General features: G+C 44.4%; 7 protein-coding genes across 7 annotated transcripts; 3 read left to right on the top strand and 4 right to left on the bottom strand.

Moving 5' to 3' along the window:
* Nucleotides 1–2831: 2831 nt before the first annotated feature.
* ankrd52a (ankyrin repeat domain 52a) lies at nt 2832–25931 on the bottom strand. Its single transcript, XM_036532921.1, has 28 exons — nt 25771–25931; nt 22834–22917; nt 17507–17585; nt 17253–17323; nt 16682–16882; nt 16275–16362; nt 15179–15321; nt 14395–14607; nt 14050–14128; nt 13838–13952; nt 12295–12377; nt 11863–11980; nt 11667–11735; nt 11374–11514; nt 9678–9740; nt 9201–9312; nt 8464–8535; nt 7874–8075; nt 7495–7582; nt 7275–7392; nt 6466–6685; nt 6072–6159; nt 5774–5857; nt 5224–5369; nt 4654–4736; nt 3823–3905; nt 3517–3608; nt 2832–3107 (listed from the first exon to the last, which is right to left on the bottom strand). Exons 1-28 carry the CDS (start codon nt 25795–25797, stop codon nt 2851–2853), a joined length of 3219 nt encoding a protein of 1072 aa, XP_036388814.1. The 5' UTR covers nt 25798–25931; the 3' UTR covers nt 2832–2850.
* Nucleotides 25932–27437: 1506 nt separating this feature from the next.
* Nucleotides 27438–33309, top strand: si:dkey-190g6.2 (coenzyme Q-binding protein COQ10 homolog A, mitochondrial). The gene is made up of 5 exons (XM_036533461.1): nt 27438–28263; nt 30637–30783; nt 31267–31459; nt 31556–31657; nt 32094–33309. Exons 1-5 carry the CDS (start codon nt 28127–28129, stop codon nt 32259–32261), a joined length of 747 nt encoding a protein of 248 aa, XP_036389354.1. The 5' UTR covers nt 27438–28126; the 3' UTR covers nt 32262–33309.
* Nucleotides 33310–40686: 7377 nt separating this feature from the next.
* cs (citrate synthase) lies at nt 40687–60097 on the bottom strand. Its single transcript, XM_036533153.1, has 11 exons — nt 59916–60097; nt 54346–54393; nt 53886–53993; nt 52497–52562; nt 50917–51048; nt 48625–48813; nt 46932–47131; nt 45584–45713; nt 45317–45418; nt 44582–44791; nt 40687–43359 (listed from the first exon to the last, which is right to left on the bottom strand). The coding sequence occupies exons 1-11, from the start codon at nt 59964–59966 to the stop codon at nt 43189–43191; spliced, it is 1407 nt and encodes a 468-aa protein (XP_036389046.1). The 5' UTR covers nt 59967–60097; the 3' UTR covers nt 40687–43188.
* Nucleotides 60098–62172: 2075 nt separating this feature from the next.
* Nucleotides 62173–98731, bottom strand: LOC118780227 (inactive dipeptidyl peptidase 10). The gene is made up of 25 exons (XM_036532636.1): nt 98485–98731; nt 86045–86159; nt 85569–85664; nt 85024–85118; nt 84286–84357; nt 79316–79368; nt 78506–78587; nt 77852–77972; nt 77368–77522; nt 76824–76921; nt 76283–76406; nt 76010–76051; nt 75529–75633; nt 74998–75089; nt 74616–74663; nt 72149–72267; nt 71966–72013; nt 68539–68637; nt 67610–67676; nt 66549–66743; nt 66161–66215; nt 65249–65348; nt 64922–64980; nt 64202–64274; nt 62173–63681 (listed from the first exon to the last, which is right to left on the bottom strand). Exons 1-25 carry the CDS (start codon nt 98521–98523, stop codon nt 63470–63472), a joined length of 2364 nt encoding a protein of 787 aa, XP_036388529.1. The 5' UTR covers nt 98524–98731; the 3' UTR covers nt 62173–63469.
* Nucleotides 98732–100680: 1949 nt separating this feature from the next.
* racgap1 (Rac GTPase activating protein 1) lies at nt 100681–107476 on the top strand. Its single transcript, XM_036534108.1, has 17 exons — nt 100681–100774; nt 101525–101612; nt 101709–101911; nt 102524–102666; nt 102808–102877; nt 103138–103191; nt 103293–103370; nt 103478–103608; nt 103805–103937; nt 104454–104618; nt 104736–104831; nt 105261–105459; nt 105895–106000; nt 106152–106284; nt 106602–106731; nt 106953–107061; nt 107407–107476. The coding sequence occupies exons 2-17, from the start codon at nt 101528–101530 to the stop codon at nt 107474–107476; spliced, it is 1905 nt and encodes a 634-aa protein (XP_036390001.1). The 5' UTR covers nt 100681–100774; nt 101525–101527.
* Nucleotides 107477–109515: 2039 nt separating this feature from the next.
* On the bottom strand, nt 109516–111208 carry si:ch211-210c8.6 (probable O-methyltransferase ustE). The gene is made up of 4 exons (XM_036534333.1): nt 111101–111208; nt 110621–110727; nt 110359–110531; nt 109516–110129 (listed from the first exon to the last, which is right to left on the bottom strand). The coding sequence occupies exons 1-4, from the start codon at nt 111166–111168 to the stop codon at nt 109848–109850; spliced, it is 630 nt and encodes a 209-aa protein (XP_036390226.1). The 5' UTR covers nt 111169–111208; the 3' UTR covers nt 109516–109847.
* Nucleotides 111209–114214: 3006 nt separating this feature from the next.
* On the top strand, nt 114215–120532 carry bin2a (bridging integrator 2a). The gene is made up of 10 exons (XM_036533549.1): nt 114215–114316; nt 116527–116607; nt 116737–116791; nt 117222–117316; nt 117476–117571; nt 117818–117925; nt 118445–118530; nt 119200–119275; nt 119652–119734; nt 119932–120532. Exons 1-10 carry the CDS (start codon nt 114215–114217, stop codon nt 120530–120532), a joined length of 1383 nt encoding a protein of 460 aa, XP_036389442.1.
* The last annotated feature ends 2593 nt before the right edge of the window (nt 120533–123125 follow it).

The raw sequence follows: 123125 nt of genomic DNA on the forward strand, positions 1-123125 counted from the left end.
TCCAAGCCAAGCCCAAAAGTTGATTTTTGGGGGTTGGGGCAGTGGCCTGCAGCTGCCTTTGAGAATTTAATTACAAATGAGCCACTGAGGAAAACACACACAAAATCATAAAAGCTCAAATAGCAGAGAAGTTGTGTATTTTAGGCTAATAAAACAATATAAAAACCTCTGTCCCAAATACAGGCAGGAGCTGATTTCTCAAGAGGGAGTCTAGGAGGGCCCTCCTGGTCTTAACTAGCTCTCTTTATAACAAAATGACAGTCGCCATTGATGTGTTAAAGACCTGTATGTGCATGACTAATTCTGTATGTCTACCCCTTTTGCTGTGAGGTGCTAATTAATAACAGCTTGACCTGTCCAATACAGCTGAATATTCCTAAAAAACAAATCCTATGCAATTTATAGTACATGGAAGAGAAAGGGGCACAGCAAATATGCTTTTTTTACCATCAAACACACACACATGCATAATGCACACTGTGAATCTAGCCTGCTAAATACTTGTCTAACAGTGTCTTCATTACGTCCAACATATAATATTGCATTTCAAAGTCATTAGCCAAAAGCATGTGAAGGAGTCACTGCTTGCACCAGGAATACTATTCAAGTGTGTAAACCAATGTGTTTATAATCAACACAGAGGGGAATTAATGCAGTTTTGCTGCTGAATGATGAGCAGGAAAGGAATTATTCTATAAAATATTACCAGTATCAAGAGTCATAATGGTGGTAGGCCTGTGTCTAGTATGGCTGTCTGGTATGATAAGTGATGTTTTCCTGATCAAAGTAGTAACAATAACATAAAATTATAATTACCTTTGGTCATTCCTTTTTATCAGTAAACATTCCAACTTAATAAACTAACTTCATTTGACAAATATTTAAATCAACCTCAAGCCAAAACACCCCTTGAAAAATGTTCATCCTTTGCAAGAAAAAAGTGCAACTATTTTAATGAAAGAAAAAAAAAAAAAACATATGAAAAGGCACTGCAACAGCAAAGAAACACTTTATAAATCTGTAGGCTGTCTAAGGGTATTGCTCTCTGTGGATTGGGGAACAGAAAGAACCCAAAAGAAAACACTAAACAAAAATACAACATTACGAGGTGGCAAATTTTTAGCAGCTACATGAAAAACAAAACAAAAAAAATTGGATCGAGTAAAAACCTTAACCGCTATCTGTGCAAAATTTGAGATTCCCACAAGTTTAAAATAGACTGATTGTGAAAATTGGGGAATCTTTGAGTAAAAATAGTGTTCTCAAATTTGACCAAATTTTCACAACTCTACCCATTAATGTGCAAGCCGTACATAAGAGCGTACATATCGAGCTTATTAAATTCCCGTAATTGGAATAATTAAAAAAAAAAAAAGAAGAATTGCGTGGCCCGGGTTTCACAGTGTGTGCTTTCCGTTTTTCTTGCATTGTTCGCGATGCGCTCTTAACAGAAACAAAAAGCTACTGTTAAATCTCTTTTAGAAGTTTTGACGACCGACATCTCGAAGGTGTGGGGGTGGTTAGAGGAGAAGCTTGTGTGTGGAGAGGGGGAAAGGGTAGGTTTCCATGAGCAAGAAGTTCTCGCTCTCTCACGAGCGCCGCACGGTACTACGGGCGCTTCACCTCGTTCCGACAGGTGCGGGCGGCGCCTCTATCCACACCCACACTTTCAACCGCTCCGCTTCACTCAGGCGAGACCTGCGGAGAAGCCTCATCTCTGCGGATACATCCACTGCCTTACAGGCAAGGCACTGGACCGTCTAACCCACAGGCCACTTCTTTCTGGGGTGAGGGGTTTCGGGAGGGAGGCGGTACTGATGCCAGCGGCCGCTTTCGGCTCCGCCTTGTGTCAGCACTTTGACGGCAGCGGACTGGCGGTTGCCAGGTTACCCTATTCGTTTTCATTTTTATTTCATATTCTGATTGCTTTGGGTTTTTTTTTTCCCGATCAGTGCTAAACTGGAGTGCTCTGTATGAGAAACGGCAGACATAAAAAGAGAAAATGTCAAGTATAGTACCGCGGTACAAGAAATTAAATTGGATTCCTGGATACAATCGGATTCTAAGATTTTGGACCCGTCGCCGTTTACTGTCCACCCTGATTAGGTCTGTCAAAGAGTGCTGCGGGGCGCGTCGGCCACACCCTCCCTCACCCTCCGCTGTGCAGTCAAATCCATACCAGCCACCCACGCTCTCTGCGCCCGTCGGTATCGGGACCGCCTCGCCCCCCCCTGAGCTTGCGCTCCCAAAGGCAGCGCTTCAAGTGCACCAGTGTTTTTGGGGCTTCGCTTTGCACCCCGTCGGACTCCTTTGGGAGCGCGGCTCCGCTGTTCTTCCGCGGGCCCGTGTCACACGGTCTGGGATACGCGAGAGCAGAGAGCTCGCAATGCCACCGCGGTCGAGGCGATTCAATTAAAAGAATGCCATTTGTCAAAATGGACCTGCTCTCTGTAGTCATTCGAAATTACTTAACTGGACGAAGATCAACAAATTGAAATGACAATAATAATGATGAAATTTTTCGGATGTGGTATTTAAGGAGGAAATGAAATTGGGACTCTTGTTAGCCGCATTTCATATTTTTGTGGCCAGATACTTATATTCCAATCATCTTCTGAAGGCCAGAGGAGCTAACAGAGAGGTCAGGGAAGAGTGGCTGTGATTGCATATAGGTTTGACTGCACCCCTTAAGAAGTTCAAACACACACACACACACAGACACACAGAAACGTATTCCTGCTCGTATAATGTGTGTTAGAGGGGAGTCACCCGGTGGTGGCGCCAGGGACAGCTCAGGCTGGTCGGGCGGGCGGGGCGGGCGGGGTCGGGGGGGGCGGGGGCCGGCGGCGGTCACTCGGAGAAGCAGCCGTCCAGCCCGATGGCGCCGTGCCGCTCCTTGGTGTAGCCGTGGCGGAGGTTGCCGTGGCGCAGGTTGCCGTTGGGCAAGGGGCTGCAGGCCGCCGTGATGCCGCAGTGCTTCAGCAGGTTCAGGCTGAAGGGGGCGCCGGTGGGGTCTTTGGGAGGAAAAGGCTTCATGGTGGAGAGGATCAGGGCCAGGCAGTCGGCGACATCCTTATTGGGGGCGCAAGCAAGGGCTGGGGTGTGTCCTGAGGAAACACACAGACACACAGACACATACGCACACACACGCACGCACGCACGCACAGACACACACCACGCACGCGCACGCGCGCACACACAGACACACACAGACACACACAGACACACACAGACACACACACACACACACACACACACAGACACAGAGTCAGCCTTTCAGTTCATCTGCATCCCTGTCACACCATCACATCATCATCAGCATCATCTTTGACATCAGATCAGCATTACACAACTGCTGTCAAAATCCAAGCCTTGCCTTCTGTCACCAGGCTCTTAACACACACAGCCTCGCTGCCTGGCTGGTGCTTTGCCAGCAGCACCGGCATTATCGGAAGCAATCCGCCCCCCCAAGTCTTATTGTCTGCATCACTCCGGGCGGGCGTGGCCGTGACTCACCCTCCTCGTCCACCGCCAGCACCGTCGCCCCTCGGCTCAGGAGTGCCTGCACCACGGTGGCGAGGCCGTTCCGCGCCGCGATGTGGAGGGGCCTGCAGGGGGCCGCAGAGAGACCACAGTCAGACAGACACATGCATACATACGCACACGCACGCACACACACACACCGAACCCCAGGCTCTTCCTAACCTGACAAAACACCACTCACAAACCACACAACCACCACAATACAGTTACGCTCCCACACTCTCACCCCTGACACGCCTCTCTCTGGTAGTCCCACCCCCTTCCCTGCCGTTAACTCACATCTGTAGTGCGCTGTTCGTTGCATTGATGAGGGACGGGTTGTGGATCTCCCCCAAAATCAACAGGGCACACATCTCATGTCCCTGGGCGGACAGAAAGAGAAAAACACACACACACCTTTTAAGTAAAAGTTCATGCGAGCAATATTAAGACCGACACATCGAAAAAGTCAATATATAACACTGCCCGGCTAATTTTTTGGACATTCCACTGCACTTAAGCCCTGAGAGCAACATTAATCCTGACAGTTATTTACACATCACAGTGTTACTGATTCATCCAGCTGTCTGGAGGCAGCGAGGTGAACAGATGATAAACAAAGTGTGTCTGTAACCGCTCAGCCAGAGGTGGGAATGCTGGGTGGGACACAGCCAGCGCGTCCTCAGGCAACCGACTCACTGCCTCTCATTGTTTCTAATGCGGTATGAGCACCATTAGCAAAACATAATGCCTTTATTTTAGATAATCGTGCAATGATATGCGTAATGGCCTCTTCTCATCAGCACAGTGCTCTTATGTACTTACCCAGGACTGAAGTAATCCAATTCCATAAATACGTAATATAAAAATTACCAGCTGTGCAAATCATTCTGGAAAAGCCTGGCTATTAAGTAAAGCTAATAAATGTAGTGTTCCTCTGGTGGATGATAAAAATGTGACTTTCTGGCTGATTTCGGGTTTGATTTTTGATTTTTGAAGCTTAGACAAGCGGTGCGCTCTGGCGGGGGGGGGACTCTGGGCGCTGTGTTGAGGGGCGCGTTCTGGAGGGTGTGTTGAAGGGTGCAGTATGTGGGGGGGCGGGGGGGTGTTCAGGGGCGTCTCTGCCCTCACCTTGCTGCAGGCTAAGTGTAGGGCTGTGTTCTTGTTCAGGTCCAGCAGCGTCAGGTCGGCCTGGGCCTGGTGAAGCAGGATCTCTGCAGGGGCGAGAGCAGGCGCTGTGGAAACATGCTCGGAGGAGAAACAGCTCTGGACTGTACCGGTATATACCGTACGCCACCGGCTTGTAATGGATCTTACCGAGGTATATGGATTACTTTCATACATCGCACTGTACTTATCCATTCGGATCATTAACTTGATAACCCCTTTGAGGCACAAAAAACGTCTTAATAGTTACTTCGCTCTTTGTTTCTCCGTAATGATACATAAATTCTGCAGGAACTTCCAAGTGATTGCAACTTAATTATTAACAAAGCAGGCAGTGGCGAAATCAACAATATTGGCATAGTATTACACATTTACCCTTCCCGATGAAGGTAAGCGCATCCAGAGCATTCATAATGAAGGAGACCATTAATGTCACAATTGGTATGACAGACATCTACACTGGCTAATGCTATCCCTGCATGTGGGATATCAGTGACCCCCTCCAGTCCAAATGGCTCCCCCCGCTCAACTCACCTACTCCTGCAGTCTGGCCGTTGTCAGCGGCGACCATGAGGGCGGAGCGTCCGGCGTGGTCCACAGCATTGACCTCAGCACCGTGGCACAGCACCAGCTGCAGCCCTGCTACATTCTCTGCAAAGGCAGCCGCGTGGAGTGGGGTCCTACGGGCACATCATAGGGCAGCCCGTCACACAGGGCACTCGAGGGGGGAGACGTTGAAGTGAGGCTGCTGTTCAAGGGACAGCCTAAGAAAACCAAGCGCTTTCCTTTTTCAGCCAACCCGCTTTGTGCCGATTAACTCAAACGTGGAAGACGACACAGCCATTTTTCTACATGATTTTTCCAGAGGCTGAAGTTCTGAATTCACCCTACTGGTTCAAAATTAACCTCCTAAACAATCGATTTTAGTGTACTTGTCAAGAATAAATAGCTTTAATTTTAACTATTTTTCACACTCATTAAAATCCTGCACTGGCATGACTAAGGGCACTAGAATATGCACTAAAAGTAGCGGAAGGTATAGCATGAAGACATGCAGACAAACGTGCAGGGAGGCCCCACTCACCGTCCTTTGCTGTCTCTGCTATTCACCAGATGGGTGCCCACCGTCTCCAACAGCAGCTCTGCAGCACCTTCATGGCCATTTATTCTGCGATGCACCAGAAGGGGGCGCACACACGTCATTCACCTTCACAAGCTCTTGAGTATCTACTTACAAGCACTACTAGCAAACAGAACTGAGGGCTGAGAGTGCTATTAAACTCATAATACATTGCCTGCAATGTATGACTGCTGTGCTTCCTGTGTATAAGGTGATGTGCAGGGAGAGGAAGATGGCGGCGTCACAACACAGGGCTACTCACAGAGCACAGTGCAATGGGGTGAAAGGGTTTCCTTCCTTGATACTAAATGGTTTGTGTTCAAGTAAAACTTCCAAACAGTCTTCATGCCCTGAAGAGACACCAAAGTGGAAAGGACGACACCGTCACACATACAGAACATACATTCAGTTGCATAAGAACAGTGCAGATAACAGAACAGTGCAATGTGCTGATGGAGTCTAGCAGGACATTTTGACCACAGGAGTTTAATTTCAATTAGCCTTGTACTGAGAGAATTCTGTGCTTTTCCTGCTGTTTTTTCTGTGGCTTTGAGGACTGTATTTTGTGTGCACGCACGGGCAGTGACGTTTCGGCAAATATCAGACGGCCCCGCTGACGAGGCCCGCGCACCCCCTCGCCTCACGCCCGCGCTCACCGTGGTAGGCGGCCCAGTGTGCGGGGGTGTACCCGCTGTAGTCCAGTAAGGAGTCCAGGGGGTCGGTGTGGTTGGAGGCCTGCAGCAGGCTGCCCAGGAGCTCCACGTGGCCGCAGGACGCTGCGAAGTGGAGAGGGGTGCGGCCCTGGAAGTCCCGGCAGAGCGGGAAGGCGTCGTGGTCCAGCAGGGCCAGCACACAGTCCTCGCAGCCCATCACCGCCTGGGGGCGCAGGGGTGGAGGCGGGGAGGGGAAAGCGGGGCGTTAGATTATTTGGTTTTAAGTTAATCAAACCTTTACCACCCCCTACTGTTTCCAACTAGTTAAAAAGAAATCTGGGACAAGTCACACACAGGCACACAGCATACACACAAACTATCACTCACAAAAACACGGACACATACACACACACATACAAACAGACATGCACACAAGCACGCAGACTTGAGTATATACACACAAACAGATAAACATGCACGAACACATGAACACATGGACCTGTAGATGTAGCAGAGCTGAAGTGATTAGCTCGTGTGAGTCCTGCGTAAAGCCTTAGGTAGCGGGTAGCAGGTAGCCGAGCGGTTGCAGGTAGCCGAGCGGTTGCAGCAAGTAGCATTGCTGCCGACAGGCTAAGGGCAATTTGCCTTTAGCTCAACTGGCAACGACGCCGGCTTTAAGGGGTTGGTAGCGAGCAGTGAGAAACCTCAGTTCGAAACTCGCTCGCTCACCTGCCGACCCACGTAACATCTAATACACAACGGAGCCAGACGCCACCCGTTACACAGGTCACATGGTGACCACGGTGACTCACCCCCCGGTGCAGGGCCGTTCTGCCCCTTTTGTCCGCGGCGTCGGCAGTGGCCCCCTTTTCCAGCAGGAGGTGAACGCAGTCTGTGTGGCTGCCCAGCACAGCCAGCATCAAAGGGGTCCTGCGGCACAAAGAAACCATCATTTCAGCACCCGCTGGGGTGGGGGGTGGGGGGGGCACCGTGCTCACTCGCCGCACTGCATGATGGGAGGAGAACACTCACTGTCCCTGCAGGTCCATGACTTCTGTAATGTCGGCCTTCTCCCCGCTGTCGATCAGCAAGTGCAGACATTCTGTGTGGCCGTTGGCAGCTGGAGGGGGACACAGACAGATGGACACGGTCAGACACTTTCAGAGGACAGTTCTGTTAGAATTAGGTTTAGGGTTATGGCTAGGGCTAGGGATAGAGGAAGGACAAGGGCTAGGGTTAGGGTTGAAGGTTAGGGTTAGGGTTGAAGGTTATGGTTAGGGTTAGGGCTGAAGGTTAGGGTTAGGGTTAGGGTTAGGGCTGAAGGTTAGGGTTAGGGTTAGGGTTAGGGCTGAAGGTTAGGGTTAGGGTTAGGGTTGAAGGTTAGGGTTAGGGTTAGGGTCGAAGGCGTTACCTGCCACGTGGAGAGGGGTCCACTTGTGCCGGCACTCCTTGAGCAGGCAGGAGGCGCCGTGGGCCAGCAGGACCTCCACGCACTGGCAGTGGCCCCGCTGGGCGGCCAGGTAGAGCGCGGTGCGGCCGGTGGCGTCTCGCACGTCCAGGCTCACCAGCGTCTCGGCGAGCACGCGCAGTGCCTCACAGTGTCCGTTATAGGCCTGCGGCGAGAGCACAAGCGGCGGGATCGCCTAAGCACCTGCGACGGGGCTGCGCTCAGATGCTGCAACCGCAGCTAATTTACATTACATTGCTGGCATTTAACAGACACTGTTATCCAGAGCGACTTACATCAGTTGTTACAGTGGTTATAGTGTATGCCGTCCATTTTTACAGCTGGATATTTACTGAGGCAGTTCTAGGTTAGATATGTTCCCCAAAGGTAAAGCAGCAGTGTGCCGACATGGAATCGAACCAGCACCTTACGAGCTGCTTACCACTATGCTACACTGCCGATTTATCATTAATCTGGGCTGGACGAACCCCTTCAAACCAGCCCCCCCCCCAGCATACACACATCCATCCATACAAGCAGAGCCGGGTACTTACAGCTAAGTGCAAGGGGCTAGCTGGAATGCTGCTCTCTACATCTCCCAAGCAGTTGAAAGACATTTCCAAGAGCTAAGGAAGTGAGAAAGAAATATAATAACATTTGGCCACTATCAAAAAGACCATAACTCTCAAAAAAGGGAAGCCTAATCCATTTTTAAAGAAGATCATTAAAATGGCACATTTTTCATGGCATGCATTAAGTACTGACATCTCCATAAGTAATTAAATAATAATATATCTCCCCAGTATTTCTACATGATTCTTGTGGCTTTTAGATCCTCAGAAAGCTGTCATAGAGAAGCAGTTGGTAGCAGTCAGGTCAGCCTGCATCATCGACCAGAGGACGCAGGGTCAGGCTCTAGCCTTACAGGACCTGGCTCTGATTACACATGCCATGAAATATATTAAATTTTAATCTTGACTTGAATGGAGTTCTCTGATGCATTTAGAGGAGAGAACTCATCACAGAACACTCGAAATGGACAGAACAAAGTTCAGCACCGCATCTCTTAGTCAGCAGGAAGTGGACGTGATTGGTTTGAAACCCTCTACAGTGCTTCAACAAACTAAGCTCCGGTCAGGACAGTAAATTCAGGCACGCGCCAAAGTGTCAGAGGGTTGAATGGAGGCATTTCAAAAGAGAACAGGTGTTCATTTTGGGAATTGGCGCCAGTCTCTCTACTTTCTCTTTGTTTAAAGGGTCGGAGGCAGGATTACAGGCCGTCGCTCCTTACCAGTTCAACGTTCTGCTTGTTGCCGTGGGCAGCTGCATAGTGGACTGCACTGAAACCCTTGATGTTGCGCAAGGACGGGTCTGCGCCGTTGTCCAGCAAATGCTCCAAGCAGCTGCAGACAGACACATAAACACATTACACACCGTCGCATTAAGAGAGCAGGCCTTCCTTTTGGATAGACTGCGCAGACGTGCAGATATCACGGGGCCCTCTGCAGGCAGGAAAAAAATCTAGCCAAAACAGTGATGGTGCAGTGATGCCAAACTCCTGACAACTGACCACCTAGGTCATTCTGATATCAGGAGGTTTATTTCACTATTATTTTACAATTTGCTTTGCCTTATTCTTACCTATATGGTGTGTTTTAGTGCTACAACTAGTATATCCTGGCTAGTGCTAGCACCATTAGAGTGTTAAGACTGCTCAGAATGTACTGCTGTGTGGGTGGAGATGGTACATTCAGGGTCTCGTACTCACAAAAAGTTCTCCTTCTCCCTCTCTTCCTCGCTCTGGTGGCTCCCCGCGTGATGTCTGTCCACTCTGGAGTGGCACAATTCATTTTCATACTTAATAAAACACTTTCATACTTAGTCACCAATAAAATACAAACAGGCGGGTCAAAATAAAGTTCAAAATATCCCTCTAAGTCAGCTGCATCATTTAGTAAGCCAGCTGTCAACTGCTTAATTTATATGCCAAATTATATGCTACAGAGAAGGACAAGGTCAAAGACACTGAAGAAATGTGTACGAGCATATGTATCTGTTCGGATATGCGCAGGTGAATGTATGCATGGCCGTTTGTGTGTGTGTTTGGGCATATGCATAAACATATGCGTATATGTATGCAGATAGGCACGTGAAAATGTGTCTGTGTCCTAGTGTGTGTTATCCAGCTGCATAAATGGATAACATAACCGTATTGTAACCGTACTGTAACCGATGTAAGTCGCTCTGGATAAGTGCTAAATGCCAGTGTGATATAATGTAATGTAATGTAATGTAACAAAATGTAATGCGTGTGAGTATCTCAGTGTGAACGTGAGTATGTGTCAGTATATGCATACGTGCATGTGACAGGGTTTCTGCTAGGATTTTTTCTTGCTGGTCCGGTGTCCGGAAAGAATTTATTTTACCATTATTGACAAATTTGAAACTTACCTGTCAAGTTTCAATAACAGTCTATGTTACAACCGCATATATAATGTACACCTAGATTGATAAAAGAATGACGACCTCAAATCAGTTTGACTATTTAATGAACAGTAACGACTGAGCAAAACCTCAACATTAGGCGTTAAAATGAAGGCTATTATGAAACATCTGTAACCTGTAACATCTGTAGGCTGTTTAAAAAAAGGCTAGGCCTACATGGTATCAAATGTAGCCTACAGCCAACCAGGTAACGTTTTATTTTCTCCTTTTTTTCCATTGCGGCAAAGTCCTCTGCTGCCGACTTGAAATCAAACATGTCCAATGTGTCTTTGCAGCTTGCAATGCGCATAAGCTGCGTCTCTCTCCTCCTCCAGACGACTTCGCAGCGCCGTCTTAATTCGATTCTGCAGAGAGAAGCCCCTCTCTGCTGACACGCTTAACACAGGCAGAACGCAGGCAATTTTAGCCCAGTCAGGGTACAGCTCGCTGAACTCATACATAAGTAACCATTACAGCTAAATAAATAAATAGCCTTCATTATACCTATGTTTTGTATGAGTACCGGACATGTTGACCGGCAAGTTTTTAATTTCTCGTTTTTTTTTTATAAATTTTACCAGGCAAAAAAGCAGTAATTACCGGCTAACGGAAACCCTGGTATGTGAGTATCTGTGTAAGTGTGTGTGTGCACGCGTGGTGTCTCACCGGCGGAAGGCCTGGTATGTGAGCGTATGTGTAAGTGTAAGTGTAAGTGTAAGTATGTGTGTGTGTGTGTGTGTGTGTGTGTGTGCGTGTGTGTACGCACGGTGTCTAACTGGCGGAAGGCCTGGTATGTGAGCGTATGTGTAAGTGTGTGTGTGCATGCTCGGTGTCTCACCGGCGGAAGGCCTGGTATGTGAGTGTGTGTGTATATATGTATGTATGTATGTATGTATGTATGTATGTATGTGTGTGTGTGTGTGTGTGTGTGTGTGTGTGTGTGTGTGTGTGTGTGTGTGTGTGCACGCGCGGTGTCTCACCGGCGGAAGGCCTGGGAGGCCGCAGAGTAGTGCAGGGGGGTGCATCCCTTGCTGTCCGGCTGGTTCACGTCAGCCCTGCCGCTCACCAGGGTCACGGTGCACTGATAGTTCCCATTCGCTGCAGCGTAGTGCAATGGAGTCCTGAACCAAACACAAGCGTTACTGACCCACAGGAAGAGAGCCGCGCCTTACTCCTACCACATTTACAACATAAAAACAGCACTGAGGAGTCAGTCAAAGAGAAGAAATCGACCTCGCTTTTTAATATCACGCTGTCCCGAGTCGACACTCACCTTCCTAATTTGTCCTTCCTACTCAAGTCGGCACCACTGCTCAACAGCAAGTTAAGACATTCAATGTTTCTGTGGCAAAAATAAGGAACACACCGTACCAGTCAGAAAAGCTTCCCAGACAGTCTGTGAATTATTTATCCAGTTACGCTCCGCGTGAAGCGTTTGGCGCGGCCGGCGGCTCGCTTTCGCGCCTTACCCCCCAGAGGCAGCAGCGTGCAGGCAGGTCCTCCCGAAGTTGTCCGGGGTGTTTATGTCAAATCCGGCCGACAGCACGTGCTCATTGCTCAGAGATGATACGATGCTGTACAGCTGACCTGCGAGGGGGTGAACAGGTACAGAGGATGTCGGAGAGTGGAGTTAGCGAACGGCTGGCCTCTCAAAAACCCAAGTTTACTATATATCGAATGTACATGGCATGCCTTTCTTCGAGGAAAAGATACACAAAACATCTGACTCATCAATGTACCAGTGTCGTGTAATTTATTTCTTAAGTATGAACATCACAGACTGAACACAGTCTAAGGAGTAGCTGGCTGAGCTGATGAACTACATACAGAAAGCCATATGGTATCCAGGCAATAGAGCCGTTGGTGCACAAATGTTGCAAAGATTATGTCACTATTCTCACCTGAGGAGAGTAACTTGCGACAACAGTCTGAGAACCCATAGAGCACAGCCAAATGCAGCGGGAACATTCCGTGGATCCCTTGCCTGGACGGACAGACAGACAGACAAACAGACAGACGATGAGTCAAAATTAAAAAGCCTTCAGTTCCCTTCATTCGGTAGAATGGTGGATACAGAGGCATGTTACTCTTTCAGGCCAGAAACTGAAGTTACGCAAATTGTCGAAAATCACAGGGGCAGGACATGGAGTGCCAATCCAAGGGCATTACACACCACCTGCAGGTGTGCTAGAGATTTTTAAGGGTTTTTGTGGGATTAAAAAAAATCTGACTAAATGGCTGGATATTCCTCACACTGAAAAAATAATTAATATTTGTATATTTTGCTTGCGAAATATGACTTACAAGCAGATTTGAATTCCAACAATGGGTGCTGGCTGAAATGGAAATTTGCTGGCAATTTAGTGTTACCTGGTCTTAAAATGTGACCAGCTGCAATATGGGACCAGTATGCATTTCTCAAATGAATTGTATGAAAGCAGGTTATTCAATTTGTAAAGTACAGTTTATGCACAGTTATGTTATTATTAAAATATAACACAATGGATAAAATAAATTGCATATCTGTGCATTAATCATAGGTCTATTAATCAAAGTTTAAATTTTAGTGCAGCAGAAGAACTCTAACTAAAAATAACCTTTAAATAACTAAGTCTACATGAACTCACCCAAGCTCTGAATCTAATCCTTGTTGGTGCAACGGAGTCAGTTGGATCCAATTAGCTAATGGGATCACATCTGTTCAGACCATCGTCTGCATAGCACTCGATGGTAAAGGACCCAGCTGAACCGTAATGTGTGCCTTCACAGAAATAGCTGAATGCTTATACAGGTGCCAGTATATCAGGCAAGGAAGTGGGCTTTGTCCCAGAGGTAAGAGGTTAGATCTAGTTTAGTTCTAAGGTGGGACACTATAACTGAAAACTTGAAAATATTTCACAATGAATTCTTCAGTAAATATCAAACCTTACAAATGGAAAAAGCAAAAAAGATAAATATTTCACCCAATGAAAATATCACCTAAGCAAATAAATGATGTAATACAAGCAAGTGTGGAGATAAATCTTCACCTTGTTTTGATTAACATCAAGTCAGTGTACTTTAAACTAAGCACTCCCAGTACTTCCAAGTAAGTGTTTTTGAGGTCAACTGCCAGAGGGACTTTTACTTTGTTACCCCAGCAGACAAACATGCCAAGTTGATTCTCATAAGTAAACAACCTTAATGACCTGCCATGAGGTACCCTAAGGGCCATCACAGTATTTTCCAAAACAAATGATCCTGTCTTCAAGTTATTTCATGGCCATCCAGGTCACTCTCCTCTGAACAGGATGCTCCGTTTTGAAAGTAAGAGTGAAACTGGTGGGGTGGGTGGGGAGGGTTAAGTGAGCTTGTTGAGACATTGGCCCGGTCTTTGCTTTGAGACATCACAGTGCATCATCATTGGGCGCCCCACTTACATCCGCCTCAGCCCCGCCCCCTCACCTGGCTGTGTCAGCACCGTTCGTCATCAGGGTGCTGATCAGCAGTTCATGGCCATACTTAGCAGCAACGTGAAGAGGAGTATTGCCATATTTATCCACACAGTCGATCTCCCCGCCTGAGAGAGGGACAGAGAGAGATGGACGTGGTTAGGGCTTGGGCGTTCCCAGTAATTGTAACCATGGTGGTGGTCAGGTTTGGACGGAGTTCCTTACCGTTTTGGATGAGGATCTGGGAGCGTGTGAAGCGCCCGTGAATGGCGGCCATGTGCAAGGGGCTCTTCCCTTCTTTGCTCTGGAGTGGGAGAAATGAACGCAATACATTTATGAAAATGTAAAGTTTACTCTGCTTGTATCGCAAGGAAAGGAGTCTAAGCACTATGCAGCGGCCCTGCAAGCAGCCATATGACACTGCCTACATTGTGCTGGGCTGAGGTCTGTAATACCCCACGTGTTCAGGTGCATTGAGTTCTACTGCTCCATGCATGAAAAAGACCAATAAGAGGAGAGTTGGCCCCTGTGGTCCCCACAGCGTTCTCCCCGATCCCGCTCCCTCCTGACCTGCACATTGACGTCAGCCCCGTTGTTGACCAGCAGCTCCAGGCAGAGGGCCCCGTTGGTGGACACGGCGGCCAGGTGCAGCGGGGTGTAGCCACGCAGGTTGGGCTGGTTGACATTGGCGCCCCGGTTGACCAGCTCGTTGGCCACCGCCTCCTGGCCGGTGTAGCAGGCCACATGCAGCGCCGTGTTTCCGAAGGCGTTGGGCTCGTCGATCTGGGGGGGGGGGGGGGGGGGACACAACAGCTCTGAATGAGGAGGAGGAGGGCTTGGGGGTGAAACATTCAGAGAGAGAGACGGGGCAGAGCGAAACGCCCGGCTGATACACAGCCACCAGCACGAGGACTGGATTTCACTGACAGTCTGCTTTAAGGTCATAAAACAAACTGCCACAGAAATGGGTGGCCTCTACCTACTTTGCTTTCTTCTTCTGACCCACTCAGTGAGTCAGGACAGCAGAGTGGCTGGCCGTCTTCCGCCACAGACCAAAGACTCTCCTTAGACTGCATCTTGGCTCCCCTGCCTAATAACGCTTAAATCTTTCCTCCTTAAATCTTGTATATTACTCTAGGATATTAATGCACTTGCTGTTATTTTTTTTGTAGCGCTTCTGTGTTCCAGACCAATACATGTTCAGATGTAGTCTGTTGTTATATTTGGGAACAGGTTTGAGGATTTGATCTTCAGAAGAATTCGCTTCAAAGAAAGAACACAACGTACACATGAAAAAGTGCAGTCCCTGCCAATCAAATCTTCCGCCTTTTGACCCAGCCTAATGGGAGCTCACCTCGGCCCCGAGTCGGAGCAGGTACTTGACCACCTCGATCTGGCCACTGGCGGAGGCGGCGTGGAGGGGGGTGTAGCCGCGCTTGTCCTTGCAGACAGCGTCCGCGCTCCGAGACACCAGCAGCTTCACCACCTCCAAATGCCCTGGAGCAGCAGGAGACAAGGGGGCGGGACATGGGCGGAGTTTAACTCACTCTGCCTAGGATAAGTTTCACCTGATTCAGTCACAGAGTGATAGGCAAGTGTCATTTCTGACTGCATTAGGACAGGACTGCTAACCTGTACAGTGTGTCAATCACGACACAGTAACTAATGGCAGAATCAGTAAGATCAAAAAATGCTATTCTATTGGATGTTCTTACATTTGGTTACTTATTTTTGGTACTCTGCAATGTAATGCCCTGGGTAAAATCTCCTGCCAGATACATATTTTTTTACAATACACTTACACCAGCTGAGTTGCTTTTCATGCCAATAAGACCCCTGTGAATTAGAATTTATAAGGGAAAACTGAGTTGCTTGCAGCTCTAAACCTCCTACAGTGTATTATTTTGTGTTCCAATTTTGAGAGCAGACAGACAAACAATCACAAGCAGACACACTCAGAGGTGGCCAGTTATTGATCCCCAAAGGCAAAACTCAACTATGACAATTCATTTGTCATTCATTTGGCAGCATTTCATTGGGTGTTGAGGGTGTGGAGGGTGTGTGATGCAGCATTTCATTGGGTGTTGAGGGTGCGGAGGGTGTGTGATGCAGCATTTCATTGGGTGTTGAGGGTGCGGAGGGTGTGTGATGCAGCATTTCATTGGGTGTTGAGGGTGCGGAGGGTGTGTGATGCAGCATTTCATTGGGTGTTGAGGGTGCGGAGGGTGTGTGATGCAGCATTTCATTGGGTGTTGAGGGTGTGGAGGGTGTGTGATGCAGCATTTCATTGGGTGTTGAGGGTGCGGAGGGTGTGTGATGCAGCATTTCATTGGGTGTTGAGGGTGCGGAGGGTGTGTGATGCAGCATTTCATTGGGTGTTGAGGGTGTGGAGGGTGTGTGATGCAGCATTTCATTGGGTGTTGAAGGTGTGCAGGGTGTGTCCGGCTCACCTAGGTAGGCCGCCCAGTGGATGGGCTGCCTCTCCTTCTTATCGCTGGCGCTCAGGTTGGCCCCTTTGTTCAGCAGCAGCTTCACCATCTAAAGAGGGAATCAGTTGTATTATCAGTTATATTTATGAACATAACACACCGTGACAGCGGCAGTAATGAGGGCAAGATAAGGAGCTGTACTCTTAACTGGACACTGCTGTTTACAACCGTTCCAAGGTTAACCTCAATTACTTGAGCGTGTATCCAGCTGTTAAGGGTTATCCAATGGTTAAAATATAAAATGCGAATAGAGGCAGTTGCTCTTGGTGAGGGCATCCATGTCACTTTCACACTGATTACTTTCTCTACGGTACTGAACTACGTGCACAGAAGGAGCCAGGTGACTCCAGCGCCCCCTGCTGGCTCACCTCCAGGTAGCCGCTGTGGGCGGCGTGGTGCAGCGCGGTGCGGCCGGTGCGGTCCGCCACGTTCACGCTGCTCAGCTGGGGCAGCAGCGCCTCCGCGCACCGCGTGGCCCGGTTGGCGGCCGCCACGTGCAGCGGCGTCTGCCAGAACTTGTCCCGCGCGTTCACCTCGGCTCCCTGACGTAGCAGCAGGCCCACTGCCCTCTGGGAAAGGGACGAGGTCCACGCGGTTAGCGCTGTCGCTAGCACTGAACCTCTCCTTCCTTACGTTTACATTTTTTTTTTTTTACAAGCATGCGTCATTCAGTGGGATGGATTCATCTGACTGAACTTTACTCCATGAATTTGCCCTACATTATTCATGTCTTCGTATCTAATGAACTACTTTGAATGACTTGCATACTAATTGTGACTACATTTGAACAGTGACTCATTCATGGCATGAACAGTATTGAGAGTTAGCCTGGAAGGTGGCATCTGCTAAGTGATTTTCAACAACTGTCCAATTACAAATTTACAATTTAATAGATTACAAAGAACCAGACAGAGTGTGGCGAGATTGGCGGTTGCTTACTTCATTCCGGGATGCAGCTGCCCTGTGCAGTGGAGTCAGCCACACATGGTCCTTAGCATTAACACTAGCACCTGGGGTCAAGGCAACAGGAGGGAAAGGGGAAAGGGGCGAGAGGCGCAGAATTAGGAACTCATTTCGCAGCACTGTCCCCGCTCCAATCAAAACGGCCTTACAAGGGCCCGCAAGCTGCGCGTGTCATTGCCAGACCTGTGAGCAGGGCGGGGCTGGGCAGGAAAACCAGAGAGCCACTGTACCTGAATTAATGAGGAGGTCCATTATATGAACATCGCCAAGACAAGCAGCAGCATGTAGGGGAGTGCGGCGCTCTTGGTCCTGGGGGAGGAGAGACAGGGCCTGGAGTTAGCTCGTTAGCTTTAATTACCGCTTGTTCCCTGGGTTTATCTGTAGCTCTTTCAGCCTCCGCAGGTGAGGCGTTTCAAGCCGTCTGAGTAAAAAAAAAAAAAAAAAAAAAACCCAAAACCTACTTCACAGCAAATGATGATTAGAAAGGTGGGGCTATTATTGAGAATGCTCTTCCGTGTATTAACACACAGCTAGCTATCGTAAACTTTTCTTTTATGGAAAATAAATTCGTCTACATTTAATATGATAGCCACATCAAATGTGTACTGCCTCAGCGGCAAGCTTTCTAACTAATTAGATGAATAAATTATAAGCAGCACAGCTCTCCGCCCAGAAAGCTAGAAAACATTCATTTCCATAAAGCTACCGCTACCTCAACCTTATATCTGCATTCTACATTCGGGTAACATCTCTCATGTTATCTAAAATTTAGTAAGATGGCCAACTCAAAAGAGGATGACGCAATATCTTCTGAGAAGCCTCTGCCAGGGGACAAAAGGTGCTAGGCAGTGATATCTGTGACATCACACTGCCACAGCTAATGCTGGACAAACATTTTGGTTTCCTCTGGTAATGTTACCTGGCACCTGATATCTGACCCCATCAAATTAAAGTACTGAAACTGAAGGCACAGTCAAACAAATAGCAATTCGTGACATTTACAGCACAGACACAAAAAAAAAAGGATGAGTCACACAAAGGAAAAAAAAACTGCACCCCTGTGACCATTACATCGTACCTTGTGGTGGAACAACAGTGATCCAGTAATGGATAACTGCCCTACTTAGGGCTGGATCGTACTTCTTATGGAATCTGAATCAACTGTCAGCAATCAAAACCCAGCGGAACCCTTTCATTTTAATTTTTTTAAATGCTGATGTAACAGGCCAGCCCTAACAGTCCTGATGCAACTGGCCAGTCTTTGCCCCTCGGCGCAGGTCACCTGACCGATCTGAACTCAGCCTTCCCAGGAATCTGGAGAAGCCGCACAAATGACTCACGACAGGGATAAGTGAATCGGGCCGTTCAGCGGGCCTCGGAGGGAGGCGGGGGGGGGGGGGAGGTCTGCCTCTCAGCTCCGAGCAGCCAGGCCCGGGAAAGCAGGCACTTATCCCAAAAGCATTGCTTCATTACTTTCCTGCTTTTGACACTGAAAGTATTTATGTGGGGCAACTCAGAGAGACTGTTTGACATTCAAAGTTCCCCTACAACCTGCCTACAAAACCTTGAACCGCGGACTTAAAAGCTCATTACTCCTTTTTTTGAGAGGCAAAATATTTGTTAATAAGGTAAATATTTGTCGTGTTATTCTTGAGCTACTGGGCACCCCCCTGTGAAAAATCACATTTGCCTGACAAACATGGTGCAGCTGATATGTGGCCGATTCCTGTATGCGAAACGTTTTATGTGGGTTTACATTGGTTTGCACCAAAGACTTTGATCATATCTGTTTACACAAGTTGGAAAGTGAATAGCAGAAAATATTAAAAAAATATTTTCTAGTGAGAGTGAATGTGGAAAATCTTCCAAATGGCCAATCCTACGAGAAAACACCCGCCCTGTTTTAAAGAGTCTTTTGCAAACATCAGAAATGACTATGTTGCCAAATGGCTGTTTTTCAATTTGAGAATTTAAATGCCAGTTATGTTTAGCTATGCACTCAGGTTTTTATAAGGATGTCGGGATAACTGCAATATTGCAATATCGCGCTATTGACAAGCCAACCGCTGGGGATGGCAAGTAACCGCACAACCGCACCTGCACACGAGAAACTATTTTGGTTGAGCAAAAAAAAAAAAAAATTTAAATAGTTTCTTGTGTGCACAAGAAACTTAGATAAAAATGTTTTTTCTCATGTCCCCTAATTTTTTTTGCTCATGTCCCTTTAGGGGCTCTGTAGATTTGCACTTAAAAGATTTAGCCTAAACAGATTACTTTATTCATTTTTTTTGACAATTTATATCTAGCCTAAGCTATAGGCTAGGCTTAATCCTTTTTTTTTATTTCATAAAGGCGAAAAGGCATGTAGCCTAACTCGTGTTCTTATTGCACCTCATTGCCCTTCTGTGTTCTGCATTTAACAATAAACAAGTACAGTATTTAATTTGTTTTAAAACCATGTCATCTTTGTCATTTAAAAAGCAACAAAACACCTAATAATAGCCTAACAATAAAGCTTATTTATACAGCACTATAATCAGGATAAATTAAGTAATTTTGTAAAAAAAAAAAAAAAAATGCACATATGGTGCTGTTGAGCCACCCTAAATCACCACAGGGGAAATTCCTTCACCGTGACAACCCTAATAGAGTAGGCCCCACTAATTTTCCATATGTCTTGCTTTTTCAATAAAAATCCTTGTATTAAGAGCAAACAAACAGATAAAGCAGACTAAAATATTCCTCTTCGAGAATCAGTCTTTGAGTATCACTTCCACCTAACCCAGCTCCAAGTATTTGGCCTTCTTACTGGTAATTTACTCTTTTTAGCAGTAGGTGGCAAGGAAAGCACCTAGTGTGCCATATACTCTGCTGTGTAACTGACATAGACGACAGCTAGCTACCTAGTCAGCAGATACCTCCACTGGTATGCAGTAGCCCTTCACATTTAGAAGCAAATGTGTGGGCCAACTGCTGTAGCAATTTTAGAATAATACAGTATTCCACATAGCTAATATCTGTACCTAGCCATCTTACAATATAAGAAACATTTTACTCGAAAAAAAATCTAATGCAGTATGGTACATTCAGTGTCATCTTTAAGAAAGAGACTCAAAAAGTTAATAATCCTGATGTAGCTACAAAGAAAACTCTCTGTGCAGTACTCTGTGCAAGATGCATGCAAAAATAGAAAATGAATGAGCAGCAAAGTGGAGACCACAAAAGCACAACTGATGTTCTAGCTCTGCTGTTCTGGATAATCCTGTTTTACTTTCTACAACAAATTTCTAACCTCTTCTCTGCGTGTACTCAATACCTCTACTTTTTAGGCACGCGTAATTTACATCTACTTGGATCATACTTTGGATTGCAACTGCGTAAAGGTGCCGTATGATATTACGTTTATTACCAATATCCTAAAGCAGTTCTGTTTGCTCAGCAAAGGGGATACAGCATCACTTACGCTCATCTAATTTTCCTTTTTATAACCATTTTCATATTAGCACACTTTACTTTTATAAGGCATGCATCCTGTAGAGGAAACTAGTGATGAATTGCCCTCATTCCATTTTGAAATGCTTCCCAGAGCAACACTGCCATCAATATTTGCCCTCTGACCTCTCCAAACCCCATCCAATTCTACAGTATACCACTACAACATGTGCAGGTTCTGCATCACCGATCACGGTAAACGCCCAGACCGACCGGGGCTTTTATTGGCTACTTAATATTCTTTAATAAATTACTTGCTGGAAATTCCAGTCAAAGGGCTATGGGCTTTTAGCAAATGCGTAAGTGGATTGATTTACTATTGATCGCCATGCCGTCACATGCATTACAACCCGAAGTGCTGCGCGCCCGAGGGCCGAGTCAAAACATGAGCCACAAATCCCTGCTGGTATGAGTGGCTTTCCCCTGTGTGACGGGAACCCCAAGGAAACAACACTTACTATTCTTCAGATGAGACATTACTCAATATGAAAAATAAAAAACAAAAATGTAAAAAGTGTATGCAAGAACCAGTATCCCTCTGATTAGCAGTGTTCTTAAAAGCTTTCCAACAGTGCACTTTCAAGAGGCGGCTGCCCTTTATGTTTCCAAACTGATAAGAGAAGAACAATCTTGGTTAAAAACATAATGCGCATCACTGCAAATCCTCATCTCCTTCCAAGACGGAAAGACACTAATTGACTCGCAATGAGAAAAATCTGGGTAACGTGAGGGGAAGGAATTACAATGTCACTGAAAGGAAAATATTATTACAGTTATCAAAGCTGAAACAAATCAAAACCTCGCAGCGCTCGATCCTGTGTGCGCCTGCTTGCGTTTCAAGCTGTGAGGGCTTGGAGGGGAGCCGGCTGAGAGAAGTGTCAGCGTACATGGGTCCGACAGCTGGTCAGATTAGACCGGGGAGATAAAAAGGGCAGGGCGGGGAGGCCCGGGCAAGAAAGCAAGCCTTCAATCCTCGCTGATTGGCCTGGCATGTCCTCGGCTTGTCTGAGGGGATTACGCACAAACTGACAGATATTCTGGCCGGTGCCGACTCCTGACAATGACCTTATCCGAAAGCAGGACTAAACGAGTAACCGTTGAGCCTGGGCCGAGAGTGACCGGCCAGCACAGCATTTCTTTTTGTGCAGTTCTGGGACTGCATGGGGTTATGGGACAAATACCCAAAATGCAAAGCCCCGTGCAGCTTGCGCCCACAGTCAGAAGCGTGTCAGTTCTACAAGGTTTCTCAGAATGAGCTGGCGCAATGGAGAGCACAGAGGTACCGACTCTGGGGTCTGTGTACTTTGAGTAAATCACACAAAACTCTAACCTCTTCTCTGTGTGTACTCACAACTTGTGCGTGGTCGAAGAACACCAGGCCGACATCGCGTCTGGGCAAAACGAGGCAGCCATTTTGGTTGCAGCCAAACACTGTGAAAAACGGCTTAACCTCCACAGCTTCCTTACCACGCAGCGCACATGAGCGAGACATGACAGGTGTCCATGTCATGTTCTTAACTCAAGCATGCAAAGCAAAGGTCAGGATGTCAAAAGATGAGGGTAAAAATGGCATGTAGTCCTTGCAAAGCCATCATCGCATGGCATTGAAACATGGCTCATACAACAGGCGAGAAATTAACAAAAGGAATCTGAAGGAGGAAAAACTATAGCAATCCCAACAACCTAAGACAGACATAATTTAGGGTAAAAAAAACATGCACAAAATACACAGTTTGAGCAGCAGTAATGCAACTTGGTATGACAGTAACAGGCCATGAATTTGTACATGAGATGATTATGAAAAGACGAAAATTCAATGTTCAATAACTATTCATGACAAACTACCCTGAATATGTGCTTATATTTAAGGTTTGTGAACTGGAATAGCTATATACATGCTCCATTGCAGACACTTAGCAAAAGAAACAGCAATACAGGTTCAACTACAGCCAATATCTAATTTTAAATATATTGGCATCGTGCCGCATGGGTGTTTGAAACCCACTCTGACAACAGAATGCCCATTAGCATTAAAAAAAAAAAAAAATTAATCGTGGCCTCTTACCAGTGCATTGACTTCTTCCTTCTTGTGCAACAACAATTGAACTTCTTCGGCATTTCGGTTAAATATAGCCTGGACCAGTGGGGGCTGTGAGAGGAAAGAGAAGGACTGTTTAACTGACTACAACCAACGCAGGACACACAATGGAGACCATCCCATCTACGAGATCACCCAGAATCCCTTCCAAATGAACAAGCCCTTAATTAACGTTGCAAGTATTATAAAGGATTAATTACCTGACACTAAACCACTAACATCTGCCAGCAACAGTGACCTGATAACACAATGGGCCAATCACCATGTTGACAGTGGTAAAGAAGTACTGGCATCCTGTTCTTTTTGATTTGGGAACAAGTTTTAGGTGAATGGGTCAGAATAACTAAAATAAGAATGGCAGTGGATTACTAAATTACAACCAATCAGAAGCAGGCACCAAACGTGGCAGGAAAATGCTGTCTTCTGATGTGGGTAAACATAAAAATATCTCACCTCATATTTGAAACCTGTAAATATAGCAAGCCCAAGCCATCAGATGATAGCAAGTCATTATTTAAACCAACCAGAAAGCTATGAGCAAGAGAGAGACACTTTTGTCGTCAACCCAATTTAAGACATAAAATGACATAAAATGTCAACTCGGCCGTGTTAAACCCTAGAATAAATAACCACCCTATTTGTTTTTCACTACAACAAAATCAATCATTGTCTTCTGAAAAATTACAAACCAAACTAGTGTTCTTCCTTTCTTATATGTGCTCTCTACTGCATTCAGATGATAGTTATTTTAAATGGACTGTCTGGGGTAATTCTCACCTGTTACGTTACATGATAAATCTGTAATCTGTACAGAATGTTCACAGAATACTGAGAAATAATGCAAATTTCAGTGAAATTGTCGACTAAAGTGCTGGGTAAACAACTACCAGAAAGACATTAAATTGTATATTCAATATTGGTACATCGTGAAACATTTTTACAAAAATTAATTCACATTGTTTTGTCCAAGGTGTTTATACTGTTTATGAATTAAACCTAAATTATAAATCTAACAACGGTACAATTCATACAATTAGGATGCTAAGTATCGTTTAAAACTAAGATATTACAAATCTGGTAAATTAATGCATAGAACTAATTGCTCTGTTTATAAGGAATATAAAAATAGTATACTACTTTTCTCTAGCAGCACGATATGAGTTTTTTTTTCCTGGCTTTGTACTTTATCGTATTTTCTCTTACAATTGCCTACTCCCCCACACAAACATTTACAGGCAGTTTATATACATAAAATTACTTTAAACTTGGAGGCATTTTGCAGAAATTTGACAGAATTACCGGACTCATAAACCAATTACAAACTCCAGCCTTCTTTGGCAAAATAGCTATCCCTTACGTCACCTGGGCGTGACCAAAGGAGAAACACTTTCGGTTAGCTGCATTAAGAGTGGCCAGAACATTCAGTAAAAAGTTGTCTGAGCAAAAAAACAAGATTATTATCCATAAAGTTTGCATGGTATCACCTTCTTTGTAGTACTGCATCTATTTAAGTACGTTTTAATGTTACTACACCGGAAGACATTTTATCCGGAAAAGCCATTGGCACTCCTGTCAAACTGACAGAATGTATAAAATTAACTGAGCTCATTTGCTAAATATAAAGAATTTAATGTATAAAATTACCACGAACACAAAACTAAGTAGCTACGTCTACAGTGACTGACTAGCCGGCGTATTTTCCTCAAAATTTCCTTGTGCACTTAGAGCAAATATCATGCGAATCAAAACACCCGTCTGCTAACCTCACCAAATAGCTAGCTAGCCAGCTAACATTATGTGAACGGCCTATGATGAAAACGCTGAAAATTCTAGTTACCTTTCCTGTATTATTTGTACGAACAGATAAGCTACTGGATATTAAAAGGGGCGATCTAACATCCTTTCCGAGATAAGAGGGTCCTACGCCAGGTTTGAATGCCAAGGTTACTGGCTACCTCGCTTAGGTACGTTAGTCAGACTAGCAGCCGAACAACTCAACTAACCTGTCTAGTCTAGCCAGCTAACTAACTACATGGAAGTGTAGTTGACGCTTAACGTTGGGCAGTTAGCTAAATTACAGAAACCGTAGCATAAAGCTTGTCCACCTTCCTGGTTAGCCAACATTAACCAGCTACAGTCGTTAGATCGCTTTCCGTTTTGAAACTGCGCAGCTAGTCGGCTTCGGTTTCTCTTAAAATGTCGCTGGCTTGTGACCCACTGCCCTGCGTTAGCAAATCAACCTTATACTAACTAGATCTTGGTAGGCTTCTGAAGGTAAACAGCGTGGCTGTTAACGATATTTACGAGCGATGTTTTCAGCAGCTAGCTAACACTTGAATTATATTAGCTGGGTAGCTAGCTAGCAGCAAGCGTCCAACGCCAGCGCCTCTCGCCCGCTCCGTACTTTGTACGCTTGCTAGCCAGCTAGCTAACGCTTCCCTACAACTATGACCACTGCAAGATCCATGAATGCTGCAAACTGCATATTACTAATATTTTACTATCATTAACTACTTAGTCAAACTCGCAAACCATCCAGAGCAAAAGTCAAACCTATGATGAAAACGCAGCTAGCTGCGGAGCATGTAGCTTCCTAGCTAAGTGGCGAACAATGAAGATGCGCAATATCTAACGTTACTCAGAGCTGTTAGCTAACTAGAGCTATCCATTGCATTTGCAGAGTTTTAGACAAGAGACCATCGTTGCAATAAAAATCGACAAGTTATTGCTAGTTGGCTGCCTGATTAGCTAGCTAAACTAGGTAGGCCGTGAATCGCCAGTCTTTCCTAGTGCATCGCGGCCCAAGCCCGTGAAAGCAACCCTCCCTTGGAAAATGAATAAATAAAGAAAGACAAACGACCGTGTTTCTATTTCCAGTGCAACGAATTTGCTTATTTTCTTTACCTGGTCTGTTATGTTGAGTATTCCCATCTCCCAAAGTCAGTCAGGGCGAAGCTCCTTCATTAGGATGGGACAGAGAGGTAACTGATGGTAGTTTTGTTTTATTATGATTATTATTAAAGGATAGGGTCGTCCGTTCTGTATCCGTCTGTGCTCGTCGTTGTTTATTGCTGAGATGGACTGCCAGCGACAGAGCAGTATCCGCCTACAGGAGCGGCGGCGGTACGGCAGCTGTGTGCGCCATCCGCCGTTTGTACAACATGGCCAGCCCGACAGGATGTTACAAAACATTTTTGGCAGTAGTGACAGCAGCGCCATCTGGTGGTCATTTATGCGAAGTGCGTCGTTCCAGGTAGCCGGAGCCTTAGCTAATCCAGAATAATTCAATTTCACTCCTACCCAAAATTTTGTACAGGTGAGGCACACACCGTGTTTACTTTTGAGGGGATGAACAGAACGGCTGTCCTTAATTTCCCCTGAGCGTGCGAGAGCTGAAAATGGAAGTCTTTATACTATATATGGTCAAAAACCATAAACCTTAAATGCCTGTATACTGATTTCTGTATATAATGTTTAGATGTTATAGGAGATTTCCCAGCTTCTGAGGAGCTCTAAGCAATGGCGTGCATACAGTGCTAGTTTCAAAGTCTGTAATTATGTTTAAAGGCTTCAATTCACCGGACTGTGCAAAAAGCATAATGAAGATTAAAACCAATCACCTACTTTACATTCAATGTATGAGGTGGAGCAAAGAGTATATGCAAGACCTGAACTCCTATTGATCAAAATAAGAGTTTTTGTGCCCATTCTGGTACCATCTGACATTCAACACTCATACCATGAGTACAATCATTAAAGAAGGGTGTCTATTGCCAGTAGTAGTGGTAGGGTGCCGGGCTCATATCTGAAAGGTTGCTGGTTTGAAAACCCACTGGAGCACTGTTGTTGTGCCCTTGAGAAAGGTACGTAACCCGCAATTGTCTCAGTAAATATCCAGCTGTATAAACACATAATGTAAAAATTGTAACCTAGGTAAGTCACTCTGGATAAGAGCGTTTACTAAATGCCAGTAATGTAATGTAAATCATCTTGTGTTCCAGAATTAGTAAATAGTGGGCTGTATAAATGGATAAGGTTGTAATCTATGTAAGTTGCTCTGCATAAGAATATCTGCTAAATGACAAAAATGTACTCTTCGAGCAGTACAGAACAGCATCATGACAGCCGTCCCGGCTTCCTCGATCTGAGACAGAGATGTGACACAGTACTAAGGACAGTCCCCTTGCTAATCAGCATGTGCTACATGAAGATTTCAGCCTGCGAAGGGCTGGCGGTGCACCCTAAATGCACTGGGGAATGTTTGTTGAAGTTTTCACGCAAGACAGATGTGCTGCACCCATTCATACAGTAATTGTGTAACTTAAGAAATGGCAAACTGGAAGGGCCAGAACGCAACATTTTCCCATGTTATGTGCGGCTCCGCCTATTGGATACGTGATTGTACGGAATTGTGCTATGTAATAATGACTTTCAACATTTTCTTCTAAAAAAACAAGGGGCTGAATATCTTGCGTTCTCACTATCTTTGCTCCCATATTGTAGGAGGAGGTGCCCTTACAGCGACGTGACGTTGCATGCCACGACAGAGGCATCAAATGCCGTCTGTTTGCTCCCTGAATAAACAGGGATCAGGGAGCAAAATTGCAAGTTAGAGCGATTCTTGATGTTTTTACGGGAATGGGTTTAAGGTTATGATCCGTGTCTAATAACCAACATTACAATAGATTGGCCTCCTGTACAGTTGGTGGCAGCAATACACCAGGGCTACCATAAAACCTGCAATTGAAACTGACCGAGGAAGAAGAGGCGTATGTTACCGAACCGGTATCTGATTGAACGGAAGGTCGGGAATTCGTTGTACGGGCATTTAGGACTAGGGGGGACATTAGGACAGCAATGAGCACGTATCAAGAAATGACTCCCAAACGCTAGGAAGAGGATCACGACGGTTTGGAAAAAGTTGTGCGACTTTAGCTAGATCCTGGGCTGTAGAGCAATGCGGCCTTTTATGGTCTGTTTTAAATGCTGTTCTGGTTTATTGATCTAATGGTGTCTTTAACGTCCATCATATTTTGTGTGTAAACTACATTAGAAAAAGCAGTATTGCCGCTGACATCTGAGTGCTGTCAGTACCAGGAAGAAGGGAACTTAGCGGGACATAAAGAGTTGGATTTGTGCTGGGTCGCGGTTTGTTACCGTGTTAGTGCTTTCGTTCTCTGTGGGCACGGTTAGCTGCCCACTGTACTCTGGTCTTTTGGGTGGTACAGAACCCCTCGATAACTAAACGATAAACTGAAAGATGGCCGTTTCGACGGGCGTCCGGCGATTGCCCATGGGCGTGCGAACGTTCAGTGAGCTCCTGGAGATTGCCACCGTGGGTTCGAGCAGGTCCTGTAACACTGCAGGGTCCAGAGCCCGACTGAGACAGCCAATCAGGTGAGAGAAAATCCCTCGGCGGGGAGACTCCGGCCGCCGCTGCCACTTTGCTACGAATGACATACTTTTCCTTTAATTATAAATGATGTGACGCTAATTCTGTGCAAAAGATGTCTTTCCCCTCTCCGAAAGACAGACGGCTTTGTTTGTGATGGTCCAGTGTCCTGGATATATGTGTAAAGGTCAAAACAAGGCTAGAAACCCTTAAAACACCAAACTGAACTCAAGGCTATTGCTCATTATACGTTTTCGATTTGCAATGATGCATGGTTATCCCTGCAACAAAACGGCAGACTTGAATGGAATAAAAATTCTGGCAGTCTGTAAGGTTTTCTTTGTCACACTGTCTTAATGGACCTGTTCATTAGTGGGGTTGTACAGAAGCATTGAGAGTGTAAGTGATTTGAGTTTAACTAATGCCTGGTTTTGTGAGGCAACAATAACATTTCAGGTCCTTACATTCGCAAAGGTAAAAGCACAAACATTGTACATGCCTTGTGTCACTCATGCATGTGACCTCTGACATACGTAGGTGCCCCCAGAGGCATATTCAGCGTCCCGTGACATACGTGAATCTTGTGACACACATAGGTGGCCTGTGACGCATGCTGGACGTACCAGCTGGCTCCTGTGTGGAATCTCAGTTTGCGAAAAGGGGAGTCCACTACCTGATACTCTGTCCTGGTCCTGTAGGGCTGTACATTTTGAAGGCCGTTTTAAACAAGTTATTCTGATTGCTTGGCCAGAGAAGTTAAATAGGTTTATTCTAGATAATGATTAGTTTATTCAGTGCATTAAGCGCTCAGGTAGAGTTAACACTTGTAGATGCTTGTGGCAGCCTAGGGCTATGTTTACGTCAGTGTAGCTTTCACAATGCACAAAAAAAAATAAAAAAGAGAGATGACGAGGTCATGTACTGCTGGCTAATGTACAGCTACCACAGAGCATGTTTCTCACAAACAGAGTGAAATGGAGAAGTCCTTTTTTAACAAATAAAAGTGACTCGTAGTTTCTGATTCTGATTGTGTGGCACCCAATCTGACACAGGCCAGACTGTTTAGTTTTGTCACCTATGCAGTGACCTGAAACTGTCTCTGCTGCTCTCAAAGGATGGGGACCTTTTTGGGGGGGTGGGGGGTGGGGGGAGCAGAGCAGGGCAGAGACCAGCTTTTTATAGATGACCCTCTTTCTGCGTTAAATGTGGTAGAGGGTTGAAGGCCGGGGGTGAGACACGGTTACTCGGTTGAAAACGATCAGGTGACAAGAAAGCTCCTCTTGATGACATGAGAAGTCAAGCAGGCCATAAGATTTACGTTTTTTCACCGGCTATCCCCTTTTGAGATTTCCTTAAGCAATAAACTTGTATATTTTGTCCGGGATTACATTAATTTATCTTACACATAGTGTCTGCAGGACACCCTTTTGTATTTCTTTAATGCGTTTTTTCATGCACTGAAAGGTCGAAGGGGAGCGGTGCAGCGTTTACACTGTTCATTGAGTCTGACCGGCTCACCCACAGACAGAAGGAACCTCCATTGTACAATCTCTGCAGGGCATTTAAAAGGCAGATAAGATCCAGATTATGTATCAGTCCATTTTTTTCCATCTCTGGCTCTCGGGAACAAGTCGGCAGCCGCAGGCTCATTGAAAACATCCGAATGACTTTGACAGCTTTTAGTATGTCATTTCCTCAGGACTAACATAGCAAATAGTCTTTCGGTGAGTGTCTGCGTTTCAACGCAAAACTTTGCTTTGAGAATGTTGCTCTTATTTGTCTTGTTGCCTGCTCCTCCGTAATGAGGCGTCTGCACGTAATTATCTGCTCCTGGGATGGAAAGCACGGCGGGCCCATTCTTGGTATTCGGGGTGACCCCTTGGGGGCTGTGATTGCGAAACGGAGCGGAGCTGCAGCGCACTCCTTGGAAAAATGAGGCCTCTGCAAACTGGCTGCGTGACGTAACGGGCCTCCTGGTTATCATGTTACAAAAGGCAGAGGCTGGTTCTCGTGTTTACATTCAGAGCCACTGCAGATCCGAAGGTCGGACGTGTGCCAGGAGTCGAGCCTCCTCGGTTTCACAGAACTCATTCGTACTGTACCGGTGACAAAGTGTGCATCTCAAAATCGCACAGATCTGATGTCATGGCTCACTGCAACCATGGCAACAAACCTCAAAGCCCTTATAAATTTGTATAGTGACTTATGACATCGTGATATTCTCGGACTGGACACTGCTAATCTCTGCTTTGCTTCCTCTAGCCAGAATGTGTCCTCCTGACATGACGTCACCATACTTTATCTGAAACATTGGTCTCAGGTGCAGTAAGCTGTTGTTTTTAAGTTTGGGTAGATGTTTTTTCTGCTTTTACCCACAGACACCTTTCATCATGTGGCATTCTAATGACCAGAACTCCCAGAATGCTTTGCTACCTAGACTACGAGCTGACACCCATTCCGCACAGCAGAACCTTCATTAGCCTGACGAACAAGAGGAAGGAGTACTCGGAGCGTAGAATCATGGGGTAAGAGGAGGTCCTTAGCTGCATAGGTGCTCTCTGGAAATACATCCTCAGATCTGCTTAGTACATTGGCATTCATGTAAAGGATGGAGCTAACTGAATAAGCTGAATAGACGATTTGTTTGGCAGAAGTGCTGATGAGAGTTGAAGTCCACTGAGGCAGTGTGGGGAGTGTTTGATAGTTCCATTGTAAGTAAAAGGGTACTAAGTGGATTGGTGTGTTGAGTGCATCACTGTGTACAGAAAGGTTGTTTCAGAACAAAAGAAACAGGTTGTTTCAGAACACAGCAAAATGCTGCAAGAGAGTGGTGCCTCCAGCAGGAAGAAGGTTCAAAAATACTGTGTCGCATTATACTTACAAAACACAGCCCCGGGTTTAAATTTTGGTAAATTAGATTGGGGTGAACCAAAAAAAAACTAATATACACTACAGAACAGAGTTGCCTTAATTTGCTTAGAGCATCATGTTTCCCTGTTTGTGATCAGGTACTCCATGCAGGAGATGTACGATGTAGTGTCCAACGTTGATGACTACAAACTCTTTGTGCCGTGGTGCAAGAAGTCTCAGACCATCATGAAGAGGACCAGTCACTCCAAAGCCCAGCTGGAAGTGGGCTTTCCCCCAGTTGTGGAACGGTACACATCCATGATCACCAATGTGCGCCCTCACCTTGTCAAGGTAACTGGCCTGGGTTTCACTGTGTTTGGGTATTAGTATAAGAGCCAGTGGCATTGCGCGGAAAATGATGAGATGAGGTCCTCCTTTGCGTTCTAGGCTGTGTGTACAGACGGCAAACTCTTCAACCACCTGGAGACGATATGGCGCTTCAGTCCGGGCCTCCCTGGCTATCCCCGCACCTGCACTGTCGACTTCTCTGTGAGTTGCCCTTTCACCCACTGCACCCTAAATACTGCCACTGCATGTGGAGAAGACTCCTCTGATTCAGCTAACCAAACCGTCTTTGTCTCTGTCTCTTTCTGTATCTCTCTGTGAATCTACCTGTCTGTCTCACTTTTTCTGTTTTTCTGTCTTTTCTTGTCTGTCTATATCTCCCTCTTTTCTCTCTGCATCCCCCTTTCTCTCCTGTCTCTTCCTGCCTGTTTGTCCCCTTCTCTGTCTTTATGTGCCTACCTGTCTGTCTCTTTTTCTATGCCCTCCTTTCTGTCTATATATATCTAACTTTTCTCTCTCTTCCTCCCTCCCTCATTCTCTCTGTCTCTGCCTGCCTGTCTGTCTGTTTGCTTGCCTGGCTGTGTCTCTCTTTTTTTGTGTGTCTCTGTCACAATCTCTCTCTCTCTCTCTCTCTCTCCAGATCTCCTTTGAGTTTCGCTCCCTGCTGCACTCCCAGCTGGCCACAGTGTTCTTCGATGAGGTGGTCAAGCAGATGGTGGCCGCCTTCGAGCGTCGCGCCGGCAAATTGTACGGCCCAGAGACCCGCATCCCCCGGGAACTCATGTTCCACGAGGTGCACCAGACGTGAGCGCGCGTGTGTCTGTGTGTGTATGGTGCGCGTGCGTGTGTGTATGTGTGCATGTGCCCACCCCTTTTTCCTATCATCCTCTCACGGTACGGTCCAGTTCATCTGTTACTCCTGGGACACTCAAAGCCAAAGAGTCTCTCCTTTCGGTTTACTTTCTACACCCCGCTCCCAACTACTGCATGTTGCTTCCTGAACCCATGGACCAATCAGCTGGGCCCTCGCCCTTCCTGGAGTGATGTCGGGGCCCTTTTTCAGTGCAACTTTCTTTTGAACAACAGCTGCCATCTACCTCATCACTGGGTTCCTGGCCCATGCATTGCCACTTGCAGTCTTGCCAGTAGAATCGGGATCTTGCCATCAACGATTATAAAATCTACTCTCATGAGAGTGGAAATTCATCACATGGAACAATTGAATTGTATGTTAATTCACAACAGCGGTGCAATAAGTCTGTTAAACAATATGAGGAAATCCAAATGCAGGCGAGAAGTCTCCTGAGGTCATAGACGCTTGTACCTAAAATGCATTTGAGTGTTTGAACTGAAACCCGTGATCAGTGAAGGTTATGGCACTGAGAGCCGCTCTGAAAGACTTGGTTCGTGTGGACTGCTGTTACAGTTTTTCTCCAGCGCTGGTGGTGTCCAATCATGTGTTGCAGTAGTTGTTTCTGCCGCAGTAGACATTGTGACCTCATGAATCCTATTATTGAGGAGAGAGTATTATTTGGCAGGCTTTCTTGTCAACATTTTTCTCCCTGATGGGCACAGTTATCATTAAGAATGCTTATTTTTAATTCTCAGTCATTGCTTTTAGTTCTGGAATTTCCCCTGGAATGACAAAATAGGGACCCAATAAATGTCTTCAACAAAAACTGCTATTTTTATTTTCATATTCAAATGCAATTCATCTCTGTTTGTTCAAGACTGCATTGACAAAGGCTTTTATGCGTGTGCTGGCCATGTGTGTCATTAGGAAGAACAGACCATTTCATGAACCCACACATGGCCAGGAGTGATAGCCCATAGTGTGTATTTCCTGACTGAATGTTCCCTGTTTTGTATATGAAAGATTTATGTATAGACACAGATTTTCTGTGTGGCTCTGTACCACCAGGAATATTCATGGTCCTCTTTGTTATTCATTACCAAAACTGATTAGCACATCCGAATAAAATGCTGTTCGATGGGGCTGCTTTGCGTATTCGCACTACCTGTTCTGAATTGGTATAAATTCATTGGTTAGTAGGGAGTACCAGACATTAAAGTGGCCTTCACTGGACCTTCTCTGATGTCAGCCAGTAATAATGAGTTATTCCTGAGAACCAAGTGGATTCATGCAGATTGTTCAGTTACTTTTGTGTCATTGACTGATTCATATGTTGGGTAGGCAGCTCTATGATTGAGATAAAGTGGAAGTCAGGCAGTTGCTTATTGGCTTAGATGCATTCTGAGAGAGGCATTCTGAACTAGTTTTGAAAAAAATCTGTTTTTTTTTTTCCCCTGATCGTGGCAAATGGCAAATTCCATGTTCTTTCTGTTCTGTTGCGGGCATAGACTCCATATGGACATTCCACTAACTTGCCAACAGAAAATTCCACGGGAGGCTCTGATGTAGTCTTTACGTCCCTTTCAAACTCCATTCATGTGTGGCTGAACATGGCAGGTGGTGTTCAAGAGAAAGGGAAAGTGAGTCGTGTGACATCTGCAGTCGTATCTGGATTTGTTTAACATTGCACTGAGCTCATGGAGGAGGGAGGGGGGACAGGACTCCCACAAATCCTACTCACTTTATCTCACTGCTGAGGCTTGCTGATGAGTCACGCACGGGCCGCTAAGAGCAGGACTGAGTGTGACGTGCTGCTGTTACTCGGGTTTCCCGAATTTAAGCTCAGATCCATCTCGGCCATTACAGACCCCTTAGTCGTGCTTCCTTCCTGCTTGGCCAGTGGCTTCTTTTGCTTCTGCAGACCCAGTAGCTTCGAAGGATTCTGGGTTTAATGGTGTTGAAGAGTGGGTTGGCTGAGTTTTTATCGTTGACGACTTGTGACGCGTTTCCTTTGGGCTATCGTCGTCAGGCAGCTCAACAGCCAGTCCGCACACCCGCAACCTGCACAGGAGAATTGCACAAACGTAATGGAACACAAGCACACTACAGTGAAATTGTTCAATATCTGAACAGATGAAACCTGGACCAATTTAGCACTCATGCTGATGCTCTTGGTTGGTATTTTCACAGTCTCTCATAGAGCCCTGATTCCAGAGCAAATCAAACAGTTGGTCAAAAGTGATGGCCAAATGTGTAATTTTCTCCTAGATCAGTTTCTCACTGGTCAGGGCCTGTGGGGGAAAATTGCCTTGATTTCATCAAAAAGGCATATCTAAGCAGATATCCTGCTCAAAGAAATGATCAAATAACTGTAAAACAGGCTTTTTGATCATTGCTGCTTAGTTGTCCAAGGGTTACACGTTCTTATGTGCACACATAAGTGATTCCTCCCTGCTGCCTTTAGTGTAATGGCTAGGATTCTAGTTGGATATACTGTTGGAGAGGACCCAAGGGAATGCTTACCGTTGCGTGAAAACTAGTAGGTTTACTTTAGGGCTGACGAGTGGTATCAGGATGCCAATTCAACATGGCATCTCATTTCAGTGTGCTAAATGAAGACTTGATCAGTGTCAGGCTCCCAATCGGTCCCAGTGAGTCACATCATCTGGGGCCTGCCAACAATTTGATCAATGGCTTTTGGTTAGAAATGAAGATGTCCTTCTCAACATGGACACTATGAAGCATTATTAGCAGAAACCGTACTGTACAAACTAAAATAAATGGGAAACCAAGATAATTCCTCCCCCTCCCCCAGAACTACATAAAGCCTTCATAAGCAGCATGTAACAATTTTCATAAGCACTATATTAAGAGTCATGAAACCTGACATGCTCTGCCAAAGGTTGTGCTGTGATACTATGGCATTCTAATTTAGTATGTCATGATAATGTCACCTGTGAGAAGGGTGGTGTTTATGAATGTTAATATAGCATTTATGAAGGCTTTGTGTAATTCTAAAATAGGACCCTTCATAGAAAATGTTACCAATAATTGTGACAGCTTGTAAAGGTGATGTTTTCAGATGAAGTGAAATTGCACTGAAAAAGAGCTTCCAATAAAAATGGTTATATAATATGTATCCTAAGGTGTAAGGTCACACATACAGTTAAATGCTGTAGCAATGTTGATATCTGCGAGAATGGAGTGGGGTGCACTGCCTAGTAAACTAACGATTCTATTATTCAGAAATGTATGAAACCAAGCAGCTGTAATTTCATCTCTTAAAAGAAATTAAATTAACACATGGTACAGTGTGAATGGAGCTGGACAAATCGATTTTAATGCAGAAAGTCGACATGTAAAAAGAGTGTTGTTTTGTGCTGTTTCTTGACTGCGCTGCTTTTCTTCAGGTTGTGAGAAAGCAGTGAGTGTGATATTTTCAGGTTAGAATTAGAGATGTCTAGAGGGAAGAAGGGGGCATTGCATGGGGAACTAAAAAATAAGCCTGCTGTCTCATCATAGATGACAGCTTTTACACTCAGGGGTTGCCGAAAGGTCAACAGAGGGAAATGTTGATACAATAGTGCAGGGGGCAGGAACTTGGGCCCACGAGTGCCAGGTACAGGTTGTGTTCCTTTTGACCCCATAGTTATGCAATTAGATGACTTATTTAGCCAAATTAAGGCAGGTGAATATGTGCCTAAGGTAGTTATGGGTGAGTGAAGCTTCATCAGCCCCACTGTGGGTGGAGCTACTAACTTCACTGACTTCTGTGAACCAACCAAAAGCCTCTGTTGTCTGTAGAAAAATGGAGTGATTGGTTCAGGTTTCATAACTTTTAATAGTCCCACCCTTTTTGGAGTTTGTGAAGCCTGACACACTCATCACTAGCTGAAAGCACGCAGTGTCTTACTTTTTAGAAGTTCAAAACTTCTGTCGGATTTTGGCACTCCAAGAAGAGGGTTGCCTACCTCTGCTGTATCACGTTTTCTTGTACACAAGTCATCGGATATGTCAAAAACAACCCCATTGAGCCCTCCTTTTCCTTATGCTGTTGTCTGATCACCGGGCACAGTGCTGATGACAGGATATATCATTTTCAAATGACCATTATCTGTTGTAATAGTCTCTAGTGCAGTATTATGGATACCTCTTCGTTTTGCTTTCAGCGGTTGCCTAGAAAGATAATTAACTAGCTTTCCATTATCATTGTGTGACCTGCTTCAGACCTGCCCTGCAGACAATGCTCATATCCACACCTCATCCAAACGGCAACTTGAAGGGAACTTGAAGCTGCATCAGTTTGCCAGCAGTAGAGTTAGTTGCAAAATCGCCTTGCAGATTTAAACGGAAACCTGCTGGCCGATAGCAGTGCCCAGTTGTTCCCTTTCAACCAGTCAACATTCTTTTCCTTAATTACGGGATGTAATGTGATTGCAGTACTAAGTGTCCTTTTTCCATGTAAATATTGGCTGCGCTACTTTTCAGTGCTGGTAGATAAATAAACTTTTATTTTTAGAAACATATAAACATTTGAGGTTTGTAACGATAGGCTTCCCCACATTATAATCAAGCGAATGTCTGGAGTAAGGGTACCCCAAATTTAAATGGAAAATATAGTTTCTGATAATTTATTAAATTATTCTTTTTGAAGTTAAGAGATGGCCAGGAGTCTTCAGATCTGTGCCTGAATTTCCAGTTCATCAAGGAAGAGATAAATGGGTTAATAGGAAAATGAAGACTCTCAGCTGGTGTACTCCAGAAAGAATAGGTTAATTGTTAAATGTTTTTTTTTTTTAAGCGTTTTAGTTAATTCTGTATAGTTTAGTTAGTAAAACACCACCACTCATAATTTAAAGTGTCCTCTAACTTTCAGTTTGCTCCTTGAATAATATTTAGCAGAAGGGCCCTCATTTTTCAGTTCCATGAAAACCTGTTACAAATAAAATGGTTGCCATGCATCTCCCTTCACCTCATGAAATACCTGCTTTTCTCTTTTTGGTTTCTGGTTTTTCTTTCAAGGTGAATGATGTCATGCAAAGCTGTGGTTGTGTTAGAAGGCTGATATTTATTTTTATTCACTCTTCATCATTTGCCCATCAGGTGCACCTCATCATCATTGGCCCTTTTTACCTTGAATGTAATGTGAAGGAGGGTTTTCTTCCATCTGGGCCATTTGGTTCCCATATCAGTGTGCACAGATATCTACTGAAGTGAAGTTGTTCTCTCTTTCTGTAGAGGGGGAAATAATCCCCAATTATCTGTTGAGGTTAGCCTTCAGATTTTTTTTTAAATCAATTTTAAATCAATCAATCAATCAATCTTTTTTTGTCCAGGCCAAAAGTAGGGGAAAACTTTCATTTCATTTTTAACTGAACAAAGAAGCTGACAGATAATGCAGTCATGGAACAATACATGCCATTGTGCTTCCTTTTATTTTAACTTGTAAATATTCTTTCAAAAAAAGTATTAGAGAATTATTAACCCTGTCAGCAGCAAGTGCTGTGTGTGTGTGTGTGTGTGTGTGTGTGGGAGTGCATGTGTGCAATAGTCTTGACCACTACCACTGTTCTGAAAATAAACATGTTGGAATCGGCTTCAGCTCTTCAATGCTTTTGCCTGAAAAGGGGCTCTGTTCAACCTAGCCACAAAATGCTTTCGCCTAGTGAAATCACACAGGTGTTACTCTTCTCACCACGCTACACCAGCACAACACTGAGTTCAGCCATTGCTGAAATAAAGGAACGAAATAATTCACAAAAAGAGGTAACACTTGATTTCGTTTGCTGATGTTCAGGACAATGTGCATGATTGAACAGAGCCCAAGAAGAAGACAGGTTTTTAGATTTGCCTTTTTGTTAGAATTGTGCTCTCAGAGCAAATGCACAACGGTTTGAGCAGTTCACTCATGAGACCACGTCGGGTTAATCGCTGTTTGCTGCAATGGCTACAGACTTGATTTGAATGAGGTGACTGTGCGCACCTGCAAAGTTCGAATGGATTGTTATCTCAGCATATTTCCTGTAATGCTTCACACACACTGTCAACTTGAAAATGAAAGATGTGGTCCTGTAATTCCCTCCTGATACGCCTTGCTTTATCTTTTAGTGCCAATAGCTGATGGCCCGGCTTGAGTTATAAATACGTTTTGGGAGGCAAAAAGCAAACCCTTCTACAGTAACTCCTGATGTTCAGTACTGCCCTAGTCCACTCAAAATGTGTATTATTTAATTTGTTTTAAGAGGTTGTCTGTAAACTACCATATGAAATATTTAAAATAAAACAAAGTATAAACAGATATTGTGTGCTTGTGTTAATCTGTTGGTGGATTGTTCACATGATGATGGGTCTCAATCACATTTTTGAAGTGATCTGTCTGAAGTGAGTGTCAGGACAAGGTTGAGGCCATCCAGTGTCATTATGCTGGAAATAGGGCCATTTACAATAATGAATTTGGAGCTGAGGTCGTAAGTAGTTTATAAATAGAATAAGTTACATATTTTCATGAGCACGTCTATTAGCGCACACTTTTGACCAAAGAGCTGCAAAACCACCTGGACAACAGGCTTAAACAAGCTCCCTTTATGCAGCTTCAGACAGCAAAGCTTCCTCAAGCCAGAAACTTTGAGTTCATTTTTGAAGAAAGGCTCTGTTTGTACCTGTATGTATCAATGCCAAGGAAAGCTTTTACTTTGGTGCTTACCTACAAATGTACTGAAGATGACCATATTTCGAAAATGATTGACAAAATCTTGATTCAATGGCACTTCAGTTCATGCCAGCATTTGCTCCCATTTAGTAATTAGTTTTTGCATAATTGTAAAAGATTTTTTTTACAATTTAAAACATACCGATACATTTACATACTATTATGAAGCCGTAAGTACAGTATAAGTGTAAAAAATAACCTCAGTGCCCCTATTCAGCAGTGCTTACACAACATGTACTGCGTGTAATCCGAATATCCAAACACAGGCTTGGCTGGGCTTTTATTGGGACAACAGACACCGTGCCTACGAAAGTGCGGGGGGTGTGTGTGCGTGCAGAGAGGGGCGAAGACGGCCGGGGAGGAAACGCACGGAAAGAACGCGGAGCAGCCGCGGCGAGCGCCGGGCCGGGCGGGCTGCGGCCTTTTCAAAGGGCAGCAGGGGAGGGGAGCCGAAACCGGAGCGGGGCGCTGGCATCTGGCACAGCTATTTATAATAGCGCACAGAGACGATGTGCCTTACATTACACTGCACAGCCTGCGCTCACACTCGTTCTAAACGGGCAGCCGCGATTCGCCTCCTGCAGTCCATACCCTGCGGCAGGGATGCAGCGTCTGCAGGCTTTCCTTCAGGCCTGGGACTGAACTAATCACTGCCTTCATTGAGCCAATTAAACTCCTTCCGAGTGCTACAAGGGTAAAGCAAGATGGAAAAAAAAGAGATGGATTACAGCCTTCTGCATATGCATTTATGTATCCCTTATGCAAATTAACCTTAAAAATTTACATCTGTATGAGGTTACTTGATGTATTCAGTAACACAGGGACTCTTAGATGATGATTTAGTACAACTCAAAATAAATTTCCATCAGGTATGAATGCTGATGATTTTCGGGGGATAAAAATGTTAAGAGCCTGCACCTCACAGGCTTTCCACAGACAAACTAAGGACCCAATTCCTGTTTTTGAAATCCAGACACACCCCTCTACTCCTTGTATCCTGACACAGAACTCACAAGGTCTGGGGTATTTATATAGTGGTGACCAAAGTGGAACACTATGGGGCCGTGAAGGAGGGCCACAGCCAATGAGAAGCAGCAGAACTTTATCCTTTGGCTGGTCACATGTCCCCATAAGTATCTAACACACACACACACACACGCGCATGCGCACACACAAACACGCAAGACAGCTGATGGACAAGGACCATTTCAGTGAGGGTATTAATAGGATAAAAGACTCCTGGAATTTGTCCTCCTTGCTCAAACATATGTAACATGTATTTTCACACTTACAAATGTAGTGCGGCACAAATACCTGGGTGTCAGTAACAGCATACGCAGGCACAAAAATATCCAGGAAGCCAAACAGAATACAGTGTGCTGCGGAAACAATACGGCTTTCAAAACAAGCCTGCCATTTAATCCTAAATTATCACTACGTCAAAACAGACTTTCGGCCGTTGAGAGACTCTGCCGCCATGTGGTCCACCCTGTAAAATGACACCAGGCGAGTGTGTTTTTATTAAGTGGCAAAGAAAAACACCACACTACACCCAGGAACAGTGATTGTTAATAAAAACATTTATTGGTTTTCCTTTTTTTTTTTTGTTTGAATTTTCCATTTTTGTTCTCCTATGCACTGCCCACTCCCGACATCCTCCCTACCCAATCCCGTCCCCCCTTACACTCCCCCCCCCCCCCCTCATGATTCCGACTCCAGCACCTCCTCCAGACCCTCCCCTTTATCGATCAGAATAACCTGAGGCGTGCCGCTGTGAACGGATCAAAGCCACACAGAGAGAGAGACCGGATAGTCGTACACAGAAGCAACACACGCAGCAAGTGCAACTAGCGGGACGAAACTGAGCCTGAAGAGAGAAGATTTGATGGCAACGAACCCGACAAGACTGGGTGAGCACTCTAGAGATGGTGGCCTGGCAGTGCCAAACAGAACGGAGTGTCTTAGCGCCTGCCCGGAGACAGGTAAAGCGGCACTGGGCCTTCCCCTCCCCTCAGACTTGAGAGCAACCTTAAAACCAGAGCGGATCCCGTATCGGCCTAGCCAGGAGGACACAACTCCTCTACTGGACAAAGCAGTGTTATTTACAAGAAAGCAGATTTAAACAGAACGCATTTACTCTAAATTAAGCATCGCAAATTAATAATTAGGACGTATGAGGACAGTCACCCTACTCAAGAAGATTTTTCTTTTCTCGTTAAGTCTTCCAACTGGTGTCAGCTTTAGTGACAAGGTGTTAAAGCACTAAATGACATCAAAAACAGTACCACCGCCAAAATGAGCCACCCGAAAAAAGATTGACAACAATTTAATACAAGACATGTATATTACACACCAAACCAAGTCATCTAAGGGGAAACTAATTCAAACAAGGGTTGGCCATCGCCAAGGACTTAGGGATCAAAACTAGCAAGTGCTCATTTAGGAGTAGCAGATCTCTGAAGTGCTCCGATATGGTACAAATTTACACACACCATTTAAACACTAGAATAAAACTGGTTTCAAACACACAAGCACGTCCTCCTGGATTGCTCATTAAAAATGTTTCACGGTTGCTCTCAAGTATAGTCCTAAAGAAAGAAATTTGAAGATGAAGAAAACGGGGGAAAAAAAACAAAAACTAAATTTACCCTCTGCGTCACACAAAACGAGTAAGCCAGTGGCAATTTACACCCTTTCATTCACCAGCTATAATTTAAATTAGTCCTTTCCATCACTCCCTTGCATCTACTTACCAAATACAGCTTCCCCAAAGAAAAAAAAAAAAAAAAACACACAGCTTCAAATAATACAATACCATCACCTGGAGGTTATTCTGATTGTAAAGGTGCCAGAGAGTTGTGTTGACTGGCGAAAGACATGGAGGTGGTTCACTGAAGTCAGACAGTGGCGTGAGGACTATTGATTTAAAGGGGCAGTACCCTTTTAACTGACCTATAGACAAACTCAGCCTGATCTGTGGTCTAATGGGAGTCTGGCAATATACAGAAAGGACCTTCCCTTTATGGAGTGTTCTTACAGGGAGCTCAGAGTGGGCCGATCACATTGAAGCTGGGGCAAAATGCATAGGAAGCTTTAATGCTTTTCAGGAGAAAGGATTCATTTGTTTTCTTGTTCGATTTGGCAAGACATTCAGACACTATCTAGGCGTTATTAAACCCCAGTAGCACCATTTGGAAAATCGGAACACTAGGATTAGTTTGCTGCTACTACGGCTCAGTCACATTCTCTATGAGAGCGTGTATGAGAATAAGGAGGGACGATTTACATTCTTGTAGTTTCCATGGATGTGTGGAGCAGAATTTAGGGAACAAGGCTCGTATGCACAAGGTCGCAAGGTAAAATGAGCAAGGTACTTACACTGCTGAACATGTCCTGAAGCAATTAAGAATAAGCTAATAATATGCGAAATTTAAGCATGCAAGTGGCCCCAGGCGAGGGCATTTGCCAAGCAAATAAATAACAAAATGAAGCTGCTTCCTTGTGAAGTGTCAGTCTCCGAGCTACACATTTCCCATCATTCCCTGTTTCCTCTCCCTCACTATTTGCCCGAGCTTCAACAGGAAAGGCCACTTTACGCCCAGTGATTCTAAACACAGCTGGGCGTCTGAATGCTTCCACACCGCGGTGCTGCGGCAGACATCGTGCCCGTGTCTTCAGTCAGTTAGGTAATGATGCAAATAAGCACACGCTGTCAGATCAGCACTGCTGTGGAAGGCCAGACGGTCCAGCACTGGCCAGCACAGGGAAGAGCTCCACCGTGAGGCCACCGACTCTATGGAAACCCAGGATTAAGTGTTTTACAGATGCTTGACTTCAAACCAAAAGGTGCACTTTTTTTTAATGGGGAAATGATTACTAAAAGTCATCAGCTCTATGCGGGTATTGAAAAAGGGGACAAGTGCAGTGGGTCTGTGCATATTATAATCCTTCCCTCCCTTCCGGAAAAATCTGGAGCTTTTGTGCCGAAACTTTTGACGTATACCACTTTTTTCTTTTGTGAACCTAATGCAGTCTAATGTAAAGGCCCTTTTTCCTTCCAAACAACTTTAAAAGCGTACTGTCTCTTTGAATCCCCCCCCTTCTCAGGGGTAGCTCTGCACCTCCTTCCTCTTACCCTCGTCTTCCTTCCCTCCTCTAGCCCCGCCCGCACCTTTAACCCGACTTTGCCCCCACTAGAGCCATCAGCCCGTCCGTGCTCATGGACTTGGGGCGCTCCAGGGGGAAGCCCAGGGCCCGACTCCACACCAGCTGGGCCAGAACACCCAGGGCCCGGGACACGCCGAACAGCACTGTGTAGTAGTTCATCTCCGTCATGCCGTAGTACTGCGGGGAAAGAGAGGGGGACAGCCGAGTTACTCCTGCAGCTCACAAGAGGCCATCAATACAAGAAAAGCACAGCGAACGTGGCGAATTTTACACTAAGCTATAACCGCTACCTTCAGTCGGAATTCATTTTAATTAGCTCATTGTCAAAGTCCAAACTGAGCCGTTTCAGCAATTTAACATGTGCTGCATATTGTAATAAAACGTGAAATTAGTCTGCGGAACTTGAAATTAAACCCATAAAAATGTTTGACTGGGCATACCAAATGCACAAAATGAATAAATAAATAGCCTGAACCCTAGATAGATATGCAGCGTTCGATGGAAAGTGCATTTGCTGCTGAAAATGACCATAACCCCCCCCCCGCACACAGTGCAGTAGCAGGATTCATCTTCATCTTGAATGACATGCATCTGTGTGCAACCCCATGCAATCGACTGCAAAGTGCCAAGATCCATTTCATTTTAATTTTCTTTTGCACATTCCTAAGCGGAGCATTATATTTCACGTTCCCTTCCTACCATTATTAATGACTATCCTTCAGCATGCAAGTATGGCATGCTTTTTTATCAACCACTACCTTCACTAAATACAGATGTACTGATCTGATGCATTAATCTTTTTATTCCTGCGAGCTCCTTCTTGTCTCCTTTGACATAAATTTCATGTGGTACTTCACATACATAAACTCCGGTTAGAGCTGCATTAACTTCAGTCAAAATGAAATTTGTGTGGTGTGGACTCCTCTGTTAATAAAACAATAAATACTTTGATTTCTAGCATTTGTAGTAGGATTATGGTTCTATTCCAGGTTTAGAAACGTGGTTTCTACATTTACAGTTATCTACACTGATTCAAATCAGGTAAGCTACAATTACAGGTTGTGTAAGGATACAGAAAGTAACCTGTAGTATATTAGGAAGTGAAAAAGTAAAGGAAATGGAAAAATCTTAGAAAGCCTGGAGTTGATATGCTCATTTACAAATGCTGGCTTAGCATGTCCAACCAATCATTTTCTCCACACAAATTTGCTCATGAACCATGCCAACTTTTACTACTCGATTACATAATAAATGATGCTTAAAACAGCATGAAAGAATAAGTAAATGAATTCTGGCATAGTGCCTTCAGCGAGTCCAGTTTTCACACCCCCCAGCTGAACCGAGCTCAGCTCATCTGGAGCGGACCCTTTGTGCCTGGACCGGGTCAAACGGAGCCCACCTGCAGCAGGACCCCGCTGTGGGCGTCCACGTTGGGCCAGGGGTTCTTGGCCTTGCCCTGCTCCAGCAACACGTTGGGGACGATCTTGTAGAGCTGGGCCACCAGCTTGAACATGGGGTCGTCGGGCAGGTGCTTGAGGGCGAATTCGCGCTGGCAGGTGTATCGGGGGTCTGTCTTCCTCAGGACGGCGTGCCCGTAGCCCGGCACCACCTGGAGGGGACGGGAAAGGGCGAGGGCTGAGACAGCGCAGCACTCCTCCGTCTCCTACCATCAGCTTAAATCAACTCAACTTTACCTTCTCTGAATACTACACCCCATTCTGCCTGTCTGATGATGAAGCCCTTCTTAAATCTCAGAGCCTGAATGGTACTTCTCCTCAGTCAAAGCATTCAAAAACTCGCTCCTTAGAAAGGTGTAGACTGGTGGCAATTTAAATATACTCACTCTGTCTTTTAGTTCTTTCATTAAGCAGTATATTCTGCCAAAACAGTGGACTTCTAACTATTAAGGTAATATATTAGTATATTACTTTAATGTATTAAGAAATTATAATTTGGAACTAGGAGTTTATTTCATTGCTTATTTCAAATAATTCTTAACTTGCTGGAGTCCATCTAAATATACAGTAATGAAACAGGGGGTTTCAAATACTTCAGCGTTGTTGAAAAACGATCCCACTTCCAATGGCAAACGGCCCATCACAGCCAATCAGGTGCCAAGCGCTGCTCCACTCACCCTTCCAGACTTGAGCGTGTTCCAGATGTAGTCTCTCAGCTTCTCGTCGGACACCTCTCCGCCCAGCTCCTTCTGCAGAGCAGTCAGCCACACCAGCACCTCCTGCAGGACGCAAAGGGAAATGCGGGTGTTCGGAATCACTTCTGCACCAGCACTGGCAGCGCTTGGGTGGGGGGGGGACGCGTATTGCCGATTCGGCTATGTCACAGGAGCTGTCAGTCAGTCACGTGGGGACACAGAGAGGGAGAGAGGCGGGGGGGCAGGGACCTGGTTGGCGAGTCCGTGCAGGGGTCCAGCCAGCCCGTTCATGGCCGCGCTGAATGACAGGTAGGGGTCGGAGAGCGCGCTCCCCACGAGGTGGCTGGTGTGGGCGCTGACGTTCCCGCCCTCGTGGTCACTGCGGCGGGACAGAAACAGGAACAGGGTGTCATTCTCTGTGCTGCTCGTTTGTGGGAAGCCTCATTTCCCTGTTCATGGAGAACCGCTGGCCTCCAAAAAACATGCGCATATGTGCCAAGACAAACTCATACACAAGGGAAACAAATGTAACTGCAATTAAACAAGGCCTTCAGAAAGAGTTATGGTGAAAAAGCTGAGGAACAACTAGTGGCAGAGGAAAGCTGGGGAAAGGAAAACAATGAAAGATTAAAAAAAAAATTAAATGAGACACCGGTGGTCTGTTTAAATACATAGGTAATGTGAAACAACAGATGTTACCTGTCGTAAAGACAGATAATCGGATGCTTTGTAATTTCACACGATTACTATAAAAATGATCTTTCCCTGCTCTTCACAATATCACCACTAGAGAGCAGAGCACATTAGCAGAAATACAGCCGCTTAAACAAGTCGCTGAAAAAAGCACTGTGCCAAAGGGCATCCCCTGGGTCCCTGCACACTCACTCGAGAGGGCCCAGCTCAGGGAGGATAGAAGCCATTAGCTCTGAAACACACCACAGCCTCTGTCAACACAATTACTTAAAAAGAACAAGATTTATGTCTGTGATTTAAAACCAGAGATTAAATCTAATTTTAGATAATTAAATTCTAATTTAAATATGAATAAAAGGCCATGCAAGGCTGCAGCATTAAAGATGACTTAAAAACTAATTTATGCATTAGTGCTTTGCTCCAAGATTAAAATATTACTGCTCACCTTTCTAACGTTTACACATACCATTAATTCCCTGTTTCTTTTACAGAACACCCGTTAACACGAATCCCATGCTAAAGCCTACACTAAAGTTTATATTCTTCGCAAAATCTTGTCATGGTAGCTGTGTGAAAAGCACTACCTCCACCATCCTCCTCACACAGAAGTGAAACTGCAGCTCAGAGGCCTCAGCATCTAATGTGTGCGACTCCAATCTACTGGAAGACGCCGTTCATTTCTACCTTTACGATAACTGTGGCCATGAAAGACATACTGTGTCTGTCCGGTACAGAGTATGCAGAGTCCTGAGCTACACAGCAGAGTGACCTCAGTAATCCTAATGCTGCGAGAGCATTACAGTGACCACCATGGCAGGGTACCGTAGCGAGGCCCTGAGCTGCGGTGTATCCTGCTGAGCTCTCATTTCTGTTCGGCAGGCGTGGCGGCGGCGGCGGGCCCCACCTGTGGATGGTGAGGTAGAGCCGCATGAGCTCGGTGAACTGCGGGTCGCTGTAGCCCAGCATGTTGGTGAAGTTGTGGGACCAGTCCAGGCTGGAGTCGATGGCGCCGATGCTGCTCCCCTCACGGTACAGGTTGCGGTAGATCTTGGCGGCCACGCACGGCAGCTTGGCGATCAGGTCCATGGAGTCCTCGTAGATGAACTGGGACAGGGAGGGAGGGGGGGGTCACAGGCGGAGCGGACGGCGACGGACACGCGCCGACTGCGTTCAGCCACGATAAAGGGAAACGCTTCTCTGAAGTGATTTCACACATTGTGATTGTGAAACAGTGGTCTGACCGGAGTTAGCTCATTCGGGCCAATTGGTTCATGTTCGGCTTCAGTCCCAAATGTGCAACCGTCCCTGTAATCTTCAAAATGCATTAAACATGTGATGGTCGAATTTGGATAAACAGAATGATTTATGCACTGAGTAAAGCAAAAATATAGAAATCATGAATTATGCTGTAAAATATTCATCTGTTATGCGACCACATACCACCCTTTGAGGACTGCGTTTCAGACAAGCACCCGAAGACCAAACGAATGAAACTAAGGATTTTCACAAATCATACTGACTGAATCATATCTACCACTGCCCTCTAAGGAAAGCCTAGTTTTATTTGAGCACTTCCTTTTGAAGGAAAGAAGAACAGAGAACATGGCTGTTATAAAACTAAGCTTCAACCTTAGGCAACTTTCTTCAGAGATCTCAAACCAACCTTGAAACTCCTCAGGTCTACCTAGTTTCCTCAACAGCATCCTTGAAAACACAAGAGCCAAGAATTGACACAGGGCTGTAACAAATTTCGTGGTCTTTTTGTATTCTAGTGGTGAAATAAAGGCACAAGTAGACACTGGGTAACCAATCAGACGTGTATCAGGTCACTTTATAATGAGACGTTTCTCTACCCAGGACAGAAATAACACAACATGCAGAGGGATGTATTACAGGACTTCACACTTCATTCGAAGATAACGCTGTAATTGCCACTGCTCTAGTATGCTGTAAGGAAGTCTTCACCTTGCCTGCTTGATTTAAAATGCTTTTCAATATCAGCTGTGCTAAATCAAACACGCCACTTCCCTTTTCATTTGCACCAATTATACCCTCCTTAAGATCCACCTATTAGGATCTGACAGTTTGATTTATGTTTCGTCACTTATCCCAAATGGCCACAGCTGCATTGGTTGGCTGTCTGGATGCCACAGGTACTTAATCATGGCCACTGCTTAGAGATGCTAAAGGGTGAAGTGAGACAGGATATTTATGTGAAAGATTTACTTTAAAAGCAAACCCAAACCTCTTCAGCTGTGGCACTTAAACATGATTTCTGGTGATTTTCCCCTGTACGCAAATATATGTAATTATTTTTGATGAATAAAACTACTACTACTACTAAGCAGCATTGTTCACATAAGCTTTGTTAATCTAGGTATACCTGTGCTGATGACGCACCACTCAGAATGTCGTCACACACTCTGTGCGTGACCGTGGGACACACCCTCCAGCCGCAGCCCAATGAATTATTGTGAAATAAAATTTCTGAACGACTAGCTGTACCAAAATTAGAACTCCTTCCCACTCTCTGTGACTAACGCTTCCACCTTGAAGGCCGGCCTCCGGGCCATGCCGGGGCACGCCCGCGCGCTCACCTCCCAGTACTTGACCTTGCTGACACCCTCGGAGTAGGCCCAGGCGAAGCTGCTCTCGCTGTTGAGGGCGGTGATGGCGGCGCTGAACTGGGACATGGGGTGCAGGTTGGTGGGGAAGTTGTCCAGCATGGTGACCACGTGGGAGGGGAGGGCCGCCCGCTTGGCCCACTCCTTGGACACCCAGTTGACCTGAGGAGGAGGAGACAAACGCAGGGTTAGCCAAGGCTGGGTGAAAAGGATGAGTAAGCTGGCAATGCTACTTCAGGGCAGCACTGAAAACTCATGCGACAAAGGTCATGTGACCCTCAGTGGGCCGCTATAAACTATGCTTGACGTGTACAGTGACACGTTTTCAGAACTGCGTCTTGCCTTTCTCTTCATCTCTGCCAGACCTTATATAGCACTTGTATTTTGGTACTCTGCAATAACATCCATAACCTGAGGTACAGGCATTTCAAAGCTCTCAGTACAGTTCACAGGGTTTTCATACACTGTAACAGCAGTATTGAGAGTCAAATCCAATCTCTAAACGCAGTGGAAATATCAGTCACCGCGAGTGGAACATTCTATCTATTGACAAGGCTTCAACACTAAATACACGTTAAGCAGAGTAAATCCTCCTTAGTCATATATCTACACTCAATACCATTATTTATTTCGTTACGGGATTACACGGCAAACAGTCATTAATGAGTAAGCATGTGCATCCTCCACAACACATGAACAATGCTGGATGCCCTCCAGGCCAGCCAGGAACATGATAAATCCAGTAAGAAGATAAATCAGATGGGGCTAAGCTAGGATCTTATCTGGAGATGTCTCAGCAGCTAGTACAGCAGCGTAATGCAGCCTGGATCACACAATACGCTGGGCCGCGAAAACCTTTCATAAATGTGTAAACGCTAAACGTCAGTGTGGCCTTCAGCCCGGTTCACACGTGTGCTGCTGCCAAAGTATAGCCAAACATGGCAGCTCAGCACGGCCATCTCGTTACTCATTCTCTACCCTGGACAGGCCGGTTTCTTTAGACCTTAAACCAAATAGGGCTGAAGCTGAGAGGAATACAGAAATGAGAAAAGAGGCTGACGTACAAAAGGCAATACTGTTATTCAAATCATAAAACCAACCGCTCTACCAAGCTTGCAGCACCATGCCTTCACCTGTTGCAGATGTGGCCTTCGGTAATTTGACGGCGGTGATAAGTATAAGATAATTTTGTCAATTTTTCCACGCGCCTTATTTTAACTCATCCCAGGCCGTTGCTGGGGTTATTGCTACAGGCACAACTTTGTCACACCCGAAGAGGTGGTCGCAGGTCCCATGAAAATGGATAATTATGAATACAGGCATAACAAAGGGATTAGCCTGTTTCTTTTCATATGCAGAACAGCTGCAAGCAAAAAGCCTTTAGTGCGGAAATTCAATTATGATGTCTGTTAGACAGCTGCTAGCCAAGCCAGTTGCCAATTGTGCGTGTCAGCATTAACGTCCACTTCCAGCAAACCCCAGCAGGCTAGGCTACATTTAAACTTAAGCAGTGGAAGCCAGCCTGCACGGCCCCCCAAGGAAAACGCCGAGTCACTTCTGTCAAACTCTCAGAACAGAAGCCCCCATTTAAGTATTGATTCAATTTCCCTCCAGTCCCTCATAACGACACTTAAACCATTACAGATCCTTAACCAATGCAGCCTTCAATTTCTATTCTGACGCCTTAAGAAATGCATTATGTGCATATATCCCTGACTTACTGAATTACTGTGTACATTTATTTTGATTTATTGCTGATTGCCTGCATCCTGTCTGATATTCATTACAAAAAAAAAAAAAATGCACAGTTCAGGGATTGGAACTACTTATGTGTCCTCTCAGCGTCTTTTTGCCACCAAGTGCTTCAACAAAGGTACGGTCTTTACTTTAGGGGAGTCATTTAATCAATCAGTGAATGAGTGAGAGTATGTTGTCTAGGGCTACTAGTTATTAGTAAATTGTTTACACTGCAACCCTAATGATAATGGTCCCATTAAAATGTACTATTAATAATATACACATCCTCTGAAATTCATCCCAAAGGTTTAAAGTATATATTAGGGATTAAAATATATATTAAACTGTATAAGTAGTCTTGTGAAAGCTAAAGGTGACAAATGAAATCTTTCTGCAATGGCATTAGTTTATGGTTATAATATGGTGGGGAAAATGCTAACACTAAGGAGTGTTAGACTTCTGGAAAAGCATCTGAAACCACACCAGTGCTCTCGAGGAACCTGTCCTGTGGATGGAGTCCTCTCTCACCTGCTCCTCTGTGGGGATCTGTCCAGTGACCAGGAGCCAAAAGAGGCCCTCGGGTAGCGGCTCCTGACCTCCGGCAGCCTTGGGCAACAGCTGCTGGCATTCCGGAATGCTGTACCCACGGAAACGGATTCCCTGGAGACAGAGAGAGGGCAAACAACAAGAGTTAAATAATCACCGATAAACCACTGTTTCGGAAGGGGGAGGATCGATGATGTAACAAGTTAAAATGGAGTTGGGGGGGGGGAAAAAAGCTCAACTCAAGTGGTTCTGTACATGGAGTCCCTTCTCAAAAGCTTTCTGGGTGCCTGGGCGGTGCTTTAAGCAAAAGCAGCATAACACTATCTGTGATTTCTCCAAATACAAACAATGTGAGTTAAAGTAGCCTGATTAGTCACTCCACAGGTATGTCCTTGTCACTTGAATATTTCTACTTTTGGTGACCTTCTCTCCCAATCCCCTGCCAACCTCCAAGGTCACTTAGCTAAATATGGTAGCATAACCAGAACACATGGGAAGCCACTGCCGGCAGGCCAATGACCTCCAACACACTGGTCTTATGATTTGTCGTCATCTGAGCTGATTGTTAGTTTAGGAAAAACACTTTCAGTTATGTATGAGGAAAAAAAAAATGATATATAATATATATATAAATATAAAGTTCTTTTTCAACTTCTTTAATTCGTGACTTGGGGTTGTACACCAGAGGAAAACACACTGAAAATCTTAGAATGGACTTGAATGGCCAAAGCTCACGTGACCATTACAGTCTGTCATGTCTGCAAGGCAGTAAAACTACAGGGCCAGTCATAAACAGACTGCCTTTAATGTACCCTGCCTTACTTACTGCTTACATTACCTCAACAGGCCAGACCATCAAGACCCTTTTCCCCCCCACACCATCGGCAAAACTCATAACTTCCAAGTAGGGTGCATTCAAGGGCAACTCACTTGCTCTTGCTTGCTTGAACAGAAGTATTTCTATTAGAGGTACTACAGCCCTCAAAACGGAAAACCGTGTGACAATTCCGATGGAAGATTTACCAGCTTCCTAAATTCTAAAGAGAAATTATTTCTGAATGCATGCTTTTTTTAGCTTTCCTCTTCCTCCTCTTAAGCATCTTTTTTCCACCCATTGCACAAAGACTCGCCTCACTGCAGCAACCTGTCCAGCCATGCAGGAGTGCTAAAGCGTGACGAATGCAATCCTCCAATACAGGCGCAGGAAGCCAGCTAGTGTTTTTCCAGCTAACGATCCCACGGTGCACCACAGTGACATGGGGACCAACTGCAGGATCGTGCTTCTCTACTGACATCAGGCAGGTGTCTGACAACTTGCTGTGGGCAGATGGAAGAAATCCTGGCGACACCCACCCCTGTCCCAGAGTAACGAGGCCAATCTGTTCTGCAACAGCAGGCTTCTGGTTATTGTCCAATAATGAGGTTGGGATTGAACCCCAGCCATAGGGCCCAGCCTAGAGTTGAGACCAGTGCCTTCCTGTCTGAGCAGAGCCTTTCTGTACAGGTACTGTAACTGACACACAGCTAAACTTGAGTAACAGTAAAGCGGCTGGAAGACTCACCTCGTCTGGGTCCAGCACAGAAGTCTCGTAGACCAGACCCTTCATTCCCCTCATGCCTCCATATACCTGCAAAACACACACACACACACACACACAAAACAGAGCTCAGTCCACACTCCAGGCCAGCATGTGCTCATGCATGGTCATATTGTGCTACACAATCTGCACAGCACACATCACACATTACACCACACCTTTGGCTGAAACTCCTAAAAGGAGCACAGCCTTTGGCGATCAGGGAAACGGAACATACTGGGCCTGACAGTCATTCCGAGTCACTCAGAAATACAGGTGGGGCGCGCTTCAAAATCCTGTACAATCAGCCACCAGACCAAGGACATGAAAGAAAGGGCAGAGTATCACACTCCTCTGGAACAGGGGCCATCTTGCGTGGTGTGTTGCACATGCGCTATTAATAGACAAATGACATACTGCCACTAGCAGTAGCACTCAAAGCCAGAGTGCTGGATATGGAATTTAATGAAAGGGGGAAAAAAAAAAATCATATTTTAAATTGTTAGCCGGTACCAGTATTAATTCAACAGCTTAAACTGAAATTTATTTTACAGTAGTATACTATAAACTGATAGAACTTTGACTTACAGTCCAGAGCACCACAGTGGCCCATAATTCTTTGAACGTGATAACGGTTATGAATATATGATGACAATTAGGACTTAGAGATACACCATGAGAATACTGGGCAAAACTTGATCCCACTAGTAAGCTGACTAATTCACCAAATGCCACAAATTAGCTGGTAAATAATCAAGCAACAGCCCTGGGTCAAATGCTTCTCACCTCACAGTCCCACAAGACACTTTTACACAACTTTCTCCTCTTGGCTCTCACACTGTCATAACAACGCTAGGCTAGCGGTTGGCATCTTGTCAATGATCAACTTCTATAGATTAGCCTGCCAGAAAGGATGTGGGTGTGTGCAGGAGAGCTGCTGTCACCACATGGGGCAACAGCCTTGGTGAGTCAGCAGAAAGCCTGCTCTGTTTAAAGCCTAAAGCACTAAAGGGATCATTCTGACCTCCTGGCCTTTGAACTCTGACCTCTAGATGTGCTCTATGGGAGAAAAGACTGCAGGCAACAGAACTTGCTGGGCCAGCTCTTCAGCACCAATATGGCTTTACACAACCATGGTAAACATACCACCATTTTCATACATCCATCACGTAGGCCAGGTACTGACATTTTTCGAATTGGTTAACATTGCTGTGGTCATTCATGACCAGATATAGCTACTGTATATGAAGTGAGTTATGACCCTTTTACAGCTAAGTGCGGTTTTCAAGAACCCAGGTTTACTCCACACAGCAGGTGGCCCGGGTTATTACATAGCGGCTTCTACCAGCAAGTCCATTTATAAAAGTGTCTTACCATGTCTACAGTAATCTGGCCGATGTTGGTTTTGCCATACTGCGTTTTGAAGTTCTTGATCCTGGTCTGTTCTTTGGGGATGAGGTCTGCGAGAACATCCTTCAGGTTCTGCAACAGATCAGATGCAAAAGGGTCACATCTCTTCTGAAAAACTCCACTTTCGTACAGCCATTATCAATTTAAAAATAAGTGTATTTTGTCTGAGAAAGGCCGTGAAAGGCAGTACTGTTAAACGGTTCACACCGTGCAAGTGTTTACACTATGTAAATCAATCATTTGGCTATGCAAAAAGAAACTATTTATAGCATGAGGAGGGACATGAAACTGCAGTGACAATACACTGCTAATATAAACCAATAGCATACGTGAAAAATGTTGTACAACGTGTGTAAATTATGATGTGACCGCGTGCACCGTACATGCAATCATGTGACAGGCGTGTGCAGTTGCACGTACTCACCGTCGATGTGCTGGCGTGTCGAGCAGCCACAAGGACACAGGCTGCATTCTGCAAAAAGACCAGGCAAACAAGGTCACGACCCGTGCGCAGCGGGAGCAGAGAAGGCGGAGCGGGTCTGACAAGCTTTCAGGTGAAGAGGCTGTCGAGAGCAGAGCCGCAGGTGGGAACAAGACTGAGCCTCTCCCGACGCCCCCAGGCCTGACCCCAGAACAGCTGCTCGGGGAACAACACACCAAAGCCTTCCGCTTAATAATGAAGGAGACCTGGGGTGTTCCACTTCACATCAGAACAAGGCAGAGAGAATCCGATACGCACAGGACCAGCTCGCTTAGAGGACTTCTATAAATGCCTTCTGCCACCACGCTGATCAGGTGACAGGCTGACTTTTTTGGCCGTTTGCATAATTTTGTGCACCCCACGCATTAAATTTTCCTCCTAAAATGTCATATTGCTTTTGAAATGCAAGTCACATGCATCAAAAGCCTGCCACTGCTTCCACAGGAGACCATTTGTACTGGACTAGCCCTATGAGTCATTGTCCTAACATTGTTGTGAAATCCAATCTCATGTGCCGGCTTTCGGTTATCCATTATGTGATGTCCTGCAACACACACACACACACACACACACACACACACACACACACACACACACACACACACACACACACACACACACACCAAGTATCCATTTATCTCTAAAAATAGCTTAAAGGATTAAGAGCAGTCCCATGGTGACGTCCCTAAAGCGTGCAGATATCTGCAGTTCAGGACAGATCAGCGCTGCGCGTCACCGATGACCAGACACGCTTGTGACTGTGTCGTCACGTCACCGATGCTCATGTCAGAAGCAGAGGGACTGCAGGTGAAGGGAACACGGTCTGCTACCGCCTGGACTTCGGCCTATGAACAGGTGCAAGAGTCCAGGACACAAGATATGAATGAAAACCTGGGGGAGGGGGAACAAAAAAAAACGCGCAAGGCACTTCACTGCAGGGGGACGTGCGTAAACTGGGAATGGGAGATTGAGCGGGATTATCGGGAGGTACGGCGGACTGAGATGGGAGACGGGGAGAGGTGGGCTGGATTACACAAGCGCTGGGACTCTGGCCCGGGATCCTGCAGCAGGCCTCCCGGGGGGCAAAGCGCTGCGTTTCAGCAATGCGGGTCACAGCGTTGTAACGCGACACCGGCTCGGTCACATGGGGTGGGCCCCGGGGGCGGGGGCGGGGACAGCAGAGCGCAGCCATGCCTGATCGCACACCCCGGGAACTCTGGCCACCTGGACAGAGTCCCGCCTCCCGTTCCCGTCAGCCTGGCTTTTATTGGCGGCGGGGCCTGGGATCATTCGACACCGGCAAGGGCAGCAGAGTGCTTCACACCGCTCTCATACCATCCAGCGTATTTGCAGATGTGGGGAGAGGGTTACGTTACCGCTGCAATGTGACAGTGTGAGCCTATGGTTAAAAAAAAAAAACACACAACAGATTGTTCCATTGAAGAAATCTGAAATGTTTACAGCAAACTACAGTGCATTGCATAAACAGACAGGAGGAGATAAGGGTCCATTTTAAATAGGAGCTAAAACTACAAACTCTCAGTTGTGTTGCTGTAGCGGATGAGCAAGTTCTATTTTTGACAGATGCAATGGACGCATCTGCTCTGGTTATTACCCTTTAATATCACTGGTCAGAGATTTCACTTCCTCTTTCCTGCAGACAGCACAGCGTGGGCTGACTCAGCAAACACCTAGAGAGCATGTACCTTGAGAATGGGACTGCTTGTTCACAAAACAATCTCCATCATCCCCACAGAGAACAAGAGGCTGCCTATACAGAGACAGCACATTCTCGCTGCACGTCACAAGATGTCAATACGGTTCAGCTTACCCAAAACGAAACATGTACTTCCCTTCAACCTCTTAACAGTTTGTGCGAAAAAGTGATGAAATGTGTTAAAATGTGATAACATTCCAAGTTTTCACTTGCTTGCCACTTTGATTCTTCTCAAGGACAATGCTGCAAAGCAGAGAATGTCCCCCAGTTAAAAGCAGGCTTGTCCAGTAGAATCTGAACAAGAGAAGTCCATCTCTAACCCATTCTGATTTGCACACAGCTAAAATTAATGACCTGGAGAAGGGCGAGTCCTCATGGAACGCTGCAACACAAGGTCTCTCAGCTGGTGTTCCAAATGTGAGCGATTCTGTGCTGCACGCGGAGAAGCCGAGGAGGCCCACGCTTTGACCAAAGCTCGCCCCTCTTTCTATCTATTAACCTCCATCCAAACAGAGGCTAAACTAAGCTTACAGGACTGTCAGCATGCTGCGGTCTTAAGAACAGGCTTGGCTGCTTTTCAATGGGAAGACTCCAGGCAGGGTCACAGGCCACACTGACAGGCTCTTGACAAAGCAGTGGAGGTCATAGGATCACCAGAAATGGAGAATTAGGCACAGCAGGGGGGATTGAGCAGTGGAGGCTAACCGGGGCAGGCATCCATGCTGACAGCTGAGGCAACTGTGCCAAGCTTGGCAAGAGAGCCTGCCCGCTCACCTCTCAACCATCCCTCCCGTTTAAGCCGGAGATACCTGTCTGTAAAAATCAGACAAGCTGAAGTGCAGGCAGGGTCCCCACCTCGTCCTCATGCGTTCCTTTTGCTAAATGCTCTGCTGTTTATTCACACAGCAAACATCGCTAGGCAGCTGTTGGTTTTCGACCCATTCGAGCAGTGCCGTTTGTTGCTGTCCCACTGTAAACTACTGCAGAAAAAAATGACCTTGAGCTGGAACAAAAAGTCGTAACATTTCCACGGCTCAACATTTTCAATTTCATACAGGAGCGCAATAATGACAGCCAGCTCCACATTCCTGATTGCCCTATGATCCATGAGTATCTAGATTACAACCTTATCATACCCATGCCATTCTTTCAGAAAGCTGGCTGATAAGGCCTCCCTTATCTCCAGCCTACTGAAGAACTACAGGAGCTGAACGTCAGGTAACTCGCTTCGTATAAAGATCAGCAACAACACCTGCACATAACATCGGAAATGCGCCGAGAGGCTGGGGGAAGAGCTTGACCAAAGTTCAGCTGAATTACCTGAAAGCAAAAGAACGACAACGACATCAACCTGCAAAGTCGGAGCAGCCTGCAAAGGGGTCACGAGAGCAGGGCAGTGGGTCGACTCCCTTGTAGGTCGCAACCTTGTGGAAAGGTTTAGCTACCAACATCCTTGGGAACAAAAAATATCCCTGACCTTGTGGGGGCAGGAGAAGAGCCGACGGACAGCTTGAGCTTTGTCCAAAAAGAGCATTACCAAATTAAAAGCACCACACCCGCTCTTTCGCAAGGGTGCACCGGGAGCCAACTTTATCACAGGGAAATAAATCATCAGGGATTGCTAGGTTTTTCATTTTGGATGAAATATCATGCACCATTGATTTGCAGTACTTCTGTAGTGAATCAGCCAACAGACTACCATGCCAAAATTGGGCGCCTTCACAGTGACACTTACAACAAAGCATTTGCCAAGAACGATTACTAAGAACCATTCATTTAAAAGCATGCCTTTAAGAAATACTTGTGAATCACACATTGCTTTAAGCAACTAGTCACCCAGCCAATACATTCTTTGTTCATACTTATACCACACCACAGAGCTTACTTTGCATATGCCAGCACAACCCCCTTTTTCCTCAGATGATTTCAAAGCCAACAAATCTAAGATTTGTTTCTGTTGTTGCAGCTAAACACGCCGTCTCCATCCAATAGAGCGAGAGGTCGTCTGTTTGACCTTTTCAGAACCTTGACAGGAAACGGTGACAGACAGTGCATCCATCGTATTTATCAGTGAAACACTTCCATGTCCTCTAGAGATCTGACCTCTGGTGCAGAGATCTTCAAAGATACCACACTTTCACAATGGAAAAGCACTGAAGCATATAACCTCTTGAAAAAAAAATCTTTAAAAAAAACCTCTGCACATACTGAAAATCCCTGTATACTGAAAAGGAGAAAAAGGTTTGAAGCGTCATTTAAAGTGATTAATAAAAAACTAGACAGACACTGCTCAGAGTTGCAGAAAGTCACATATGCCTCCTTAACATACTTTTAGGAAAAATTAAGCACTAGTAGCAACTTAATTTTGAGTACAAACACAAAGATAACCTAACAAGAAAATGTCAACTGATCCGACTGCACTCACGCTTGCTAACGACAGTAAATAGCTAGGTGGCTGAGTATGATTGGTAGCCGTCCAACTATCATTTCTATAAACTCATGGTCCCATTCCGACTTCTTCGTTTCAAGGTCAAAATTAATCCGTAACGTTAAGCATCACAGAAGATGACTGTAACCTTTACCGTCTGTGATGCACTCATTGTTTCGTGTAGTTTGTCAAAAGGAAAGTTTGGGAACCTAACTAGCTTCCACTCAGGCCAGCTAAACTAAGACATCAAATTTTAAAATAAAACAAAAAGCATTAGCTGTCCAGTAAATATTTCATAACAATTATTTCTCAGGTTCACATGTTAAAGTGCGGTTGGGTTACATAACATGCATAGATTGAGCATGTCTTTAAAAATCAATGATCTAAGCAGTGATCTAGCGTGCTAACAGGAGTAACAAGATGTCTAGCTTCTTAGTTAATCCAGTTAGCCTGCCAGCCTGCGAGCTACCTAGCCAGTTTTTCATTTGCTACACACAGGCCATTAGCTCCTTACAGTGACCCTGGGTAGCCATTCTATGCAAGTTAGCCAGCTACATGTAGCAAGTTATATAGCAAGCAACTGCAGCATTCATACATGCCTGTAGATTCAACGGATTGATGGAATTCCAATATCCAACACGACCAGGACAAACACCAAACTAGCTAGCCCGGCTTGGGTGTCTGTGACCACTAGCCAGAAGACTGGTTGTTTGAACGTCCTGGTGGCTATATTACCGACATGTTTCACAGATTAGCAGGACAGCTAGGCACCAGAACTAATAGCACAGAACACAGAACGTCAACAGTAGCCGAATTCAGAGACTACAGCTTTCATCAAGAAGTAGTTCTAGGCCGTTACACAGTTTGACTACATTCAAGAAGTTGCCTGGCTAGTCTACCTGGTAAAAATCTTAACTATTTCCATCTTTACAAATAAGACATCCTGGTACATAACCATACTGCTCAACTAAGGACAACCTTTTTTGTCTGCATGTGTGGGAACATGATGTGACTTTATTAGCCTACCGGCTAGCAGCTAAGCTAGCTACCGAGACACTTATCCAGTAAGATATTTATAATCAGTTAGCCAGCCAGCTAATTCGCAAACAAATTAATTACCTAACCGCATAATATCGTCATTTATGTAGCTAGGTAGTCACCTACGCAGGTTTGTGACTAAATAGCTATGGTTATTTGAGCTACTGCAGTAGGACCAGAAGAACGTGAACGCACATTTATGGAGAATGCTGCTAGTCGGCTAACAAGCTCGCCAGTTAGCTAGCTGGCTAACCACGGCGAGCTAAAATTTGCTCACACAACTCTGCGGGAAAACAACGCCGCGAGTGTGCATTCTTTCTCTCTTCTTACCTTTGAATTGAGGAGCCTAGGTGCTAGCCTGCTGACGGACAGAAGGGACATGATGTCGCTGAGAAATATTGTATTTTTCTTTAATTATTAAGCCGCTGCCGGTGCACCGCGGAGCCTGCTGAAGGTGCCCCTCCTGATTCGGTAGAGTGAAGGTTGAAAGAGGGACTCGGGGCCGCAAGAAGACGCAATTTGGATTGGACGGGGCCTAAAAAGGTGGCGACGGCGACGAGGTATATGATTTGACAGTCGAGCTATTCAAAAATATCATTGGATACTGTTGCCCACATATTCTAAAACTATTGGCTAATTCAGGGTCCGACGGATTTAAGCGACAAGATTGTACAGTAGTCCCTCAAACTGCCTGAATAAAAACAGAAAGAATCCATATATAAATAAAAAAATTAAATACTTTTTTGTTTCAAGTTCATATTCTCTGCGCTATAACAGATATTTATTTTAATGTCTTTAAAAATATAGTGATGATTTAATGAGGCGGTCTCGGTACAAATGACAGACCGTACCCTACGAACCAATGTCCCAAATGCATGTATCTCCCATTAATTTTGTTTAGGCTAGTCGGTTAGCTACAAAGGACTGCCGCGATTCCGTCCGCTTGAAAGTCCCTTTTTACGACTTATTTAACCTATGTCTGTGTTTTCTTAAAAAATTAAGTTTCGGCAAAATACTTTCGGTTTAGTTGTATTTTATTCATTAAGTTAATTGTATTTATACTAAATAATTAAGATATCCAAAGCCACGAAATATTATATGACATTCAGCAAGAATTAAAATTCAGCTTCTTCATAAATTGTTTCCATCGTAGGTAGTATGCGTGCCAAACACATTAACACGAAAAAATTCAGCCGTTTGACAGCATTAACAGCAGTTATCTACAATTAGTGACTTGACAGTCTTGAAAGTACAGTAGAGGTCATCTCAGGATAAGAGACTTAAACTCATTAGGATGGGCAAGATGTGACTTTTTTTTTTACCCTCAGAGTGACATTAAGCCTGAATACATCCATAGAAAAATGGGGGGTTTGGCCTCTATTGTGGACTCTATCAGTCATCAAAGCTATAGTGCCAGGTTTAAGTCCCTAGTATCTTTCCACATGTATATGACATGATGAAATCTTGAAGTTTTCTGAACTTAGTCTGTCACAGTAAATGCAAAATGGGCAAAGTCTGGTAGCCAGAGTCAAAGAACCTATGAAGTGATGCAATGTGTCAGTACAGAGGCAGAGAATGGTTGTGTTGACTCTGAACAGACAAATCCACTTTGTCAAACCAATAGGTCACTGGCCTCTGCCAACGCCAAGACTAATTTTATGCTGTGAAGCCACAGGGTTGTCTCCTTTTCATTATATGTTAACTTGCTGGCTGTTGCAAATTCAGACCTTTTTTGCTCTTTTTTGCACCTCCAAGAACATGACGTCATTGTATCCTGACCTCAGACCTTTTGCTTCCATAGTGAAATGAATGCTGCTTTAGATCATTGGGTCTTGTAAGCTTGCTCATTCTGTCCAAACTTGGATGGTGCTGTCTTGAGGTCAACTAAGCATGCTGAAATATTCTCAGATATATCAAAAGTTCCCTCTATGGGTGTTGTACACCCACACATAACTCCACTAGCACAGTGTTACCTCACAAAGGGTGTACATGAACCCCTGGCAACCTTCAAGCGTTTATACATACTATTCAAGATCTACAGCAAGTCTATGCAGCTGCTAAAAACAGGATCAGGGTGGAAGTTTCACCCAGTGTGTATTCATTCCGCTCTGTGTTACTGTGTGTTATGTAATGTACTGTATTACTGAACCTAACATGTAATTGTGGTTGTCAATGATTACTAGTACATGGGTTGAGTACTATGAGGCACATACTGTTATTTGCAAGGTTTAAATGGGCTGGAGAGGATTTAGAGTTTTTATAGTATAAACTGTTTTTGATTTTGAACTTTTAAATAAGTTCCCATTAACTAGAGTACTAGAGTGTGTTCACTGTGAACACTGTTTTTCGCAAATATGATGAATTGGCTCATTTTGAAATAAGCTTGCTAAAGAGATTTTCAGGGCAAAAAGTCTGACGAGCAAAAAACACCACATTTATATAAACCAAAGAAAACTCTGTACTTTATTTTTAAAAAATCACAGTAAACATACCTTTCCTTGAAAGAAAAAAAGAAGAATAAAGCATCAAGGCTGAAGGGCATTCAGTTTCTAACTACATGCAATTCACCATGTTTCCATGATTTAGGTGGGGACTCGGCAGGCTGGGAGGGGAGTGTGCGAAACTACAGTCGAGTGCATTCTGGAACATGTAGTCTTGAACAGGTGCAACGTTATTCAATATTCATTATATTTTACTATTACTGAGTTTTCACATCTTGCAGGTGCAAAGGGAAAACAGATACACCCAATAAAATATGAACGAACATGTAAGAAAAGAAAAAAACAAAAGAAAAGGGGGACTTTAGCTGCAAATTCTAGGTAGTGCTCAAATGTGTAATTTTATTGCTGGGTATCTTTGTATTACAGCTTCCCGTGAATTTAACAATTTTGTGAAATTGCACGATCCCTACACAGGACTGTTGTTTTTCAGTGGGATATAATAGTATCTGTGGTTATCTGTAGACCCATTTAGAAAATAAAACAAATCCATTTACAACAGCCCAGTCAGGAGTATTGGCAATCAGTCATGCAGCAGACCCATATAAACAGGGGCATTCATAATCCACTGGTGTTACATTGAGAAATCTGGAGGAAAAGTTGTGTGTTTCATTGCTCAAGGGAGAAGATGGGAATGCAATGCCTTGTAAGCATGAAGGACATTAAATTTTCAATGAGAAAATGTCATGTGCCACAAATTTGTAATAAATAGCAAATGAAAGAATAGCATACTCAGCAAAATAAAAAAAATAAAAAAATTGAACAATTCATTATGCGCATCAAGTTGAATCTGCCCAAAAACACATCTCCCGGCATTCCTAAGGGTAACTCTGTTCCTCTGAATTGGTGCAAGCGAAGTATCCAGGCAATCTGACAATCTGAAACAATCTGACAAGAATCCTCCGGATAACACTCAGCAAGATTCAGGCATGTTCCCAAATGTCCACTTGCAGCTTCAGCACTGGCTGTCAGTCATGTACTCTACGTTAAATCTCACAATTCATGGAAGAGAGAAGGACCAAGGAAAGAAAGCTGAGGAGGATGTCTACCACCTTACGGACTGCCCTCACAACTATGTCCTACAAGCCCCTAGAAAATCCATCTGGGTAAATACTGCATACTCCTAAAGTAAACTGGCTGGGCCTAGGACATTTTTGTAAGGGTGGCTCCACACAGCCACAAACAGACAGATACAGAAAAATAAAAGGTGACAAATGCTCAACATCAGCTTTCCAAGGGTCCAGAGGGGCACCGTGGGGGACGAATTGGTGCCCTGCCGTGCCCCCCATCCTGCAGCTCTGTGCAGGGAGCGGAGGCGCAGTCTGATCCAGGGCAGTGTCTGAGAGCGGTGGATCCTGTCCTCCTCCCAGCTGGACACATTGACACTCAGTAGTCGTCGTCCGGGTCGGGTGATTTTCCGTAGGGGACGTACTCCAGGCAGGACTGGTAGAAGTGGCAGAGGGTGCGCTGGAAGTGCTGCCTGCTGCGGTTGTCTCTCAGGCTGTGGCCCTCGTCAGGGTACAGCTGGAGGGAGTAGTTGGCCTCCACCTTGACCAGGCGGCTGAGGAGCTCAGCGCTGTGCTGGAAGTGAACTCGTGCTGTCAGACAGAGAGAGACTTGGTGGTGAACCCACAGAGAGTTTGCGCAGATATCCCCGACTGAACACGAACACACTACAAAAATGATGTTCCCATTAAAAAACATTTCTCTGGTACAAATGCATAATTTTTTTCTTAAATGGAAAAGAGATGTATGACTCATTCCCTCTTCTCCTTATCATTTCTCTCGTCTCCCTCTCATTTCAAGATTTACCTTTTTATGAAGACTTCTCTTAACATAAAAAGTATTGTGCTTGAGAAAATGAGCATCGTGTCAAAATGCTTCTATAAGAAAACTAGAAAGTAATATTTATACATTCTTATTTCTGGCTACATAATAATTTTAAAGTGAGTATTAAGCACACTTTGTCAGTAGTATTCATGAAAGTAAGATTCACAAAGCTCGCAAAGCTTACAAGGTGGTACTTTAGGCAGATAGAGAGCCAGTATAAAATGACTTTCTTTCTGAAGCTAATTTCATATGGTAATTTCAGCATTAAAATGGACAGAAGGCTCTCACTGTCAGCGGTCCCGTGCAGTAAAAGGAAGTGCTTATCCTTCAGCTTCCGGACTTCTTCTAGTACGGAGGCTGCCTGCAGAGACATGGGAGGGACATCCCTGCTACAGCAACATACAGTGCATCTCACTACAGATGTCCTATTTGCTAAGCAGCTTGAAAATTATATCACTCTGACTATGATTTGCGGTCTCAATATGAATATTCATGAGTGGGAAGGGGTGTGTCCAAAAGACAGACCACCCTTCACAGTCTGCGCTACAACGTTCTTCTCCCGACCAAAACGTCTTGAACATGGACGTGTGGAGGACTGCAGGACTGTGCAGCTGACAGTCTCCTGTATGACACATTTCCACATATTCGTGTTCTACCCATGTGTTCTACACATACAATGAGGCTTTCGGACTTCTCTGAAAGGGGCTTCATTCAAGCAACTGTGCTCAGTACCAGGCTGAAGCATGTCTGGTTTTCATTTCCTCTGAGTTCTTAGTCAGCCATTCACATCAATCCCCTGTAATACTAGAAATATAAACATACATATTACATCTGCTGGGTTGCAGCCCTCCAGGACTAGAGCTGTAAAGCTTTAAATTAAGGATGAACCACTGGTTTGGCACAGTTACATACCTCGCAGCTAAGGGGTGTCGGGGCTAACTTGAATGGCTGGAGACAGCCGTGCACTAGTTTTGTCTTTATTGAAGATTAGGGTATGAATGACCTCACCGTATAGAAGCTCTCTTCCTTGGCAGGAACACCTAGGAACCTCTCAGAGAAGGCAGCACCTGCACACAGTAGAGATTTTAACACATTTTGACAGCAAAACCACATTCAAATTCTAACTCGATCAGAATGCCAGAGCTGTGTGTCAGATTAACACATGTAAAGATGTGGTCTGTCATTTTCTGTATGTACTGATAACCACCTGATCTAATTATATATGCATTCTTGCACCTTTGCTTGGTATGTCTCTCTGGACAATAGTGTGTGTGAAGTGACCAAATGTAAATGTAAAATCAATACAACGAATGTCAGACAGTGTAGAGGACTCACTGTAAAGCCGGAAGTCTGTTATGGGAGCCATCACGGCCGCACACTTGAACAGCCTGTCTGTTGCTGCCAGCATCTTCAGGGTTAAATAGCCACCAAATGCCTGAGGGAGAAAACTGAACATCAGTCCTGGTAACAAAACACTGAGACATACATTTCAATAAAACATAGGGAATTGTACTGTGACAACATAATCCTCTAATTACAGGAAGCACTTAACAGTTTGGGGAATCCAGTTAACACATTTCTCCTTATGAACGGTAGACGATATGAGCAACGGAACTCTACCAGCACCATGGGAAGATCAAGCTAAAAAAATAAAGTGAAGAATTTTGTGGCCCTTCACTCCCAGTCCCTATGAGCAAGTTCATCTTAAAATTATGCTACACTGCCCTGATAAAAGCATCACAACGCTACATTTGATCTTTTAACCCCGTTATTATTTATCAAGGACAAGTTAGGTCAGTTTCAATGATTAATACATTTGACAGATTGACCAATAATCAAAAAACCTTCACAAGTTTCTCCAAAGTACACCATACTTCACGAAGGTATGGCTCTTTTATGCAGACAGATTTGCAATTGAGTCAACGTTGCGGTGTAGCGCGAGGTCAGGGCGGACTTGCTGCATGTGAGAGAGAGTGGGTTTTGGCCTGAGTTTGTGTCATGTCAAAGCAGAGCGGGTCGGGTTGCGGTGTGACAGAGGTTTGTTTGTGAGGACCCTTCAGTTTCGAGTGTGTCAGAAGATAGGGTATGGTGGCTGCCCCATGCTGTCAGAACCAGATGATGCCTGCCTGAGGGCGACAGAGGAGCTAGCAGCCTGGCCTGATCTGCATGCAGATAACAGACCAACTGTAACAAGAGACACAGAAGATGTAAAGTGCTTTTAGGAAGTAAGTATCGTTTAAAAAGTACCTTCCCATACAGAGCGATCCGTCTGTGGTCTATATAAGGCAATTGCATCAGCCACCTGCAGTGAAAAGCATAACAGGGTCATTACAGTACACTTTGAGTTCTTTTGGAGCCTCGTTGTGCAGGTTTCTGGCTAACTGCTACTGTAACACAGGTGAGAAAATGTAATAGACTAGCTAAACCTGCTCAAAAATGTCCTCTCAACAAACTAAACTAGTGCAAAGTGGGACAGAGACAGACTTTTAATTCAGCAAATACATCAGTGGTATGTATTTGTAAAGGCAGAGAAATGTTAAGATGAAGAATATTTCAAACAGTACAGGACTGACACCAGGACGGAAAATGAGCACTTTCCAAATTAATGAGGTTTGCCCCCTAGTGGGCAACTCACTCTATTACAGCCAGCTGGTCCTTGACCATCACGGAGCCCAGCTTTCGGGGATCGAGGGCAGGGGATTTCTGACCTCGCGCGACCCCGCTCCTGCCGTCCACCCAGGCTAGCGCCACCCCGTGGCTGCTGGACAGAACCTCGGGCCAGCCTATCGCAAACTCCTCCGTCACTGCCTGACTGCCAGGGGCACCGTCCCTATAGGGGAGGGGGGGATGAAAGAGAGAGGGAGAGAGAGAAGGAGAGAGAGACACAGAGAGAGAGAGAGAAAGATGGGGGGGAGAGAGAGAGAGAGAGAGAGATCAAAATCACTAATACCATTTTTGAGGAATGGTTTCAACTCACAAACAGCAGCAACAAAACAACACAGAATACACCCTTGATTGGATGATACCTTAGAGATTAAGCCCCTTCCTTATGTTTGGTACAATTGTACTCATAAACATTCTGTGAGCAACTAATCACTCAGACATGGAAGGCAACATGAGCACTGCTTTTCTCTACTCTTATCCATGCATCACATGTGTATTTGTGAAGTGTGTACAGAAAAAATGTAATAAAAATATGAACCATACTGCATCACAAATATCATATCATTTAGACATCACTGCCTTTAAATCTGACACAAGAAGCTAAAGTTTATGTAACAGAAGCTGTATTTTACATAACTACCAACCTCTAGAGAGAAATTATCCGCCTGATATATATTTCACTTTGAAATTTTGCTCCAAAAAATTGGATGCTTTTCATAACCCATTCTGTCATGGATTCAAGAAATGTCTCCCCAGATAGAACAAGGCAGTATATACATCAAATATTCATTACATTTTTAGCAAGTTGTTGGTGTGAATTTGACAGTACACCAGTTCATGACCAGCGCCCTCTCCATTTTCACAGCTAGTGGTGGTCTTACAGTGGTGAGACTCATTTCATGGCCATTTTGTCTTTTGTCGGTTGGAGTGCCTTTTACTGCAGGTGTTATTACTCCTTTATGGTTCTTACCAGCCCCCTACAGAGGACGTGTAGTATTGTTAGTGTGGTTGTTGTTTACAGCACAGGCTTACACTATGATGAGGAGCGGGTGGAGGTTCCCCTCATACCCGCGGGGCAGCGCCACCTTCAGGTGAAGATCTGAAACTCAGAGCATACATGTCACACGGCAGTCGCACAGTTCACATTCTTGTTCAGCTGTCACCAGTCTTCTTGTTCAAATATGCAGAGTGCCAAGGGCCTGGAGGATCATCGCTATTCTCTCCCAAATCCCAGAGGGACACAAAGCCGGTAAGTGATGCACCCACAGAGTGTCTTAGTAGTTACTCTAGACACACGTGCATATACACACAAACAGACAGACATGCATACACACCCCACATACACACACACACACACACACACACACACACACACACACAGACACAGACACAGACACAGACACAGACACACACACACAGACACACACACATACGCACACATACGCACACATACGCACACAGACACGCACACACACACACCCACACACAGACATGCATACAGACACTCAAACACACACACAGACACACACACACCTCACAGTGACTGCTCTATAAAGGGGCATGCGGCTTGCTGCATGCCCATCTTTCACTGGCTTGTGGTAATAAAATACACCAGTGTACACAGCTAAAAGAATGCAATCAAATAGAATGGCTGCGCTTCAGAAGGCAGAGCACATCTGCACATATCGAAATACAACCACATCATGCTGTATCATCAAAGGCTTTGCAAGTCACCCCTGACAGAGGACTGTGCCAAATGGCTAAGTACATTAAACAGTAATGCTCTGTGCTATGCTTGCTTCCGTAGCCCAGCATTTGACCCTATCTTAGCTGTTAACTACTGATGCAGATTTATGTGAGTGTGCACCCATAAATACACGTGAGCCTAGTAAAGCAGTCGACGGAGGATAATTGACTTGGGACCAGTGCAGAGCTGAGAGAGAGCGATTTCTCACTCCTACCGTAGTCGATGTATGAGATGGTCCGGAACAGCTTCTCAGGGAGCCGCTTTCCCTCCAGAGCCTGAGTCAGAGGCCTGTTCTCCTCCAGCACAACGTACCCTGAGAGACAACACAGAAAACACATCACAGACAGCCCTCCTACTCATCCACTGCGTTTCTAACGCAAAGTCCCCTTGTGCGCTCAAATTACGTCACGCGAGGGTCTTAGTCTTAGTGAAGTTGGCGAGCCTGGAAGTGATCATTCAGGCAACCACAGGTAATTAATATTCCTACAACCGTCAGCGGTTTCAATTTAAGAAAAAAGTGACATTTATGGTGGTAACTTATTGTATCTCTTTAGAAAAGAGAGCTATGTAACAAAGCTTCTGAGACAAATTTGAACCATCAATCCTGGCCTGCCAGGAAGAACCCTTAAAAACCGCTGTACACAGCAAGGATTAGAGAGCGAAATCGAAATATGAATAATAAAAATACCCAGTGCATTTTCTGGATGGAACCTAATTAGATTTTTTTCCATCCTTTCAGCATTTTGAGACAAATGTTTTAGCTGTGGAGCATACTTTTAAAAGAATTGTCAAGGAGTACCTCAGAACAGGTGGAAATGCACTCTATTAGGCTGTGAGACACAGTGTCTTTAAGCACCACTTTCATGCTTCTCTTTACTAGTTTATGAACAATTTCTTGCTTATACTCAGTGCGCATAATCCACCTTATAGACTAAAGCACAACCTGAGATGATGCTATTCAAAACCCAGAGGCTATGGGACCAAAACCAAACTTCCAAATTCAGACAGACACCCTGAATCTGAAAGCCTTTTCTGCACCCTTATCAGCAGTAGCCAGCAGTGTTGCTGGTCTGGTTTAAAAATCCCAAGCCAAGGTGACGTCATCCATTCACCAAAGATGCCAAAACCATGACATTACAAGGGCAAAATAAAAGCCAAAATCTCAAGTGCCTTCAACGACAATTGCTGCTGAAGAAGCCAAAAACAAGGACCTGCCAAACTGGCTTCCTACAAAAAACTACTTCGGGAAAATAAATATGAATGTTCCTGCTCAGGGACCAGTCCATCTGGCTATTCTACATCAAAATGTGTGTTTTTAATAAATTGATGCGATTCTTGGCAAATATGCTAGCTGGCTTATGGATCGCACAAGTCAGCTACAAAATCAATGATGGTTCAGCCAATTTGCCTGAAAAAGACAAACCTGGCATCCCTGATGGTGACTGAGCTACAAATAGGGGAGGAGGAGTTACTCTTCGTTCATGAAAATGGTTTTCTTGATTAACAAGCTTGCCAGTTTTAGCAAGGGTCACTGTTCAGCAGCTGATCCTTAAGTGCTTCATTGTGTTTAATGGGGAGGCCCCATCTCTGCACACTTCACAGTAAATCATTTTGACTATATGAAAGAGATCAGGGTGCATTCAATCATTCTGATTAAAACAAAAAGATTGAAGATCACTTTTCCACTTAGTACCAAGTGTTTTTTTTCATTGTAACTAAAATGATTTCACAATGCAGAGAAACGCAGAGAGCCAAATTCAAATGTGTTAATGCAGAGTGTTAACATTCCATGCAAGGAGGTTATATCAAAATCAAGTGAAATTCAATCAAACAAAAGTTCAGGATTACATCAGATAAAGGTTCTATACCTACTCTATTTCTGGCTCACTCATAGCAACCACTGCCAGGGGGATAGGTTTTGCTCCTTTGTGCCCTTAAAAATATCCAATTTCCACTCAAGGTAAAGGTGGATGCCCTTGTCCTAGTAGTGGCTGATGAATTTGTCCAGGAAAATTCAATTTCCTGCCCCCAAATGAGTCTAATTTTTAAAAGGCAATTGCCGCTGCTTTCGACACAGTCAACCACCAGACACTAATATCAAAGCTGTCTGAGATGGGCATCTCTGGAACCGCCCTCTCCTAGTTCAAGTCCTATCTGACTGGTAGATCCTCCCAGATCTACTGGAAAGGCTCCACCTCTGCACCCACCCCCCTCACTACAGGAGTTCCACAGGGTTCAGTACTGGGACCCCTACTCTTCTCAATTTACATCAACTCTCTTGGCTCAAATCACATGGCTTCTCCTATCACTGCTACGCTGACGACATCCAACTCTTTTTCTCTTTCCCTCCTTCTACCTTCCAGGTCAACGAAAGAATCTGCATGCCTGGCTGACATCTCCAAATGGATGTCATCCCACCATCTAAAGCTGAACCTCAGAAAAACAGAACTGCTCTTCATCCCAGCCGGCCCTTCCCCCCTGCATGACCTCTCCATCACCGTCGATGGCACCACAATACCATCCGTTCAGTCAGCAAAGAGCTTGGGCGTCATCCTCGACAGCAACCTGGACTTCAAGAAGTACATTGCTTGCACGTCACAGGCCTGCCGATTCCTCCTCCACAACATCAGGAGGATTTGTCCGTTCCTGACAACATACACGACGCAGCTCCGTATCCAGGCCACAGTTCTCCCTCGACTGGACTACTGCAACACTCTCCTCGCAGGCCTCCCAGCCTGTACCACCTCTCCAGCTCATCCAGAATGCAGCTGCCCAACTAATCTTCAACCTCCCCAAATTCTGCCATGTTACTCCCCTGCTTAAATCCCTTAACTGGCTTCCTGTCGCTGCCAGGATCAGATTCAAGACCCTGACCCTCGCCTTCTCTGCAATCAACAGGACAGCCCCTGCCTACCTCCCAGAACTCATCCAGCCCTACATACCAGCCCGACCCCGGCGCTCAGCAGCAACTGGACGCCTCGCTCCTTGCATGGTCAAGGCAGGAGGTGCTCGTTCTGCCAGACATTGGCATTTCACCTACATTGCTCCCCAGTGGTGGAACGAACTCCCTGTCTCGCTGCGGACAGCTTCTTCACCCCATTCCTTCAGATGGGGCCTGAAGACGCACCTCTTCAGACTCTACCTGGACTGACCTAGCACACAATTGCTGCCCCCCCCCCCCCCCCCCCCCCAAAAATCAGTGCTGTTGTAAATTGTTGTGCTTTTTAAATTGTTTCTTGTTGCCGCCTTTACCCTGACGCTCATTGCGCCGTTTTAAGTTGTTGAAGTTTGCTGTTTGAAGGTGTATCGTATTAGTTGCCCTATACGCTGTAGTTGTACAAATCTGATAGTACTGTGTCCTCAAACAGACCTTGCTCTCAGCTGAGAACTGTCTCATTGTGGAACTGTACACATCCTGTCCCCGTACTGTCGCTATACTTACTGTATGCACTTTTGTAAGTTGCTTTGGATAAAAGCGTCTGCTAAATAAATAAATGTAAATGTAAATGTAAAACCTGACAAGTGGGCTCACAGGAGCATGGTGTCTGTTTCCAGGGCCACCCTCTAGTGGTCATAATAGAAAGTGCACAGTATTATTGAGTTCATCAGCGCAGGGCAGTAGAGCGTGAAATGTCACTCACTGTTAGGCTCATTTGTGCTGTGAACGGTCACCTTGGGGACACCAGGGCCTGAGGGGAAGAAAACAAAAAACGCTGCCATCAAACCCCACAAATACGGCATGAATAACAACACAGTACATGAACATATGACATGTAACTATGAATATAGTTAAATGCAGTACGCCGTAGACCCTGTAGACTCACCCAGGCAGTGGAGGATGAACTGAGTCTTGTTGGGGCTGAACTGGGCCTTGAAGAAGCTGCATCCCTCTATGAGATTGCAGGTAAGGCATTGTCGCTGGAATACTCCCCCAATGTCTGCGCTGGAAGAGACAGAGACAAGCAGTCCACACACAGTACTTCCATCTAATAAGATAAAACAAAATAAGAAAAAGTACAACGACTTTCGTCTTTTCGGTGAAAACCGCTGAGGTATTCAAATTCTTGACTTGGTGCAAAGGAATAGTTAAAAAAAAGATGAAATTAAGGTAAATTGACAAAGCTGGGACTTGAAAACAACGTTTTTTATTTCGACTAAACTCCGCTTATAAAGTTTGCATTAGACCATGTTCAGACGTATTATGCTGAGCAAAATAAAATCTAAATTGATTTTGATGACTACACAAAAAGTCATCAGAAAGTAATATTTCTCTGTCAAAAACAGAATCTGAGAATAAATCTGATGCCCGTATTACAGGCCAGGTAAGTGCTCACTTTCACAGGAACGTTCTGCACCCCTCCTCAACATGTGCCAAGTGCAATCCAGTTCTCATTAATAATTCTCACAAAGTCTCCCGCATAATGAAAGTTTGCCATACGCAGAGCAATGTCTGTCTGCCACTCAGAAGGTAGTGCAGAAAGGGGGTAGTGCAGAACGTAATGGCCCCCTTTGTAAAAACTTTACCTGAACCGTCACTGTTCAAGGGCTGTGACTTTGTTGCAGGCTTTTCACCCTCTAGTGGTAAAACATTGTTATAGTTACAGAAGTAACCTAATCTACCTCTGGGTACAAATAAAGTAACCTGAACCTGAACCTCATTAAGGCAGTCAGTGAGAGAGGGAGGTGGAAAGGCATAAGTGGGAGGCAGGGCTTCTATCCCAGAAGGCTGCTGGTTCACTTCATAGGTGGGGCACTGCTGTTGCACCCTTGACCAAGGCACTTAACCTGAATCACTTTAGAAAATATCCAGCTGTGTACCTGGATGACATGTTAGCTATATGAGGTGCTCTGGAAAAGGACACCTGATGGGCATATAATGTAATGTAATGGAATGGAAAGACAAGGTGAGGAACTTTACTGTGCCGTGAAGATACTGTAACCAATAAATCAGTTAATTATACGGGCAGCTTTCTCTTTTTTCCAGTTTTGATTGAGTGGCCCTCATGTGTAGCGCTGCAGCCACAGCGGTGTGAAATAAAACCGTAAAATCCCACAAACACAATAAGTTGGGGTTTGGATGCATTAGGCTCTGGTTGTAGATCACTCCGGTGTTACGCTGTGGTGAGTCATGCTGTAGTAAGTCCCCACACACTGAATTTCCCCTGACTGCAATAAAGGAATTAAGTGGCTGTTTGCCTGGGACTCGCTCAAGAGGAAAAACCCTCATCGGCAGCGGAGCAGCCATTCCTCTCATGCCATCATCCTGTTACTGCTGATGTGTGAAATGCAGAACTTTACTTTAACTGTAAAAACACACTATCTGTTCATGTACAAATCCAAAAATGCATATGTTTGGAACATTCAGGCTGTTACTGCATATGCATATATGTGATAGATAGACATAGATAGACAGATAGGTAGATAGATGGATGGATGGATAGATAGGTACATGCAAAGTGCATAAATAGGTGCTTTAAAACACTTCTCCCTCCTCAGTTGAGATGTAATTCTGTTTTCTGGTGTAAAACTGTCACCTCAGTTTGTGCTGGGAGGCGAATCAATATGTGGGCGACACAAAATGATCTTCCCACTCTCCACAAGATCAATATTCATGAGGAAGTTAATGATAGCGGAATTTTGCACCTTAAACATGTAATAAGAGTGGTAATATTTAGGGCCATATCTCCGCGATTTTTGAATTATTCGTACATCTTTGTATTGTGAATTGAGCAATAAAAGTTTGTAGAACTGGTTGGTTGGTTCCCGCAACAATATTCCCTAATAAAAGAAATCACTGCTCAGGGACTATTATATCTTATAGCTCCGAAACAAATAAAACCATTTGGGAGAAAAACTTAGCTGACATTCCATTTGTACCTTCATTCTGCAATTTTTATGTCCTTAAAAAGCTTTTGGGGTATGAAAGGAGTTTGTTGATGCACTTCCCACAGTGCACCACTCCGTCCGTGGGTGAACCCAGTATTGTGGTCACCAGCAACAGTCCAGCTTGGTTTCTGAACATGGACAGCAAATCTATTTTTTTAAAAAATCATGTCAAAATATGAAAAACTATAAAAACATTTTAAAAATCCCATATGAAATACAAAATATTTCAGGAATCTGGAAAAATTTAGTCACAAAATACTGACAATATCACGCTGCTGATGAACATTCATGCAGAAAGGATCACAGTACTGGTAAGGTATTCAATAATGCATGGAGGGCCACAGCATTGATGAAGTAGTCAATTACGTAGGAAACGCCTCAGGTGTTTTCAAGCACCAGCCTTACCTGTATAAGTGTCTGCTTTGTCTGGATTCCTCAGTGCTAAGGAAATATCTGCAAATTGACAGGAGAAACAAGGATGCCTTTTCTTACACATGGCCCAGATCATGTGTACAACCTGCTTAGATAATTTAGGTGCAGGACACCAAAGAGGAATGCAGCTAACACTCGTCTGCTAATATCTCAGAGCTTCTGTGCTCTTCCATTGCAGGTCCTGAAACAGCTAGTGACATCAAGCACATACACATACAAGGGTTCCGAAAAATATGATCCTGTTGCATCATGGTAAATGAAGTCTTATCGAAGTCTTATTGCATTTTCTGCTGCTGTGTGAAGTGCATGCAGGAAGCTCATGGTCTGCTGCTGTGCGCCGTGGACATTCTCGTACATTTTCCCACTTTCCTCGTCCAGGGCACAGAGCGTCGTGACGTCCCAGTTTCCCGACGTCAGGAATCGAGGAGGGACAGAGGGCACCGCAGGCTTACAAGAGCAGGGCAGAGACAGAGAGAGGGATTCGGAGAGAGGTATGGGGACGGGAAAGACAAGAAAAATTAAGGATGCCAGCAAAGAGGGCACATCTTGTAGAGGACGTGTTGTAACAGCAGTGTTGTTAGCATTATTTACGTCCCTTTCCCGGTTACCCTCCCAGGCCACCTCAATGCATTATAAACACAGGAAAAAGCACTAGTTCATCTGCAAGGCCTTCAACAGAGGTCACCACACCATTAAAGAGGGATGAGAGAAATCTGACATCAGCTGCACTTTTGTATTTGACTGAAAACAGAGCTGACAGAGAGAGTAGTCCAGCTGAACTATGTTGTCAGCTGAACTGGAATTTGTGCAGTCATATTTTGTTTAATGCCCTTTCGCACGACAGGCCCCATCAGGATGACATATTTCACTTTGGCTCCTGGCTGACCTGGATGGGCAGAGCAGCGATGTGCTGGAATTCTCCGCGAGCACCTTGCTTGGCAGGTAGAGTCAGGTAGAACATAGAGCCGTCTCCAGCAAACAGCGGCTCCTCCTGTTGGAGGGACAACGTAAACACAGTCAATGCCGCTCCTTGCTGTCAATAGCCAGCAATCAATACATTCCCTTTGTTTTGATGAACCACAGTCCAAATCCCTTGAAGCACAGGAGAAGACAGCTAATAGATAAAAAGGTGACGGGATGAAATATAATCATACTGACCCCAAAACTACAACACCTAACAGGAAATACTGAATCATTGAGTCTCATTTACACAATGAAATTACTCAGAAAACTAAATTAATTATTAAACCAAAAACTTCTGTCTTCAGCAGTAATTAATGTCACCACAGACTCATTGTGAATGGGTTCAATTTCTCTGTGCTGTTATGAAATGGTGCTTCTCTGCAGAACGGGAGAGTAACGATTACCTGTCGCTGGTCCTGCCAGACGTCCATGGCCATTTTGTGTTTCTGGAGGGTAGAGAACAGAACGGGGTCATATGCCACACGCAGAGCCCCCGCAGAACGAAAACGATCACGGAACTTTCAGGACTGAAGATGGATGGGACATGAATCCCCCCTTCCACCCCGCTGTATTGATAGAGAGTGCAGATCCATAATCCCTGCAAGCACCTAAAGGCTGAATCAATCCCAGGGTGCAGCTATCGAAGGGCCGCTGCGGACCGGCCTTTGACCTCTTACCTCTAAACACGCCCCGGTTGTGGCCTCGCACACGGAGAGCACTGATTGGTTCTGGGGCCGGTTTAACCAGCGCACCACAAGCTGAGTGCTGCTGATCCATTTCACCATGGATATGTAGTAGTTCCTGCACAGAGGGGCAGAGGCTGAGACTAGTACTCTCTCAGAATGTGAAGTGCACGAGATATATTGAAAAATATTCAGTTATTTATGTTCACCTGCATATTCTCACTCCACCTATAACAATAATTATGAACTGTAATTACACTACACTCCAAATATACAGCAAAAGGCAACACCATCACTTTGTTATCAAGCTCAGAGAGCAAAAAAATTTTATGAGAAGTACTGAAGGGCATTATCTCTGTCTGGGGAAATAAATACTGGGACAAAGCAATTGCCAGGAAACAGCAATGTGGTGTTAGAGGCTTGAGGTTAGATTTGGGGAGCACTGCCTGGTCTTATAGGGAATGTGATTGCGGCTCATAGATTCAGGTTTTGAGTCATGTAGAGGAGAGGAGGGGAGGTGGTGAGGGGGAGGTACCTTGTTCTGAAGGAGTCTGGGGGAATCATCTCCAAAGTATGTGCTGGCCCATAGAGATTCACAACAAAGAGGCTCACTATAGGGATATTGGTGCCAGCCTAGCAGAGGGCACAAGCAAAGAGCATCAGTCAGAGAAGAAACTTCCCAATTTCAAAACTTCAAAACTTCTGCAAATCATTCTTCAGTCCCCGTACATTCCATCTGCAGATTCCAGGGTTACACTTGGAATTGTACTTATTGTACATAATTTTAAAAATTGCAACCTGCCATACCAATTTTACTCTGTAAACTTCTTCCATGAAAGCCTTGGAGACTCTTTTCTAAATCCTGATATAAATTCAAAACTTAAAAACTACATTAGAGAAATATTTCTCGTAACTTTGATCCTGGATGACTCCAAATCAAAAAGAGTTAAACAGACTCAGCAATGGAAAAACAACCATGCTGTTAACCGGTAGAATCAGATCAAAAATTGTTTACCTCAAGCTGAGTGTTTGAAGCAGTTAAAGCAAGTCTATGATCTTCTGATCAAATCTGTGCTCACCTTGGGGTAAGGGTAGAACATGTTGGAGGGATAAGCCCCTCCAAGGAAGTGATGTATCTCCATAAAGGGCGTGGCTGAGTTGTTGATGGTGAGGTAAGCCAATCTCGCACCATCTCCAGACCACCAGTGAGCAGGATATGTCTGCAGCACTTCCTCTGTTGATTTAGACAATTTGGGATTAAAAAGAGGCATAATTATAGGTAAAAACGTCTTTCTCGATGTTCCAGAACTTAGCATATTTACTTTTTGCATATCATTCATTCCCAAAGGGAAATTAAAACAAGAAATACAACGCAGCAGTGACAAGCACATTTTTTTTAACTTCTCATTAAAACAGCTAAGACAGTTACGTCAAATATTTTCTAAATGGCACCGCATTGATCCAAAGCAAAAGCTGCACTTAATTAGCAGGTCTGAGAGAAACTGGGATCAGACCTGAATTGATTGGAAACTGACAGAAAAAAATCCTCTAAACCTTCCTCACCCCCATAGATCCAGTCAGTGACCCCGTTGACAACCAGCCCCTCCCTGCCTGTGGAGGTAAGCCGCAGGCCACTGCTGGACACCTCCGATTGGTAGAAGATGTTGTTTTCAAAAACATAGGCCTGGTACCCGCAGAAATAGAGGGTCAGTGAGCATCCCGTAATGCAAGTGGATGGCGAGATAAGGATAAGACGGGCAGATAAGGCAGGCAGGGAAGGTTAACTAACAGTGGAGCACAAGTACACAGAATCATCAGCCAAGCTCTGTGCTGCTCAGATATTTATCAAAGTCAGCACAGGAAAATGCATCCGTTCTACCGGACTATTATATTAAGTGTATTTCATGGATAAAAATGTTCGTTCAGTCAAATTTACTAACCAAAGCCAATATGCTCATAAAATGAGCTCTCAAATGCAAGAAGCATGGAACAAGCAGAATCTTTGATAATACACTTTACCAAATACAACTCCTCCAAAGGCCAGAGTATAGAAGGAGGAGGAAACACACACAAAAACAGAGGATACACAGATACACAGATGGTGGTGGTGGGGGTATGGAGTTAAGGACCATGAAAAGGAGCCGTCAATGAACACAAGCACATAGACAGAGAGCTATGAGGACACCGTCTGTAAGAGAGGTGAGGGGACTGTGTTACCAGCTGGTTCCCTTGGGGTCCCCAGGCTGCATACTGCAACTCCGCAGCCTCCACCTCCGGGGGGTTGAGTGTCGACAACTCCCTAGAACACATTGACCCGCACACACGCTTTCAGTGAGCAGGGACCGGCTACCTCAGAGGAACAGAGGCGACTTTGAGGCAAGGGGATTCACAATCGATCCATACCAGACCTTGAGTACCTTAATGCCCTCAAAGGAAGGGGGTGCAAAATGCAAAATGATCAGAGAATGGGGATGGACCATGGAACCATGCAAAGGGTGAGAATCGCAGTCAGTGCTTTGGGACACGACCGTAACCCCCCAGCAGACACAGGCAAACAGGGGGTCACTGCATATCCAGCTGCAAGACATTCTGAGAGGTTTCGTTTCTGATCACGGAACACTGACGGGGGGACCACTGTCCCCTAGAACAGGCAGGGGGTTCAGTTGCAGGCAGTGGCAGTCACCCACTTACAGGTCGGGCAAAGGCCTTCATCCATGAACAGGCGGCGAGCGTCGTAAGGGACAACCCAGACAGGACAAGGACTTCCGGCTACAGACTTCCGAGTGAAACAGGAAATAAAAAAAGAAACACGGCCCTACACCAGTGTGAAATTTACAAACCTGAAACCTGGCGTCGGATCGGCACACCTCTCCTTGGGAGGCATGGAGACCTACCATCGAAGACTGGGGTTCGAATGGAGGGAATGCTGGGAGGTATGAATGGAGCATGTCCACCTGGAGGCCCGTTCCGTTTTTTGCAAGTGCACATGCCTAGGAAAGGGCTGGACGAGCCCCTGGCTCTACCTACCCGGTGCCCACATTGTAGATGGCATAGGAGGCTGTGTAGGACTGTGAGAACACCTGCAGGAGCAGAGCACAGTGTGGACACAGTCGTCCCTGAGTCAGAGGCAGGCTAGCGGTGGCTGCCCCGTCCCGCGCACACCCACCTCCCCCACCAAAGGCACGCACCCCGGCCGGGCGCCCCCAGGGGGGTGACGGCACCAGACCGGGCGAGAACTACGGCCTCTTTTCAATCTAACATAATGTGCTTTGTCCTTAACCTTGAGCGATGAAGTTGAGAAGGTATGAAGCTGTTTTCTGTATTTCTTACACAGCATTTTGAGGTTGCTAGCTGCTGAAGACAAAGGGAAATTTTCATTTCTGTGCCTTTCAGTTTAGTAGGAATGCATATTGTAAAGCTTGGAGCCTGTCTCACAGCGGAGAAAACTCAATTTTCTTCCAAAAGAATCGTATGCAAAGAGATCACTGTATAACATTCTTATTCACTGACACATAAGTACTAAATGGACAGTTGATTTCTTGTTCCCTGAAACAGGTTGCTATTTCTGATCTCCATATGCGCCTGAAAAGCCTGCATAGGCAGATGTTCTGAGCCATTTAAGGCGTGTACTTATATATTTGAGTTTTTAGGGATTTTTCAATATCAATGCCAGCTACAGCAAATGAAAGGAATGAAAAAATAAACCTGATATGCGAGACTCAAATTTACTCAAATTTAAGGAGTAAGCACACTGAAGTTAGGTTGAATAGAAGTCTCACCCCTATTAACAGCTACCCCTTTCTCAGAGCGAACAAAAAACACAGCCTGTAAGGTCACAATACATAATTCAAGCATACACAGGTACAGGGTGCAACACATCTGCAGCTGATCATCTGATCATTCCTCTCACTAGGGAGCACACCACCATAATCCATTCATACAGACCTCAACTGTGATTCATTTCACCAGTCCAATGATTCAGGATGAAGCAATCAAAGTAGCTCAGAAATAATTAGTAATCGACATCCTGATCAATTATGGACCTCCTCCCAGGACCGAGAATGGAGCCAGCATTGTAGCAGAGGGGAGAGGACACTAGCGGGAGGGCTGTCCCAGCTCGATGGCGTAATTACAGTTAATCTTCCTCCAAATGAGCAAGACGCGGTGTGGCACCTCGGCTCCGCAGCGGACGGTGAAGGAAACCAGGCCATTGGGGGTAGAGGGGAGATCAATGCAGCTCTCATGAATGCCTCAGTGAGCTACTCGTGCTTTTAAGAGAGAAGGTGGATGCGTTGCGTGTCCCTCGGGTCCCGTCAATTAGCCGGGGGATGATCATACAAAATAAAGGCTATCGATCCCGGGCCCTGTCTGTAGCGGTGAGCGTCAGCCTCGAAAGTAAGCCCACGGCCACTCAGCTGTGAATGCTGCCCTCCGGAAAAGAATCCGGTTCGGGTGGTCCGTCTGTTACGAGAAATGAGGCCGCAGCCTCCGTAGCATACTAAACAGTGACGGATTAGATTCCCCCCCCTCCTGCCGCAGCCCACAGCATGGTTTGGGAAGAGCAGGGCATTCAGCCATGTTGCTGAGACTGCTGATCCACATAGATCTCCAGTCTGTGAGATTAATGGGCTGGTTAGAGTTTACAGGACTGTGTGCTTTCCCGCCTCCCCGTCAGGGGACCGGGGGACGGACAAGGGTGATCTGCTCTCTGATGGCCACCCAAACAAAGCCATCCATTACCGGACCGGGCGTCTCTTGCATCTGTCAGGAAGGCGGTGGCGTTCACAGCTTAATGCAGTGCAGACGTCCCAACCCCAGTCACAGAGTTCTGGATCATAGCTGTCATAGCAGTGGCTCTGCTCCCACTACACACCACGCAGTGTTCCAGCTTCTGAGGGGGTATGTTTCAAAGGAGAGTGAAACGTGAGTCTTCACTTTTTGTGGCTCGTGGTGACAGTGTGACAGCCAAGGATATTTAAGAGACACTTAAACTGATAATAATGGTCATAAAGAACTCCTATCGTTAACTAGATAAATTGAGAGATGTCTTTCTCAGATACACCTCAAAACACAATCCCACGTAAGTCAGGGACACACGGCACACCCCTGCATTTTTAGGAATAATCACCGTGAAACCTGGCAGGGAGGGAGTCTGTGGCTGCAGAACCAACTCTGCACCAGCAAACTTAGGAACCCCAAGAGGAGCCATGCCAATGGCAATACTATTATGGGATAACACACTGGGTCCGTAGAGAAATGGCAGTAGCTATTATACTGACGAGAGTGAGTGACACTGCGAAGAGGCTGAATTTGAGTCAGGTAGGAGACTGCTTTTTAGGAGCCCAAAGGAAAAGCATGGAACTCATCATGTCCCGGGCTGGAGGGCTGGCGTGTCCTCAGCTCTGAATTTAATTAGGTCTTTAGGATTTGTCAACAGTTGTGGCTCTGGCTCATAACTTATCATTAAGAGAGCGTGTCTGGAACCCTGGAGAAGGGGATTAATTTTGATGCGCCCGCACGTTGCGTGGAAATTCGCAAATCCTGCCTTTGTGTCTCAGCAGAACAGTCAGTTCTTCTCGCAATTCACATTTTCCCTCCCCGAAAGAAAAAAAAACCGGGTCAGACTGTATACAGAACATAACAAAATATTCAAACAGAAATGACAATGCTATGACAGTAAAGAGACGATTACACAAGTTGTACAAAAAGCCGTTTAGCAGTCTGATTAACAATACTCTCTGCATAATATAGGAAAACTAGAGCGGTTCAAGGACATAAGTGATCACTGTCACATGTTACCATTATAGCACTTTTATATTTCTTTTGTCTCCCTGAAGGTTTCTTTGATAGCAACATTATAATTCCCACCCCCCCCCCCCCCCCACAGGCCCGCTGTGTCTTTTCTTGATCTCCCTAATAATGCATTCTTTAGTTTTCAATCATCTCCACCTGCCGCTCTCTCTCTCTCTTGCTCCCTCCCTCCTCCCCCTCCCTCCCTCTGCGTTGCACACCTGTGCAATTCCAATGCTTTCACCCCATATAACCCCCTCTTCTCTCACCACAAGTGCAAGGTGTACCCTATCCCGAGAGCCCCTCCTCTCTGCTCTTCAATTCTCTCCTCCTCAGATTCATTTCTCTTCCTCGCCCACAAATCACCAGCCTTCCAAAAGCCTCCACGTTTGATGCCGATTCCAGAAGAAAAGGCTTTCAATTTACACCCGGCCCACTCATCTCTCTCTCTCCCTCTCTCGCTCCGCGCCCGTCCCTTTCCCAGCACACCCCTCTGTTTCGCCCCACTTTGATTGATACAGGTTGGACAACTGGCATGTATCGAATCATTTTTCATCCCTGTGCACTGCTCTCTGCCATCTTGAGCACTGTGCCCCCCCACACCCCCCACACCCAATGAGGCAGCCAGCGCTCTGCACAAACTGCTTCAGTCAGCAAAAACTCCCCACAGAGACGGAGAAAAACAGAGAAAGAGAGAGAAGCAAGAGAAGAGGGGGAAATGGGTAAAGCCAGCCTTTTCATACAGGAACACAGACAGATACACCTGCACATAAGTGACACACACACAGGTCACACACACGCACACACACACTTTTTGCATATCGCAATGGGATACTATCATAAATAACTGGAAAGACCAATGATATGGTTCTCTTCTTGATTAAATAAAATTGCACAACAGATGGCAAATGGTTGCTGTTTTATCTGAAGTGTAACAATGACACTGGGAGCAATACTACACTACCATTGGATTGGGCATGTAAAGGGCTTAAGAATGCACTATGCATCTAAAGCTAACTTCTGCAAACAGAAAAGCAGAAATGGATCTCAACTGAAAAAAAAAAAAGAAAAACACATGTCCAGTCATAATCTCACTTCTTCGCTCTTTTATACACATACACATACACACACACGCGCGCGCGGACACACACACACACAGATGCAGATGCATGCACGCACGCGCTCACCCACGCGCTCACATACAATACCCTGGGAACTGCAATATATCAGCGCTGGGTTTTTAATAAGCAAAAATTTGTGCTGAGGGGATATATTTCCCTGATTATTATTGTTTTCTCTCTCTCTCTCTCTCTCTCTCTCGATCACTCCCTCATCTCCCTCTTCTGGGGAACGAGAAAAAATACTTATTCAACGTTCGGTTATTTACAGTTGGAGAGGGTCAGGGGAATATGGTTAGATAAAGAGATAAATCAGAAAAATGAACTTCTTCCTTTTGTTCACTGCCCGGTGCTATGAGGCGCCTAACCACCCGCGTGTGGATAATTTGCCCCGCGCTCCGGTGACAAAGCGCAGTAACACAGAGGGCGATCTGGCGAATCTGGCTCCGACTTTGTCATTGGAATCCCTCGTCTACCCCGCTCTTCCTGAGCAAACTGATCCCTCTCTCCGCTCTCAACGCCTCCGCCCCCCTCCCCCAGTTTGAATATTCAATTCCCCACACGTCTTCCCTGCGATTCGGCCGCAAATCGCAAGCAGAGCCACACACTGCTGCAGCGGTACCGGCAGTTCCCCTCCTTTGTCTGAGAAAAAGGGTTCCCCACTCCTCGCATCCGCTCGCCGGCTTCGCGGCTCTGCTGTGCGGTATGCCAGGACCACAAACAAGCCTATGGCTACCAGCGAGCAGCGTCGAGTAAAGTAAATATTGAATATAACAGTTGTTTTCGGGGTGGGCGCTCTAAACTTCAGCGTGTCTGCGTTTTGCAACCAAACTGGGGCAGCAGAAAGCTGAGGGGAAAACTGACTTTTTATGCAAATCGGCACCAGTCTCTGTGCTCCCCTTTCGCAGTCAGTGCCTCATCAGTATACAGTGCACGTGCATTAAGAATGTGATGATTAAAATAGATTAATTAGGGTGAGGATTCAGAAAGAGCAGGTCTGGTTCATGTTTTACCTCTCTGGCAGGTCTGTTGCTCTTAATACACTGTGACTGGAAAGAGCATAATTTCACTGATGCAAACATTACTCACCGGGTGCATGTTGTATGCCAGTAAAATGAACCTCTGGTCAGCAGAGACCCGGACCTTTACAGCTTTCAGGTCCTTGGAAAATAGGGAGAACGAGAGAGATCAGGTATTGGTCAAGCAATGACTGCTGCCCCTGAGGACCTGGGTCAGCTACCCTTCCCTGCCACTCCCATTCCGCAGTGCAGCTCCACAAATGGAACATGCTCTCTGTCCATGTCTGTGCCTGTGTGTGTGTGCATGTGCCTGTGTGTGTGTGTGTGTGTGTGCGTGTGTGTGTGGTTAAAAAGTAGAAGTGTATGTGGGATGAAAAGGGGGTGATATCAATGATGTGCGATGTGACACACGGGGGAGTTGCCGTGAAGAAAGATTCTCCATTTGACAAGGAGACTCGCGGAGCTGTGAGGCGGTGACCCACATAAGTCTCTCAGTATTGTAAGGAGGCTGTTTCAAAGCTTTGCCATCTCTCCACAATCTCTTTGAAGCCATATGTTGTGGCTTGATTTGGGAGCCAACCCCACGCTTTAAAGGGAAAGGAGATTAGCCAGCCAAAGCTCGGGTGTGGTGTACCCCTTTCTGTCTCCTGGAGGCGTCTCGCTGTGTAACAGCCATTCTGTATCTTGTCTGTCTACAGGTACAGCATCTCTGCACTGACAGCCTGCTTATCGAGCTTCCTCTATCTACACCTCAGTCGATGCTTAAATCTCTCTCCCTCTTTGCCCGTCCCTGCTGGCTGCTACTCACAATGGTGCTGTTGTCCAGTAGAGTGGTGCTGAGGTTGAGGTGGAGGCTGTGCTTGAGCACGTGACCTGCCCTGTTCCGCAGTACCACCTCGTTCTCTAAGACAGGAAACAGATCTTGGATCAGAGGGTAGCGGGAAGCAGTACAGAATGCTTAATTACAGTTTCAAAGATGTAAAGTTCAATTATGGTAATGATAATGAACAGTGCTTAGTACGTGCAATGGAGGTATATTTGCTGCATGTTTCAAACTGGGGTCTTTACTGTACACATAGAATGGCAAGATATATGCTTAGCTTGCGACCTAAGGGAGCTAACAGCACTATTGTTATGTGGATTGCATTCGTGTGCTCACTGGTGCCTGTACACTCTAATACATAAACCAAAACAAAGCTGGATGTAAATTTGCAAGGTCCTTAAATATAGACTGCAAAACACACATGTGTATGGAAGAGAATGAAAATATTTACTCTCCTGTTTTTGACTGAACTTTCCCCTGACAAGAGTCAGTTACAGGGACCTGTGTCAGTTCATCTTGGCTGTTCTTACCATTTAGCCAGGTTGCACACGGCTCATGAACTTTGAACACCTCACGCTCCAAGTCCTCCACAGTCAGAGGGGATAGCTGTAAGATGTGGGACTCGTCTGCAACACAGAGAGGGAAAGGGGGGGGGGGGGGGGGAAGAGGGGCGTGAGGCTAAATCATCAACTGTCTTACTTTCTTTCCAGTACTAAAGATCTGCCAGGTCAAGCTAATAAAATTCACACAGACTCAGCAGTTTGATGTCAGCTATCAATCAGCCCTCAGCAGGCCACCAAAAATAGTTTTTATATTTTTACTCTGTGTGTGTGTGTGTGTGTGCAAATCCATCTTTTGTTTGGATCCGTTTATTGTCTATTAATTGCCAATGTCTACCTCATTATCGGTCTGTTGGCAGGCTTACTGTGTATAGTCTTGCTCCTCTCACTATCATTTCTTTCCACTACCTCCATCCATCCCCTCCTTTGCTCCCTCCCTCCCTTACCAGGGGTCAGCAGGACGATGGAGAGGATGACCAGAGACAGGACCGCCAGGATCACCACCATCGCGATCCCGATGCCCTTCCAGTTCCGCGGGGGACCCCCTGTACTTCCCAGGTCCTGTCCAAGAATAAAACACACGCAGCCAGACGTGCGCACGCACACACACAAACACACACACACACATGCACAGACACATACAAACGCTGCTGTCAGCTCACCAAGCGCTGGGAAAGAGTCTCGGCCGACGCTGCGAAGAGCACATCAGTGCCGCTTCATTTGCAGAGCCTCGCTGGGGGGATTCGTTCTGAGACATGACAATCAGTGCAGAGAGCGTCTGGAGGGAAGAGTGCTCTGTGACTGAAATCTGTGTAATTTATAGTGCTCCTCCTTTAAGGGGGAGAAAAGTTTTCAAGCGTTTAATGAGAAATTAATTGCTGCATATATACATATATATATATATATATATATATATATATATATATATATGCGTGTGTGTGTGTGTGTAAGACTCATTCTGTCACCGCTGTCAGCTCATTTCACCTGCTGTAAGACACTTAATGGGGCATAGGGATCTTTCTGTGGAAAAAATGTTCAAATCCTTAAAGCCTATCAAATATTCTAATCTGTAATGTGCCCTTTATGGGTGTTTTTAATTGTGACTAATGCAAAACAATTCTGCTGCTAATTAAGCTAATCACTGAAATGGCATTAAAAAATGAAATGAAGAGAGAATTGTAGAAAACTGTTAAACGTGGAATCGCAGCGTTGTGTGTTCCTGCTTAGTCTGAAATAAATATGAAAGAACTGCTTGTCAGTGGGGCTCGAAAGTCCAGGCAGTCACAGCAACAGTCACAGCATGCCTGCTGCCTGAGCAGGGGCTCCAAGGCATTACTCACAATCAGAAACAATCATGGGTCTTCTCAAAGGCAATCTAAAATCCCTTGTAATGATTGCCCGGGCCATGATTCCGGGCTGGCTCAGAGGCGGCGGGGGCCAGGGTATGAGAGCTCAATCACAGGGCACCGCCATAAAACACAGCCTTCATTATCACCGGCTCCAAACGACGCTGAGCTACAGCCTCCCCTCTCACCTCCCCCCCCAAGGGGAACGCATCTATCTGGCGCGGTCCACAACTGCCTGCCTGCCTGCCAAGCACCCCTGTGTGTCACCAGCTGCCAGGGAGCTGAGGCAGAATGAAGCAGGGCCGTGGTCTGGCACACACACAAACACACACACACACACACACACACACACACACACACACACACACACACACACACACACACACGTACACACACAGATACACACGTATGCTCACATAAACACACGCTCATTAGCATGCATGCTGCCATACATACATACGCTCACAAATGCACACAGACGTAAACACACACACACGCATTCTCACACACTCATACACCCACACAGACTCACAAACACACACCAGATAACCATGCTCTCTCTGTCGCATATCAGCTATGGCTATGCTTCACAAGTCCCACTGATTTCATTGCTGGGGGAGTTCATATCAAAAGAGGCCCGTAGGACCAAAAGGGGATGAGATTACCTCATAAATCTATAGGCCCAAGGCCTGATCGTCAAGCATAAAGCTAGTTGTGAGCGGCTAAATGTGTCTCTCATAAGAGAGTAACGCTCCCCCTGCTATTAGCCAGCAGGTTTCCTGTGATTCAAGGATGCCATTATGTGACCAGCACTATCCACAATCTTATTTGTGTAGGTAGCAAATTTATTAATTGCTGGGGCCGACACGGGCAGATCTGGTATCAATAGTTTCTCAATTTATTTTCTATCACATTTATAGGTCTTTACATATTGGAACAAGAAACTCAATTTCAAAATTGCAATGTTTAATACCTGTTTGATGCCATGGTAATTAAACCGAACGATACAAATCTGCCATATGTTCTGAGAATATGCCCCGCCTCCCAGCCCATATTCTTCTCCAACAGCTACGGCGCAGGAGAGGAGCCGCTGGAGAATGCAGGCATGTGGACTGCATGCTTTGAAATGATTCAGCCATCATTTCTGAGGAAATCAGCCGTTTGCAATGACAGCAACTTGACGGTACAAAAAAAAGCAAAAAGGCAACAAAAAAATGTGTAAAATTGAGAAATAGAGTGATCACCCATGGGACCGGGGGAAGGTAGGGATGATGGTGAGTGTGAGTGAGAGTTTAGGGGAACCAAAGACTGACATTTGCCGCAGGCCCGACTCACTTGTGCCATTATGCTGAAAAGCAGCTGTCACCTTTGCACCTCAGGTTCTTAAAATTTGTGGCCAGAAATTTCTTGTTGAATTCATCACATAAATGGGTAGCTCTGTATTGCACTTCATTTTTTAAAAGTTCTGAGGGAAAAAAAATCATGCGTCCTGCCACATGGACTCCGGCCAAAACCTTATCTTTAATAGCTGTCCCCGGCACCAGAGTTATAACATCTTCAAATTAAAACCACCAAGCCCCGGCCAACGGGGACACCTTATAAGTGCTGTTCCTGCGCGTGGGAAGTCATCTACAGATTGATGGGCTTGAGTCGGCGTCATCAGGGGGTTATCTGGAAAGAACTTCCACACAGCAACAAGCAATTACGCATATCTTTTGTCTTTTTTTTCAGTTTATCTTTTTATTGCTGCTATCAGATCTACACGGTTAGCCTCGCCACCTTTTCAAAAGATACTCGCGAGAGACGCAAAGGCGCTCTGTGGAGCGTGTCCCAGCTCAATTAATGTAATTTGTTCGGTCAGCTGATCTCAGCCCAGACTCCTGTGTTTTTATTTCAGAGTTGTCTCCATAATTACGGTGTGCCCGGATAATGTTGAAACTTCCCTAATGGGATTAATGGCGGCGCAGATTCCATCATCCCCCTGAGTTGACTACATTCCTAATTTAAAACGGCGCTGTATTACGGTGGGGATCCGGCCAAAGAGGACGCTAATCGCATCTACAGATGACGCACAAGACCCCCGGAACAGCGGATTTTGTGCCCGAGCGCGGAGCCACTTCGGGCTGAAAATCTGGTGGTGCTGACGGAAGCAACTACTCACCAACGACAATAAGAGGCGAGCGCATCACTTTCTAGAAGTGCATTGATTTGGAAAGACACTGCGGGGTCCGCACTACAACAGATATTTTGATGGATCAATTAGACCGTCAGAAATGCTTAAGTGAGCTGCAATGCAGAAGTGAGCCGGTGTGGGCGACAGTTTTTTTTTCAAATCCCTCCGAGAAGAAGAGCGGTGGCTGCTCTTTTGCGGGCACGGGCTGTTTCAACGCAGTGTTGGGTTTCACGCTAGGGAATGGTGCCATAGCCAACGGCGCTGGGCGAGTTTAATACATCTAAATGAGAGTGGATCAATACAGAGAACGGTCCAAAGGTTCCAGAGGGAAACAATTAATTGCAAGAACACACTACCCTACTGAAACAGAGAAGCAGAGTTTCGGTAGACATGCCTCTAGGGCACTTTTTCCTCTGCAAAGTTTAACAATTTTCCCCTGTGGTTTTAAGACCTCTCCATATCTCTTACTCTCTGGAAAAAAAACCTCGATGTACCCGAGACATAGTTTCTCATTGCGCAAAATCCACATTATCAAAGAAGCATTAGTGTAGATCAAAAGTGGTGAAGAGAAGAAGAAACTGCGTTTGAAACCAAATGCAATCATTCAGTCAATTGCCAATGCGCGGAGGTCAGTTTCAGTAGATTCTGTGAGGTCTAAACAACTGAGCCAATTCATAAATTAGGCTCTAGGGATATCTTGCAGAAATCGGCATAAACAACGTAATCAATCATTTTCAGAATACTCGCTGCAGGTGTTGCAAAGGCCAGTGGGTATGATATGCCAGTTTGCATAAACTTATACAGCCACTTCATGTAACGTGGCCGAAACACTATTTATTTGTAAAAGTCACATCAACGTCATAATCCAACGTTAAGACGTGGTCATGAACATTTCAAAGACAGCTCCTGTCTAAAGAACCCATTATCATTATGATGACAGTTACCGAAAGCAGACCGTATGGCAATAAATACAGTAAACACACAAACTATACATGATCTTTTTGTGCCTCAGCATAAGCGAATAAGTCGTGCTAATACCGTCAGACATAATCCAATACTTGCTCCTGAAACATGACTGCAGTCTCAGGTCCAGCGCTTAACAACAGAAGAAATACCTGCACACCTTATGCCAGCAAATTGGACCTCTCAGCCTTTTTACTCATTTTAAATGAAATGAAATCCCCTTCACCGTTGTCATCAACATCATCCTTTACCACATTCAATGCACTAACACCCAGCAAAAATGAATTTTCACTGATGTATTTCAGGTTGGGTTAGGTTTCCAAGGTTACAATCACAGAGCACCACCGGGGAGCTGAAACAGCAAGTTGTGGACTCCAAGCCCAGCTTTTTAACCACTATGCCTCACTGCCACTGTGCCGCCGGCAAGTGTTTGATTAAAAAAAAGAAAAACTATCACAGTTAACTGTATGATTAGCTGTCACCATAATATTACTGACTATTGTCACTTTTGTTTCACACAGTGAAGGCATCTGAGGAGCTTGTAGCTTCCGATGTGCTTGTAAAGCATAAATTAATTGTCCTTGTTGCTGATAGCAGCTGCTGAGAAATGTACTTTCAAGCATACGGTGAATTTCCTGTCCTTTGTTCATTAAGTAGACTGCGTTTCTCATAATTACACACTCAACTGAGACAGCAAGATTTAATTTATCAGAAATTGCCAAAAACACTACCCAAAAAACAGGCTTGCAGGTTTAGAATAGTTTCAAAGCGTTTTTGACATCAGCATCAGTTTTTGACAAAGCATCTTGTGCTCATAAAATTGAGCACAAGATGCTTTTTCGAATCCCTGCAAGGTAATGTGATGAGAACGTGGCTAAGTGATTCCGCCTTCACCTTTCGAGCCCTTTTGTACTGAAGGGAAAGGCAGCGGAAGGCGGTGGCACACGGGGAACACGCAGGGATTTACCCCAAGGATAGCCAAACAATGCGGCTGCCGCTTCAGCTATGTGAAAACCCACGGCCCGAGCACTCTCCCTCTCCAAGCCTCGCTTATTCTCCTCTCTTTCATGCATTTCCCCAGCCGCGCAGCATGTCAAAAGCTCCCCCCCCCCACCACAGTCACATCACTAGTTCTCATCCAACCCAACCCCCTCCAGCCAAAAAGAGGGAGGCGGTCTTCAGAGTCCCCTTTCATCCTGCATCCCGTTCTGCTTCTGCCCTGATTCACCAGCTCCTCACAGACAGGGACTCCCTCTGATCGCCCTTGCCCGCATCCCAGCTGCCACAGAATCGGACCGAAGAGGGGCTCCCGTCCCAGCAGAAAAGCCCCTATTCTGCATGGATTGCTCAGACGCTGCAAAGGAGCAGGTCGTGATGAGAGCTGGTGGTGGGGGGTTGGGGAGGGGGGATCTAGAGTTGCAATGCAGTCTGCTCATTCGTTCTAATGATCCCCTGCTCTCCATTCTGAAAAACTAGAGCACTCCGTCTGCATTGGTAGTGACGGTGGGAACATCATTAGTGTGAGCGACGACAGTCCAAGGACTGTTTCAGCTTCACTCGTGGCCCTCCGTGGGCACGCAGAACTTTGCGCAAGTCCCTGTGTATGTATGTGTGTGTGGGTGTGTGTGTGTGTGTGTGTGTGTGTCCTACACTGCCTGGATAGCTATGTAACTGGACCATCTGCTGAACATACAAGGCACATTTTGATAAATCGAATTAACAGCCATGCATGAAATTCCATGTGTGCCTGTGTGTGCATGAGTGTGTGTGTGTGCGCGTGGGTGTGTGTGTGCGTGTGTGTGTGTGTGTGTGTGTGTGTGTGTGTGTGTGTGTGGGTGTGTGTGTGCATGTGTGTGTGTGTGTGTGTGTGTGTGTGTGTGTGTATGTGTGTGTATGTATGTGTGTGGGCGTTTGGCGGGTGGGGTTTATTCGCTTCCTGTCTATCAGACCATCTGCAGGACAAGCACAGTGGATGTGTAAGGGCAGATGAGGTGACTGTTGCTCCTTGCTCTCTGACAGGGACAGCCCTGACAGCAGCATGTGTGCGGCACTTCTCTCTCTCCATCTCACAGGAGGCAAGGCACCCAAGCATCTGTGTGCCTTAGCGCAAGTGCTAACAAACTGTCACACATTATCCAATACCTGCCCCTGAAATGTGACCGCAATCTTAGGTTGAGAGTGCTCAACAACAGAGCAAATATGTCTGCACTGTAAAACACATCGCCCAAAACCTTTTCGCTGATTTGAAAAGAAAAGAAACGGTCACCTTAGCCATTTTCAATGAACAATTATCATATCAAATGTAATGAATAACAGCCAGCAAATAATGGAACCTACACCTACACCCACAACGCATGCACGCACACACACACACGCACACACACACACACACACACACACACACACACACACACACACAGACTCATAGTGTTCATTTTGTTTTTTCTTTTTTGAAGCCTGTTTTGAAGCCTGCAATGATACAGTTGCTTAGACATGCAATTAATGATTGTATATCAAGCAAAGAAAGGTAATGCAGTGAACTTTTCAAAGTGACAGGGGTGTAGCACTGTAGGAGCTATACATAATGAGATGGAGGTTAGATATTTTTTGAGCCACAATCTTCTGAAGGAAAGACAGTCTGCCTAATAGTACCATTAACAAACGTAAAGTAAACATGTAATGAAATAAACATAATGTATGTCAGATTAAGAATGATTAAACTAAGTTACAATCGTAAAAATAGTTACACAAAGCACAAAGTGGATTTGTGGATTTTGTTTAGCTTTACACATCTTAGCCAAGAAACAGACGAGACAGTTCTTCATCGATTACATTTACATATTCATTAACTGCTCCTTGTTCCTTTATGAATAATTTGAATTTCTTGTCTTATTCCAAATAGAATTACTTAGGCAAGAGTCAGAGTTTCGTGCTGATTCAGTATTTTTGAGTTCAGCTGGCAGCCCTTTGCCCATATTTTGGCACACAAATAACAGTTGCTCAGCATCTATGAACAGCACAAATGCCACTGACAGGAGGAGTGGACAGCACAGGACCCAGAATGCAACAGAGGGGTAGCAGATAGAGTTCAAGCAGCAAAATCTTTGCCACTCATCAGTGGCAACTGCAGGAGGACACCTCTCAGCTACTTAAGAAGCCATAACTTGGCTTTGAATAGGAGATACGTTAATGGAAAAACAATTATTTCTGTGCACCAACTACCCTGTTGCAGGATGAAAAATCAATGCTGCTTAATATGACCAGTTAACTGCGCTTCCTTGAAGCAATTTGCGGTCGCACGCTTAATCAGACATGAAGATACACCAGAGCTCTTGCCGTGCCGGTTTCTTCTATGATTGCATGACCAGCCTTGCATGAAAGTACTGACAAGCTGATGGATTGCTTTCAAACATAAATCAGCCACAAAATATACTGGATACAAATTAGGCTGCTTGATGAAACTCTGCATTCAAATTGGGAGGTACTTGGTGACATCAGAGACATAGGCGGTGCAACAACCAAGACAGAAAGTCTCAAAATTAACCTCTGCAGCCATGGAACCAGCAGCAAGAATGGAAAGCAAAGATATTGATCAAAGAGGGAAGCATGAAAGAGTTGCTGCCAGTTTTGACAAATGGCACTGAACACTGTAAATATAGTTGACTGAATGCATTGTTCAAATAGCCAAGTGCGATCGATACCACAATTGAAAAGGATAAATGATACATGCTAGAATATGAAAGGTATTAATAATCCAGGAAAATGATGGAGGGTTGTACCACATCTACCATATTTAAAATTCAATACCACTATGATCGAGAAGCCACATCTAATGGATGGAAACACTTAAAACAATTGGCATTTGGCTCCAGTGCTGTTGCATGGGGACTTTGGCTCTATTCTGAAGCCCATTTTGACAAATCTTATGAATACTCCCCCTCCCCAAATACATAGATGTAATGCCTTGTTAGATTTGTGTAAAAGATTGGAGTTACTGATTAATGTATGATTTTACCCATAGGACAGAGATTATACCTTACATTTCCATAGCTATTACTGAGGGACTGATTCTTTCTGGGTCATGCAAGACATTCTTTCATAATCTTTGTGAATCAAAAATCTGAAGTTTGGTGCATTCATTACATAATTTCCTAGAACAGAACACAGATATAAAATTAAAATGTAACATTAACTTGACCCAAACTAACGGCAGAGCCTATAAAGTGTTCCTTTAGAAGAATGAAATATCTGAATTATTTAGGATTAATTAATTAATTATTTTTACATTTTTAAAAGGGTCCTAGTTTAAAGTATATGTTTTGCCAAAATAATCAGAGGATACTCAGAGGCAATGGGATTTGCTTGCTTCTCTCCTGGGTGGAGTATATGCAAATAACTTATTTTGCCACAAATAACTTTCCTAAATAAAATCCTTCCACTCTCCTTTCAGTGGCCTTGCCTTTTTTTTAGCATAAAACCATTATTCAGGACATTTCTTTGGAAGGGGAACCATGAATCACCCATTTGAAGCTTTCCATGAAAAGGGATCAGTCTTCTAAACAGTGAAAAAAATCTGCAGTGTGCTTTATGCTAAATGTCCAATAAAGGGGCTTACATCAATAACACTGATTGAATAGAAATGATGCTTTACAACAAGAAGTAATAACAGGAAACAGGTATGGTATTAGCTGTATTAAGCTCTCAATATGGAGAATGTCAAGAGAATCCACTGGTGAAATATTCAGTTGAAACTGGCTTTTGCCTACAGAGCATCAAAGTCTGAAGCAGCCATCCTCCATTATGATTTAATGAAGGCATCATATGGATTAGAAAGCCTTTGAAAAATAACTGTTGAAAATTCAGAGGCATTGCTAAATTAATCTGTTTGAAGGTAAACCATAATGTAATTTTTAAGAGAAATGGAAATGCAAATTATTTTTGCACACACAGTAAGTAATAAACCTTGCCTAACTTAAAACTCAGTGGAGATGAGCTGTTGATCTACTAAATTCTAGCTCTCTGAGAAATAAACTACCACACTAAAAGATCGACCAAACCACATTTAAAACACAGAACTCAGTTTCATGAAGACAGTTATACCGGAGATGTGCCTAAATAGAATAAGGAACATGTATTACGTTATGTAGACTTGTTGAGAATTATTACAATGTTGGTCTGTGGTAATAAGTGCACTGTCAAAAACAATCAGGAGCGGACAGAAAGACGTTTTCAGATCTTTAGTTCATGGAATCCTTGACACTCGGGTGGCCTCCAGGAAATTTCAAAAGGTCTTAAACAAACAAATGTTGTAAATTAGCTTTAAATCACAAATTAGAAACAGTACATCTCTGCTGGCACTCTCTTTCAATAACATAATGAAATTATTATCGCAAAGGATAACAGCAGCTTTATCACTGCGACATAATACAAAATAATACTATTAGTAGTAAAGCTGCATCTCTGGGACCTGATATGCCTCTTTTCTCATGAATTATTTGAGCACTAATTTCCTGTCAGGGAAAACTCATACTAATTACTCCACATTGACTTTGCCGAATGCTTGTGCAGCATCGCCATCCTTTCAGTGCTGTGTGCAGTACATGTAAGCAGTGAATAAAAATGTCTCATGATCAGGAAATGAGAATGTGGGTGCCTGGATTGTGAGAGCTTGGGAACCTCTGCAATGGGAGATACCGGTGCGAGTCACTTCTCAAAAGAGTTTAATTACTGTGGGCTGAGGAATTGCAAAATGCCTTCCAGCCATGATAATGTAGAACATGACTCAGTTCATTTTAATGCATTACAAAATGGCCTTTAACATGGCCTGCAGATATTCTGTAAAGCATATCACTTAATTTGGAAATAAAACGCAAAAAATAATGAGACAATTTTATAATTGACTTTAGGGTGGATAGCCGAAAGCTGACATACTCCACTGCCAGGACAAACTTCTCATTCTTTCTTCTTTTTCTTCCCATTTCCTTCATAGCGCATCTACTTGCATTCGGGATTATGCAAATACATGTCTGTGCTCACGGTGTCATTTACCATCTTGTAAGAAACAGAGACAAATAAGATAAAGAATAATTAAAAAGCAAACATTTTGGCTCAACACAACACAATAAGGTTATGAGTATAAATCCTTACCCATTAAAGTTGTTAGGAATATCTGCACTATATGTCAATTACCCCAAAGTTGGAGGGAGCGTCCATTGGGTGGATAGTTTTTTGCCACTTGTCACAATAAAATAATAATGATAGCAATTAATTATTGCAGGATACATGTATTCTGAATATTCAAACGCATTCCTCTCTGCTACGATAGTTATTCCTCCTTGGCTCTGCTGAGAAACATACTTGGTTTCTTTAGAGTTAATTTAGCACAGCCGGGTACTTTTATGCAATAGTTGTCCTCGAGAACAAGCTGTGCACCTGCATTGTCATTCTCCTCCTTATTATTCCATGAGCACGCTAATGCGCAGCCAACTCCAGTAACTTTTCCCCATTTCCTGTGTGGCATGTTGATGTCTGTAGTGCAATAAGAGCAGATGACACAAGTCCCGTGGCATGCAAGCCAGTTATATATGAAAAGTGCTACGACTTCCCAATGTCAGATAATCATGTATTCATCATACCTTTGAGCCACAATATGCCAGACAAAATTCTGGACCAGGTTAGATATCCCTGAGCTAATGTTATGATACTACCTTTCACAATATGCTCTAATACAAACTGTGACTGGATTTTCTTTTGGAGAGGATTGCAAAAAAAAAACTACAAATGTGTTTCTGTATCCAGCTGCAGCCAGGATTTGTAATGTAATGTGACTGGAATGACATAAATTTAAGCTCATGCTTAATGCTCATGTTGACCAGCACCGCTTTGCAGTTCTGTAACTTGGTATCTTGCATTTCTAATTGCAAAAAAAAAAATGAATGACAACATCAAACATGTAATCTGTACATTTAAAACGTATTTAGTAAGGTAACCTGACATAGTAGTAGCCATGCATTGCAGAAAAATGCAAGCTTGGTGTGTGTGTGTGTGTGTGTGTGTGTGTCTATAAGCTACAGATGTTACATACTGTAACTCCAGCAGTCTCCATTTTAACCTGCTGCCACCTAACTACATCCAGTCTCCACCTCAGGGTGTAGTAGAAACTTTGCATTCTGGGTATTTAATGTCACTGAAAGATCTGAAGGATGGCAGTGTCAATTAATGCATGAGGCATAAGCAGTGGAAATTACATAACTAAATATTACAAATATTTTCCAGTAAGCACATTTTACACTTCATGTTTTCACATCTCCAAACAGAGTGCATTCTTGCATTAAGACCGGCATTAGGTGTTTCTGATGAAAAAGTCTGTTACAGCATCAATATTGAATATTTGAGTATGTAGAGCACATATTGAAGTGTCCAAATCACTATTATGAAAGGGCTATGTTCCCTGCAGATTATAGGTGTAATAGCACGCTGAGTTTGAACATTACACTTGAGTGGAGCTCTGTTTGATTATTGCAGATACAAATCATGTACGAATCTTTCCCATTTGACAATGACCGTCCCGTGCTTCACTACTCTGCATACAAATGAACGTGTAGGCTTTATGCATACAATCACGTCAGACCCCTAAATTCCAGAACTACAGTCGAATGGAACCTGATATGGCACGAGTTTCGCTGAACTTTAACGCAGTAATGGTCTTTATCACTACACTGGGAGATGAGACATGAATTTAATGGCAGGTCCTGTAGATATTTTCTCCTACAGCCTACTGTGATAACGGCTAAGAGCAGTACTATTACCAGCAAAGGAGAACAGCATCAAGTCAATGGATGTAATTCTCCGGCGAGCACTGCAGTGCACGGAGTGCAACTGACTACGGAGAAAAGAAGAGGGTGCTGATTGATTTTTAGGAAGTGTGAATGGGATCGAGAGGAGAGCGTGCAGAAGATGAATGGGTAGGGGCATTATAGTGACCAATGCATTATCGCGTGAGATTCAGCTGCAAACTGAAATAGACACCATACACTTCTAAATTTAAAAATAGTAATAACAATAAAAAATAATATTTAAACGCCGCATTCACCATGTGCCAGGGAAACGAGCCCCGCATCATTCCCACACACAAACAAGCACTTTTATACATCCACACACACGCACGCACACACACACCGGTGTGCTGCGGCCGGAGCGTTTGTGGATGCGATATAGTTCGCTCATGAAGTCCCAGTGAAGCGTTCCCTGAGTCGCGATTTAACACGATACAGTTCACCAGTTCGTTAAAAAAGACAAGCTCTCAGGTCACATGGATATTTATAATATTTAGCCTACATGTAGTTAATCACACACAACATGCTAAATTACAGCCCTGGAATGCATGCATTTTGGGTGAGTTTACCAGGTCTGTGGTCATATTTTGTTGCGTGGTCGCGATCATCCTTCCAGTTTTCAATTAGCGCCTTTTCTTCAAGTGTACAAACCCTCTGTCTTCCTGGTCCTTAAAACGGACCGTTTGATTTCTCGCTTGATCACCTAAACACCTCTGTCAGTAACCTCAGTACCGCGGGCTTTTGCTGTAACTTGCACAGCTACAAAACGTGAATCACTGGACTGGATACTTGTGTACCCCTTCTCTCTCTCTCTCTCTCTCTCTCTCTCTCTCTCTCTCTCTCTCTCTCCCCGTCTCCCCCCTCCTTCTCTCATTCCTTATACACAGAACATAGACGCTGAAGCGCGTACCAAGACTCCTTTCCCTTCTCGCCTTCTGCCAATATTATTGACCTGCTTGAAAATTAATCAAGACAACATGCCATTCCGGCTTTTCAGCGATATTCCGCCTGCGATCTTTCTTTTATCAAGTAGGTTACGTCCCCAAAGAGCGTCCCATTAACATAATAAGGCAATCATAACTTATATAATTGCTATTATTATTATTATTATTATTATTATTATTATTATACTTGAGAAATTATATTGTTATGTTATTATATCTTAGAGGTGGAAAGCAGAATATAACTGAGCAAAGCCAAAGATTCATTTAGACAATATAATAATAATAATAATAATAATTATCATCATCATCATCATCGTCGTCATGACCCATGGTCAGTCTAAACAAAGTACCATTGATATTTCCTGTTTATAGCCCAAAAATGGCATTGCACATTGCATGAGAATGTTTTAGAGGTCTACTGAGTCTTCTCACTGAGGTCACACTTAGTCATATGGTTGTCCATGGTCTTTCCTTGAAATCGAACCACTCAAAAAGCAAATACACACTTGCTGAAGTCTCCTTCATGTATATATTGCCAGCTAGTGGCCAAACCAGACATTGCCTGGGATGACATCACTGTGTTCTGGAGTACCCCCAACATCAGATGATCAGAGGATTTCAAGTCAGGTTTTGTTTATGAACAGAACAATGACGTGTCAATCACAGGGGCTTTGCGTACTTAACAGTTTGCCTGCATTTTTGCATACCCTGTGAACTGCAAGCCTCTCTGTTCTGTGCCCTGAATCAACTTTTCTTTTTTTTAATTAAAATGTCTGGGGCTACTATCCCTCCAGTTAATATGCCTACCCTCCCCACCGTTCCTATAGTCTGTGAGTTATGTGGTCATGTGGTCCCACATCCTAGCTCCTAAATAGCATCACACCTCTTGATTTGTACACAGAAGAAAAAATCAAGTAACAGGAATGAAGGCTTATCTCCGGGAGTTAGCCTTCAGCCTGATATGCGCCTTGAGTACACACAGTCATACATAAAAAATAATTTTCCTTAATCATCATTTTTGAGATAATTTAAGATTTGTACATCATACTAGCTAAATGTTATTAAAACATAAAATTATTGCTGTTGTCAAAATATTAATTGATACAACTATCGGTAGTGTCACAACAAAGTACTAGTCAGAAAATTGTGACATCATGTCTTGTAATGATTATTATATGAAGACTGTCTTACGCTGTATGTTATATGGAAATGTAACAGTGACTGTGACTTAAAACTTAGGCCTACAATGTTATACAGTGACTAGTTACATTTGAAAAAATAGCTCCATGCAATAGCCTAAGTTAAAAACAGCTCTAAAATGTCGAAATATTTAATAGAAAAGCTTTGTATTTAAACAACCCAGATAAGACAGTGCAAAACAACACGAGATGCCCATCAATCTACACCTCAAAGCAAAAAATGAGAGAAAAAGACAATTCGTCTTTTTGTCAATTTTTCCTTTGTAGGCATCTTGTACATTTCATGCTGTTTTAACGTATGGTCAAGGTGTTTTTCGTAGGAAGCTTTGATATTACGGCAACAATGTGTATTTGTAGCTGAATTAAGTTGAATTAAGTGCTTCTTAAGTAGGCTAAACACCAAACACGAACGTTGGTGTAAACTACAGCAACCTTCCAATCGTATTTTCAGTCAGCGGGAACCTTGAGGCACGTCTGGCCCCGCCCATTATACGTTACAGTCTCTGTTCAAGTGTACGTCGACGTGATGACGTTGCCGCAAATTCATTGGCTACCGGGTAAATTTGAAATGTAACTAAACTGCATGGAGGAGGAAACAAACAAGTAACTAGGCAAGGCAGCTTCAAACGGACAGACTATAACCACACTCTGAAATAATTTCGCATTTTTAAGGAGCGGAGCCGAAATATTCGGCAGGCGGGCAATACAATAAATCGGTAAGTTCGCATGCTTTTGCTGTTTGGTGGTCTGCAAGTTTGAATGCGCACTTGGTTGGCGAATTGGTTACTCAGCTAACAGTCACCTAACACCGCACGCCCAACAAACCGGCAAGGTTAGCTAACTGTATAGCTAGCTAGCAGTCCTTTTTACCATTATAAAGACTCATTTAGCTAGACTAGGTTGCTAGCTACGTTTCACCAAAGTGAAACCAGCTGATGGAGTTGTAGGTTGATGTATACCACTAACGTTAGCTCGATGTGATGTCTCGCTAACGACGATAGCCTTTTTTTGTTAACGTTAACTAGCATGGTGCATGGTGTAGCCACCTAATGTTAGTTAGCTAGCATGTCACCAAAATTATCTGAACATTTGCGTGTTACTTAAAGTAAGGCGGGAGACGGAAATGCTTTCATTAAGGAACGTTTTAAATGTTACATTTTACAGTAGTAAGACAACAAACGTGTATGGTTGGCTGTTGTTGACATTGGTTGCTAACACCTATATCATGGACCGTATGCTTAACATAGTGTATTTTGCCAGAAAAAAAAAGATTAAGAAATTTAAAAAAGATTACCACGAAACTGACTAAAAACACCATTTCACTTAATACGTATGTAAATTGTGTTGGAAGTTTGAACATTTTTGTACCTCTTCGGTTTGAGCAACATGACAATGATTGTCCCTAAGTGTACCAACTATCAATTCAACCACTGGGTCACCATCTGCAAAAACATTTTCTGCCTCAGGTCATGGAAGCCGCGACAGTGAACTTGCACAGCCTGTTTGATCATCTGCGGGCACACGTGGAGGTCCTGAGCGAAGGCATTGAGCCACGTAGGTAGCGATACTAGAAGTTGCCGAACTGGGTGGGTAAATAACATTTGAAAGCACATGACTTTCGCCTGACATCGCCACCTTTTCCCTCTGCAGAGTTCATACAGATGGCTCTGAACTTCGAGGAATGTCGGCGCAAGTGGCTCAAGCTGGAGCAGGAGCTGGGGTCCTGCAAGGAGGTGCTGGCCAAGGCGGAGACGGAGCGCGGAGCCTTGGAAGTCAAGCTCAAGCACGCTCGCAACCAGGTGGATGTTGAGATCCGCAGACGTCAGAGGGCTGAAGCGGATTGTGAAAAGCTGGTGCGTGCTCCTTCTTCACCGTCTGTCTTCAAGTCAAACGCTTTTTTACTGCCTTTTGGTGCCACTTTACAGTTCTAATCTTTGTGAGAAGGTCCTAAATATAACAGTACAAGAAATGCACACACATTCAAATTTGATTCATTTGCAAGGTGAATGGGGAAACCATGAGTGACACCATTTTACATGAGCGCTGAAGCTGGACTGATAAAGACCACAACGTTGAAAACCCCAGCTTGTTCAGTCCTGTAAAATTCAATAATATTTTGGAGCAACCTCTGTGAGTAATATGATTTCACAAGAATCTGAAATGTTCACATACAGGCTAATTCAACATTCAGTGGAAACTGCCTACAGGATCAGTGGTATGGTGGTGATCTTATAACAGCCTGTCCAACAGACACATTCATAATATAAGACACTTACTGAGTGGTGTGACTTTTCAGAGAAGCAGGCTAATTTAAACACAGAAAGCGCTTGAATCCAGTTGGCTAGAGTGAGGCATGCCCGGTAGAAATCCTCTCCAGGATCAAGGTGTGACACAGAGCCTGATAGAAGAGAATGAGCAGCTGCTGAGATGCTGATCTCGTGCCTCGCTGTGTGTTCGTCCCGCAGGACCGTCAGATCCAGCTGATCAGGGAGCTGCTGCTCACGGAGGGCTCCAGCAACAGCATCCATCTGAACGAGGAGCAGCGCTCGGCCCTGGCCTTCCTTAACGCCCGCTCACAGGCCTCCGCCAACCTCAACACCAGCCGACGGTGAGGGGCAGTGATTCTCAAGAGCCTCTGCCAGGCCCTAATTAATCTGTCCTGTAGTGGGTGGCGGATTAAGTGACAGCAGTGTCGAGGAGCACTGTGCCGCAATTAATTTAACCATGCCTCGATCTCCTTGATGTGCAGATTAACCACGATCGATGAGTCTGCCTCCAGCCTGTCAGACATCAGTTACGACCAGACGAATGACTCTTTGGTAAATGAATTCAATGCAAATTATCTGTGCCCATGAGGTAATGTGAGGTGTGAGACTCTGCATGTGTAGTTCTCCACATCCAAGTGTTACATCTAACACTTAACAAAAAACATAGCCTTTGTACATTAAAAGCAGGACCTGCCAAAGCACTCATACTTAACATCAGATTGTTTTAACATCAGATGACTGCTGTAAGAGTTACTGTGTTTTGTTGTTGGTGTGTTAGTAATTATCTGCTGCTGTTTGTTACTACTTGAAAGGACTGGGACTCGTCTCTGGTGAGGACAGTGAGGCTGAAGAAGAGACAGAAAAGAGTGAGTGACCTATCCTTTCAGAACCTGCCAGGCACTTTCGGCATTGGACTGATTGAAATGTTGACGCTATTAACACAAATCTCCCTGTTTTGTGCCATCAGCGCTCCTCCCGAAACCTCGTTGACGGCCCTCCTTGCGTTGCAAAGAGGTCTCGTTCTACAGGCCGCACTTCAGAGAAGGTATGGCATGCGGTGCTCATAGCAGGACATATAAGAATGCTTACGAAATGAGTCCCACCTCTGTAGATTTCTGTTCTATAGAATTCTATTTTGTTGAATGTCTGCAGGGGAATGAGTCCATTGTGGCAAAGACCACATTGACTGTGCCTGCTGGTGGAGGTCCCATTGAGGCTGTTTCCACTATAGAGACCATTCCCTATTGGACTCGGAGCAGAAGAAAGACTGGTGAGGGGTCTAAGTAATACAGGGTAGCCAGCTATAATTTTCTGGGTAAAAACCCATCAGAGTTTTGAGCTGTATGTTGCATGCACAAGCTGTTGTTGATAGCCTTCATTGGATCATTGATATATACTTGTGTGCTCAGTATTTTCCATTGGGATATTCCTGCTTCTTTTAATGCTTGTTCATTCCACCCTATGTTTAGCTACCCAAAGCTGGGACACCGATCCTGTCCAGGATGAGAATGTGCTCAAGCCACTCAACAAGCCAGAGAGGGACATTTTACCCGAGCCCAGCACCCCACAAGGCAACGGCGGAGTCCGTCTGCATGAGTTTGTCTCCAAAACGGTATGAGAGACACCCAAGGACTTGGCTTCCACAGGACAGTTTGAACCAGTCTGACACAACAACCTACCTCCTTCCAATATGCACACAATTAGGAAGATGCACTGTATGCATACTAGTATAGCTGTGTTTTTAGTTAATACTAATAATCGCTTTTTAGCATTTTTAATTGAAGTAAGTCTGGTAAATAGTTTATATAAAGAAACAATGTTTTCAGACCAGTGCAATATGTGAGTGAACAAACCCATAAATAATCTAGGAAAAGTATTGTGGAGAACATCTTAAACTGATGTGCACAGGTGTGGTGTGTTGAAAATGGCGACCCCATTGTGACCAAATAAAGCCAGTAAAGATCAGTAAATGTATAGCAAAGTAAATGTCGGCCTAGACAATGGAGGTATAGAGATTGATAAAAGTACTTAAACTGGTCAGCTAGTCAGTGAAAAGGAATGGACAGAAAGCTCAAACTGAATGATGGTGTGCGTGCATGTGTGACCAGGGCTGCTGTTTCCTGTGCAGGTAATCAAGCCCGAGTCATGCGTGCCCTGTGGGAAGCGCATCAAGTTTGGCAAGCTCTCCCTGAAATGTCGGGACTGCCGAGTGGTCACTCACCCTGAGTGTCGTGACCGATGCCCCCTGCCATGCATCCCTACTCTCGGAGGCACCCCTGTCAAGATCGGAGAGGTACTCGCCCCAGATTCACAAGCATCTTATTTCCTTATTGCTTTATTTGTGTGTTGAACTGATTCATTTAAATCTTTTAAACAAGTTCATAACAATTGTCCCTCACCATGTCCATAGGGTACCCTGGCGGACTACGTTCCTGTCACTTCTCCCATGATTCCCTCCTTGGTGGTACACTGTGTCAATGAGATTGAACAGAGGGGCCTGCATGAGGTGAGTGAGCATGTTTTTTTTTTTTGCTCTGACTAGAGGAGATGGCCCTTGAAACAGTAATTGTTACCTCCCTCAGTCCCTGAGTGACCAGCAGTAATGTTTTTTTTTTTACCACTGAAGACCTTGTTTAGGCAGCTAGAGCTGTTCTGGATTATGAGGAATTTACCTTACTTATTTAACATGGCATATTTGTGCTTGAAATTAGCCCATTTATATGTTATTAATTGAATGTACAAATCAGACCAGTTGCCAAATTAGACTTGTCAGTATTTGGGGCAATATGCCTTAATTTGGCCCCTGAGTTTCCCCCCCCCTACAGTTTCTAACTTGCTTTTAGTGGACACCACAAATGTTATTTTACCTGTTAGTGTTGAAAAAGTGGCTTTCACTTGTTAGATGACCTTGTCTGAACTGTCCATCCCCTCACAGACTGGATTGTACCGGCTCTCTGGCGTGGACCGCACCGTGAAGGAGCTGAAGGAGAAGTTCCTGCGAGGGAAGACGGTCCCGCTGCTCAGCAAAGTGGAAGACATTCATGCCATCTGCGGCCTCCTCAAGGACTTCCTCAGGAACCTCAAGGAGCCGCTGCTCACCTTCCGCCTCAACCGCAACTTCATGGAGGCTGCAGGTGGGTCTCAGCCAGGGGTCGGACCCAAGACACACACACCCCACTACGAGGACACGAGTTGATTGTGCCTTTAAAAAAAGGGATCATGTCTTGCTGATTGCATTCTTGCCATCAATGTTGAATGTTGATTCCAAAGGTGGAATCATGTCTTTCATCTGTTATCCACCGAGCTACAGCTAGGTTGATTAATTATTGAACATGAAAAGCTGAGGCGCAGTAGGTTAAGAATTGTGTTTTGCACATTCTTAGTCTGGGTCCAGCTCAAGCCTGCAGCGATGTAGGGCAGTGAAATGGCATTTTAATAAGAGGATGCTTTTAAATTATTCATGGCGCTCCATATGTTTAACTTTCAATTGCAAGATGTTTTCAACTTTGTAGAATTTGTAGGACCAGTTTGCTTGCCATGTATTGACATGGCTTTGCTTATTTTCCCAGAAATTCAGGATGATGACAACAGCATTGCCATGATGTACCAGACCATCAGTGATCTGCCTCAGGCCAATAGGGACACCCTGGCCTTCTTGATGATTCATCTCCAGAGGTAGGTAGCATCTCTGTCATACATTCATATGGGGGGGGGGGAAACGGTTCATCCTGTGTGTGTGTGTGTGTGTGTGTGTGTGTGTGTGTGTGTGTGTATACTTGTGTATATGGAAGCTGCTGGTTGACCTAAACTGGAACTGTGCCTCCAGGGTTGCACAGAGTTCGGACACAAAGATGGACATCACCAACCTGGCTCGAGTGTTTGGGCCAACCTTAGTTGGCCATGCAGTGCCTGACCCAGACCCAATGACCATTCTGCAGGACACGAAGCGACAGCCCAAGGTAGATTTTTCCTTGTACTAGTTCCGCTAGCCGTCATCTTGAAGAATTTTCCTGTCGATATCACACCTTACTGACTTAATGACCTTGGGTTTCCAATGATATATACAACCGTTGTGATATACATTTTATAATTTATGTGTGTGTGTGCGTGTGTATATATATATGTAATAATGAAATATTGTTTTAACTGAGGTGAAGCACAGTTTTTGAGTGCTTTGAACAGTTTACATTTTTAATAGGCTGTTCAATATGTAGTCTGTGGACAGACCCAATGCAGCTCTGGCAATATGCAACCTTGAGTAAATGTTGCTGGACAGGTGATTGAGCGTCTCTTGGGCCTCCCATTGGAGTACTGGAGCCAGTTCATGATGGTGGAAAATGACCATGCCCACCCCAACCACATGATCATCGAGAACGCCAACTGCTACGCAACCCCCGAGCATAAAGGTGAGCCCACATCCTCATGTATTAGCAGTAGCGCAAGATTGTAGCCTTCCTGCAATGGTTGCCGTGCTGAAGATGGTAAATTGTGAAATGGTGCTTTGGCCTCCTTCCAGGAAGGGTTCTAAAAATTCTTGAGCAGCGATTAGGTCGTGACCTGTGAATTATTAACGTATGTGAAATAGAGGCCTTATCTTTGTGTCCTTGGTTGTGTTTTAATGCCACAGTGAGCATGCTGGGTCCCCTGACCACTCCAGAGCACCAAATGAACAAAACTCCCTCCTCCAGCTCCCTGTCTCAGCGCATGAAGTCAACCCTGAGCAGGAACACTCCTAAGTAAGCAGACACTCTTCTTTGACACCTGATCAAACCAAATATTTACACCGACCTTCTCTACCACACATGACACCATGATTCTATGGGTTTTGCACTGGGCTAGTTAGCCTAATGCAAAGAGACCTTTGTACTCTGGACAAGTTAAGACAGTTAATCTTTCACTGTATTATATGGTTGAGCAGTGCCTTTCCCATGGAACCTGTGATCTGTCTGAAGCTTGATAAATCTCACTTTCATGCAGGCTAACTCTTTCAAGCGTTTCTGTCAAGGTCAGTTTTAATGGAGTTTGGTTTATGTAGAGAGGACTGACTTGGTCTTTAATATTTGGCTTTGGTTCATTTTCAGATTTGGAAGTAAAAGCAAGTCTGCAGTTGCTTTGGGTCAGCAACGCACCTTCTTCTCTCCGATCGTGTAGCGGCCCAAGGCAATCTCGGATCAGCCTCGTTCTTGTTACCTTGTGTGAGACTACAACTACATCTTTGCAATATATTTTATACTTATTTTATTGTATTTTAAAATCTTACAAAGCAATACTGAAACTGATGTTTTAGGTGTTCTTTACTAACTTTAATATAGTGATAAGATTTCATTTTAATGGTTTTTAACGTTTATACCAGTAACATATTTACAATCAAAGGGAAGGTTGAGCAAATAAGGCTTTACTCAGCATCTTGATATTTCTGTCTTCCCTGAACTCTGATTTACTTCAGTACTGAGGCATCCACAAGCGCTCGTTTATTTTAAGTTGTATAACCAAATTGTGGTTTAAACTCGGGTCTGGTATCAATTCATACCACCTATGCAAAGAGTGATATGACTTTTGCTACTGGCTCAAAACTTTGCACAAATTTGGCTCCTTTTACATTTTGTGTTTTGACTCACACTAATAAGCAGGCTAGATTGGTGAGATTGCCACTAAGCCATGCAGTCAAATGTAAAAGCAGATTATGTTTAAGAATCATTGTACAATTCAAAGACCAGCAATATACAAAGGTCGGTGGCAATACACATTGAGAAGGTGGATGTCAGTGCAGTTTTGAAAAGTGGAAAAAAAAATTGATCAAAAAAGGCATTTTATATATCTATAGGCCTGTACTGATTTTAAGGGATTCCTCTGTATGCGTAAAAAAGGAAGCCCTCTAAGCTTTCATTGTTGATCTTACACCACACTAATACTGGGTGTGATTTGTTTTCAGTTTTTATAAACACCTTTATATTGAAGAGGCCAACATTGCATGCTTATGTGTCAGTCAGTGTTAGTTTCGATGGGTATCAAAATTACATGGAAAGCAGATACTGTCATGATCAATACCTGTAAATATTTGAGTGGTTTCCATATGTGTACATGGACAGTAGATGCTTATGTATTGGGGAGGAGGATGAGCAGGGACCATGGTTCATCCGTTCTGTGTTTTGACCTCAACTTCAGACAAGTTTGATACAGTGCCAGTTTGAGACTATGTACTTCTCTTACTTTGCTGTGCCATGTCTCATCAAATGTCCCTGCACTTTACCTGCATTTGAGTACAGTCAGCATGTCAATGTGTTTCAGACCACTTTCTTCTCTCTCAGATGTATAGGTTTGGCAACCTGTATCAAACTTGTTTGTAATTTCCGGTACATGTATATAAATGCAAATGTATGTCTTCTGGATGAGTTAATATCAGTGTCTTTGGAACTGATCCGAAGTTCTTCTTTATCCAGAATGCCGATCATTTACTTAAATTCCATAAGATTAATTACCAAAGGAATTGATTGCTTCCCTTCCCCTGTGGGTATTGCTTATGGCTGTCTGTATTCAATAGAACACAGCAGTGACCTCTCACCACTTTAGGTCAAGGCTCACCCAGTGGGAGGAGGGTCTGCAATCTGTACTTGTTGCTTTTGGATTTGTATTGCTCCTTAGAAAGTTGAATCTTCAAGCACAATAATGAACACCGTCTTCCTTGTAAATCAAACGTGGCTGTGCACTCCAGGTGGTCATCAGCCTTTCTGTTCAAGGCTGAAGGTGCCATTGTGGTCTGTACCACAACAAGCGGCAGCTATCTGGCTTCAGTCACTGTATGCCCATAAAGGGTTATGAGATCTGGAAACTAATGCCACCCTTTGAGATTGAAGGAGAAAGAACCTGTTATATTTACTATGCATCCCCTAAGGTGAAATGGCTAATCAGCATTCTGACCAGCCACAACTTCTGTGTCTTGAACAATGTGCAGTTTTAGGGAAATTTGAGTGTGGTCTTTTTTGGGTCTGCATTTCTAAGTTGTATGTGGGTTTATAGCTGTTTGAATTCAAGAGTACATGTTGTGTGGTTGGACATGCTGTGCTGTTTCTCACAAATACAGTATACCTATGTAACAACACAAAACTTGTCTGTTTGATCTTTTCACAAACCTTTACTTAAGCTTGACAGCAGCTTGATGTTCTTTTGGCTGTATGAGCATAGTAACAAAAAGCTCCTTTAAGTCCATATTTATTCCAAATCAAACGTATCACAGTATAACAATAAGGATTTAACCCTCCCCTGTAAACAGTATGTGAAATGGAATACAGCCTTTTCCACTTTCAAGACTGCATGGGAATTTTGAACAATAAAGTTGAGGGTGACCAGACAGTGCCTGGCTCTGGTCTTACATCAGCAAAAACCTTAACCCTGACCCGAACATCTTTTTACCCTAAGGTAACCAATTCCACTGAGGTTAATTGGTGCAAAACTGTATGCACTCTTGAGCAATGATGGGTCTCATCTCTTGCACCTCGCTCATCTCTGGAGGAAGTGTGGTAAATTACTTTAACTTTAAACGAGGCCAGAGGAGGGGAGTGTTCTTGATGTAGTCCTGGAAAGCGGGGTCGGAGCCCCACCTCTTCAGCGCCTGCCTCTCCAGGATGGGGATTCCGCTAACGTGGCGCAGGAGGAACCAGAGGAAGAGGGGTGACGCCACGCTGAGGTACTGGGGTCCTCGCATCACCGAGGAGGCCGAGATGAAGAGCCCCGACCACTGCAGGATCTCGCCCAGGTAATTAGGGTGCCGGCTGTACGCCCACAGTCCACTCTGGATAAATTTGCCCTGAAATTTGAAACAACGATGCAGTGTATACTGTACAGTATTTTGGAACTGGTAATTGATGAAAATCTGTAGGGTTACAGAAAGTTTAAATGCTTGCATTTAGAATACCCTGAAGCCTTAATTTTAATTTTAAAACTGAATTTTGGCTGTAACTGTTAAAAAAAGACAGCAACTCTACCAAGGCATACCAAACTGAACTTGGACCCCCAATGAAACAGGAGAAACCTACAACATTATCAGGGTCCCGTTTGAAATTCCACTTCTGCTGATCTGCGATGGCCTCTGTGGCAAAGCCAAGGCCCCATAAGCCCCAGCCTACGTAGTCCCGAGGTCCCAAGGGCTCGTCCCGGCGCTCACCGTTCAGGATCAGGGTGGGCAGCAGTGTGACAAACACCCAGATTGCTGAGGGAGAGGACACAAGGTAACCATTTCTTTGTGGCTTTTAAGAGTGGCATTGCCAAACAAGTCCACATTCGCTGGGGTCACAGTACCTTGCACAGTCCAGTACACAAAGAAGGTTCCTGGGCTGTCTCTGACGTTGTTAAACCTTCGGTCGTGCCCATCTCTCATTATCCGCAAAAAGAGGAAGGTGCCCAACCTGGGAGGAATAAACACTAGGGTGTGACAAATTGAAAGGGTTTACAGCCTCTGGTCTGGTCCAAACTCTCACCCTCTGGAGGAGGCACACAAAACTGTAGAGGACATCCAGAGGACATTTTTATTCCCCTTACAATAGGAAATCCATCCCACACTTCGGTGACATTGACAGTTATAAGCAGCTGTGTGGAAAATGACCAAACATGCACAACAGCAGAAGAAACACACAAAAAGTTAAGTCTCCTGTGCACAAGCTAGAAAACATGCACCCTCCCTGACCCCAACTCCTGTTCTGTTCATATTTGGTCATTTATTGCCTTTAAGGGTGGGGATTAACAACTAAAAGGGGTTTTTAAAACTTCTTGGAAACTCACCTTAGTCCCCAGGCTGTCACAAGCCCAGTTTGCACATTCTGCCGCACATGACCAGTTCCTCCCCACATACGACTCAGGTGAGCTAGTAATATAAATGTACCGGACCCTATAAATATATGAAAGCAGAAATTACATACAGTATGTCATACGTTTTGCTCAGATTGTGAGCAGCACGATTAAGAGTGTAACGGCGTTGGAGTTGTCACTGTCCCACAGAGGAAGTATACCTGCTGCACAACCAGGCGTGTTGCAAGAAATATTTTACTCAAGAACATGCAGACCAAGGACCAAAGGTCAAGGGTAGGTTTCAAGTACACAGATCGGCAGGGGACTGTTCAGGGCGCACGGAGACTTGGAAGTTAAATTGTGGGACTTGGTTGTACTGGATTACATATTCCTTGAGACTATAAAGGAAATGCACATTCTGTATCCGAGGTAAGTAAAACAATAATTTCGCCGAGGACGGTTGGTTACTACTATATTATCATCATCAATACTATAAATCGATTCTGGCCAGAATGTCGCTTCACGCCTCTATACCAGACTGCTGGATTGTAAATTTAAGAGGAACACTTCAATTATGCACACAAACAATTGTTTACTCAGTGCATTCTTGTTAGTTGCGTATACGGGTGAAATTACACCGTAAATACGAACTGACAATTTTGGTTATTTTGAATCTTGAATAGCATACTTTACATTACATTACATTCATCATACGTAGGCTACTAGGTATCGCAACTGAGAATTTAACATAAAAACAGAGCCCATTATTGATGATTCCACCTTAGGGCATATTTTGTTCCGTTATTGATCTCTTAATTTTCCGTATGGTAGAGTGTAACATTTTTCCTCATTCAAAACTAAAGCCAACTCGCAGTTAAGCTGCAGTTGATCCCTGTCGGTTCCAATTATGTAGGCGGAGTTCCTTTCAGTCTTGTTTTCACAACGACAGCTCTGCTTAGATAATCGCCGTTTTGTAAGAGTGACCACATCAGTGATCAACAACTACTTTGGTAAAATACAACGGCTAAAGGACCGTATGACTCTAATTTGTTACAATGTATCAAATTAAATAAGCGGATGATTACAAATTGACTTTTGTAGAAGCAAGCAACAAGTTAAAAAAAAAAAAAAAAGTGAAGCGCTCATTGTGTCAAACGTTAGCCTGACATCAGACATTGTTTTGCTACACAGCCAACCACATTTACTTGTCCTAACTTTCTAACCGAGAACAATTAACTAGCTCCGAAAAACTCCTAAGCAGAGCAGCTCTTTGACACATTTTGACACATTACCATGCACCGATTTACCTGCTAAATCGTAGAACTTTTCCGTTCTCAAGGCGGCGGCAACTGCCCAGCCGACCCATTGAATCCCCAGGTCGGTAGCAGCACATTTCGCTAGCGTGCTCCCCATGAAAATATCCAACATATCTTGTAGAATCACAATATATTGTGACATAAACACTAACGACCTCGTAAGAGCCCCCCGCGGTTAAAGTTCAATTATATCGCATGGATTTCAGTGGAGCAAAAAGCGATCCGCCCCACAGCGGAACTCTTGGCGTCGCTAAGACTTATAGGGATTGTAGTTTTTCACGGGCATAGCACAAGGCTTGGTATATTACTTGAGAACCAGAAATCCGGGAATGAAGCTAATGAATAATAACTCAAAAGTCAAAACTGTTTCCTACTAAACTATAAAGAATGTAATCTAATGGTTTAACGCACTTGTTAGCTCTACCAGCTAGCTTGTACCTTGTCTGGCCAACCTTTGAAACCTGATCATGCAGCACTTCTAATATTGTTGACTCCTTATGGTTTTTTTCTTGTGTTGTACTCTACCTCACTTGTAGGTCGCTTTGGATAAAAGCGTCTGACAAATGAATAAATGTTAATGTAAATAATAACAAAGGAATGTCAGTCGATTACACTAAAAAAGAATCCTGGATCTCCAGGAACTTAAGAACATCGTAAATGCGCCACATGAACTGCAATTACAGTACTTAATATTGTTATGGCCACTCTGCACTCGAATGCCCGCATCACACCTGTTGTATGACACTAGGGTTGGATTTATTAATTTGGAGATTCTGGAGAACTTGCAGGTTCAGGTTATCAATCTCTGAAATGTGGCTCCAGCAGCACTTCTACGCAATGTTGTGCGACGCTTTGTTTTCTTAGCAAACCCCCTTGTTTAATTAGTGAGGGATGATTAAATGGCCAAGCATAGGGATGTCACCAGGTCACCAGGACTAGCAACCATATTCTTTGAACCAGTGGGTGTAAAACCAGACTCAACGACGACCAACGTCCGCTGAAAGTATCTCTTTTCTTTAAGAATTAAGGAGGCTATATTCGTACCACCACTAGATGGCAATAAGTGGTCAAGTGAAATGCGGTAAAGAGACCGATTGATAATTATCAAATACAGTAACTGTATAACTAGGTAGTGTCACTGTCAATATTTATTTCATCCAGCTCGATGATGGGGTTAATTCTGATATTTCATGGTAATACGTATGGAGTCTAGGCTTTGGAACTGAACCTGGCAGCAGAAGGCTGCAGTTTTCGCTCTGAGGGTGGATACTGTTAATGCAATGGAATAATACCCAACGTTGTCTAACAGCAACATTAATTACACACTCAAGCGAAAATTATACATTTACATGTTAACTGTAAACGTTCATCAAGATGATTACTATGTCCCATCCTCGTACATGTGTTCCTCTTCATTCTGGTGCTCTAAGAAGAGGAATATTCAAGATTTCTCACATGAAGGAATCTCACATAAAAGTATGATCTCATTCATGCCTTCCCATGAGGTGTTGCCATCACACTGTGTAGTAATAACTCATAGATGCAGATATGCATACATAATCCAACATCTACAGTACTGCAGTACCACATGAGTCAACCTGATTCATCACACTATATATATATGTATAATATATATGTTGTATATGTGTGTGTGTGTATATACATTTGTATACGCACTAAACTAGTGTTGTCTCATTACCAACATCCTCTCCCAACCCCCTTTGAAAGATATAAAAAGCTGTGACAGAGGCTCGCAAGAGGAAGCACATAAAAAGCGAAAAAAAGGGAAGAGATGGCAGAGGGCAAGTCGGGCAGCAGCTGCAACAGCAGTCCTGGAAGTGCTGGGGTTTTCGCCAAACGGGTCCAGAGGACACTGAGCCGGGCCCATGAGAAGGTAGGCCACTTGCATGAAACACTGGCTGGCTCACAGGTTAGGCAGCGGCTGTCAGCTTAAATAATTGTGTATCTCACAGAGTAAACAGAGGATTAATAAAGTATTTCTTATTCTTATTCTTATCCCGGTTTTCCAGCTTAAACTGTAGTTATCACTTATAACTCTCGTGGTTCTGCTCTGCACTCAGTCACTATTACACTGTGTCGATTTAATCCCATGATTTCACCACAAGAGCAAAAGCCTCACTTTTGATGTCTTGCCAATCCCACGTGAGCCTGCTCGTTCCAGTGGGACAGTAAGGCAGAGGGAAGCAGAGTTTCGGCTAGCCTGGGTGTCTTTGTTGATAACAGTTGTTGGTGCTAAAGAGATCCAGTACAGTTACATTCTTTTGTCTTCAGTGCCGCAGTAGCACCCTACCAGGAAGTGCTGGAGTGGGGACAGCGTATTGTATTTATATGCTTTTATGCTTTCTGTGTTGTTGTTTATGTCTGCAAAAGAGGAGAGATAAGGGAACACCCTGTTCAGCTCTATCTGGCTTCATCTGCACAGCATGCAATATATGCTGTTGTCATTAGCACTGTTGCTCATTCAGTTTGAATGGATACACTGCTGTTCTCTTGTGTTGGAAGTTACTCTGAATAAGCGTGTCTGCCTAATGAATGTAGTGTAATGTAATGTAAGGTAAGGTAATGCCGAAGTACATTGTGTTTGAGCCTATATGAGGTCCCTCTCTGTATAAGTGTTTTAAAAATATGTGAGTGTTCTATTTCACAGACATACTGAACCAAGTAAGACACTGTCTTATTCCCTTGTGTGAATCCAGCAACTGGATAGCAATGCTGATAGGAACACAGAGGTTATTCAGGACCAGCAGATATCAGGGATGTGTTTGCATTTGCTGCATGCTGTGGGACCGCTCCATCTGCATTCCAGCACAATTAAGACAGTGCTGCACACATTGGATTCCTTCATGGTTACGGCACACATGTGGTTTGGAATTACACCGCAGTAAAGAAGCTAATACTGTATCTGGGAGTGTAACAGACAAACTGTTCAGGGCGATACCCCCTCCTGTCCATAACCGAGTAAAGAGGAAAGATGTGACAGTCATAAGAAACAGACTAGTCCTGTGACTGCATTCGGAACAACTGAAGCGACTATGGATTTTGAGCGGCGACATTTTTGAGCCGCCCTCCTTTGAGCGTACCTGTGGCTACCGGCGTCACCTGCGTCCTTCCTCTTTTATGATTCTGGCTCTGTTCCCGGCACAAGTGTAAAAAAAAAAAGCACTCAGTATGGTTCTCTGAGAAAATGAGATTCATTTACTTCAAAATGCTTGTTGAGTTTTTCCTAAAAAAATCTAAAGTAAAAATGTAAAGTAATAGTATCTTTTCAAGTAGAGCCCTCAGCGCCAGTTCATAGAATTAATCTAACATCAAGGCAGTGGGCTTTCAGTCTGTTTAATTGTCTGTGTGACTGTTTGAAAGGTTATTGCAAGTGCTGGCCCTCTTGGATTACAGGGTTGAAGTTGAAAATGTTATCTGTAACTTCCCTTTACTCTGGTTTTAGTCAGACCCCAACTTCTGCTTTTGCCTCACCTGTGTCCTTTCACTCCGCAGTAGCATTAAAGAGAAGCATTTTCTGACGGTGCTCAAATTCACACATTATGCCAAATGTGGTCAACATCAGTTCAGTTCAGTGGATTGTAGGGTGTTCACTTCTATCACAGTTTAAATCAGTGTCCCCTCTTCAAGGAATGGTAGTAATGCAAGCCACTATTTCCTTTCTCCCCTTAGCCTCACTCAGAAAAGATCTCTGTAAGCTGATTCAGATTCATCCTGCAGAAACGTCTTTGTTACCCTATTCAGAGATATCATGCAGGCAACTGTGCGAATGCTGAGATGGAACATTGGTGTGTTGCAGACAATTGAGCTGACAGCTGTGCAAGCCAACAGCATCCTCTTCCTGTCTGCTGCCAGCTTCCTTGAGCTCACATCATCTATTTCCTGTCTGGGGTCTACTTCCTCTCCCATTGGCACTCATGGCAAGCAGCCTGAATGTTTCACAGAGTCGCTGAAAATATCTGCCATGAGTAGCAATGAGTACTCAGAAATAAGCTTCCATTACATGCTGCAGTGACCATCTTTCTCAGTATGTATGACCTCGCCCTGACAGGACGGTAACATGTGGATGCGGGGCTTTGATTTCAGGTCTTGCAGAAGCTGGGGAAGAATGAGGAGACCAAAGATGAACAGTTTGACCTGTGCGTCCAGAATCTTACCAAACAGCAGGTACACATCAAAATCCCACTTCCTCCACACTGTAGTTTTGTTACGCCCTCTGTCATGTTTTGTAAAAAAAAAATCACCTCTCATGATGTCTAGTTGTTTGGAAAACATTGCATTCCTTTCTACCCACAGATTGATGGGAGCAGATTATTCAAAGACCTGAAGGCGTACTACAATTCTGTGAAAGGTTCAGTCTGTTTTTCATACTTGTATCCATCAAATCACCTGGATTGAAAAATATGGATTGAAAAAAACTACATTGAAAAAAATGTAATCTAATGGTGTAACACACGCATTATCTCTACCAGCTAGCTTGTACCTTGTCTGGCCAACCATTGAAACCTGGTCATGCAGCACTTCTAATACTGTTGACCCGTTAAGGTTTTTTTTGCTTGTGTTGTACTCTGCCTCAATTGTAAGTTGATTTGGATAAAAGTGTCTGCCAAATGGATAAACGTAAATGTCATTTTCTGAGAGAGAGTAAAGGATAAATACATACTGACACGGAGGAAAGATTCTAAGCAGTCTGCATAGTAATTTTTTGTGACACATTATAGAGAACTGAAACCGCAACTCCCTCAGTGAACTGGCTGCTGTGTCTCCGTCCTGTTTCATAGTCATGCGTGACACCTCCAAACGTCTGTCCCAGACTTTGCTGGATATCTACGAACCTGATTGGGCAGGGGACGAGGACCTGCCTGCCATTGTGGAGGTGAGCCGCTGAGGCCCTGCTCACTTCACCCCCAGGGCTTAACCCCCAGGGCTTCTTCGTTGGGTGGAGAAAGACTGTAGGTCTCATATGTGTAGTGTAGGGCAGTGGTACCTTATCCTGGCAAATGAATGACCTCACTATCGCGCTAACTTACAACAGGGTGAAGACCTTCTATGGAGCGACTTTGAAGAGAAGCTGGCGGACCAAACAGTACGCACCATGGACACTTATATGAGCCAGTTTCCAGATGTCAAGGTTAGTCTTTCCAGCGCACACAAGTATTTTCACTATTTATTATGCCATGACCCCTTGAAGCACTGATATCAATGACCATTCATTCAAACAGAGGTAATTATTACAGAGAAGAAACAAATGCTGAGTTGAATCAGAATGCTGAGTTGAGACTGATTATAGGTGGATTCACTGTGTTTCAGTGCCACATGGTATTACTGAGTCTGTTTTCTCCTTCCCTCTCTCATCCCATTCTCTAAACTCTCCCAGGAGCGTGTGGCCAAACGTGGTAGGAAGCTGGTGGACTATGATTCTTCCCGCCACCACCTCGAGGCATTGCAGAACGCCAAAAAGAAAGACGAAGCCAAAATAGCCAAGGTTAGTCTGGAGACGTGCTCCTCCCTCTGTGTTCTTTTTTAACCTTGGTGGAGGACATTTGGTTGGGCAACTCTGGCCAGTTTCTGTTTGTTATTCCCGCTCAGGTCTCATGACAAAGTGTAATTAGAGTCTCAACCGAAGTCTCAGGAGTAAATATTGGGACATACGAGGAGCCTTGTCACCTGTTCAGCTCTGGCCTTATACGGCTGCTGTGAGGGTCTCTCCCACAGTGACAGACATTGCCAATCCAAATAAGGCATCTATAGACACTGTCATTTGCATTGCTCTGTGATGTGAATTGCACCTGGTGTGGTCTGGGGAGGGACTGAACCTGCAACTATTGCACTCACACAACACAACCCTGGAAAGCAGATGCAAATAGGTCACTGTGCAATAGACCTGTATCTTTACCCCATCGGGTGATGTCACTGTCCTTAGTGGACTCACATACATACTGAGACCAGCTACTCTCTATATAAATACAGATATTCTCTCTAACTGTCCTTTCCTCCTGTGCAGGCAGAGGAGGAATTCCAATACGCCCAGAGTGTGTTTGAGGAGATCAACACAGAGCTGAGGCAGGACCTCCCTGTCCTCTACCAAAGGTGACGTCATAACTGCCGACTGTGAAGTAAACAGCAGAGCCACACAGATGAGAACTGTTTACATCTCAGGTCAAAGGGCTTATATACATACACATTCAAGGATAACTTTCTGACTGACATACTCAACACGCCTGTAAATAACGTTTTCCTTTAATACGACGATTAACTGTCACCTGATAGTGGCTATACACAACAAGTGTAGCACATCTGACTCATCATTGGTGCTCTACACACTGTAGGCCTTAAATCACAAGCTCGCTTGTGTAATTTCCTCACATCTGTGAAAAATGTAATTTCTCTCAGAGCGGATGGTGAGATGGAGCATTTAATGGGCTTGCCTCTTAAGCTGATCAAGACAGATTTAATTCTTCTCACCATTAAATTATCTTTCAAGCCGCTCTCTAAAACATATCAATAGCTTACTTTATAATGATCAATTAACATGTATATCTTGCTAAATCTGAAAATTAATTTTATGTTAAAAAGGATTTGAAAAAGAGCCTCAGGTAAAGTGTTTAGTTGGATGTTTCAAGGCTTACATACTAATCCCTTAACAGATTGTTGAATGAAACACTTGCCCCAGGTTACCTTTAACATGGTTAAAATTGATGAGTTTGATAGCTACTAAATGTAACTGAAATGTTTTTTTCCTCCACCAACTCCCTTTAGTCGAATTGGATGCTATGTGACAGTCTTTCAGAACCTCTCCAATTTACGGGATGTTTTCTACAAAGAAATGAGCACGGTAAGACCAGCTGGCTATGTACTTTGCCAGGAACGTTATCTGGAACATAGAAAACCTTAAGTTTGAAAACTGTCCAGATTGCTCTAAACTGGATATGAAAGTAAAACTGATCTCATACTTTTGTGGTTAGGATGATTGTCCAACCTGTTCTCTGTGTCCAGCTCCTGTGAAGTCACCACACCAAATAGGAGTGAATGTATCTCGTTTAAATCCCAGCGACAAACCTGAAATTAAAGTCTAATAGGAAAAATGACCCTCGCTTACCAAACAGTAACCAATGAGAAGGCTCAACCCCCGAGCAACAGCAGGAGTGGTGACATCAGCTTCCCTTCTTCTGCCTCTGTTGTTTGAATGAGTATGATATCATTTGTTTCAGCTCAACAATGAACTCTATGGAATGATGAAGAATTTAGAGACTCAGCACTCGGAGAAGGTGTTCATTATCAAAGGACTGCAGCGGTATGTTTTTTGTATTCATTTTTGAAAGGTGGTTTACTGTCATTTTTGATTGATCATGTCAGTCTGTGCTGGACGTGCAACAGTAGTATGTGAAGATGTTATTATACGGGTCATGTAGGACCAAATTGTAAAAGACAATGGGATCAGCTTGATGATCATTGTACATTTTGTACATTTTGCCTTTCTCCTCTACCCAGGTCTGGTTCTAAAAACTCTAAAAAGAAACGATCCTTTAGGATTTCATCCCCAGTCCCACGCAACGCTGGCTTCCCTGGCTTTGAGCTGAGCATCAGCCCTGGGCCCACTGAGAAAAGAAAGGGCCGTCATGCCAGTGGTGACATTGAAGACCAGGATTTTCAGCCTTCCATCAGTGACCACGCAGACGAGTCCAAGACACCGCCCACTGATGATGTGACCGCTGAGGCCAGAGCTTCAGAGGAGAACCTCAGTGCCACCGTTGACCCCGGTGCAGAGGGAAAACCTGCGGTTTGGAGCTCAAGTGAGAAGCTAGGGCAGGAGGAGAAACAGGATGATGAAGAAATGGAGACAAAGGAGAAAGAGCAGGAACCTACTTCAGACCAAGCAGACCAGCACTCCACCCAGAACGGGTCCAGCGATGTGCCCCCATCCACAGAGATTCCCACTTCTGAGCCCCACAACATGCAACCAGCTCCAGAAGATTCCCCGGCATCCCCCGGGGACACTGAGCCAAGTGTAGTGGAGACAGGTGGGGCCTTCTATGGCACAGATGAAGCTCTTGACACCGAGGATGATGCCAACGGCCTCAAGGTGAAGTGAAGGAGCCTCAGTGTGGCAGAGTTAGAAGGAAGAGCTGTGATATAGTGTCTGCAGTGCCTGATGTAACTGGTGGTTCCAGCATTATTACCTCTGTGCCTTTGGGTTGGGGTGTGTTTCTCTGGGCAAATGTGAAATTAACCTGATCTGAATCTCACCCAGTGGGCCACTCCTCCTGTCTGATTTCTCATGTCTCAAGTGGAAAGAGTGACTTGGCATGTGTGACAGGGATTTTAACGAGGACACACTGATATGTGATGGAAGATTTTTCAGTTAGGCCCTCGATGTTAAAATTTAGTCAGTAAAAATGCAGTTGAGAATCTAGTTGAGAAACTGCTAACAGAAGTTTTTAGCCAGTGGGCAAGCAAGTTATGCTTTGTTGTGGTGGTTCTGTGTTATTCCTCATGGGAGTACTTGATGTAGAAAGCTATGATATTAAAGACTATGTTCGCAGACATGATCATTTTCCTCTGTATCAGCAAGCAAGTGAAGTGTTGTTTATGTCACGTAAAAAATTCAAAGCAGCAGTGCTTTTCATTTGCCAGTGCGAAAACAGAATGATTGCTGCACATGGTCAAAATCGGGGAGTGGCAAGAAGTGTTTGATTTAAGAGCTCATGACACTCTCAGTAAAAAATATCACTCTGAACTCTGAGACTCTCCCTAAGGGGGTTTGGCATGATACTGAGCGTGGTGTGGTTATACTGTTCCTAGAACAGTACACCACTGCTGACAAACTTAACTGTATGGCCGTATGGCCAGTATGGATCAGTCCAGTTTCCGTTTACTAGTCAAGGTTTATTCTTAGTTGTCCAATCGTGTCTAGCTAAACAGGACTACATTTAAAGACTTTATTATTTGGGGATCTACCGATCTGTAACTCAGTGTTGAAATCACATTTACATATTTTAATATGGATGTGTTTTTTATTAGTTTTGTGCCTGACTTTCAGGGAGAGGAGCATTTGTCTGAGCGAGCAGAGGAGCTGCAACTGCAGAAAGAAAAGGTCAGAATATTTTTAAATATAAAACTTCTCTTGGTATTCCATAGTCTGCCATTCTGTATTTCACCAACTGCTGTCATTTATTCTGGGTGTGATTGCAAAGGGTAGAGATGCCTAAGCAACAAAAATGAGCATGAAATAATAATTACTGTAATCAATTCTCATTCAGTCAATGCCATTTCCAGGGGTGCCTACAATACACTAAATCAAGGACAAAAAAAATCTAATATGAGAAAGAAAATATTTAATTAAATATTAAATTGGAATGAATTTAAGATGCAGCATGAACGGTGATGAAACTGGATAAATAAGCAATGCATTTAAAAGAGTTCTGGCTGAAAACAAACTACAAAACACTGAATTAATCAGCGCTCTCAGGCTATAGGGAATGGAATGGAATGGGAAGGGAGGGGAGGAGAGTTACAAACAAAACGATGAGAATAACTGTGCTGCTTCTGTTATTAAATTTCATGTGTTATGTTTTTTTTCCAGTCAGAGGATCGCCAGGATCACAGCGGGAAACTCCAGGAGTAAAAGGCTGAGGCTGTCACAGCAGAATAAATCCAAAGTCTTCCTGTGACCGCCTCCTCCTTTTGATACCAGAACTCGACTTCCAGAATACCAAGTCATCCAAAAGAAAGGGAGTGGAAGCAGCAAACCCATACATCAAGTCATCGCCGTGACAGCCTTCTTATGGACAGTTGGCTTTTTATTGTATTTTTATGGTTTCCATTATTATCCTCTGGCTGCCATTATTACCTCTGTTGTCCATAAATTTCACACTGACACAAGGAAGTATTTTTTCACACAGTTATTAATGCATAGAATAGTTTCCCATGACTAACACTGGAAGCAATGACCCTTGGATTGTCCAGGCTTACTGAATGCTAGATGCACTGTAGACCATAGACAAAATTACAGGATTGGGTGGGCAAAATGGCCTTTTCTCCTAATTAAACTTTCTTATGTTCTTATGTCCCACCTGACCAAAAATATCTGAATTATGTCTTCATAGAGGAATAACACACCGATCTCTTCAAGGGACACCTTCAGTGTTCCCAAAGAATTAGAGGAAAAAATTACAACTGCTGTGTCATTTGCTGAAGTGTGCTTGATTATATGGATTTAATCAAACCAACATTTGTTTAACTGGCTAATCACACATTGTTATACACAAATTAGAGATTTACAAATCAAACTGAAAGCTCTGTTTTGGTCACCAAAAATAAACAGGTACAGCTGCTTATTATTTTTCTTGAAGTTAATTAACACTGTCACAATCACATGTACATAGTTGTGATTTGTTCGGTCAATTTTTGGTATAAGAATGAATCGTAGACACTGACAGTACTTCAACCTAGTTCAGTACAGAAGAGGATGGAACTGCCTTAAACATCCCACTGAAGTAAATTGATACCATGTGCATTTTAAGGGGAGGCAGATGAGTAAATTAAATAAATTAAGTAAACATTTTCTGTGCAAATAAATGGGCTCTTGTAATGAAAGATTCAAAGGCATTTCTGTTAGCAACTTTTTTTTATGTTACTGATACCAACATTTTTGAAAATTTGTAATTATTTGTAGCTGAAACGAA

The sequence above is a fragment of the Megalops cyprinoides genome, chromosome 7 (assembly GCF_013368585.1).
Source record: "Megalops cyprinoides isolate fMegCyp1 chromosome 7, fMegCyp1.pri, whole genome shotgun sequence".
NCBI lineage: Eukaryota > Metazoa > Chordata > Actinopteri > Elopiformes > Megalopidae > Megalops > Megalops cyprinoides.

Excerpts from the sequence above, each read along its gene's own strand:
- ankrd52a (XM_036532921.1), bottom strand. The coding sequence starts at position 25,797 with ATGGGAATACTCAACATAACAGACCAG. Across the intron at positions 14,608-15,178 it reads TGCTCCGACTCGGGGCCGAG|ATCGACGAGCCCAACGCCTT; the intron begins GTGAGCTCCCAT and ends CCCCCCCCCCAG. Across the intron at positions 3,906-4,653 it reads TACACTTAGCCTGCAGCAAG|GGACATGAGATGTGTGCCCT; the intron begins GTGAGGGCAGAG and ends CTGTCCGCCCAG.
- si:dkey-190g6.2 (XM_036533461.1), top strand. The coding sequence starts at position 28,127 with ATGGCCGTTTCGACGGGCGTCCGGCGATTGCCCATGGGCGTGCGAACG. Across the intron at positions 31,460-31,555 it reads TGCGCCCTCACCTTGTCAAG|GCTGTGTGTACAGACGGCAA; the intron begins GTAACTGGCCTG and ends TTTGCGTTCTAG. Across the intron at positions 31,658-32,093 it reads CCTGCACTGTCGACTTCTCT|ATCTCCTTTGAGTTTCGCTC; the intron begins GTGAGTTGCCCT and ends CTCTCTCTCCAG.
- cs (XM_036533153.1), bottom strand. The coding sequence starts at position 59,966 with ATGTCCCTTCTGTCCGTCAGCAGGCTAGCACCTAGGCTCCTCAATTCA. Across the intron at positions 52,563-53,885 it reads GCCAGATTACTGTAGACATG|GTATATGGAGGCATGAGGGG; the intron begins GTAAGACACTTT and ends TGTGTTTTGCAG. Across the intron at positions 43,360-44,581 it reads ACAGCGGGGTCCTGCTGCAG|TACTACGGCATGACGGAGAT; the intron begins GTGGGCTCCGTT and ends CTTTCCCCGCAG.
- LOC118780227 (XM_036532636.1), bottom strand. The coding sequence starts at position 98,523 with ATGATCGCGACCACGCAACAAAATATGACCACAGACCTG. Across the intron at positions 84,358-85,023 it reads TACTGGACAACAGCACCATT|GACCTGAAAGCTGTAAAGGT; the intron begins GTGAGTAGCAGC and ends CTATTTTCCAAG. Across the intron at positions 79,369-84,285 it reads TGGCATACAACATGCACCCG|GTGTTCTCACAGTCCTACAC; the intron begins GTGAGTAATGTT and ends CTGCTCCTGCAG.
- racgap1 (XM_036534108.1), top strand. The coding sequence starts at position 101,528 with ATGGAAGCCGCGACAGTGAACTTGCACAGCCTGTTTGATCATCTGCGG. Across the intron at positions 104,619-104,735 it reads CCCCTGTCAAGATCGGAGAG|GGTACCCTGGCGGACTACGT; the intron begins GTACTCGCCCCA and ends CCATGTCCATAG. Across the intron at positions 105,460-105,894 it reads CAACTTCATGGAGGCTGCAG|AAATTCAGGATGATGACAAC; the intron begins GTGGGTCTCAGC and ends TTATTTTCCCAG.
- si:ch211-210c8.6 (XM_036534333.1), bottom strand. The coding sequence starts at position 111,168 with ATGTGGGGAGGAACTGGTCATGTGCGGCAGAATGTGCAAACTGGGCTT. Across the intron at positions 110,728-111,100 it reads GTGACAGCCTGGGGACTAAG|GTTGGGCACCTTCCTCTTTT; the intron begins GTGAGTTTCCAA and ends TATTCCTCCCAG. Across the intron at positions 110,532-110,620 it reads TGTGTACTGGACTGTGCAAG|CAATCTGGGTGTTTGTCACA; the intron begins GTACTGTGACCC and ends CCTCTCCCTCAG.
- bin2a (XM_036533549.1), top strand. The coding sequence starts at position 114,215 with ATGGCAGAGGGCAAGTCGGGCAGCAGCTGCAACAGCAGTCCTGGAAGT. Across the intron at positions 114,317-116,526 it reads TGAGCCGGGCCCATGAGAAG|GTCTTGCAGAAGCTGGGGAA; the intron begins GTAGGCCACTTG and ends CTTTGATTTCAG. Across the intron at positions 116,608-116,736 it reads AGAATCTTACCAAACAGCAG|ATTGATGGGAGCAGATTATT; the intron begins GTACACATCAAA and ends TTCTACCCACAG.